General features: G+C 35.2%; 1 protein-coding gene across 1 annotated transcript; it reads left to right on the forward strand.

Moving 5' to 3' along the window:
• The first annotated feature begins 14,889 nt into the window (after positions 1-14,889).
• On the forward strand, positions 14,890-111,417 carry FSIP2 (fibrous sheath interacting protein 2). Its single transcript, XM_047773028.1, is given in 25 exon segments — positions 14,890-14,988; positions 15,294-15,419; positions 19,117-19,278; positions 20,258-20,347; positions 21,587-21,720; positions 22,827-22,968; positions 23,379-23,489; positions 31,272-31,398; positions 33,647-33,736; positions 53,346-53,458; positions 53,844-53,889; positions 55,071-55,177; positions 57,248-57,308; positions 63,582-63,639; positions 67,222-67,258; positions 69,346-75,159; positions 75,161-75,795; positions 75,844-78,284; positions 80,049-89,539; positions 92,047-92,547; positions 94,619-94,719; positions 102,227-102,273; positions 105,160-105,203; positions 107,899-107,968; positions 111,261-111,417. Coding segments are annotated over 25 exon segments (20,784 nt in total). The 3' UTR covers positions 111,398-111,417.
• Positions 111,418-144,179: the final 32,762 nt, after the last annotated feature.

Below are 144,179 nucleotides of genomic sequence, written 5' to 3' on the forward strand. Positions count from 1 at the left end.
CTGATTGCCTGTCTGTGCACAAAAAGCCTCAGTTCATGTTCATGGCATTTTATCCTGTTCATGATCTACCCTTCCTGGTTGCTTGCTCTGTGGACTTCAGGGCTTGCTTAGCCAGCCCTCACAACTGCAGAAGTCAGTTCATCACAATAAACAAAGAAACATGTATTTTTCAATTTCCTATTGACTCTTATTTCCCTGGATGAATCCTGACTAGTATATCCATTAGCTTAAATACATGCAAATCAACTGCCCACACTTATAATTACTTGTTAGCTTTAATGTGTTTTAAGAAAAATGCCAGATATGCTTTTTGCCTCTTAGCAAGAATTTAAAAAGTAAACTATTAGATCAGGTATCTGGAATACAAGAAGTAGTACTTCAAATATAGATCTTAAAGACTAAAACCTTGGATTATTTTGTTAAAAAAAAAAGGTTAGTAGCTGCATGATCTATTTAGCCTCTGTAATATAATGGCTAGATGTTTCCAGAGCAAAATTTAATAGCTTCAGGGATTTATATGTGAGAGAAGGAAGAAAGAGAGCTAAGAATTGTTTTAACTCTCACTAGGTTGACTTCACTGAAGAAGTGATTTGATATAGGAACTATTATCTAAGGGGAATTATTTTGCAACTTTATAGAAGTTATTTCTTCTAACCATTTCTTTGGTGGAATCTCTATAATTTTCCATATGTAATATTATATAATCTACAAAAAGAGAAAATATTGCTTCTTCTTTTCTTTTTGGATATCTTCTTTTTCTTGCATAATAGCTCTGGCTAGAATTTCCATCACTATGTTGAATAAAAGTAGGCACACATGTCCAGTAACTATCTTAGAGGAAAAGTTTGCAAACTTTCACCACTGAGTATGATGCTAGCTATGGGTTTGTTATATGTGGTTTTACTATGTTGAAGTATGTTCTTTCTATACCTAACATGTTCAGAGCTTTTATCATGAAAGGGTGTTTATTTTTTTCAAATACTTTTTCTGAATCTACTTAGAGAATCATGATTTTTATACTTAATTCTAATAATGTAGAGTATGATGTTTATTGATTTGTATAAATTGAACCATCCTTGTGTTCCATGGATAAATCTCACTTGATCATGAGATATGATCACTTACATATGCTTTTTAATTCAGTTTGACAGTGTTTTGTTTGGAATTTTTCTCATTTATACTCACAAGGGATATTCACCAGTAGTTTTCTTTTCTGGAAATGTACTTATCTGACTTAGGATTGGAGTAATATTGTCTTGTAAAATTAGTTGGGGTTGGTCTCACATTTTCAATTTTGGGGTAGAGTGTGAGAAGGATTGGCATCAATTCTTTTCTAAATGTTTGATAGGATTTGCCACTGAAATCACCCGGTCCCAGGCTTCTCTTTGTTGAAAGGGTTTCGAATACTGCTCAGTGTCCTAAGTCGTTATTGGTATGTTTGGATTCTGTAATTCCTCATAATTCAGTCTTAGCAAGTTTATTCATTTCTTCTAGATTATAAATTTTATTGTCATATAATTGTTCATAGTGGTATCTTATGATATTTTATATTTCTATGGTATAAGTTGTCATTTTTCCTCTTTTATTTATAATATTGTATATTTTGAGTTCTCTTTTTTTTTCTTGGATAGGCTAGGTAAAGACTTGTCAAACTCGTTTATCTTTTCACAAGCCAACTCTTAGTTTTATTATTTTTTTCTATTGTTTTCCCAATATCTATTTCATTTATTTCTGCTCTACATTTTATTATTTCCATTCTATTGCTAACTGTGGATTTAGTTTGTTCTTCTTTTGTAAATTCCTTGAGGTATAAATTTTCATCATTTATTTGAGGTCTTTTTATTAACACAGGCATTTAATACTAAAAACTTTCCTTTTATAACTGATTTTTGCTGCATCTCATAAAGTTTTTATATTTATGTATCCTGAGTTACTTTCTAATTTCCTTTTTGATTCCTTCAACATATTATTCCTTCAAGGTTATGTTTTCATGTATTTGTAAATTCTTCCATTTTCCTCTGTTATTGATTTATTTATACTATTATGATCAGAAAAAAATAATTTTAATGATTATAATCTTCTTAAATGTATTAAGATTTGCTTTGCAGCCCAAAATATGAGGTATCCTAGAGACTGTTCTATGCGCACTGAAAAGCATGTGTATTTTTTTTTTTCTTTTTAGGGCCACAGGTGCAGCATATGGAAGTTCCCAAGCTCAGGGTCAAATCAGAGCTGCACCTGCTGGCCATAGCCACAGCCACAGCAATGACAAATCCAAGCTACATCTGTGATCTACACCATAGTTCATGGCAATGCTGGATTCTTAACCCACTGAGTGGGGCCAGGGATTGACCCATATCCTCAGTGATACCAGCCAGATTGATTCTGGCTAAGTGACAACAGAAAGGAAAAAAAAAAGGAAAAAGAAAGAAAAGTGGAGTTCCCATCATGGCTCAGTGGTTAAAAAATCTGACTAGGAACCATGAGGTTGCAGGTTTGATCCATGGCCTTGCTCAGTGGGTTAAGGATCTGGCGTTGCCATGAGCTGTGGTGTGGGTCACAGATGCGGCTTGGATCCTGCACTGCTGTGGCTCTGGCGTAGGCCAGAGGCTACAGCTCCGATTAGACCCCTAGCCTGGGAACCTCCATGTGCCACGGAAGTGGCTCTAGAAAAGGCAAAAAAAAAAAAAAAAAGCATGTGAGGTCTTAGCATTGCTGAATAGAATGTTCTGTATATTAGGCCCATCTGTATGTTAGGCCCACCTCATCTAGAGTGTTACTCAGGATCACTATTTCCTCATTAATTTTCTGTCTGATTTATCCAATATTGAAAAAGGAGTACTTAAATCACTTACTATTATTGTATTACTATTTCTCTCTTTAGTTCTATTAATATTTGCTTTGTATATTTATATGTTCATTGCATTCAACTCCAGGATTTCTGTTTATTTTATGGTTTATATTTCTTTATTTAACTTACCATTCTCTTAGTGCATCTGTTTAGTTGTTCATCTGTGTCTTTTTGTATTTCATTGAGTTTAAGGTAAATGTTTTGAACTCTTTGTCAGACAATTTATAGAGCTCCATTTCTTTGGGGCTGGTTCCTAAAGCTTATCAAAATGACTTTCCTCAGTCTTGAATTCCATTGGGATTTCACAACCTCCTACCTAGATACTAAAGCTCCCACAAAGGTACTTTTGCCCATTTATGGTTGCCAAGTTATTGTTGCTGAGGGAGATATTATTATTCCTTATTCTTTTTCTTTATTATCCAATTTCTTCTTTCTTGTCATTTGTTTTCTATCTTTTCTCTTAAAAAGTATTGTTTCAATTTCTTTCCATTTTTTTTTTCCTTTTATCAAGGTGATTAAGATAGAAGAGGCAGATGCAACTGAAGTAGAAGTAAGTGGCAGAATTGGGGAATGGCTAAAAAAGGGCTCATGAAAAAAATAAGTAAATTTATTAAGGGATAATAGGTATCAGAAAGGAATTAAAACATGAAAAAGACGAAGACAAGAATGAAGACTATGGATGGCAATGGATTCAAATTGAATACATTGTTTTGAGCTTAAGTCATTAATAAATGGAGATGAGGAGTTCCCGCGTGGCGCTGTGGTTGACGGATCTGACTGGGAACCATGGGGTTGAGGGTTCGGTCCCTGCCCTTGCTCAGTGGGTTGACGATCCGGCATTGCCGTGGGCTGGGGTGTGGGTTGCAGACGCGGCTCGGATCCCGCGTTGCTGTGGCTCTGGCGTAGGCCGGTGGCTGCGGCTCCGATTCGGCCCCTGGCCTGCGAACCTCCATGTGCCGCCGGAGCAGCCCAAGAGATAGCAACAACAACAACAACAACAACAGAAGACAAAAAAATAAAATAAAATAAAATAAAATAAAATAAATGGAGATGAATAAACAAAGAAATATATATAGATCTGTGTGTGTGTTTCTTATCTCTATCTACTGAAAATACCTGGAAGCTATGAGCACATTTAATGTATAGATATTTTTAGGAGTTCCCACTGTGTCACAGTGTTTTAAGGATCTGGTATTGCCATAGCTGTGGCAAAGGTCACAGGTGTGGCTCAGATTCCATCCCTTAATTTATATATAGATGGAAAAGGTCCATATATCTAAGACTGCTTTGAAGATGAAAAATAAAGCTGATGTTTTACAATACAGCATAAGCTGTAGTAGTTAAGAGAGTGTGGTATAGGTATAAGACAGACAAACAGTTTAATGGAATAATTAGAAACATACAGATTCATATTTTGTCATCTAGTTTATGTCAAAGTGCCACTGCATTGAAATAAGGAAAGGTGTTCTTTTGAATAAATGGCGATGGATCAGTTGGATTCCATATAAAAATAATTTCACTTTACCTCCACTACAAACGAATAACAATTCCAGATAGATTATAAACCTAAATTTGAAAGTTAAAACAATAAAGCAAATATCTTCAAAAGGCCATAATAAAGAGTAATTTCTAAGTATATAAAAAACAAATAGTAAAGGAAAGATAAATTGGATGTCAAAAACCAAGGGATTTTGTCAATTAAAAGATATTATAAGAGCATGAAAATCAAGCGATAAAGTGACAGAAGATATTCACAATATATAAAAACAACAAAAAATGTATCCAAGTCCATGAATAACTGCTACAAATGAATAATTAAAAAGCAAACCTGCCAGAAAAAACTAAAAAAATTGAACCAATACTTCACAAAAGAAGATAAACAAATAGCCAACAGTATATGAAAAAAGTATGCGACATAATTAGTTCATCATAGAAATGAAAAATTAGATACCACGGCACATCTACCAGAAGGCTAAAATATAACAATAACAACAACAATAACCAATTATACTAATTGCTGGCAACAATGTGGAGAACTACAACTTTTCTGTCCTACTGGTAGGAATGCAAAAGAGAAACTCACTTTGGAAAACATTCTGCAGTATTTACTAAAGCTGAAAATACTCATGCTATCACTCATCAATTCCATTCCAGAAATGCATATATATATATATATATATATATATATATATATATGCATCAAAAAGTACATGCAATAATTTTTGTAGCATAATTATTTATAATATCTCTAAATGGGAAAGAATCTAAATACCCATCAGTAATGAAATGTAAAATCAGTTTGCCATATCCATACAGTGAAATACTATTCAATGGAGTATTACTATATGCAACAAGGATGAATCCCATAGACATAAAATTGAATAAAATAAGCCAAGCACAAATGAAATATACTTTTAGATTCTATTTAATGTAAAAAACATTCAAATTTCATCTATGGTGATATATGTTAGAATATTTTGTTTGGAAACATCACCGATAGACTTCCAGTGTGCTCAAGATGTTCTAGATCTTGATCTACGTGACACTTATATAGGTGAGTTCATTTTGTAAAACTCATAGAGATGTATGCTTAATATTTGTACATTTTACTGGATATAGAGTATGTTTCAGTAGGAAAAAAAAAAGTCCCAGTTCACGCACAGTTGGTCAGCTTCATTAAAATTTGTGGCTGAGAAAAGACTGATAGCAGTAAGCCAGTAGAAATCTTCTATTTATTTAATAAGTTAGAGAAGCTATTATAATATTTTTGAAAACAAACATCAAAGAAGTGAAATGTAAATTGATGACAATATGTTATGCATAACATTTAGCTGAGAAAATGCTTTTTTTAAATTTTATTTCTCAGAATTTTAAGAATGGCATATTTGTATATAAAAAGAGAGACTACATCTTGGACCACGGAATATAGAAGTTCCCAGGCTAGGGGTCAAATTAGAGCTACAGCCGCCATCCTACACCACAGCCACAACACCACCAGATTCAAGTCACTTCTGCGACCTACACCACAGTTCACGGCAATGCCAGATCCTTAACCCACTGAGTGAGGTCATGGATGGAACCCACATCCTCATGGATACTAGTTGGATTCATTTCTGCTGAGCCATGATGGGAACTCCCTTGGACTGAGTTTTTATATACAAATACAAATCCAGGGATAGGAAAGGAATCATTAACAGTGTCATATTAGTTAACAAACTTGATTTACTTCATACAAGATGGTTTTTTAAAATATTGTGCTTTGTTAAGGTTACAGGGAGAGTTATTTGTGATAATTTTGGTTATAAAATATATTTTATGGAAATCATACTATTTGCAGCAACATGATGGACCTAGAGATTATCATACCAGGTCAGAAAAATATCACATGATATTACTTATATATGTAATCTAAAATATAATACAAATGAACTTATTTACAAAACAGAAACAGACTCACTGACATAGAAAACAAAATTATGGCTACCTAAGTGAAATAAGGTGGAATAAATTAGGAATTTTGGACTAGCAGATACAAACTACTATATATAAAATAGACAAACAACAAGGTCGTACTTTATAGCACAGGAAATTATATTCAATATCTTAAAATTAACTATAGTGGAAAATAACATGAAAAAGAATACACACATACACACATATATATATATAACTTGTTTTAAGTACACCAGAAACTAACACATTATAAATCTACTATACTTCAATTTTAATAAAGCCGAATAAAAATTTACTCTTTAGAGAAAATAAATGAAATATATTTTATGAAGCAGAATAGCTATAGATATTAAGATTCTTCGATGTGAACATTTTGCAATGGTAGAATGGTGCTAATTAGCAATGGTCAAAACATGTCCTTATTAATGATTAGCTGCAAATCAAGCAGGAATTTAAATGTGTTATCTAAACATCTTTGGACAACTAGATATTTGTTGGTAAGGGTTTTCTCCTTAGTGATAAAATAGTCTCCAAACAGATGTGATGAAAATATTATCTTTCAAGTAATTTTGATGAAATCAGATAAACCTCACAGAAAATTTCATTATTTGAGTAAAAAATTAATGAGTAGAGTGAGCATGTCCAAAGAAATAGAATATGCATTTGAATCTTATCACAGGCAGGCATTATATATTCAAGTTCTCAAATTAATTCTTGCTTCCATAGAGAGAGAGAAGAGGAAAAAACTACATAAAGAAGAGGAGGAAAATAGCACTTTTTTGAGGGATATCTGTAAACCATTGCACAGCTTATTCATATGTGTTATTTCATCTTTTTAATAATAATTATTTAAAATATATATTATTATCATTGCCATTTTATGAAATAAGGAACTGAGTTTCATTGGTCATTCAGTGAAGAGTTGACAGAGTTAAGGTAAACTTAATAGCTATCTTATTTAAAGAAAAAATTTTAATTGAACACCTTTGATAAAACATGGTATAAGTATCTGAACATTAAAAGCTGAATTAGGCATATCAATTCTTTTATTCTTTCTACTACTGAATAAGAAAAGAAAGAGACCTAAGAAAATAAGTTTAATAAGCTATTATGCAACACCAAAATCCTCCATTGTAAGGATTATTTTTCCAGACATAATTGTTTTTACATAATTAAGTATCTAAAAAAACTATGGTTTCAATGATTACTAGTGATAAACAAAGAAAACACTATGAATTTAAAATAAGAATAAAATTAAAACATGTGTTTCCAATACTCAGACCCATGAGAGAGTAATAAAGTTCTATTTGAAATAAAGCACCCATATGAACAAGGGCACATGAAACAGTCAAATCCTTAAATGACAAACTTTTTCTGAAATTTTTTCTCTTTTTCACTTGAAGAAAACATTTTATTTTTTTTATCTTCAAGATTTCAGCAAGAAACAATGGCTCTGATGGTGCCTTAACTTTGGCAATATTTTTGAAAAAAGATCATCCTCTCTTAAATAGGTACTCCCTGGGCCAGAATAAAAATATTAAAAGCACATCCTTGTAAGCCTATAATTGAAAAATAATTTTATTAGTACTTCCCATGTAAAGATATCAAAGTAATCTAGAAGTATTTATGTCATTAAGACCTTTAATAAAGTTAAACAAGAGAGGGAGTGAAAAAAAAATCACCTAAAGAATCTTAGTAATATAGAATAAAATAATTTGACTGAGTAGAACATGCATAGTATTTATGTTAATAAGGGAAGTGGGTTAATCTATAACATTTTTAAAAAGAAAATTTCAAATTGCCCAGACCCATGAAACAAAACCAAACTCTTTTCTGTGTGGTACATATATCTAGAAGTGATTCTGTATTTACAATAGAGAGATAAGCAATAGCAATAGCAAACATACCCAAACATGAATACAACAGAAATGAGCTAATATCAGACAAGGCAGAATTCAGACAGAGAAGTCTCAAATAAAAAAGACTTGAGAGATTTTTTTTTTCTACAAAATGTCCTTTAAGGTATTTTTTTATTCCCATCTTCATTACTTTTGAAACCATACTAAAGATGAAATTTTTTTCAGACTGTTCACTAATTAAGTGAAAAAATTAACCAACCAACCAAAGAGCTCCATAACTGATAAGCTGCTTCCTGAAATAACCCTGTGATTCTCTGCAACGTTAATATAAATGACCAGCTGGCAGGAGATGATAAGGATGCAGTAAGATTTTAATAGGTACTTATTCTGAACACTTAGATTATGATAGTTTTAATACTAACTACATGAAAAAGTGACAATTATTCCATGTTAGCAAAAAACAAATTTATTCTAATTCATTCTTATAAGGATAAAAAAGTAAAGAAATTATATAATCACAACTAGAGGCTCTTGTTATTATTTAAATGAATTTCTATGTCTATTTTTAAAAATTGAAAAGAACCACATTTTCCGTGGTGACTGCACTTTCCACAAATCTTTATTGAAAAAATTTATCTTCATTCAATTCCAGTTTCTGTCTGAGTTGAAGAGACCCAAGTTACATGCTTGGACAGCATAAAGCATTATATTCTCTTAAGCTCCATGATTTGATGAAAAATTTATGGAAGACTTGAGTTGAAACCTTAAACTTCCCATTAATCTATTTCTAATTTTGGAAGATTTCATTTTTCTAACCCACAGTATCCTTATTTGTAAAATAAAAGTGTTCATTTAAATGTCCAATACATTTTCTATTCTAATATTCTGAAGGGTTTTCATGTCTTCAGAGTTTTGTTTTTGTTTTTTTGTTTTTATTTTGTTGTCTTTTTAGGGCCACACCCATGGCATATGGAGGTACCAAGGATAGGGGTTGAATCACAGCTGTAGCTGCCAGCTTACACCACAGTCACAGCAACGCAGGATCCGAGCTGCATCTGTGACCTAAACCACACAGCTTGTGGGAACCCACTGAACAAGGCCAGGGATTGAACCCACATCCTCGTGGATAATAGTCATATGCATCAACCACTGAGCCATGACAGGAACTCCTGTTTTAGAATCTTCTACTGAAATATAAGCGCTTATAATCCACTATCTTGCATCTTTCCTTCTTTAAACTCATAATACATGCTTATATATTTACATAAATAAAATATGTCAATTACACGTCAATAATTAAAACAAATTTGTGTGACTACTCATGCTAAATCTGAAGGCACTATTTTTTATTTTTTTCTCTTTTGTCTTTAAAAACATTGCCTTAATCCACTGAGTTAATTTTACAAGTAACTACCAGTGTTTGCTATCCCATTTAGCAAATAACACACCTTATGCAAATCAAAAAGCCCTGAACTTTGTTTAGTCTGCAGATACTGATAGGTTTCATAACCATCATTATAAGAAAGCTGAACAATCACAATAAAAACATTCTGATGCAATCGAAGAAAGTATGCAACAACAAAGTTATTACTACCAATTTAATGATGTTCCTATTCTTTAAATAAATCAATGAGAAGAAAGAGGAATGACAAGCTATAACACAGTTTTTCAAAAACTATTCTATAGCTCATATTATTAACATTGTGTAAGAAAATAATAATTTAAAGGTTGAAAAATGTGGGATGCTGTCTAAAGAAGATAGTGTCATTTAGAAGCATCACTGCTCAGAAATGGTGGCAAAAAAATAAAATAAAGCAAATAAAATAAAAACAAAAGCAAAGATAGCCTAAAGTAAACACTGGCAATGCCTTTTTAAGCAATGACCTAGAAAAAAATTTTTTTCTTTTTCTTTTAAAATTTATTCACTTACTGAAACAGTATTTATTAAATACCTAGGATTGAACCTTTTCTATTTGATAATAACTATTGGGTACTGATCTGTTATTGAAGAGTACATTAAACAAGCCAGACAAAAATCTTCCCTAAAGAACTTTCGTTTTATTGTGATGAGACAGACCCATGTCTTTGCATAGTCTTCCCTCTATGCCTATCTTCCCATAAAAATACCAGTTATATTACATTAGAGCTATTCCAATGATCTCATTTAACTTAATTACCTCTTTAAAGGCCCTCCCATCAAATACAGTCACATTCTGAGGTGCTGAGGGTTAGGATTTCAACAAAGGAATTCAGCCCATAACAGAGCCCAAAGTTTTTATGATGATTGATCAGATAAGCACTTCTCCGTAGCATATATCAAAATACCAGATGCCAAGAAAGTGTACATCCAGCAAAAACAACATTGTTTTTACAAACAGTCCAGGCACAGTAAATCCATGTTAATCAGTTCCTGAATGGCTCAACTGTCAAGTTCATGATAGAATTCAGTCATGAGATTACCTTGCAAACAGGTTTTTCTGAAAGATAGCAGGCTGAGGCCTACACTATTAACCTTTTTGTACATAGGTTGATAACTTCAAAGTTCTTTTTAATTTGTGATCTATTTTGGATCAAATATACACATATGTTTATTATGATTACTAAATGTTTCTTTGATTTCTAAAGGAGACAAAAATTATATTTTGCAAGTTAGTCCATGAAAAAGCAATTTGGTGAAGTTCCCATCGTGGCGCAGCGGAAACAAATATGACTAGGAATCATGAGGTTGCAGGTTCAATCCCTGGCCTTGCTCAGTGGGTTAAGGATCCAGCATTGCTGTGGCTGTGGCATAGGTCAGTGACAACAGCTCCGACTGGACCCCTAGCCTAGGAACCTCCAAATGCCACAGGTGCGGCCCTAAAAGGACAGAAAATACAGGGGAAATGCATGAAATACATGTAACAGAAAATTATCCAGTGATTTAGCTTAAAGGTAGCAGAGTAAAGTTTCAAAATACAACAACAGCAACAACAAAAAATAAAGTGCATGAAAATTGAGGGAAAAAAATCTATACTGTCTCTGAAACAAACAAAAAATTAGAAAAACTAGTTTAACCATTACTTGAAACCACAACCTATAAGAAATATTTATTCAGGATAGAAAGAAGACAATAACATCAAGCACATACCTTATCAATTCCCCATTTGTGGGCAGATAAATGAGTGTAACTGCTTTGAGGGAAACATGACAATAGCTATAAAAAAATAAAATAAAATCAGATCAACATACCCTTTAGAAATCTATTTTAAAGAATGCTTATTACAGAATTTTTGTAACAGAAAAAATTCTAAAAATTTATAAATATGAGACTAGTTGAAAAAATTAAGGTAATTACAGCATTATATACTGTAAATGTGAAGTTAAAAACTAAATTAAATCAGTGTACTCATATGGAATGATCTTCAAGAAATGCTGCTCAGTGAAAAATGAACACTAAATATTTCATATGTTTACACATGTATAACGATATACAGAGGACAGTTGTTTGTTTCTGGGTTGAGAAACAGGATCTGAGGATAAGGGTGAATGATTTTACTTTTTAGTATTCAGATTTTTACCCATACATGTTATTACTTTACTAATATAAAATTCTGCATCTTGTGCCTCTGAGGAATCCCAAGATGATTAAATCAATTAATAGAAAGATGAAATTTGAGAAGGACTATGATATAAATCAATATATCTTAGAATTTAAGATAACATAAAAGGTTAAATGGATAATTCAGACTCATGGGACTCAGAGATCTTACCCAGAATCAGGCTTTACTAATAATTTCAAGGATACATGTAACTGTAAGGCACAGGCAAAAAAAGAAAGAACCTAGACCTCCAGCATAGTTCCCAAGTCCTACCATACCACATTAGATGCACTCTGGCCCAACTTAACATATGAGGTTTCTGTAAGAAATTCATTACTTCACTTCCATAGAAGGAGCCAGTTAGATTACGGTGAAACATTTACATTTTATATTGAGAGTCACACACACTAGGTAACATTTTCCAATCAGCCATTATCCTTATAAATCCTTATATTCCAGTTTGTTTTCCATAATTAATTCTAGACAGTTAGGAACGTCCTACTAAAAGCATTCCCTATATAAAGATTTTTTTTTTTCTAGCAAAAAACTTTGCTGTTATTGTCATTGTTGTCATTGTTACGTGGTTAGGACTATCATTAGTAAGTATCAACAAAAATATACTGAGGACTCACTAATGCTTGCTAGGCACTATGCTAAGTACTGTGCATATAAAGTTGAATGAGCAAATACCTGCTTTCGAGGAGTTTCTATTCTATTAAAAGGAGAGTGACAGGTAAGGAGATATTTTTTGATATATAGTGAAAAGTGCTAAAATGGAGGGAAGCACAGACGAAGATAATTTGACAAAAGCAATGTCAGAAAGGCTTCCTAGAGATGAGAATACTTAAGTGGTCTTAAAGGCTAACTGAAATTAGCCAAAAAAAATAAGGGGCAAAGGGCTATTAAGCAGAGGGTACAGCATAGCAAAGGCAGTCTTGAATCAGCAGGATCAGTCTAGGAAAATTCCTGCAAACAGTTCTGCATCATCTGAAGTTCAATTTTGAGGGGTGATTTAGGGCAACCTTGTCTTAGAAAGGAAGAAAAGGGAAGTGGTAGGCAGTATGATAACCTACAAACGTATCTACATCTTTATTTCTAAGACCTGTGAATATGCTATGTTTCACAGCAATAGGCAACTGAGATTGCTGATGAAATTGAGACTGCTAATCAACCGACCTTAAAATAAACAAGTCATTTAGATGAGGCCAACGCTACCAAAAGTGTCTTAATTATAGAAGATGGAGGCAGAGGTCAGAGAGAGACTTGAAGATGCTACACACTGGATCTAAAATGGGAGGAAAAGGGAGCTTATAGAAGCCAGAAAGAGAAAGGACATATTGTGCCCTATAGCTTCCAGAAGAAGGCAGCCCGGCAATATCTTGAATTTGGCATAATGAAATTCACTTCAGATTGCTGACCTCATTTGTCATAAAATAATACCTTTGTGTTGTTTTAAGCCACTATGATTATGATAATTTGTTAGAGCAGTAATAAGAAACTAATATTGGGACCAAGGAACAGAGGCTGTTACATGCTCTGATGCTCTGTATTAACTCCTCCTAAGGGCAACCAGGGATTTAATGCAGGGGAGGGAAATGGTATCAAGGGTTAATTCAATAAAGATGAGCTGTTGGGATGCATGGTGGCAGGGAGAAACAAAGCTGTGACAATCACACAAACTGAAAAAAGAAAGAGTGGCTTAACTGAGGGAGCACTGTAGAGAGAGATAGGAGAGGACCAATTAATTTTGGTGATAAAATCAGTAGGACTGAGAGGGCAACTGAATGTGGGACTTAGGAAAAGGGGAAATATCCAAGAGGATTTCACAGTTCCTGGTTTGGGTAGATCCTGATATTGTCATTGAGATGGGAAATGCAGGAAGAATAAGGCTTTTGTTTTGCCCTATTTTGGTGAAAGGGGTGGGTTGAGATTTGAATATATTGAATTTGATATGATTGTGAGATGTCTATATGGAGAGCTGACAGTGGAGTATAATCCAAAATTAGATTTCAAATTTAGGAGTCCTAAGCATACCAACGGCATTAAAACAAATCGAGCAAGTGTAAATTTTGATTAAAAAACAGTCTCTGGGGCCACTATTTAATAGTGACTGTTATTCTTCTTTAGTCTTTGAAGAAATGGGGTAATTATTAACAAAGCTGTTAGTGAGTGTTTAGCACAGTATCTGGAGTTCGCAAATTCTCAGTAAAAGGTAGGTATTATTACTAACTAAATGGCCCCAAAATAACTGAGGATGACAGTGGGCCAAACAATCTAAGAGGCTAAGTCCAAATTCAACAGATCAGAAGAGTCTCTGCCCTCAAATTCAACAGATCAGAAGAGTCTCTGCCCTCAAAGTATTTGCAACCTAGTTAGCTCACAGAAGGAAGGACCGTATTTTCCTCCTCCCTTTACACTCAGTGCCCAGTTCATGTCTGGTCCAAAGGAGTCAGGCACTTTATAAATTTTGGCTAGATGGTTGACAGGAGGAGAAAGAGACTTAGAAGAAAGCAGGAGAGGTGGAGAGAATGGATTGGGAGAGAGGAAGAGAGCAGGAAATGAAAGACTAGAAGAGGGAGGAGGAGGGGACACTTTGGTTATGAGGGACCTGAGGTGGATGGGAAGAGGTTATGAGAACCTGGGGATGGGTGTGGTCACAGCGTCTATTAGCAAGTGGGACATGTAGAAAGACAGTTTCCTGGCCCTAGAATGGGCAGTACAATCACTGTGGGGTTTAGTTTATTTGGTTTATTTTTTGCATGGAACCAAATCTTCTTGGAGGGCAGGAGAAATTAGCCAGTTAACCCACTAGCAGAGGTTTATATTTGACTTTTCGTTGGGTTTGACTGAGGGCTGTAGGTTTCAGAGAGAAGTATTTCGACCTCGGCACTCTGGGACCAGGCCCCTAGCACGGATTTCCCAGCTCTGAGGCGCTCAGGCCTCCAGCGCAAGAGGCTGGGCCTCGGGAAGGCACTGCCCTTCTGACGCCAGCACGTTCGGACCTGCAACGCAGCCGCGAGCGTGGGCCTCCAGACCGACGTACCGGCCACTCCCAGTCGGGTCGTTACAAACCGACAACGACGGCGGGGAAGGGGTTCGAGGGGCGGTGAGCGGTGAGCGCGGGGGCATAGAGGGGCCCAACCCCGCCATGGAGCTGTACCTTAGCGCCTGCTCCAAGGCTGCCAACGTCGCCTCCACAAAGACCGCCACCAGTGGCCTGTCCTCCGACAGCCAGCAGTGCAGAGACGTAAGTGGCAGGGTGCCTGGCGTCGTCGTGATCTTCCCTGGGGCCTCCGGTCTGGTGGGCGGGGCGGGGCGGGGCCAGCCACTGACCTCTCGTAAGATCCGTAAGGTCCGTAACCGCCCGGCTTCTGGCGCCCTCGTGTGGTGTGGCTGGTGGCAGGGCTCGGAACACCAACTGGCTGTGGCGCAGCTGGTGACTGTGGAAGGGCTGGACACTTAGGTTCCTCTGGTTGGAGCAGCAGTAGATTGGCTTAAACTAACTGTGTAATAGGTAAGGGAAAGACAAAACTCTCCAATTACACCTGACAGGGCGCGCATAAAACCCACCTTCAGGGTATTGGAGCAGCTCAACTACTGGATCTGCCTCTTGGGGTCAAGCTGCCTGTAATCCCAGGAAGCAACACTTTATACTACACTACGAAATTAAGTGAAAAGGTAATGAGTTTTTTGTTTCTTTTTATATTGGTTTCTTTGAACTTTTTTTTTTTTAACTTCCTGTTAAATTAAGGCACTAGCTACACTACACAAAGTCCATTAAGGGAATGTGCACTAACATTCACGGGGAAAAAAATCAACCTCGTATCTATCTTAAGATATTCATACCAAGCAATTTCATCTAGTATGGTTTGGACAGAATCTTGGGCTGAAAAGTTCAGATTTTTAGTTCTGTTTGTCTTAATTTGTAATTTATGGAATCATGCTAACTATAATAGCACTTCATATATGCTTGTTTAGTGAGATTTAATTGTCTTAGAAGTATGTTTGGTTGAAAGATGGAAGGTTATCTGTAGTGGCTAGCATTTAATTATATGTTATGATTTCAACCAATAGTAACTTGGACAGAACTTTCATTACAGAGCACTTCTCTGTGTTTTGTTTTGAGCTGAATTCTGTCTCACACTCAAAGTGAGAAAAAGGTGGAGTTGAAATGAGTTGTTTTTAGTACTTTAATCTCATTTTAATAAAAGAAGGCACTGTCTCCCTGAGGAGACTTCATGATTTGCCCCAGCCTCCCCACTGTTCCGTCTTTTCCCTGATGCAGAGGCTTAGCTTTTTCCAGTTGGGGTCTTTTATAGCTACTCATACATACCATGTTAATACTCCTGTACCTTTGTTCACTTTGCCTCCCAAATTTGGCATGCCCTTTGTTCTTCTCCCCATCTATGAGTTTGGGCCATTTTTCAAGATTCTTTCCAACTATCACAGCCCCCAATTAGCTTATTCTTCCTTAGAATTTGCACTGCCTTTGATTTGTATAATTTTACTCAACACTGTAATTTTACCATGTAAACCATACTGAGTTATAGTGTATACTGCCCTCAAACCTTTTAATGGTTTTTAGTCTTCAATGCTACTACCCCCACCATCAAATCTCCTCATTCCTTGACTCAGTAATTATTGCTGAGGGAAGTTCAATACATTCTTTTTGAGTGGTTGCTTTGATCAATATTGCAGAAAATTCTACAAGGAAGAATTCTGAATGACCCGCTTACCCATCTGCTATCTATGATGTCATCAGAAATGAGTAGGGGGGCCTTTGTATTTGAGCTTGCCTAATAAATATGAGTTCTTAAATTTTGTTTTTGGAAAAGATATAATTTCCCTTTTTAAAAACACATCTACTCTACTGGAATAGACCAAGTTAACTCAAAATAGTCCAACCTCACACAATTTGACTGAGATGTATCCAGCTTTCCTAAAACATACTCGAAACCTATTATCAGTCCTCTTTAATATGTAACTTTAGCCTTGTCTTCTGTCTGCTTCCTCAAATATATTGTTTGCTTCATCATAATTTTATGTCAAATATCAATTCACTTGTCAACTACTTTTTAAAAATACATTCTCTATTCTTTATTACCTTCATTTCCCCAAAATTCACTTAATCATAATTAGGTACAATTTCCCTGAAGATAGACTTTTCTGATATCCTTTTTCTTTCAGTCCAGTCTCCTCGCTTTATATTTACACCTTTAGTGCTTTTTTTTCCCCAAAGGGAAACCAGTTATTTTAATTGACAACACCTGTCACCCTGATACTACTGAATGAGTTTATATAAAAGGTGTTCTTTGTTTACAGCTCTTGAGAAGCATGGTCTTGAGAGGCATGCCATCAAAGCTAAAATTCAAAATGTAAAAGAAGCTGGCAGCTAAATGTCAACATCTAAAGGAAACAATCCCCACTTTGATTCATGATTGTTGATTATTTCCCTTACTGAAAAGATAGGGAATTCATACCTGGTCTCACTGAGTTCAGGACATTGCCCTATGGAATTACTTTTTTATTTTTCCCTTACCTTCTCAAGGAAGCATTGGTAATTAGGAAATTCCACTTTATGACTTAGGCTTCTCGGAAGAGATTAAAATCTGATATTAAGCAAGAGGTCAGCAATTTACAAGGAAGCTTTTAAATAAGGAGCACTAGCATCATATCAGGTTCCTCCAGTTTTCCCCTTTGTTCAAACAAGCATCTTTTCACTTGAGAGGGTTCTTTTTAGAGTCCCACCCAACCAGGTTCCTTAATGTTCAGAATCTGACTAAGGTAGCTATTTCCAGATTGAACACAGAAGTCACAAATTATTACCTGCAGACAGGTTTGGATTGATGCACAAAATGTGGGGTCATATAAATTGAACTGGATACCTAAAAAGCAGGCACTCTAAGGTTAACACATCTCTCACACATTCCATTTGGGAGCCAATTCCTGCTTTGACATTACTTTAGACTAAAATTTCTGTTTTCCTGGCCAAGAAAACCTAAAGGAAAGCATAAAGATAGGATGCAAAGACAATATTCGGACAACTTCAACACCTACTTGCATCCTCCACTTTCTCCCTTTCAGAGGTTCTTTCCTTACCCATTCTCACCATCCTGCTATTGAAAAATGATCTAAGTACTCACACCGAAGGAAAAAAAAAATAACTCCCCACTCACTTGGAAATGTTTTAATTTACAAATGAGATTAAATAACTAATCTATTTCCTTTAAAGTAACAGATATAGAAACATGGCTATTAGCCTATTCTTTCTTTTGTATGTTAATGGCCACTACGTAAGATTGTATTTGGTCTTTACACATATGGAGAAAACTCAGTCGCTGCCAATATCCTTTTTAATTGGTTCTTCAATATGTTAAACTTACACTATACTTATACTATGGTATAAGTATATACTATAGTATATGTATAGTAGTATACTCTATGTATAAGTATGGTATATAGGTTCAATATGTCAAACTTATACTATACTTCTACTATAGACCTTGAATTTTTCCCTGACTGTAGTACTCAGAAATCATTTTTTTAACTAGATAAGCTCTCAAAACACAATAACTCTTCAATTCATCATCTTTAACCTATTATTTTTTGTCAAAGTTGTTTCCATGAATCTTTGTGAAAATTTTTCTATTTTCCTTAATTTTAAAATTATTGAATTATGGGAGTTCCCATTGTGGGTCAGTGAAAACAAATCCAACCAGAAACCACAAGGTTGTGGGTTCAATCCCTGACCTCACTCAGTGGGTTAAGGATCCAGTGTTGCCGTGAGCTGTGGTGAGGGTCGCAAACACCGCTCAGATCTGGCATTGCTGTAGGGCTGCTATAGGCCGGAAGCTGTAGCTCCAGTTCAGCCCCTAGCCTGGGGACCTCCATATGCTGCAGGTGCAGCCCTAGAAAGACAAAAAGACAAGAAAAAAAAAGGTAAAAAATAAAATTACTGAATTGTAATGATAATTGATATTATCTATGCTTTCAATGCAATGCCTTGATCTGGAAGAGGGAAGAGGACAGGGAGAATTTTAGTATCAGCTTTATACATGAAAACAAATTTTATCTCATTCCTCTTTCTTTTCCTTTCCTCCTTCCTTCTCTAGCTTTGGATTAGGGACTAATGGAGATACAGGGGAATTAATTGAGGACAAGTTTTCAGAATAGTTCAGGTCAGTGAATAAAAGAGGTAGAGATAAACAATTAACATTGCCCATTCAAAATCTTTCTATTGCTGGTTTTTCCCCACTTCACCTTCCTTTTGCATGCTTTATTTTCAATGAATAATCTAGTTCTTTCAATAAGTGAGTATTCAGAAATGAAATTCATTAATTGTACATTTATAATATGCTTAAATCTATGTTTACAGCTTTTTCAACCTTCTTATGGTTTTAACTTGACTGATCCTTATTGTCGACTTTTGGAAAACCAATATAAAAGTCTCCATGATCCACATTTAAGAGCATACCATAAGCGTAAAGATATCTTGAGGAGATTAAAGAAAGGAGGCTACATCACCAGCAATAATAAGGTAGGTTGAAGATTACTTCTTTTTAATCACTGAAAAATCTCTAAGTCTTGATATAAGCTTGCTTGTGTACCTCAATGGGAGGCCTGTATCACCTTTAACCTGGTAGTGAAAGATACTTAATAGGAAATTTCATTAATTACTCAGTAATTTGGTTTAAGGAAAATCAGACAACAGTTGTTCCTAAAAGAAACTACTTCTGGGAGTTCCCATCGTGGCTCAGTGGTTAATGAATCTGACTAGTATCCAAGAGGATGCGGGTTTGATCCTTGGCCTTGCTCAGTGGGTTAAGGATCTGACATTGCCGTGAGCTGTGGTGTAGGTCACAGACGTGGCTTGGATCCCGTATTGCTGTGACTGTGGCATAGGCCAGCAGCTACAGCTCTGATTCGCCCCCTAGCCTGGGAACCTCCATATGCCATGAGTGTGGCCATAAAAAGACAAAAAAATTTAAAAAAAAGAAACTACTTCTTCACCTTTTTTTCTTTGTAATATCAAAAGATGATTACCAAATAATTTGAAGATATAAATTCTCCCAACTGTATTATAGTCCTTGTTCTCTGCCTCTAATGGCACTGTATGCTTGTCAAGGTCTGTGCCCAATATACTTTTCACAAATTAAGACAAAATATGAACCTAGAAAAATGAGCCTGATAAAGTCCTAATAGATTATATTCTTATCGGGGTTGAACATTATAGTTACATTGGTAATTTATTTTAACTCCGGTTGCGTGTACCCAATTCCTTATCATGGCACAAGCTATACTAATAAAGTAGTGTTATTTGGATAGTGATATACTGTTGATTAACAATTTTAGAGATAATACATATGAAATTGTTAATATTTTTGTATTAATAATTACTATCAATGGTACATTATTAGAATTTTTCCTCTGTAAAGTAATTGGTATGATTTTAAAATATTTGTATTTATATATTTTTTCTTTTTATTGTTTTGTGTTTTTTGTCTTTTTTTTTTTAGATTGTATGTACCTTGAGGGAATTGAATAAGTACAGGCAATATCTTACCAGTTTAAAATTAGACTTTGAAAGAAACTACATAAGAGAACAAGTAAGTTAAATACTTAAATTTGGTTTCTTGGAAGAAAGGTTTGTTTGTATGCAAAATATTTAACTTTATTTACTTTAACTTTGATAAACTAAATAATTTTTTCCAAGTAAAAATTAAGGTAGGAATAAATAATATTTTGAAGTTGCTATCCTGTGCCAAGAAAGGGAAAGGGACTGGGTCATCTATCAATATGCCAATGGTATCTGACATAATTTAGTAATTGAACTGCTATTCAAATGTATCTGTTCCACTTGAGCTAGGGCTAATTGTGGCAGCAAGATTCTTAAGCTAGAAGACAAAACAGCTTAGCAGGAGAGGAACAGTGTGAATAGTTATATCATCCTAGAGGTGACTCAAAGAGCATGTACAGTATGTTTGTACTCACACACATGCGTTCACCTGGTAAAAAAATGTTGCTCCCAAAGGTGAAATGGAATGATAGTTGGATGATTTGATGAGTGAACATAGTGACTTTCTTTCAAATTTTGTCTCAACAGTTTGTGTGACTGTGTGCATGTGTGCCTGTGCCCTTGTGTATGTGAGTGAATTCAGGCTTTATTTTATTTATTTATTTATTTTTGGTCTTTTTGCTATTTCTTGGGCCACCCCTGCGGCATATGGAGACTCCCAGGCTAGGGGTCTAATCGGAGCTGTAGCCACTGGCCTACACCAGAGCCACAGCAACGCAGGATCCTAGCCGCATCTGCAACCTACACCACAGCTCACAGCAACGCCGGATCGGGATCGTTAACCCACTGAGCAAGGGCAGGGACCAAACCCGCCACCTCATGGTTCCTAGTCGGATTCATTAACCACTGCTCCACGATGGGAACTCCGAATTCAGGCTTTAGAGTTAAGACAGTTGGATAAAAATGAGAAAGGTGTGTATATGTTCCAAGGTCAAAAGAGTTGTATAGAAATAAGGAAGACTTCTCTATACCTTTAAGTGTTCTATATTTTCCCCCATTTCTCCTTCTGCCTAGAGTTAATGCACAGAAAAATAAGATTAAATGTTAATCTTTTATTTTCAGAAAGAGAAACTTTTACTTTGGTTTAATTGTCCATGTCTGCAATGGATTCAGCCAAATAGAATTAGCTATGTATGGGAATTTTACTAAATACTAATATTAAAAAAGGCATATCAAAAGACAGCCTTCTTCCTGAGAAATGTGAGAAAGTTATATTTACATATATATATATATATATATATATATATGATACATACACTTTTTTTGATAGAAAATGCTTGCAAAACAAGTAAATAAACTAGAGGAAAAAAGTCTTTCTGGATGTTCCGATGTTGCACAGTTCCAAAATCAGTTGTTAAAGGAGGAACAGTCTGTTAAGGACCAGGAACGATTAATGAGGCACAGGTAAGATTGAAGTTAATTCATATTTACATATATTGCAGATCCAAATAAATTTGAAAATACTAGAAATAATTGAAGGTAGAATTTTTTAAAGCACTAGACTCTATGTAACTTCACTATTTGCCTCAGTAAGTAGAGGGAGGGGAGACCAAGAGGTACAGGATTAGGAACTTTGGTGCCCAAGGGTATGAAGATGAATTTCTACTAGAGAAGATACGGTTGCTGGGGGCCCAAAAGTTCATCCAAGCCAATAACTGAAGAACAAATCAGATCCAAAAATCCTTCCTATAATAGAAGATGGAGGGAAAGTATCTTTAGCACATGCTTCTAATAGTAGTTTTTTATAGCTCATCTTTAGGGACTGACAGCACTAAGTTTGAGGAAAGTAAAGCAAAGTAAAAAAAAAAAAAAGGTTTGATACAACTTTATCAGGTACTGATATAAATATCCATTATCTCTAAAAAAAAAAAAAAAAAAACTATAAGCTCTTCAGATACTATCTACTCACATTCAATCATTACCTTGTCATAGCCAAGACCATTTCCTAGGAAGTGAAGAGATACACTATACTTCTTTTTCCTCCTCCATTAATTTGGGGGATTAGGTTGCCTTACCTGAATTTTATGTTCAGTGGTACTTCCATACTACATATTGATATACTAGAGACTATAGGTGGAAGATAAGTTTAAGGCCTTGTAAATTACAAAGGATTCAACACACATATTTTCTTAGGAAATTCCGGTCTGATTTTTTTCCAGGTTTGAAGTTAATATTTCGGTTATTTCAGCCTTTGCAAATTCATATCTCTAAGCATGCTGAATTGCAAATACATACTGTGCAAAATGTTTTTAATTGGTATGCTCCACATTTTATCATTTTCTTAGCCATAAGAACAGACACTTATGTATCTGGTAGGAAGACCTGTGTATGGTGAGTTCATGGGTTAGTCAGGCTTAAAGTCCTTGAATGGAGCTGAGGAAAAACAGTCAAATTCCTGTAGCTCAAGAAATAAAAAGTAAGCAAGGAGGTGGTTTGGAGATATCAAAGCAGATGATGCCAAAGTAAAGGAAACTCAATTCATCTTCACTTACATTTGCACTTTTACTTAGATATTTGGATATGATAAGTAGGGAATTAGAACGACTTGAGCGTACTGCAGAAGAGCAACGCCTGCTCTGGATGGATAGAGAAGAAAGACGACAGCGAGAATACACAAGAAGAAAACTTAGTCTTCGTAGAAAAATTGAAGAGGTGAGAGATAACAAATTTAAAGTATTGAGAGAATAATTATGTACATAATGGTTACAAAAATAATAAGGTAAATGGTTACAAAAATAATAAGGCTACCATGAACTACATATATGAGCCAATATCTGCTCCTAAAGCGATGATGGTGAAAGTTACTAGATACTATTTAACTTTCCCAGCCCTCAGTTTGGAGAAGAAAGACATTTTAATTTAGCTTCAATTAAAAATAATCATCCCTGCATTCCTAATAGGAGTTCAGTAAAGAAAGCCCATTCTAATGCCAGTGTATTCCTTTAGTTATGTTTGACTTGATTTCTCTTAGGCTCTTGACTTATTTTAACTTGATTGTTGGTAGTGGACAAAATAGGTTTATTGTGAATGTATCCTGAGTACAGTAACATTATGCTTTCCAGGAATGGAAGACAAAAGAAATGTTACTTCTGACAAAGATCGGAGAAGATGTTAAAAGAGAAGCTAGGATAGAGGAACAGCGACGTAGAGGCAGAGAAGAGACTGATAGGAAGGTAGGGTGAGCTTTAACCTCTAATTGGGGCTTTTTGAGGACAGGCTTTTGCTAGATTTGATTTATGAAAGTATTTCACTTTGTGAGATGATAATGGAAGAATTACCCTAAATAATATATATTATACAAAACAAAATATAAAAATTTTTACTATATTTTGGTCATGTTATATCGTGACTATAACATAGAGTATTTCCCTGTTATTTGATGTTAATTACTTTTGACTGTATCTCACACCGTAAACTACATTTGTAATTCCTACAGAAAAAAATGACACAATTGATTGTTAGAATTTCTTAGGAGTTCTCAGTTTTTCCAGATCAGTTAATTTTTTAGAGTAACTATTTTTAATTTTAAATAATATATAATACATAGTGATTTTAAGTATAAATCAGTATAAAGAGAAAGGAAATTACTTTGTAATCCCAGAAGAATCATATTAATTCATTAGTATATACACACACACAGAGCTATATATACACACGTCACATAATATTTCTGTGAATATTTATATAATCTAATAAATAGTATACCTTACAGGTTGTTTTGTAGATCATTTTTTCATTTAATAAAATAACATTGACAACTCTCCATATCAATAAATCTTGATCTAAAATAATCTAAAAAATTTACATAATAATCTAATAATTTAGGTAACTTTTTCTTTTTTGCATTTTTTCTTCTATTTTTTTGCTTTTACATTTTAATTTTTTTAATTTATTTTTTATTGTTCTTTTCCCCAACATACTTTTTTTTTCCACTGTATAGCATGGGGACCCAGTTATACATACATGTACACATAATTTTTTCTCCCATTGTCATGCTGTGTTGTAAGTATCTAGACATAGTTTTCAGTGCTACACAGAAGGATCTCATTGTAAATCCATTCCATGAGCAATAGTTTGCATCCGTTGATCCCAAGCTCCCAATCCCTCCCACTTCCCCTCCCCCTCTCCCGAGCAACTACAAGTCTTTTCTCTAAGTCCATGAGTTTCTTTTCTGTGGAAAGGTTTTTTGTGCTATATGTTAGATACCAGATATGAGTGATATCATATGGTATTTGTCTTTCTCATTCTGACATTTCACCCAGTATGTGAGTCTCTAGTTCTGTCCATGTTGCTGCAGATGGCATTATTTCATTCTTTTGTATGGCTGAGTAGTATTCCATTGTGTATATGTACCACACCTTCCTAATCCAGTCATGTCAATGGACATTTGGTTTGTATCCATGTCTTGGCTATTGTGAATAGTGCTGCAATGAACATGCGGGTGCATGTATCTTTTTTAAGGAAAGTTTTGTCTGGATATATGTCTTTAAGAGTGGGATTGCTGGATTATATGGTATCCAACAACATATCAAAAAGATCGTACATCATGACCAGGTGGGATTCATCCCAGGTACACAAGGATGGTTCAACATATGCAAATAAATCCACGTCATACACATTAACAAAAGAAAAGTCAAAAACCACATGATCATCTCAGTAGATGCAAAAAAAGCATTTGACAAAGTCCAACATCCATTCATGATCAAAACTCTTACCAAAGTATATATAGAAGGAACATTCCTTAACATAATCAAAGCCATTTATGACAAACCCAGAACAAGTGTAATACTCAATGGAGAAAAATTAAAAGCCTTCCCACTAAAATCTGGAATAAGACAGGGATGCCCGCTTTCACCAATGTTATTCAACATAGTACTGGAAGTCCTAGTCACATCAGTCAGACAAACAAAAGAAATAAAAGGCATCCAAATAGGAAGAGAAGAGGTAAAACTGTCACTGTATACAGATGACATGACACTATATATAGAAAACCCTAAGGACTCAACCCCAAAACTACTTGAACTGATCAACAAATTCAGCAAAGTAGCAGGATAGAAGATTAACATTCCGAAATCAGTCTCATTTCTGTATACTAACAATGAAATATTAGAAAAGGAATACAAAAATATAATACCTTTTAAAATTGCACCCCAAAAAATCAAATACCTGGGAATACACCTGACCCGAGGAGGTAAAGCACTTATTTGCTGAGAACTATAAAACATTAATCAAGGAAATTAAAGAAGATGTAAAGAAATGGAAAGATAGTCCATGCTCCTGGATTGGAAAAAGTAATATTGTAAAAATGTTCATACTACCCAAAGCAATCTACAGATTCGATGCAATCTCTATCCAATTACCCATGACATTTTTCACAGAACTAGAACAAACAATCCAAAAATTTATTTGGAACCACAAAAAATCCAGAATCGCCACAGCAATCCTGAGAAACAAAATCCAAGCGGGAGGCATAACTCTTCCAGACTTCAAGCAATATTACCAAGTCTTTTTTTTCTTTTAGGGCCCCACCCATGGCATATGGAGGTTCCCAGGATAGGGGTCTAATTGGAGCTGTTGCTACTGGCCTATGCCAGAGCCACAGCAACGCCAGATCCGAGCCGCGTCTGTGACCTACACCATAGCTCACAGTAACGCTGGATCTCTAACACACTGAGCGAGGCCAGGGATCAAAACTGCAACCTTATAGTTCCTTGTCAGATTCATTTCTGCTGCACCACAATGGGATTCCAATTTAGTTAACATTGTTGACAAATCTATATATATCATTTACATGATTTGGTTATACTCATATACTACTATATAGCAGTTTTAAAATATTGGTTAATTTAAATATGCTGAAAATCTTTTATTCTACCCTTGTTACATATAACTTTTAGTACTGTCAGGGATTCATTGCTCATTTGGAATTAATCTTTATTCACACCAGTGGCAATACTCTGCTGATTAAAGTGGCAGGAGTGGGCATCCTTTTCATTTTCCTGATCTTAGATGAAATGCTTCCAGCTTTCTACCATTGAATATGATGTTGCCTGCACCTTTGTCATACATGGCATTTATTATGTTGGGAGTAGGCTTCCTCTATACTTTGTGAAGGATTTTGATCATAAATTGATGTTGAATTTTGTCAAAATATTTTTCTGCATCTACTGATATAATCATATGATCTATTCTTCAAACTGTTAATGTGGTGTAGCACATTGATTGACATGTGAATATTAAAACATTCTTAAATGCCTGGGGTAAACCCCATCTTATCATGGTGTATGATCCTTATAATGTATTATCAGATGCTAGCACATATATATATATGTGTGTGTGTGTGTGTGTGTGTGTATGACTGGGTCACTTCGCTGTACAGCAGAAATTGAGAGAATAGTGTAAATCAACTGTAATAGAAAAAATAAAAACCTGAAAAAAAAGAACTGCTTTTGCTGTTTCCCCATAGATTTTGGCTCATTGTTTTTAAACTTTATCTCCAGGTATTTTTTAATTTCTTTGATTTCTTCAGTGACCCATTGGTTCTTTAATAGCATATCATTTAGCCTTCATATGTTTGTGGGTTTTTTTTCAGTTTTTTCCATGTAGTTGATTTTTATTTTGGTCAGAAAACATCCTTGCATATGTTTGCAGTCTTCTTAAATTTATTGAGACTTGTTTTGTGGCCTAACATGTGATCTACCCTTGAGAATTCTCCATGTGTACTTGAAAAGAATGTGTATTCTGCTGCTTTTGGATGGAATGTTTGGGTGGGGGAGGGAGGGAGAGAGGGAGAAAACACATCTGGACCAATGTGTTGTTTAAAGCCAGTGTTTCCTTTTTGATTTTCTGCCTGGATTATCTATATATTGATGTAAGTGGAGTGTTAGAGATCCCTACTATTACTGTGTTGCTGTCAGTTTCTCCCATTATGTTTGTTAATATTTCCTTTGTGAATTTAGTGCTTCTCTGGTGGGTGCATAGATATTTACAATTGTTATATCTTCATGGATCAATCCTTTATCATTATGTAGTATCCTTATTTATCCTTTGTTACAGTCTTTGTTTTAAAGTCTATTTTGTCTATTATAAATATTGCTATCCCAGCTTTTGTATGGAGTACCTTTTCTATCCCCTCAGTCTGTGTGTCTTTGGAACTGAAGTAAGTCACTCGTAGGCAGCATATATATAAATCTTATTTTTCTATCCATTCAGCCACCATATGCCAGTTGATTGTAACATTTAGTCCATTTACATTTAATTATTGATATGTATGTACTTGCTGCCATTTTGTTCATTGACTTCTGGTTGTTTTGCATTTCTTTGTCATTCTTTTATTCTTTTGTTATCTTCCCTTTTGATTTGTTGAGTATTTTAATATTATGTTTAGATTTCTTTTTCTTTTTTGTGTTTTATTATATGGTTTTGGTATGTGGTTCATATGTAAAAATATTATCTATTTTTCTGTCTACATGATTAATTTAGTTGATCTCTTTGGTTCAAACACATTCTAGCATTTTTACTCCCTTCTCCCACTTTTAATGTTTCTGACATATACATTATAAATTTTTCTATTGTGTATCCCTTAACTATTGTGGATTTGGATGATTTTACTACTTTTTACTTTCCTACTAGCTTTATAAGCAGTTGATCTACTGCCTCTACTGTAAGCCTCCCTTTACCAATGAGTTTTTTTCTTTTTGTATTTTTCATATTTCCAGTTGTGCCCTTTTCTGCTTAGAGGAGTCACTTTATCATTTACTGTAGAACCACTTCAGTAGTACTACAGCCTTTAGTTTTTACTTGTCTAACACATGAGCTCTCATGCAAATTTGAATGACAGGCTTGCCAGGTGTTCTTGGTTGTAGGTTTTAACTTTCAGCATTTTGAATATATTGGGCCACTCCCTTCTGGTCTGAAAAATTTCTTCTGAAAAGTTAGCTCAAAGTCTTAGGGGCATTTCTTTTCATATAACTAGTTGCTTTTATCCTGCTACTTTTAAGATTTTTTTTTTCTTTAATTTTTGCCAGTTTATTTGTAATGTGTCTTAGTGTAGACCTCTTTGCGTTAACCTAGATTAGGACTCTGTGTGCTTCCTTTCCCAGAAAAGTTTCATCCATTATTTCATCAAATAAGTTCTCAGCCCCTTTCCCTCTCTCTTCTCCTTCAAGGATCCCTATAATTCAAATAATAGGTTTTTATGATTTGTTTGTTTTGCTTTTTTCTTTTTTTGGGGCTGCACCTCTGGCATGTGGAAGTTCCCAGGCTAGGGGTCAAATCAGAGCTACAGCTGCCAGCCTATACCACAGCCACATCAATGCAGGATCTGAGCCATATCTGTGACCTATGCTGCAACTGTGCCAATGCTGGATCCTTAACCCACCGAGGCCAGGGACCGTACCTGCATCTGCATGGATACTAGTTGGGTTTGTAACCACTGAGCCACAATGGGAACTCCACAAATGATAGTATAATTGATGTTTTCTACAGGTATCTTAAACTGTCCTTATTTTGTTTAATTCTTTATTCTGTTCAGCTTGGTAATTCCCACTTGACTACCATCCAGTTTGCTCATCTATTCCTCTGTATCATTTAATCCACTATTGATTCTTTCTAGTGTATGTTTTATTGCAGTTATTGTATTCTTCAGCACTGTTTGATTCTCCTTTACATTTTCCAACTCTTATTAAACTTCTCATTGTTTCAATCCTTCTGTGTTCCTGGAGCATCTTTATGGCCATTACTTTGAACTCTTTATCAAGCAGATTGCTTATCTCCACTTTATTTAGTTCTTTTTCTGAAGTTTTGTCTTTGTTTGGAACAGTCTTCTATATCCTCATTTTGCCTAGTTCTTTGTATTTATTTCCATATATTAAGTAGGCTGGTTAAAACTCCCAATCTTGAAGAAGTGTCTTTATATAGGTGATGTCCTATGGGGCCCAGCCACACACTCCATTCTGGTCATGGAAGCCGTATACTCTGGGGGTGTCCACTATAGGAGCTTCCTGGCCTTTCTGTTGCTTTTGCTTGTTACGACTATTTGAGTGTGACAATAGGCAGGGCTAGCCCTGGTCTGGTTGGCTTCCAGGCCCTACTTCATGTGATGGCTGCCTTCCCACTGGTGGGCAGGGCTGGGTCCTTGCATGTCCAACCCCAGGGGAAATGCCAACTGCCTCCTGCCTCTCCAAGATAAGCCAAAAATTGGTCTGACCTGGGCTTCTTTCAGTGTGCTACCTCTGTGTTGAGACTCAGAGCATGTGAGATTTGCATGTGGCCTTTAAGAGCAGAGTTACTGTTTCCTATAGCCTTCAGGTTTTCCTATACACAAGTTCTGGGGACCTTCATAGCCAGATGTTCTGGAGGTTTGTCTTCCTGGTCAAGGAACTCCAGGCTAGGGAGCTTGATGTGGAGCTTGGACCCCTTTACCTTTGAGGAGAACCTCTGCAATTGTGATTACCCTCTTGTTTGTGGTTTATCTACCCAAAGGTGTGGGTCTTGAATATACTGCCTCTCCTCCTCTCCTACACATCTCATACAGTTACTTCTTTATATCTTTAGTTGTGGGAAATCTTTTCTGTTACCCTTCATGTTTTCTCATAGATAGGTGCTCTGTAAATAACTTTAATTTTGGTGTGCCTGTGGAAGGAGGTGAGCTCAGGGTCTTCTTCCACCATCTTGACCACACACCCCCATTTTGTAATTTTTTTTTTCTGTCAGCATTTCTTCTGGGATGGTTTCTTCTAAATACATGTTAATTAACATCTTCCACTGCAGTGTTTACTTTGCTATTAATGTATCCATTGCATTATTCACATACTCATTAAAAATTTTGATTTGGGCACTTTTTTATCTTCCATCCTTCTTGTTTACCATATAAATACATGGAATGAAGTTATCTGTTTTAATGCTATTATTTTAAATTCAAACATTTGTGTCATTTCTGGGTCATTTTTGATTACTCATTTTATGGGTCATATTTCTTTAGTTCTTTATATGCTTGGTATTCTTTTATTGGATGCCAAGTATTGTGAATTTTATTTTTTGTGTGCTGAATATTTTTAGCTTTTTATAAATATTTCTTAGCTATTTTTCTTGGATATAGATAGGTAGCTTATTTGGAAATAGTTTGATTTTTATAGGTCTTGCTTTTTGATATATGTTAAATGGGCCATATCCATATTTAATCTGGGGCTAGTTATTCCTCACCAGTAAGGAAAGGCACATTTTAGTACTCTACTCAATGCCCTGTGACTTATGGCATTATAGATCAGTGCCAAGTACTATTTTCTTGAATCCTTTGGGATGGTCCTTTCTTTGGCCTTGTACTGATCCATTCTTTGTCAGCTACCCTAGGGAAGTCTCTAATGATTTCTGGGATTCTTTTTCTGTGCAGTTACCTCTTTTTTTGCTATATATCCAGTATCAATATTAGCTCAGAGATTTACAAAGGGAAGTCACATTCTATCTATGATATTAGGTTTATCTATGGTAGCCCTGAGTGACTTGGTTAATGAATCCTCCAATTGAACATGATTTCAAAATTGCCCAAACTCACCAGGAGAGCAATTCATTAATAGTCCATACATGTGTGAATACATTCTTTTTTCGCCCATTATCATGCTCTGTCATTTAGACATAGTTCTCAGTGCTACATAACAATAAAAAATAAATGAATAAATAAATTAAAAAAAATAGTCCCTATATGATCTAAAACTGAACTAGTTCCCTGAAGCTATGCAGTGAGGTTAATTGCATCTAAGGGTTAAATATATGCATGTTTGACCACACATGGAAATGTATCCCTTTCCACTGTCTCATATTTGTACTCTGCGTAACCTTACAAATCGCAAGACAAAAATGACTGCTCATTTTCAATATACTGTCACATTTTAAATATTTATTTTGCATTTCTAAACAGCAAGTTGATATTAACCAATATGCTTTGTTTAATATTTTAGAAACAAGCCCTTATAGAGAAAAAAATGGCTTATCATTTACAAAAAATGCAAGACAGTGGCATTAAGAGAGAAGATATGAGGAAAAATATAGTCGATTATAGAGAACAAGATGGACTACCTTATGAATGTGAGAACATTAAGAGCTGATGTACTATGTAGAAAGTGCTTATCTATCTATGTAAAAAATCATTTTATAAAACCATCTAACTTATGTTTGCTACCTGCTTTGTGCCAGGGCAAGGTTCTAGGCATTACCCTATCATAGTTCAAGTTGAAAAGTAGACATATATTTAAAAATTGAAACAAACTAAAATAACCTTATCAGGTGGTCCAGCAGACAAGCTTGCCTATACTGCAGTACTAATCATATTACTTATACTTAAAATATTTTTTACTGCTTAAACTTAAAAAATTGCGTGTAAGATAATTTGTGTTATGTACCAATATGGTGTTGTACTAGTTTGCCAGCCATAAAGAGTAGACCAGAATAAAACAAAGACAAGAAGGGAAGGAGAAGGTAGGGAAAGAAGGAAAGGAAGAAAGAAAGGAAAAAAAAAGGAGAAAATGGAAGTTTAAAGAAAGAACATCAAGTCATTACTTTATGTCCAACATCTACCAGATTCCCTTTATTTTTAACACTGTAAGACTAGAGCAGGATTTATTAAATTAATTAATGATACTAATGAAAATTTCATGGCCAGAATACAAAAATGTGCATTTGTGACTGTGTGTATCAGGAAAGAACATGATCATCTCCCATGCATTTATCATCATAGCAGCTCATCACTCCTATCTCTGTCCCAGCAATCCTGTTTCTAAGTGAGAGACTCCTGTTATCACTCCAGTAAATTACCAGTAGTCTCCATTGGATCATATTTTTACCTACCTCAAATCCATTTTTTAAACTGCTACCTAATTACACATAAAATTCTACTTTGATGGTTTCTTCTCCTGGCGCCAACATTTAAAGATCCCATTATCTCTTAAATGAAGCTCAGACATCTTAGGCAACTATTCATCACTACTTAAGGTCAAACCTAAGTCTAACTTTATTTCACATTACCTCTTTGAAGAAGTCAGCTATGATCTAGGGGTATATGCATAGGGTCTGGAACCAAACTGCTGAAGCACAAGTCCTGCTTTACCATTTTTCTAGCCATGTAAAAATATCTTGAACAAATTATTTAATCTCTTTGAATCACAGTTTCATCATCTGAGAAGATATGCTCCTAAATAATTCCCCTAAGGAGCCCAAAAGTTCTAGCAAGCCCATAGTAAGCATTTGGTTTATTTCATTGTGCAGTCAAATGAGACTACTGACCATTCCTAAAACACAAGTTATCTTTAATACTTCTGTGCCTGTCTTTATCCAAGTTTCTGGCCTGGAATAACATGTTCACTGTCCATCTATTCGAATACTACAATTCTTTAAGCTCCATTGTAAATGACACTACAAAAAGTCTTTCTTAATAAATGTAATTGGAAGATACCTCTCCTTTTAATCCCTATAGTACCCTATAATACACATATTACATACTTCCCACTGTATTAATTACCCATGATATTGTAAATCCCATCATTGTACTTCACATACCACCTAGTACTTTATGTATGTATGCACACATACACACACACAGTGTGCACCATGTAAATATATACACATATACACACAATAAATATATGCTTGTTGAATGAACTAATCTATTCAACTCATTGAGATAATGATAGCAATTTTATTCTTCAAAAATAGTAATCACTTTAGTAACTGTATACATCCCTGCATAAATAACTGTTAACTTTCTCATTTAATTGGAAAAGAATTTCAAGAAGACATTTTAAACACTTAATACCTCAAATCTCCTCTTTTGAAGAAGTGGGCTATAGATAAATGCAATTTATTTTATCAGGGTGACAGAATAATATCTATTTAATAAATGAAATACTTCTAAAGTGATGTCATCTTCACCAAGTAGACAGCTTCCAAAGGGAGAGAGAGTAAGAGAATAAAGAAATATTGGATTAATCTGCTCAAGAACTGCAGTCTTCAGAACTACAGACTGGTGGGTCTCCAGCCAGTAGCTGTATTGGTATCCATCTCTAAAATGCCATTATAGAAAAGCTAGATGTAGCTTTTCTCTCTGCCAAAATAAAATTTTATCCCAAATATATCTTTTAAATTGAAGCAATAATATTTGAAGAGTAATGGTCTTTCCTCCCATTTCACACCTCTCCATCTTCTCCAATACCCCTCCCCATAATCATCCATATAAATTAGCATATGACTCATTTCCAATTGGGCATGAAAAGAGAGTCTATCTTGGGTAATTCTGTCATCATCATTATTAAAAAATAATTTTTTTTTGCTTTTCTTTAAGCTTATTATCCAAAGAAGAAAAAGAAGAACAATGATGACATAAAGTTAGTTTATCATGTTGGTGACCAGAAAGCAAATAAAGGAGCATATGGTAATTTACTATTGTGATAAGAGATGTTAAATAGTATTTTGGAGAAAGACTGAATGTTGGCCCCTTTTGCTTAAATCCAAATAATTCCTGTTTTTGTTGTCAAATGACTGATTTAGAGTAGTAATGTTTACCAACAATGATACAATATCTATTGCTTTCAGAATTTAATCTCTATGTACTGATTTACTGTTTTGAAATTATATCATCATTTTAGAAAAATTAAATCAAGGGTCTGTTGCTATCAAATGAACAATACATGAAACATGACAAATTACAGAAAAAAATTATAATGCTCAAAAGTGATTTTAGAAAATTCTAAAGTGGGTCAAATTAAGTTTAAATGCATTAATTCAACCTACCATGAATCCCATTGAAATAACTTTCTTTATTATCTCTCTCATTCTGTGTTACTTCATGTTGTCTATTAGAGCTAAGTGGATTCGACTAGGAACCCAAATAACAGTATAAGTATCACTGAAATAATATGCTGCCAAAAGTAAAAGAGTTAAAAATTGAACAGTATGAATTCTTCTTCAATATTCAATTTCCAGGGGAAAACTAAATTGTAAAAATTAAATCCCTTTATCAGTTAAATTCTAAAGAAAAAGTTTAAAATCTTTCTTTCCTGTGTAATTTGTTGAGTCTCATAAAGTGTCTGGTGAAGGACAGGGTTGTCTTCCATTCAGGACTGCTGAGGTTTAGTTAATTCAGCTGTAAGCTTTCTGGGTCCCATTTTTTAAAATCCAAAGATTTTTTTATAAAACACCAAAGACTTATGCAACACATACAATTATGGCAGTACCAGCCACACATCAACTAAACGTAGACAATAAATTCTCAGTCTCTAAAATAGTTAGCTCACACAGAAGAGTCTTCTAAAACTGTAGTGTTTAATGCAGGCCAGACTGATCTTACAGATGTCAAAAGAATTTTAGTGATATTGGAAGAAAGGGTGGTAGATGGAAAATGCTGTTTTCAGCCTCACCAGAGTGCCAGTTTAATCTGTGACAATTGTCCAGGAATCAAAACTATAAATTTAATTAAGCATAGCTGGAGACATATTCCATTAAAAGATGAATTCTGAAACTATATTAATATCTGTGAGTGGCAGGGCTCTATCTCTATAAGAAAATGGCATATGAATCATTCTTTTTTGTGAATTTTAGAAATGTATAGTAGTGATATCACAATTCATTAGACATTATTAAAAGTACCCCTCTTTCACATTCACATAATCAAACATCTTTAGTTTCCATTTCATCATTGAACTAAGTATGAACTCCATACAGTGTCACAGCCTTTACATTCTTATGAGCACTTTTCTCCACCTTTTGTAGTTGGCATCTATTCAGAGCTCAGAGGACAGAATTCACTATAATCCTTGCTTCTAATCTTGTTTATATTTTTTCATTTTCAAAAAGAGATCCAGAGGTAATTTATTTTAGTTTTTAAATTAACCTAAAGTGGATTTTTTTACATAATTGCATGAATTTTGACACACATATGGATTTATGTGGCCTCTACCACAATCATACAAGAACATTTCCAATATTCCAAAAATGTGTTTTTGCAGTCATACCTTCCTTCCTCCCACTAATAACCCCAGTCAACCACTGATATGTTCTCCATCAAAACAGTTCTTTGTCCTTTGGAGAATGCCTTATAAATGGAATCATATGGTTTTTGACCTTTGATAATTGCTCCTTTCACTCAGCAGAGTGCCTTTGAAATTCATTTAAATTATTTCATTTGTCAGTAGTTTACTCCTTTTTATTGCTGAGTGGTATTCCATTGTGTGTATACACCAGAGTTTATGCATACATCAGTTGAAGGAAATTTGGTTGTTTTCAGATTTTGGTGATTGAGAACAAGGGATTTTTGTACATGTTTAAGTTTATAAAGAACTGCCCAACTGTTTTCTGGAGTGGCTGTACCATTTTGCACTCCCATTAATAATGTACAAGAGATCCATTTGCTATGCATCCTTGAAACCTTTGGTATTACAAGTTATTTTTATTTTAGTCCTTCTAATAGATGTAGTGGTATCTTATGGTTTTTCATTGTATTTCCCTGATGATGAATATGCTTTTCATATGTTGTTGGCCTTTTGTAAATCCTGCTTGATGAATTATCTCTTAAAGCTTTTTGATCAAGGGATAAACTTGGATAGTTTACTTGCTGTTGAGTTTTGGGAGTTATTTATATATTCTGAATACAAGTCTTTCAAGTCCTCAAATATAAGCACAAACTGACAGAATCCTTATGTGCCTATCTTTCAACTTAAACAACTTGTGGACAATTTTGTTTTGTCTATGCCATCAACTTTCCCCTGCTGCCATATTGTTTTCAAACACATCTCACATATCATTTCATCCATCAATATGTACCTAAAGACAGAGATTTTTTTTTTCAGCCACACCTGTGGCATATGAAAGTTCCCAGGCTAGGGTTCGAATCAGAGCTGAACCTGCCAGCCTATACAACAGCCACAGCAACACCAGATCTGAGCTGCATTTGTGACCTATGCTGCAGCTTACAGCAATGCTGGATACTTAATCCGCTGATCAAGGCCAGGGATCGCACCTGCATCTTCATGGATACTAGTTGGGTTCTTAAACCACTGAGCCACAATGGGAACTCCAAAAGATTATTTTTTAACCACAGTACCATGACCATGTTGCACATTAATACTAACTTAATGTAATCAAATATTTAATGACTATTCAGCTTTCTAGTAATTTTACATGTCACAAAAGTATTTTGATGTTACTTTGAACTTACATTGCCACATGCTGCAAAAACTTGTATGTCTTTTGAGTCTCTTAATTTATAGCTTTCCTTCCATATATCCCTTTCCATCCCCCTTCCTCTTTTTAAAAATTAGTTTATTTGTTGAAGAAACTAAGTTTCTTGTCCTGTTGAACTCATTAGAAACTGAACTTTTTCTGATTGCATTTATATGGTGCATGCTATGCTTCTGTATTTCCTGTAAATAATTAATTAGACCTATACACTTCAGGTTCAATTTCTTTAGCAAGACAAACTGATTCACAGATACTGGCGTATCTCTCCATAAGGAAGCACATAATATCTCATTTTCTTTGTTATATTAGCAGCCATTTATGGTCAAGGCCTTCATCCATGAATTAATTATGGTAGCAAAATTGGGATATTTTAATTATATCATTCCTTCATAAATTACCTAAAATATATGTAATAAAAAGCATCTTTCCCTCAACTACTCTTTGGTTGCACTGTTATAGAGGATACTTCGGGAAAGCAGACCAATGCTTAATATTTTACCATCATTTATCATTTTTCAAAATAATGCATAGCACCTTCAAACAATGAACAATTAATTTTGTTTGTTTCATTATAAATTCGATATGCTCAAATACATTGCTGTTATTTTCCTTCTTAATATTGAAATTGTAACAGTGCTGGCAGTAAGAGCATTTGCAAGGTAACTTTTCAATTCTTTTTGAACCAACCCTAATTATTATTTTTTGCTTTTGCATATTTATTATTATTATTATTATTAATATTTCCCCAATACAGTTTTTTTTTTACTGTGCAGCATGGTGACACAGTTACACATGCATGTACACATTCTATTTTCTCACATTATCATACTCCATCATAAGTGACTAGACATAGTACCCAGAGCTACACAGCAGGATCTCATTGCTAATCCATTTCAAGGCAATAGTTTGTATCTATTAACACCAAGCTCCCCAACCACCCCACTCTGTCCTCCTCCCCTTTAGCAACCATAAGTCTATGCTCCAAGTCCATGAGTTTCTCTTCTGTGGAAAGATTCATTTGTGCCATATATTAGACTCCAGATATAAGTGATATCATATGATAATTGTCTTTCTCTTTCTGACTTACTTCACTCAGGATGAGAGTCTCTAGTTCCATCCATGTTGCTGCAAATGACATTATTTCGTTCTTTTGTATGGCTGAGTAGTATTCCATTGTGTATATATACTACATCTTCCTAATTCAATCATCTGTTGATAGACATTTGGGTTGCTTCCATGTCTTGGCTATTGTGAATAGTGCTGCAATGAACATGTGGGTGCATGTGTCTTTTTTAAGGAATGTTTTGCCCGGATGTATGCCCAAGAATGGGATTGCTTGGTCATATGGTAGTTCTATGTATAGTTTTCTAAGGTATCTCCATACTGATCTCTGCAGTGGTTGTACCAGCTTACATTCCCACCAACAGTGCAGGAGGGTTCCCTTTCCTTCACACCCCCTCCAGCATTTGTTATTTGTGGACTTATTAATGATGGCTATTCTGACTACTGTGAGGTGGTATCTCATGGTAGTTTCAATTTGCATTTCTCTAATAATCAAGGATGTTGAGCATTGTTTCAAGTGCTTGTTGGCCATGTCTACATCTTCTTTGGAGAAATGTCTATTCAGGTCTTTTGCCCATTTTTCAATAGGGTTGTTCACTTTTTGGCTGTTGAGTTGTGTAAGTTGTTTGTATATTCTAGAGATGAAGCCCTTGTCATTTGCATCATTTGAAACTATTTTCTCCCATTCTTTGAGTTGTCTTTTTGTTTTCCTTTGCTGTGCAAAAGCTTGTCAGTTTGATTAGATCCCATTGGTTTATTTTTGCTCTTATTTCTTTTGCTTTGGGAGACTGACCTGAGAAAATATTCACAAGGTTGATGTCATAGAATGTTTTCCCTATGCTCTCTTCTAGGAGTTTGATGGTATCTTATCTTATATTTAAGTCTTTGAGCCATTTTGAGTTTATGTTTGTGCATGGTGTGAGGGTGTGTTCTAGTTTCATTGGTTTGCACGCAGCTGTCCAGGTTTCCCAGCAACGCTTGCTAAAAAGACTCTTTTTCCCATTTTATGTTTTTGCCTCCTTTGTCACAGATTAATTGACCAAAGGTGTCTGGGTTTATTTCTGGGTTCTCTATTTTGTTCCATTGGTCTGTATGTCTGTTTTGGTACCAGTACCACACCATCTTGATGACTGTGGCTTTGTAATGTTGTCTGAAGTCTAGGAGAGTTATGCTTCCTGTTTGGTTTTTGTTCCTCAGAATTTCTTTGGCAATTATGGGTCTTTTGTGGTTCTATATAAATGTTTGGATTGTTTGTTCTAGTTCTGTGAAAAATGTCATGGGTGATTTGATAGGGATTGCATCGAATCTGGTAGATTGCTTTGGGTAGCATGGACATTTTTACAATATTACTTTTTCCAATCCAGGAGCATGGAATATCTTTCCATTTCTTTACATCTTCTTTAATTTTCTTAATGTTTTATAGTTCTCAGCACATAAGTCCTTTTCATCCTTGGTCAGGTGTATTCCCAGGTATTTGATTTTTTGGGGTGCAATTTTAAAAGGTATTATATTTTTGTATTCCTTTTCTAATATTTCATTGTTAGTATACAGAAATGAGACTGATTTCGGAATGTTAATCTTCTATCCTGCTACTTTGCTGAATTTGTTGATCAGTTCAAGTAGTTTTGGGGTTGAGTCCTTAGGGTTTTCTATATATAGTGTCATGTCATCTGTATACAGTGACAGTTTTACCTCTTCTCTTCCTATTTGGATGCCTTTTATTTCTTTTGTTTGTCTGACTGATGTGACTAGGACTTCCAGTACTATGTTGAATAACATTGGTGAGAGTGGGCATCCCTGTCTTATTCCAGATTTTAGTGGGAAGACTTTCAGCTTTATTCCATTGAGTATTATATTTGCTGTGGGTTTGTCATAAATGGCTTTGATTATGTTAAGGAATGTTCCTTCTATATATACTTTGGTAAGAATTTTGATCATGAATGGATGTTGGACTTTGTCAAATGCTTTCTCTGCATCTATTGAGATGATCATGTGTTTTTTGACTTTTCTTTTGTTAACAAATGTGGTGTATGACATTGTTTGATTTGCATATGTTGAACCATCCTTGTGCACCTGGAATGAATCCAACCTGGTCATGATGTATGATCTTTTTCATATGTTGTTGGATTTGGATGGATAAAATTTTGTTGAGAATTTTTGTGTCTATAGTCATCAGAGATATTGGCCTATAGTTTTCTTATTTGGTGGTATCTTCGTCTGATTTTGGAATTATGGTGATGGAGGCGTCATAGAATATCCTTGGGAGTATTCCTTCTTCTTCGACCTTTTGGAAAAGTTTACAGTGGATATAAGTTCCTCTTTGTATGTTTGGTAGAATTCACCTGTAAAGCCATCTGGTCCTGGACGTTTATTTGGAGGGAATGTTTTTATGACATACTCAATTTCATTTCTAGTGCTTGGTCTGTTCAATTGATCTATTTCTTCTTGATTCAGTTTTGACAGGCTGTAAGTCTCTAGAAAGTTGTCTATTTCTTCTAGATTGCCAAATTTGTTGGCATATATTGTTCATAGTATTCTCTCATTTTTTTTGTATTTCTGTAGTATCTACGTTGACTTCTCCTTTTTCATTTCCTATTTTGTTTATTTGGGTTTTTTCTCGTCTTCTTGGTGAGGCTAGCCAGAGGTTTGTCAATTTTGTTTACCTTTTCAAAGAACCAACTCTTGGTTTAATTGATTTCTTCAGTTGTTTTTTAATCTCTATTTTATTGATTTCCTCTTTGATCTTTATGATTTCCTTCCCTCTGCTGACTTTAGTTTTTGTTTGTTCTTTTTCTAATTCATTTAGATGTTGGGTTAAAATTATGGATTTCAGATTTTTCTTCTTTTTTGAGGAAGACCTGTATCACTATGAATTTCACTCTGAGCACTGCTTTTGCCGCATCCCATAGATTTTGAGTGGATATGTCTTCATTATCTCAAGGTACTTTTTAATTCCTTCTTGATTTCCTCATTGACCCACTGGTTTTTAAGTAGCATTTTGTTTAGTCTCCCTGTGGTAAGTTTTTTCTCATTTCTTCTCCTGTGGTTGATTTCTAGTTTCATGCCATTGTGGTCAGAGAAGATACTTGAAATAATTTCTATACTCTTAAATTTGTTGAGGTTAGCTTTGTGCCCCAGTATGTGATCAGTTCTTGAGAATGATCCATGTGCACTTGAGAAGAAGGTGTATTCTGATTTTTTTGGATGTAATATCCTGAAGATGTCAATTAAGTCTAACTTTTCTATTGTGTCCTTTAGGATCTCTGTTGCCTTATTGATTTTCTGTGTAGAGGATCTGTCCATTGTTGTGAGTGGGATATTAAAGTCTCCTACTATGATTGTAGTCCCATCGATTTCTCCTTTTATGTCTGTTAGTATGTTATAGGTATTTCAATGCTCCTGTATTAGGGGCATATATATTGACGATTGTAATATCCTCTTCTTGAATGGATCCTTTAACCATTAAATAGTGTCCTTCTTTGTCTTTCTTTATGGCCTTCGTTTTAAAGTCTATTTTGGCTGATATGAGTATTGCAACTCTTGCTTTCCTGTCTTGTCCATCAGCATGATATCTTTTCCCATCCCCTCATGTTCAGTCTATATGTATCCTTTGCCCTAAGGTGAGTTTCTTGTAGGCAGCAGATTGAAGGTTTTTGCTTTTTTATCCAATCTTCCACTCTTTATCTTTTGATTGGAGCATTTAGTCCATTGACATTTAAGGTGATTATTGATAGGTATGTATTTATTGCCATTTTAAACCTTGTTTTCCAGTTGATTCTATGTTTCTCTTTTCTTCTTTTTTGGGTTGGATGGTTTCCATTTATTTTATGCTTGAGTACTTTTCTTTGCAGTTTCTGTGAATGTAATGTTTGGTTTTGATTTGTGGTTGCCCTCTTTTTTAAGCATGTTAGGCCCTTCCTATATCTGCTTGCTTTTGCCTCATAGTCATATAGGCTCAGACCCATCATTAAAATAATAAAAAAAAAGAATCTATATTTTCTTACTTTTCTTCCTCATACTCATATTGTATGGTTTTGATGTCTTTTTTTTTTTTTAAGATCTTCATGTTTAGATCTGTATGTTGGCTTATTTAAGTGATTGCTTTCCAATTGTGGTTTCCTCCCTCCTAATTCTTCTTTTTCTCTCTTTTCTCTCTCTTTTAATTTAGAGATGCCCTTCCAGTATATCTTTTAGAATGGGTTTAGTATTGCTGTAGTCTTTTAGCTGTTGTTTGTTGGAGAAATTCTTTATTTCCCCTTCTATTTTAAATGATATTCTTGCTGAATAGAGTATTCTAGGTTGAAAATTTTTTTTCTTTTCAGCACTTTAAATCTATCTTGCCACTCCCTTCTGGCCTGTAGTGTTTCTGTAGAGAAATCAGCTGATAGCCTTATGGGGGTTCCCTTATAATTAATACTTTGCTTTTCTCTTGCTAACTTTAGAATCCCCTCTTTATCTTTAACTTTTGCCGTTTTTATTATAATATGTCTTGTTGTGGGCCAGTTTGGGCTCAGCTTGTTTGGGGCCCTCTGTGCTTCCTGTATCTTGATATCAGTATGTTTTAGATTTGGAAAGTTTTCAGCCATAATTTCTTCAAATATATTTTCAATCCCCTTTTCTTCTTTTCTTTCTGGAATTACTATTATGCATAGATTGGCCCACTTTATATTATCCCATAGTTCTCTTATATTGCTTTCATGTTTTTTTATTTAGTTTGCTGTCCTGATTGGGTGATTTCCATTATTTTATCTTCCACATCACTAATTCGTTCCTCTGCATTATTCATTCTATTCTTTATTGCCTTAAGCTGTTTGTATCTCTGCGAATGAATTTTCTAGTTTTTCTTGGCTCCTCATTATATTTTCTAGTTCCTTTCTAAATGAATCTGCGTTACTGTTCATATCCTCTCTTAATTCCTTCAGTATTTTCACTATCTCCCTTTTGAACTCAATGTCTGTCAGACTGCAGAGGTCTGTTTTATTGTGGTCTGCTTTAGGTGAATTCTCCTGTTCCTTTAACTGGGAATGGTTTCTGTGCTTCTTCATCTTGCTTATGTTTTTCTTTTTCTGTGAGTTTGGGGAAACCAAACTGTAGTCTTGTAAGGCTACAAAGGGGTATGCAAGAATACCCCTTTGTATTTTTGGGGGGGTTACTGTTTATTTTTGGTGTGGGAGTTTGAATATTTGCTGTCTCTTTCTTCGGTGTGAGCAGGCTGTTGTTCCTAGAATGCTCAGTGTGTTTTCAGGGAGAAGGAGGCAATGGGTAGGTCCAGCAGTCAGTGCCTGGTCATTGGGCTCTCAGTAGCAGCAAGGACCTTCAGGAAGATGGCACAGGCTACTCCTAGTTGCAGGGCCCTGGGAAGTGGTAATAAGCTCAGGCAGATCTTCAAAGTGACCAGAGCATTTGGAAGTCGCAATAGCAAGGTTTGTTAGTTCCCAGGGGAGTAAGAGCAACAACAGCTTGTGTTTGATTACAATGTCTTCCTCTGAGGTGATTGGAACTGCAGATGGTGCCTGTTCAGGGACTCCTATTGCCAACCCTAATTATTTTTTTAACTTCCTTGCTATCAGAGAAGAATGGATTATCCACACTTATCTTGTACACACTCTGTTTCTTGTACACAGTTCAGTTGTTTCAATACCATTGAGTTTCAAAGGATTCTTTGAAAAGATTCTCTCTTCTGTTTTGCTGGTCTCCTTGTCCTTATGAGAATACAGTATTTTCTTAACTATTGGGCTTTATAATAAGTCTTGAAATTTGGCAGTTTAAGATCTCCAACATTTATTGTTCTTCTGTGTTGGCTTATTTGTTCTGTGCATTTCCATAGCAATTATATTTCTAATTAAAATATAGTCTATTTATAATATTATGTTAATTTCAGGTATACAGCATAAAGATTCAATTTGCATTTCCATAGCAATTATTTTCTTTTTTTTTTTCTTTTTGTCCTTTTTGCCATTTCTTGGGCCACTCCTGTGGCATATGGAGGTTCCCAGGCTAGGGGTCAAATCAGAGCTGTAGCCACCCGCCTGCACCAGAGCCACAGCAATGCAGGATCCAAGCCGCGTCTGCGACCTACACCACAGCTCACGGCAATGCCAGATCATTAACCCACTGAGCAAGGGCAGGGATCGAACCCACAACCTCATGGTTCCTAATCGGATTCGTTAACCACTGCACCACGACAGGAACTCTGTAATTATATTTCTAATTGAAGTATAGTTGATTTATAATGTTGTGTTAATTTCAGGTATACAACATAAAGATTCAATTTACTATATTCTATTATAGGTTACTCCAAAATACTGAATATAATTCCTTGTGCTATACTGTAAATCTTCTTTCTTATCTGTTTTATGAATAGTAGTTTGTATGTTAACCCAATACTAATTTGTCCCCCTCTCACTCCCTTTCACCTTTGATAACCATAAGTTTTTGTCCTAAGTCTATGAGTCTATTTCTGTTTTTTATAAATACCCTTGTATTATTTTTTATGTTCCATATCTAAGTATGTCTTTGACATACTTCACTAAGCACAATATTCTCTATATCCATCCATGTTCATTCTTGTTTATAGCTGCATAGCATCCCATTGAATATGTGTATACCACATCTTCTTTATCACTTTATCACTTCCTCTATTGATGGACATTTAGGTTGCTTCCACGTCCTGGCTCTTATAAATAGTATTGTGATGAACACTAGGGTGCATGCGTCTTATGGTTTTGTCCTGATATGTGCCCAGGAATAGGATTGCATAGTTTGTTAAGGAACCTCCACGCTGTTACAGTAGTTGCACCAATTAACATTCCCACAAACTATATAGGAGGGTTGCCTTTTCCCCACATCCTCTCCTGTATTTATTGTGTATAGACTTTTTTATGATGTCCCTTTTGATGTGAGGTGATACCTCATTGCAGTTTTGATTTGCATTTCTCTAACAATTAGTAATTTTGAGCATCTTTTAATGTGGTTTTTGAGCATCTGTCTTCTTTGGAGAAATATCTAGATCTTCAGATCATTTTTTGATTTTTTTTTTGATATAAAGTAGTAATAGATGTTTGTATATTTTGGAGATTAATCCCTTGTGGGTCACTTGGTTTGCACATGTTTTCTTTCATTCTGTGAGTTATCTATTTGTTTTTTGTTATGGTTTCCTTTTCTGTGATAAAGCTTTCAAGTTTAATTAGGTCCCAGCTTTTTGTTTTTATTTTTATTCCTCTAGGAAGTGGATCCAAAGAGATACCGCTGCAATTTATGTCAAAAAGTGTTCTGCCTATATTTTCCTCTAAGAGTTTTAGGGTATCCAGCCTTACGTTTAGATCTTTAATCCATTTTGAGATTATTTTTTGTATATGGTATAAGAAAATGTTCTAATTTCATTCTTGTTTTTTTTTTCCCCCTTCTTTTTAGGGCCACACCTGTGGCATATGGAAGTTCCCAGGATAGGGGTCAAGTTGGAGCTGCAGCTGCAGGCCTGCACCACAGCCACAGTAATGCCAGATCCAGTCTGCTTCTGCAACCTACACCACAGCTCATGGCAACACTGGATCCTTTAAACCACTAAGCAATGCCAGGGGTCAAACCCACATCCTCATGGATACTAGTCAGTTTCTTAACCAGCTGAGCCACAACAGGAACTCTCTAATTTTATTCCTATACATGCAGCTGTCCAGGTTTCCCAGCACTTCTTATTAAAGAGACTGTCTTTCCTCCACTGTATATTTTTTGCCTATTTTGTCAGAGATTAACTGACCATAGTTGCATGGGTTTATCTCTGGGCTTTCTATCCTGTTTCATTGATGTGTATTGCAGTTTCTGTGCCAGTAGCACACTGCTTTGATGACTGTATCTTTGCAGTATCGTCTGAAGTCAGGAAGCTTAATTCCTCTGGTATTGTTTTTCTTTCTCAAGATTGCTTTGGCTACTCCAGGTCTTTTGTGTTTCCACACAAATTTTAAAATATTTATTCTAGTTCTGTGAAAAATGCCATTGGTAATCTTTTTTCTGTTTTTCATTTTGTTTTGTTTAGGGCTACACCTGTGGCATATTGAGGTTCCCAAGCTAGAGGTCAAATTGGAGCTGTAGCCACTGGCCTATGCCACAGCCAGAGCCATGCCAGATCTGAGCCACATCCGTGACCTATGCTAAAGCTCATGGCAAATCCTTAATCCACTCAGTGAGCCCAGGAATCAAACCTGCAACCACATGGATACCCATCAGATTCATTTCCACTGAGCCATGATAGTAACCTCCCACCATTGGTAATTTGATAGGGATTGTACTGAATCTTTAGATTGCCTTTGATAGTAATTTTGATAATATTGATTCTTCCAATCCAAGAGCATGGTGTATCTTTCCATCTGTTTGTGTCATCTTGTATCTCTTTTACTACAGGTTTTCAAAGTACATTGTTGGATTTGGTTTTAATATCTTGTTGGAATCTGTCCTTAGGTAGGTTTATTCCTAGGTGTTTTATTCTCTATGATGAAATGATAAATGGGATTGTTTCCTTAATTTCTCTTTCTGATTTTTCATTGTTAGTGATAAGGATGCAAGATGCCTCTGTTTATTAATTTTGTATCTTACAATTCTGTTGAATTTATTGATGACCTCTAGTAGTTTTATGGTAGCATCTTTAGGATTTTTTATGTGTAGTAATGTCATGTTATCTGTAAACAGTGAGGGTGTTATTGCTTCTTTTCCAATTTGGATTCCTTTCAATTTATTTTTCTCATCTGATTGCCATAATTAGGACTTCCAAAATTATGTTGAATAAAAGTGGTGAGAGTGGAATACTTGTCTTATTCCTTATCTTAGCAGAAATGCTTTCAGCTAAGCACCCTAGAGAATGATGTTAGCTCTGGGTTTGTTGTACATAGCCTTTAGTATGTTGAGGTAGTTTCCCTCTGTGCCCACTTTCTGCAGGGTTTTTTATCATAAATGGGTGTTCAGTTTTGTCAAAAGCTTTTTCTGAATCTATTGAGATGACCATACGGCTTTTATTCTTCAGGTGTAAATGTGGTGTATCACATTGATTTGCAAATGTTGAATCCTTGCATCCCTGGGATAAATCCCACTTGATCATGGTGTACGATCACTTTAATATATTGTTGGATTTGGGTTTAATATCTTGTTGGAATCTGTCCATTTTTTGAGGTTATCCATTTTATTGCTGTCTAGTTGCTTATAATAGTCTCATGATTCTGTGTATTTCTGTGGTGTCAGTTCTGTTTTCTACTTTTTCATTTCTAATTGTATTGATTTGAGCCCTCTCCCTTTTTTTCCTTGATGAGTCTTGTTAAAGGTTTATCAGTTTTCTTGAACTTTTCAGAGAACCAGCTTTTGGTTTCATTGATATTTTCTATTGTTTTCTTCATTTCCATCTCATTTATTTCTTCTCAGATATTTACAATTTCTTCTACTCACTTTGGGTTTTGTTTGTAATTCTTTTCTATTTGTTTTAAGTGTGAGGTTAGGTTGTGTACTGGGGATTTTTCTTATTTCTTGAGGTGAGATTGTATTGCTATAACCTTCCCTCTGATAATGATTTTGGTTCATCCCATAAGTTTTGGGCCACTATGCTTTCATTGCCATTTGTCTCTAGGTATTTTTTAATTTCATCTTTGATTGAATCAGTAATACATTGGTTGTTTCATAGTATATTGTTTACAGTCTCCACATGTTTGTGGTGTTTACAGTTTTTTCTTGTGGTTTATTTTTTATCTAAGATCAGTTCACTAACTGAAGATAGATCTGGAGATAGAGCAGATGTTTTCTAAACCTTTGTTTTGATTCCTATTATTTAGCCTTCATGTGTTTGTGTTTTTTACAGTTTTTCTTATAATTTTCTAACCTCATAGCATTGTTGTCAGAAAAGATGCTTGATATGATTTCAATTTTCTTAAATTTACAAAGTTTTGATTTGTAGCCCAAAAACGTGATGTATCCTGGAGAACATTCCATGTGCACTTGAGAAGAATGTGTATTCTGCTGCTTTCAAATGGAATGTTCTATAAATGTTTATTATGTCCATCTGGTATAAAGCATGACTTATTGATTTTTTTGGGAGGATACACTAGCATAAATTAGGGATTAAAGTCCCCCACTATTATTGTGCTATTGTTGACTTCTCCTTCCATGGCTGTTAGCAGTTGCCTAATATATTGTTGTGTTCCTATATCAGGTTTATATAGAATTACAATTGTTAATGTCTTCTGGATTTATCTGTTGATCATTAGGTAGTGTCCTTCTTTGTCTATTGTATCTTTTTTTTTTTTTTTTTTGCTTTTTAGGGCCATGCCCATGGCATATGGAGGTTCCCAGGCTAGGGGACGAATCAGAGCTGTAACTGCCGGCCTATACGACAGCCACAGAAACACAGGATCCAAGCCATGTCTGCAACCTACACCACAGCTTAGGGCAATGCCAGATCTTTTTTTGTTGTTGTTGTCTTTTTTGCCATTCTTAGGCTGCTCCTGTGGCATATGGAGGTTTCCAGGCTAGGAGTCAAATTGGAGCCATAGCCGCCGGTCTATGCCACAGCCACAACAACGCAGGATCCAAGCTGTGTCTGCAACCTACACCACAGCCCACGGCAACACTGGATCCCCAACCCACTGAGCAAGGCCAGGGATCAAACCCACAACCTCATGGTTCCTAGTCAGATTCGTTAACCACTGAGCCACAACGGGACTCCAACACCAGATCTTTAACCCACTTAGCAAGGCCAGGGATCAAACCTGCATCCCCATGGAATCTAGTCAGATTCGTTAACTGCTGAGCCATGACATGAACTCCTATTATATCATTCTTTATTTTAAAATGTATTTTGTCTGATAGGAGTATTGCTACTCCAGATTTCTTTTGATTTCCATTTGCTTGGAATATCTTCTTCCATTCTCACACTAGATCTGAAGTGGGTCTCTTGTAGACAGCATATATGCAGGTCTTTTTTTTTAATCCATTTACCCAGTCTCTGTCTTTTGGTTGAATCATTAACCCATTTACATTCAAGGAAATTATCGATATGTATGCATTTATTGACAGTTTATTAACTGTTTTGGATTTGTTATTGTTGGACTTTTTCTTCCCTTCCTCCTTTGTTCTCGTCTCTTGTGATTTGATGACTTTCTTTAGTGTTGTATTTAGTTGGCTTTTTCTTTTTTATGTGTCTATTATAATTTTGGGGGGGGGCAGTTCCCATGAGGTTTTGATATACCATACTATCTGTCTATCTATCTTTCTATCTGTCTGTCTGTCTATCTATCTATACACAAAATTGTTTTAAGTTGCTGGTCCCTTAATTTCAAATGCATTTTTAATATTCTGAATTCATGCTTTCCTCTTCTCACAAATAATAGTTTTGATATATTTGTCTGTGGATGATTTCCTCCTTTTATATTATGTTTGCCTTTACTGGTAAGATTTTCCATTTGTAATTTTCTTGTTTCTAATTGTGGCCTTTTCTTTACACTTAAAGAAGTTTGTCTAGCATTGTTGTAAAACTAATTTGGTGGTGCTGAATTCTTTTGTCTTTTGCTTGCTTCTTAAAGTTCTGATTTCTGTGTTGAATCTGAGAGCCTTGCTGGGTAGCATAGTCTTGATTGTATGTTTTTCCCTTTTTATCACTTTAAATTAATCATACCACTCCCTTATGGAGTGCAGGGTTTCTGCTTAAACATCAGCTGATAACATTCTGGGGGTCCTTTGTAAGTTATTTGCTACTTTTCCATTTTTGCTTTTACTATTTTATCTTTGTATTTATTATTTGTCAGTTTGATTAATATGTGTCACAGCATGTTCCTTCTTCGTTTTATCTTGTATGGGATTCTCTGTGTTTCTTCAACTTGAGTATTTCCTTTCTCATATTAAGGAAGCTTTCAGCTATAATCTCTTCAAATATTTTCCCAAGCCCTTTCTCTCTCTCTCCTCTTTCTAAGACATGTTGGTACATTTAATGTTGTGCCAGAGATCTCTATCCTCATTTATTTTCATTCTTTTTTCTCTGTTCTTTTCTGCAGCAGTGATTTCAACCACTATGCCTTCCATCTCATTTATTCATTCTTCTGCCTCAGTTATTGTGCTCTTGCTTCTTTCTAGTGTATTTTTTCATTTCAGATATTGTATATTCATCGTTGTTCTTTAAATCTTCTAGCTCTTTATTAAACTTTTTTTATAACTTCTTTATCTGTGCCACCATTCTTTTTCCAAGATCATGGACTATTCTGGCTATTACACTCTGAATTATTTTTTCAGGTAAATTGCCTGTTTCTTCATTTAGTTGTTTCTGTGGGTTTTGATCTTGTTCCTTTGTCCAAAACATATTTCTCTGTTGTCTCATTTTGCCTAACTTTTATGTTTGTGTGTCCAAAATGTATTTCTCTGTTGTCTCATTTTGCCTAACTTTTATGTTTGTGGTTTCCTTTCTGTAGGTTGCAAGATTTTATTTCCTCTTGCTTCTGGTGTCTGCCCTCTGGTAGATGGAGCTGGGGCTTCTTCTTCTGGTGTGCAGGGCTGTGTCAAGGGGTGTGTTTAGAGGTGGCTGTGGGCTTGGTACAACTTTAGGCAGCCTGTCTGGTTTTAATATTTTGTGATGCAAGGGCTGCTTTTAGTTTGGATGCCTGCCACACCTCTTTCTTCAGAGTATGTTGGCTGAGTATGCACACCCCTTAATAGAAGTGTGAATGATGTTGTGGGGATATTGAGCAGGGTCTCCTATTTGCTCTGTGATTGTCACAGCCCTGTAAGGGGCAGGGTCTGCTACCTAGTTGTTGGAGTAGAATCCCTTGGATCTGTTTCTGAGCTGCGTTTCAGATCTGTGGTGTGAGGTAGGCAGGATTGCAGCACTCCCAGAGAGGAGCTACTGAGTAGTCCTACACTAGAGCTATTCACCTGAGAGTGTGCCCTGTTGTGTCACCTTTTCCTCCTCATTGTGCCAGCTGACAAAGTTTACTGTTGTTGGCACTACTCTTGCCTCCACCTCAAGCATGGGTCTGTCAATAATTTGCCCTGATATCTTTTAGGTATTGTTTTCACCTGGCCACCAGCACAGATCCACTGAGGTCAGGACCCAGGGCTGCAGTATTCATTTACTTGGTCTCACTACAGGAGCTATGGAGGCCACTCAGACTCTGGCCTGGTCCAGTCCCCAGGTATACACACCTACAAAGTCCACCACTCCTTTAATTGAGTGAGTGTGACTCAATTTTTGAGCTCCTGTGTTTATATTTTTTTTCTTTCTTTCTTTTTTTTTTGTCTTTTTGCTTATTCTAGGGCCACTCTCATGGCATATGGAGGTTCCCAGGCCAGGGTTCCAATCAGAGCCACAGCCACTGGCCTATGCCAGAGACACAGCAACGTGGGATCTGAGCCATGTCTGCAACCTATACACCACAGCTCACGGCAATGCCGGATCCTTAACCCACTGAGCAAGGCCAGGGATCAAACCCGCAACCTCATGGTTCCTACTCAGATTTGTTAACCACTGAGCCACAACAGGAACTCCCTATGCTTTTTCTTTTGTTTGTCCTTAGTCTTTTCTTACCTGCTCACAGGAGGCCACATGAAAAGTTCTTGCACCTGTGCTTCCTCATGTGTGGCGAAGTTTAGCCTGAAAGTTGAGCTCAGAGCAGAGGATTCACTTTGTATCCACCTTCCCAACAATACTCTGTATCTTAAACAATGGGAATCCAGACAGTTTCTCATGTCACTGAAACTCAGATACAGGTGTCTCCGTGGGCCCAGGCAGTGGTGGCTGAAGCCCTTAGGGCAGATGGTTGAGGTGCAAGGGCACATTGACCTACTATTTTCCAGATATGCGTTCTGGCCTCACCTTTCATTTCTCTTCCTTGCTAGCCAAGACCTTCTGAACAGTGTTGAACAAAGTGATGATTATGCACATCCTAATCTTACTACAAAATTTAAGACCATGTGGTCAATATGAATTAGAATATTAACTCCAGAGATTTGAAGACAGCTTTTATGAAAGGAAGGACATACCCTCATACTTATCATTCACTAAGAAGTTTTATTATGAATGGGTGTTGAATTTTATCATGTTTTTCCTTGCATCTTTGAGATAATCATCTAAATTTTCTTTGTTCCTCCCACAGTGATAAGTTATTTTGACTTATTTTTGAATGATAAATCAACCTTGTGTTCTTGGGATAAGCCTCACTTACTCGTTACATATTATTTTTATTATATATTGTTATTCAGTTTACTTTTACTTTATTTATAAGTTTTAAATATTTATTCAGGAGAAGATATGTGACTTGAATTTTTCTTTTGTTGTAATTTGGTCTTGTAGTGATTTTTTGTATCTGAGTTATTCTGGTCTCCAAGTGTGAGCTGGAAGAGGACTTCTCTTCAATTTTCTAGGTGAATTTGTGTAGAAGTAGTATAAATTCTTCCTTAGATATTTTGCATAGATAAGAATTGAAGCGACTTGAGCCTGGAGTTTTCTTTGTGGAAATGTTTTTTAACTACATATTACATTTCTTTAACAGTTATGAGGTTCTCCATATTTTCTATTTATTCCTATATGAGATTTGATCACTCATATTTTTCAAGGAAAATCATCCCTTACATTTTTTTAATTTATTACTATATATTTTCATACTACTCCTTTATTATTATTGTAGTATTGTAGACTCTGTTGCAATATTATATCTAATTTTCCTGATGCTGTAAATATATATCTTCTACTTTTTCTGCTCAATCTGACTTATCAGGTTTATTTAGATTCTCAACTGTTTATTTTCTCTCTTTTCTATTTATTTTTTTTGCTTTGATCTTTTATTTTCTTCCTTTCTTCTACTTAGTGTTGGCAAGGATGTGGAAGAATTAAAATTCTGATATACTGCGGAATGGCATACAATGGTACAACCACTTTGGAAAACAGTTTGGCTTTTCTTAAAAGTTAAACATATACTATGACCCAACCATTCCACTACTAGGTATTTACCCAATAGAAATGAAAAACATGACCACACAAAAACTTATGCCTATATGTTCTTAAATATTTATAAGTTTTCCAAACTGCAAACAATAGGTGAGTGAATAAAAAAAAAATGTGGTATATCCATACAATGAAATACTTCTCAGAAATAAAAAAGAATTTTTTTTTTTTTTTTTGTCTTTTAGGGCTGCACTGGTGGCATATGGAGGTTCCCAGGCTAAGGGTTGAATCAGAGCTGTAGCCACCGGCCTACACTATAGCCACAGCAATTCAGGATCTGAGCCACATCTGCAACCTACACCACAGCTCACGGCAACAACAGATCCTTAACCCCCTGCGCGAGGCCAGGGATCAAACCCGCATCCTCATGGATGTTAGTCTGGTTCATTAACCACTGAGCCACGATGGGAACTTCAGGAATGAATTATTAAAACATATAATATTACATTGAGTGAAAGAAGCCAGGCAAAAAAAAAAAAGTACCTACTATATGATTCCAGTCATATAAAATTCTAAAAAATTCAAACTCCTCTTGTTAGAGAGGTATAGAGCAGTGTTGTCAGAGGATGAGATGAAAAAGATGGATGGGCTACAAAAGTAGATGAAAAAAGTTTTAGGGGTATTAGAAATTTTAGTTTGTTACAGTGATGGCTTCACAGTTGTAGACATTTTAAAATTGAAGAAACATTCAATTTAAATGAATACAGTGTATTATATACTTCAATTATACTTCAGTGAATTCCTTTTTAAAATATGCTGTTTCTTTTTCATTTACTTTTAGGATCCTTAGTAAACACTATTCATCAATCTGTAAGTAGTTCAAAGAATGTTGCCAAAAAATCAGTACCTCCTGTCATTTGTCAGTCAGATGTTCAAGATGATACTGAACAAAAGGTATAAAATTATGTTTCAAACTTTTATAAGGTGATTATTAATTTAGCCAGCTTTTATTGCTATGAACTTAAAACAAATTGAATGACTAAACTTCTTAGAACCAGCCGTTGTATACATTATCGTGTCTTTAAACGAAATATGGAGTACTAGAAGAGAAGCAAGTTTGTACATGGCTACATATTAAACTCAGTTTTGAATAGTTAAATTTAAGATCACTGTGGAAGGTATCCTAGGAGGTTAGTAATAAATATTGAGACAATTTTCGTGAAAAAGTTGGAAGATAAAAGAAAGTATGTATTAATTTGGTTGATTGATAGAAGGCAAAATCTCTTTCAGAAGTAAAGTTACTAATGAATGTTTTTATCTTTAATGTTGTACCATAAAGAAAGATGGAGAGACACATGAAAAATCAAGTATTTTTGATGATAGAGGTGAGAAAATAAAAAACATTCATAATACTTCTCTTATTCACTAAGTACCTAATTATGATTTCACCATATGGTTTCTCAAGTTGTTTGTTTTACCTGATTATTAAAATCATGGTTATTTTGGAAAATAAAGCATGGTATAAAACTTCTTATGAATTTCAATATTATAATTAGCCTATATATTTGAATGATCACTGGATGGGTATGACTTTTATGTGGAAAAGTTAGGAGTCCCTGCTGTAGCTGTTTATCATGATAGGCAGAGTAAGGTACTACCATACTACAGTACACCTGGTTACAACACAAAGAACTACCTCCAGGAAGGTCCCCATACTCCACTGCCATCATTTCCCCACAGATAATTTATCCTATTTCCCATCTCTCCTTGAGTGGAATATTCAATAGCTAAGTTTTTCTGCAACTTGTTAGATTTTTGGAAGTCACCTAAAAATACTCTCATGCATATCCTACATACACACATAGAAAATGCTACACACCTCCATCCAGTGACCAATGACCACCTCAGATTCAATACAAAAATCAAATTCTTCATCTTCCTGATCCTTGTATTTTTAACACAGGGATAAAACTGGACTTACCTTTGACTCTTCCTCTTTCTTGAATTTTGCATCCCAAAGTTGCCACTTTCTGTCTAATCTACTTCCTTAATTTCTCTTTCTCTCTCTTTTCTATTCACACAACTGCTGCCTTTATTTCTTCCATCCTTTACTACTACAGTAACCTTCCTCCAACCCCTTCCTCATTTTTTTAATCCACCATACATTTTGGTGTGAAAGCAATCTTCCTGAAGTGTAGTTTTGGTTCTTTCTCTGTTCAACTTGTGAATGTTTTTCTATAGCAAGCTGAATGAAATGCAAACAGTTATATCTGCCAATGGTTTGTGATTAGTTATAGGGATTAATCTGGCATAATATTAAATAAATTAGGATCAGAGTTTAAGAATCTCAGACTTGTTCCTGAGAGCAGTGGTGAACCGCTGGGAATTTGTAGGCACTCAGCATCTAAAAAGTCCATGTTATTCTTGGATATATTTTCTTAACTCAGGTAAATCCCTGCAATTGTGCCAGCTCAGCAGAGAGAATAGTAGATCAGTTCTTGTAACATTAACCCTTGTGCCACCAATGCCATCTTTTCATATGTTTAAGTATCTCTTCTTTTTCCAGGAGAGATATATGTCTCAGTTCAAGATTCAAAGATTTCAGCTCAGAATTCAGCTGCAAAACATTTTCCTAGACTTTCACAGTCTTATGTGGATCCTTCAAAGTATGAGGTATAAAATATTTCTTTTGCTTCAAATGCAAACAATAAATGAAGTACAATCTTGTGATCATCATCAGTATAAAAAATTAATTCATGAAGTGACCATACAGAACAACTTTACTCCTTGAAATTAATCATACCATAATGAAATTTTAATAGCTATAGGAGAGTCTTCCTAAATATATACAACATGTAGCTCATGGTACATACCTGTAGTCTTCAGAGAAAGTATCAAATTTGGCTTCTTTGATTGGGCTTGCCTAGTACTGATGGGTTGTTCAGAGACAGACATATTATCTTTCCACATTCCCTTTGACCAGTGATCAGTTACTTGCTGTTGAAAGGTTACCAGCAAAGATTCAGGGTGCAGCTTCTGGGTATAACACAGACATTTTTCTCTGTGGGTTGCCAGTTTGCTATTACAGGAGTCAAAACCATATCTTTCATTCCATTAGTAACATAGTGTTAACTGGTTGAACTGTGCTAAAACATTAACATGGTTTGAAAGAGATTTCAGTAAACCAGGAATTTATTAATTTTTTTCCAAATTATTTCTATTGATCTAGTAGAAAGTGTCTTTATCTTCCATGTCCTCTAATGCCTAATGGTTGACAGACTATATTAGACATATCTCTTAAATGTAGTATGTTTACCATAATATGCTTTTCTATAGCACAGTTTATTACAAACAAGCATTTTACATCTCAGTGTTCTACTGTTAAGTATGCACATTAAGCAGGCTAAGAATTTTAAAAAGAAATTTCTTCACTACTTTGACATTTAAAGTCTTCATATTCCCTAACAGATGCCAAAGACTATGTCATCTACCAAAAACAAAGCAAAACAAAAAAATTCTTTAAAAATAGTGTATGAATTATATTATTGTTCTATTTTGAGTAATGTATTGTTAAATTTGCCACTTATGTTGCTATAAAATGAATACTAAATGTCCACAAATACCTAATTTATTATGAGAAATACCATGAGGATTTTAAGTACTACATCCTATTTCCAATATGTTGTACCACTGTCAGAAAATGCCTACCAGTGTCCAAAAACTTTTTTCTGGTGGCTTGTGCTTAGCTCTCAGATCTGGGAATTAAAAAGTCTGTTGCACTAGATTTAGCATTCTCAGCAGCTTGAATTGTGGGACACATCTCGAGAGTCAAATTCTCATATATTCAGATACTCTTCCCTTTGCCTTCCAGCTCTACTTAAAAAACTTTTCTTCTTTTGTTAGTTTTGTTTAGGAAAAAACCTATTCATTTGTCCCATTGAGTTAATTAACTTTTACTAATCAGTGTACTCCAAAGAGAATTAATTTAACCATAAATAATGTTGTGCAGGAAAGAGTTAACATAGCATATTTGAGACTGCTGTCTTTATAAAATCCTGCTTCCAAGACTGGCCTATGCCTAATGTTTGGGAATTTGGCCTTTCTAACATTCCCTAGCTGATAGGGAACCTTCCATAACAATGGGTGGGTGTATGTTCCTAGACTCTACAAACAATGTGATTTTTTGCTAAACAGCGGATTTCCTTTTGGCAGGCTAGAATTTTACACATGCCCTAGGCAGAGGTTGTTTTCATGACCAGCCTCAATAAAAACTTTAAGAACTGAGCTTCTAAACAGCTTCTCAGGCAGGAACATTGCACATACATTACTGCATTTTTATTGCTGGAGAAAAGCTCATGTTCAAATATGTCCTTTCACAGAAGGGGGAGACTATAAGGAAGATGCATGTATGGATCCAGTCTCAGCCTATGTCTTTCTCCCTTACAGTGTATTTTTTTAAACTGTAATAAATATTGGCTGTGAATACTACTATATTCAGAGTCCTATGAGTCTTTGCAAATTACCATATGTGTGCATAATCTTGTGGCCCTGATACAACTATGAACTTTTGAATACTATAAATAATAGATGTAATCATCAAAATGTATACATTTTTTTAAAATAACCATTAAGAGTTTTTAAAACCTTAAATCTCTATATTTTAAATATATAAATAATAGTTGATGTTCACATTCTGGAAAAAAATTTGTTGAAGATGTTTTTTCTATTGTTTGGATTATGTAGAAGGAGATAAATGCTGATTGGAACAAAAGATCAAAGAAACCAAGCTGCTTCTCTGAATCAGGTAAACATCAGCAACAGCTATTAAGTAAATTGTACAGTCTGTTAATTCATTCTTTCAGCTAACATTTATCGAGCTCCAACTTCATGTCAGGTATGATGCTAAATACTAACTAAAGAAAACCCACAGATCTTACTCAGGGCTGTTTACAGTATAGTAAGGAGTTAATCATGTCAATAACCAAAATCCATTATGATAGGCACAGTAAAGTAGATATGTGTACAAATCAAAGGAAATATAGAGAAGACAATGCTTAGGTCTACCTAGGGTTCTCAGAGAAGCCTTTACAGAATAGATAAGCCATACTTAAGACATGAAGGATGAGGATGAATTTTCTATTTTAATTTTAAGGAAATTGACACTTTGTAATGTTAATTGTTCTCTTTCTTCAAATACTTAATGCCTGTTTGTTTAAAAGTTGCCTTGAATGTTGTTTTGTTTTATATATGTGTATGTGTGTTTGTGTGTGTGTTTGTGTGTGTGAGATGTAGGATATATATTAGTTCTATGGTTAGGTTTATTCCTTAGTAACTTTATCATTTTTGCCATTTTAATAAACATTTTTCCACATTGATATACAGGTTAGAGAAAGGTTTTTCCTCTTGTATCCAATTACCTTACGAAAATAAATCTCTGGTTAATTTTAATGGTTTGGCTAATGTCTGTTTTTCCTTAATAAATAATTACATGAGAGATTTTTCTTAAATTCCCCAATTTTTGTACTCATTTTAATATCCTGTCTAAATACAGTTACTGCAACTTCCAATATTACTAGCACGGTAGTTAAAAATATGCTTGTTAAATTCTGGGTTTTACTTGAAATAATTTTATGTTTTACCATTTAGGATTTTTGTTGATTTGGGCAATTATGCTTTGTTATTATAGTAGTTTTTCCTTAGTTGAGAATTATGGCTGAGGATGAAATTATGAATTTCATTTTATGAAATAGAATTATTAATTTTTGAAAAATCTTTTCTAGTACCTTTTTTTTTGTCTTTTTAGGGCCACACCTGCAGCATATGGAGGTTCCCAGTCTAGAAGTCAAATCAGAGCTGTGGCCATAGCCACAGCAATGCCAGATCTCAGCTGTGTCTGCAACCTACACCACAGCTCAAGGCAACACCAGATTCTTAACCCACTTAGCATACAAATATATGTAACCTATGATATAAACAATAAAATAAAATTATCTGCGCTTCAGAAGCCCCCATTCTTTTCTCTCCAAATCAAAACATTGTGCCTCCTTTTTCCTTCTCTTGATTTCTACTACAAAAGATTAGTATTACCTGTTTTTGAACTTTATATAAATGCAATCGATGTATTTTTTTTTATCCTGACTGCTTCTCTCAATATTATGTTTCTGAGATTCATACTATCTTTGTGTGTAGCTATAATTCATTTTAATTGTTGTATAGTATTCCACTTTATGAACATACAATTCATTCTATTTTTGGATATATGGATTTTTCAGATATGAACTGTTGTAAGTAATAAGTTTTGAATGTTATAGTACATTTGTCTGCATATGTGTGTGTTCTATGGATTTGTTACTAAGGATAAAACTGCTGTGCCACTAGGTATGTTTGTATATGTTTGATTTTAGTAGATCATGTTCAAGAGTTTTCTGAAGAGGTCTCACCAATTTAAACTTGTACCAGAAGTTAATGAGAGTTCTTATGGCTTTGTATCCTTCTCAACACTTTATTACAGTCTTCAATTTTAGCCATTCTGGTAGATTGGTATATTATTGAGGACTTAATTAACATTTCTTTTATTAGTAATGAAGTTTCATATCTTTATTGGCCATTTGGATATCCTATTTTGTGAAGTTTCTACTTAAGTCCTTCATCCACTTTTCTATGATATTTCACCTCTGCTTTTTATTAATTTTTAGCAAGGTTTTTTATATTTTACATAATTAATTATTTGTTGTATATAACAGTATAATGTATTTTCATACTATATGCCTTTCCTTTTTTTTTATTATGGCTTTTAAAAAATAGGTTATCATTCAAATTATCTTTTATTTTGCTGAGTTATTTCTGTGTCCTGTGTAAGAAATCTTTTCCTAGCCAGTGTTATGTCCTTCTTGTGCAAAGTGTTATTCTGATAGCAAATATAAGTTATGCAATACAGTATTACCAACTGTAGACCCCATATTATATATTAGATCTTCAGACTTTGTTCATCTTATATCTAAAATTTGACCCCCTTAGAGTTCCACTTGTGGCTCAGTGAGTTAAAAACCTATGAGGATGAGGGTTTGATCCCTAGTCTTGCTCAGTGGGTTAATGATCTAGGATTGCAGCAAATTGCAGCATAAGTCACAGATGTGACTTGAATTCAGTACTGCTGACGCAGTATGGCCATAAAAAGAAAAAATACAGAAAATGTTGACCCTTTTTACCTTATTTCCCAGCCCCTGGAAACCACCATTCTACTATTTCTATATGTTGAACTTTTTTTTTTTTTAAAGATACCACAATAAAAGTGTAATTATGCAGTATTTGTCTTTCTCTGTCTGGTTGATTTCAGTTAGCATAACCTGCCCCTTCAAATTCATCTATGTTTTCACAAATGGGGTGTGTGTGTTTGTGTGTGTGTGATATCTAATATTTTCTTTATGCATTCACTCAACAGACACTGAGATTGTTTCCATACCTTGGTTATTGTAAATAATGCTACAATGAATAGTAGTTCTCTTAAAGCTATCTCTTTAAGTTGCAGATAGTGATTTCATATTTTTGTATATAGACCTGGAAGTGGAGTTGCTGGAGCATGTAGTAGTTCTATCTTTAATTTCTTAAGGAACCTCCATATTGTTTCCCATAATGGCTATACATTCCCAAGAGCAGTGTACAACTGTATCCTTTTACCCACATCCTCATCAGCATTTGTTATCTCTTATATTTTTGATGTATATCCTAATAGGTATGAGATGATGTCTTAGGGTAGTTTGTATTTGCATTTCCCTGATGATTATTGATGTTGAGCGCCTTTTCACATCCCTTGTGGCCATTTATAAGCTTATGTTGGAAAAATGTCTTTGAAGTTTCATGTTCCTGTTGGCCATTTGTTAGTTTAAATTGCAAAAATGTCTATTCAGTTTCTCTGCCTTTTTTTTTTTTTTTTTTTGCTCTTTAGGGCTGCACCCACAGCACATGGAGGTACTCAGGCTAGGGGTCCAATTGGAGCTACGGCTGCCAGCCTATACCACAGGCACAGCAACATTAGATCCCAGCCATATCTGCGACCTACACCACAGCTCATGGTAACGTCTGATCCTTAACCCACTGAGCAAGGGCAAGGATCGAATCTGCAACCTCATGGTTCCAAGTCAGACTCATTTCTGCTGTGCCAGGACAGGAACTCCTCTGCCCATTTTTTAACTGGGTATTTGGGGCTTTTTTACTATAGAATTATATTAGGTATTTTGGATAAATTATCAGGCATGTCATTTGCAAATATTTCATACCATTCCATGGATTTTTTCATTTTGTTGATGGTTTTCTTTACTGTACAAAAGCATTTTCAGTGATCCCACTTATTATCACTTTTTTTTTTTTCCTTTGGATTTGACAGCAAAACAAGCTGTTGCTAAGACCAATGACAAGGAGCTTATTTCCAAAGTTCTCTTCTAGGAGTTTTATAATTTCAGATCTTATGGTCAAGTTTTTAATCTCTTTGGAGTTGAATTTTGTGTATGGTATATTGTAGGGCTCCAATTTCATTCTTTTGTATCTTGTTGTTCAGTTCTCCCAACACCATTTTTTAAAGAGCCTATTCTTTTTTCATTGCATTGCATATTTGTGAATCCTTTATTATAAACTGAATATATATATATGTGTGTGTGTGAGTATGGATTTCTGGTCCTTTACTCTGTCCCATCTGCCTCTGTGTCAGTTTTTATACTAGTACTATGCTGTTTTGATTACTGTACCTTTGTAATATAGTTTGAAATAAAAGTGTAATGCCCCTAGCACTGTTCTTCTTTCTAAAGACTGTGTTGACTATTCAGGGTCTATTATGGTTTAACATACATTCTAGAACTGTTCTATTTTGTGAAAAATACTCTTGGAATTTTGATAGGGACTTGAGTACTATGGACATTTTAACGATATTAATTCTCCCCATCCATTATCATGCAAATTTACCATTTACTTGTATCCATTTATTTGTAACGTCTTCAGTTTCTTCCATCAATGTCTTATAATTTCAGTGTACAAGTTTTTCACCTCCTTTGTTAAATTTATTCCTGAATATGTTACTGTTTTTGATGCTATCTAACTAGGATTATTGTGTTAATTCCCTTTTCTGTTAGTTTGTAATTAATATATAGATATATAACCGATTTTTGGTAACATACTCATTATTTTTACTTTGATTTAGTATCAGAAGATATAGCCTTTAAATCTCTGTATTTCATTCTGGTTGATTTCTTCAAGATTGTCTTCCTTTTCACCTATTTTCTCTTCAGTTATATCTATTTTTATAATTTATTTTATAAATTATATACAGTTTTAAATTCACTTCATATCAATAGTGATTTCTCAGGTTTGATTGGACTTTTTGATACATTCTGTTCCTGCAGTTTCCAATTACTTATCTGTTTAAATATATAAAATGCACATAGTTAATAAATATCTGAAATCTTTGAGGTCTAATTTTAAAGTTAATTTCCTAATAACAGGCATTGTAGTTTGTTTCTTCATAATTGTCTATGTGTGTGTGGCAGGGATGTGGTTGTTATATGTTAGCTTATTTTTGACAGAAATATATCATTCGGAATTTTATATGTTGATAGATCACTATGTAGAAGCTCAAACTGAACTTATTAAATATGTCCAGTTCTGTGAATATCAATTATACTTCAATAAAGCTGTTAAATTTTTTCATATGCTTCTGGCTAGATATCTAGGAGAGCTATAAATACAGGTTCATTTAAAATAATTTCTCAGTTAGAATGAATATGAACCTCAAAGTCATATAAGATGCAGTCTGTGATTATGAATTTTTAGGAGATATTTTTATTTACTCTTCTTCTTTCTGCAACTGACGCCAAGACTTGATTTATCTGTCCTGCTACCTCTGTGGCATGATTTTTTAAAGACAACTCTTTCACCAAGGATGTACCTCTCTGTGTGATCTGGTATAATTTTACAGGCTCTAAGTTTTAATTTCGCATCTTGTTTTAGCCTAATATATGGTTTTAAATACCTGACAGCCCATTAACTTTGCACTTATGGCCAGTGCTCATAGGGCAGGCATCTACTTCAACATGTGCTTAAGTAAAATTCCATATTTTTATTCCCTCCAACTTTTCACTCAAGGATTTCTTTTAACTCTTTAAAAGCCCTACTGTTTTAAGAGGATGGTTTTAATGTTTTATACAAAATTGTAGGAAAAATGTTTTTAGAATATTTTCTCAAGAATACTAATGAAAACCACAGAACAGTCTGATTTTTATTTTGCTTTTAAAATTTTAGAAGAGGAGTTCCCTTGTGGTGCAGAGGGTTGAGGATCCAGCTTTATGACTGCTGTGGTGTGGGTTTGATCCCTGGCTCAGGAACTTCCATATGCCATGAGAGTGGCCAAAGAAAAATTGTAGAGAAGTTAACACAAGCTGAATAAGATAAAAGAGATAATAAGAACTTAAAAAGAGGCAGAGGGGGCTCCAGACAAAGAAAATGGGAAAAACAAGGGCCTAGAGGCATGGAAAACATGATATATTTAAGTCAACAAGTTATTCCATGCCTCTTATTCATAGGATACATATGGAAAGCTAGCCAGAGAAAACACCAGAGACCAAATTAAGAACATCAGGTTGTATGGTATATTTTATGCCTTGCTAAGGAATTTAGACTTCATTGTAGAGTGTCTTTGGAGGCTTTTATTTATTTATTTATTTGTCTTTTTAGGGCCGCACCTGCGGCATATGGAGGTTCCCAGGCTAGGGGTCCAATTGGAGCTGTAGCCACTGGCCTACACCACAGCCACAGCAACATGGGATCCAAGCCGTGTCTGTGACCTACACCACAGCTCATGGCAATGCCAGATCTCCAACCCACTGGGTGAGGCCAGGGATCGAACCGGCAACCTCATGGTTCCTAGTCGGGTTCATTAACCACTGCGCCACAAGGGGAACTCCCGTCTTTGGAGGCTTTTAAACAACACTTTGACAACAGAGAATAAAGACCTATTGCAGGATATTAATTACCATTTTGCAAGTTGTTGGAGAAGGATACAAATTAATTATTCTTTTTTTCTGGTAAATAGGAACTCGGGTTCCTGCCACAGTCCAAGGTATTTTCCCTTCTCGAGTTTTCTCAAATACGTAAGTATCTAAGAAAATTAATGTATAAGTTAACATTCTAATAAGTATATAAGTGCTTTTCAAAAGCAAATAATTACATGGCATCTTTCTTGTAGTTCTACTTAGATTTAGTGAAACTTCTGTATTTTCCAAGTTCTCATCACTAAGCTTAAATTGTAGACAAAGATAATGTTTTTCCCTTTTCCTTCTCTGTTTCTTTATCTCCACTGTGGTTTTTACACTTTCCCTACATTCAGTATTTGTTTGTTTGTTTTTTGTCTTTTTTGGGCCACACCCACGGCATATGGAAGTTCTCAGGCTAGGTGTCAAGTTGGAGATGCAACCGCTGGCCTAAGCCACAGCCACAGCAATGCCAGATCTGAGCCATGTCTGTGACCTACACCGCAACTCATGGCAACACCGTATCCTTAACCCACTGAGGGAGGCCAGGGACTGAACCCGCATCCTCATGGAAACTAGTCAGATTCATTACTGCTGAGCCCCTCAATGGAAACTCCCCTATATTCAGTTTTCTTGCCACTTTCAAGTGTATCCTACTATGATGCCTTTTCTTTTCAGGTAGCTTTCCTGATTCTGCACTTATCTCTTTGCCTTTCTCCCCTTTGAAACATTTACCATTTTCAGATCTTTTGAGATTATTACTTACCTAAGGATGGTAAACTAGTTTGAATTTTTTAAATTTTCAAGCTTTTAATTAGTCATTCCCATCCTAAAGTATATTTTCAGTATAATCCAAAAGAATAGTCTCTAGTGATAGAACTTTCAAGTTTCTGGAGAAGAAATTTGGGAGGCCTGACAGATTTTTATTCTTTAAACTTTGTGTTTGTTTGATGGTTTTATCAACTTTAAAGCAGAGAGACTATCACCTTTAAAAAAATTCAATAACCCAAATAAGGTCCAGGATAGACTTTACAAACCCCAAATTCATATGAAAATGGTTGGGTAAAGTTAAGTGGTATATGGTGCTGATAACATTCATATCAAGCTTTCTGGGAGGAAGGATCTTGACTTTAGGACTGATGAACATCACTTTGACTTAAAGTTCTTAAGATACACAGTACTGTAATATATGCAGAAAGAAGGAAACTGGACAAGTCCAGTTTAAAGAAATAAAACAAGGTAGAAGAGTGGTAATCATTTGTATAAAGTAGCCATTTTTATTTTACTTATTGAATAAAAAAATGCTTATTTGTTGAAAATATAAATGCCTGCCTACCTATAAAAATGGTTAGAGGAAGATCAATATAAAGTTTTAATTACTGCCTCTTCATTTTTCTCCACGCAAGACCACAGAATTACAGAGTCACATGAATCTTTCATGGCAGATATTCTAGATACTGTTTCATTAAAAATCTTAGCTTAGTAAGATGAGTAACTCTATGTATTATCTGGAGTTTCTTCTTCACAACTCCCTCCAAGACTGACAGGGAAAACTACTTTCAGTTGCACCCAACCAGCCTAACGTCACATCAGAATACAAACAAAACACAGCTAACAATACTTTCTGGTCTGACTCTGCCTGTCAAACATATGCCACATTCTTATTTTGACTAAACTCCAGATTTCATTAATGCTTTACTATGGAATCACTACATCTGTTTTACCATTTACCCTATCTCTCCCTCTTTCCTCTGTTGCTTAATTCTGTTTGTTCTAATGTTAATACAAAAGACACAGAGAAAGACTTAATAAAATAGACATAGAAATCCAGGACCAAGAGAATGAAGACAAAGCAAATATGATAGCAATAGGGGTAAACAGTTTCAATAATTAAGCATTGCATTTAGATAATAAATAAATTTATATTGTTGTAATGGAAGATGTAACAGAGTGAAGAAGGCAGTAACTCTACTGCCTTGTAAACTGTGGTCATATATTTGTAGCTTATTTATTGGGCAACACTCTGATAGTTTGGAGGGGGAATGGTATGGTCAAACTAGCATATATGATGGATCACTCCCAACAGAAACATAGAAGAAAAATTGAAGGCAAGAAACTAGGAACCAGTTCTGGAAGTCTCTCTGTGGCCTAAACCAAGGCTTCATTTTGGATTAGAGAGTAGGCCCAAATCCAGAAGACTATAAGCATGAATCTATTTATGTTAAAAGCATAATGCTAGATATTATGCCAGATACCACAAGGAAGAAAACTCTGCCCCTGTGATTGTGGGATGTTGTTTTTCAAAGATATGTTGCTGAGAAAGAGGATGGAAATAGGGTAGGTTAAAACATCAAAAAGCTCATTGTTACTACCTAGATGAACTACTTTTCTTGAACACTGGAATGCTAGAAGTCTTTGGTTAATTTTCAGAGTTCTGACAATTATGAAAAAAATTTACTATGAAAAATATTTACTATAAAATCATGGGAAAAAATTTTGGCCAGTTTACTCATTGCTTTTAAGAAGGAGTAAGTTTTCAGAGCTCCTTACTCTGCCATTTTCACTGATGTCATCCTTTATCTAGTTATTGCAATTGTTTTTTAGTTGTTTTATGTGAGGTTTTTCCAGTTATTTGGTTATTTTTACTCTTTACTCTAGGTTTGGGTCTATATGCATGCCTTTGGGGAAGAAAGTCTATTGGTATCAATCAGACTTCTTGAGTTCCATTTGGTACCAACAGTATAGAGTGAAGAGAATTGAAAAACAACTCTAGGAGAATTAGGTTGTAGAATATCTAAACTATCTAAAGAAATATCAAAATTTAAAAGAATGTCTAAAATATATCTAAAAAGAAAAACCTCTTTGGTTGACCTAAAAAACAGATCCAGAAAAAAATAAAGGAGGCCAGAATATAAAGAACATGTCACCAACATTATCTTTTGTGCTCCAGGTTCCATATTGCAAAAAGGCACTAGCTTTTAGTATGGACTGCTGCTACCAAGCCTGATTTCTGAGCTAAAACAAGTGAGGTTTCCTTTTTCTGCCAAGATTTAGGATATAATTGTCTTACTGTTTCTCATAACTGAGTTTTGAGAAAAATTAAATTTTATAATTAAAGATTAGGCCTAGGAAAAGTGAAAAAGGAGTGTCATTTTCTTTTAAGAAAGTAAGAAGAAGATTAGAAAACTGTGTGCTAGAAACTTATGATTTTAACCATAGTTTTGGAATAGTCATCACGTAATTCCTTACTGCTGTTTGATGAGAGTGTGACTAGGACTATGGGATTTGAAAAGGTAAGTAAAGGATTGTCTGGAATTCCGCTCTGGTCAGATGTCTTGCCACTTCATCCTACCTTTTAGCAAACATAAAGGACAGGTTTACTCTCTCCTTCCAAATCTGTGTCCTTCCCCAGAGAACCACAAGGTAGGCATGGCTCAGAAATAGATTACTTTTTTCCTGTAGCAGCTACAATTCTACTCTGAGTAATATCATGTGGGTTAGTATCAAAGGAGAAGAAGAAATAGATGGTGGGGGGGGTAAACAAAAAAAAGCTTATTCTTTTAAATTTCTGTAGAGTTTTTTCCTAAAAATCTCAGATATAAAGAGAAAAAACTAATTCAATGATTAAAAGTTTTGTAAAAACCTAAATAAATTCTTGACCCTAAATAAAACTAAATCATCAAACTTTCTTTACTTTTACAGACAACAGAACCTTCTAGAAAACTGCTTGCAAGAAAAAGTATGTATCATATAACCCCCGGGTAAAATAGCATGTTAATGACACTCTCAAATGTGTCATAATAGAAAACAAACCTATGAGTCAAATAATGAGTAATCGTCTCTTGATATTAGTCTCCCTCTTTGCACTTTTTTTCTTCCTTAAAGTTTACTTTCAGTTCATTCTTAGATTTTGTAGTAGTCTAAAGTTCTCATCAAAAGATAATTTTTGTCTTTTAGACAGAAATTATCTCATGGGGATAGGCAGGAAGGAGGAGGAAGGGAATTAAGGGACCTAGCCATTAAATAACCCCAAACCCATTCTGTCATGGGAAGCTGTTATACAGCATCATTTTACAGACTCAGCTGATGAATTGAAATGCCTGAATTTGCATCTAGCAGTTTTTGTGAAGGGACCTAGTCACCTAAGGTCACATAAAAAGGTACCTGGTTACCTGTGGGTTGAGACTTGAAACAGTTGGATAAGAAAGTATACTTATAAGGCTCAACTCTGGGTCTTACCAGTGAGGAAAGAGCCTTCTTTTTTTTTTTTTTTACAGTTGATTTATAATGTTCTGTCAATTTCTTCTGTACAGCCAAATGTCCCAGTCATAAATGTATATATACATTTTTCTCACATTATCCTCCATCATGTTCCGTCACAACTGACTAGGTATATTTCCCAGTGCTATACAGCAGGATCTCATTGCTTATCCACTCCAAATGCAATAGTTTGCATCCACTAACCCCAAATTCCCAGTCCATCCCACTCCCTCCTCCTCCCCCTTGGCAACCACAATCTGTTCTCCATGTCCATGAGTTTGTTTCTTTTCTGTAGATAGGTTCATTTGTGTGCTAGATTCCAGACATAAGTAATATCAGGTGGTATTTGTCTTTCTCTTTCTGACTCAACTTCACTTAGTATGACAGTCTCTAGTTCTTTCCATGTTGCTGCAAGTGGCATTATTTTTTCTTTTTTATGGCTGAGTAGTATTCCATTGTGTGTATATACCACATTGTCTTAATCCATTCATCTGTCAGTGGACATTTAGGTTGTTTCCATGTCTTGGCTATTGTGAATAGTAACAATTTAAAATAGACTATTACTTTATTATAGGCAAGAAGATTTTTGTAAGCACAAAATATATTTTCCATACATAAATATAGGTATACAGAAACACATAAATTCTGTTTTTACTATAGAGATTAAATATCTAGGATAGCACCATTGACCACTAAGGAAACAGTCATTCAAATCTTGTCCCTAAGTTTTTACTTCTGGCTCAAAATGAGGAATTCTGCCACACCTCCCCTTGCTTATCCCTCCTGACTCTTTGAGACCCAGTTCTAGATTACCCTTGTTTTCTATCTAAACTCATTTTTTCCTTCAGTACATCACCTTTTCTCAGCCTTCCCAAGACAGTTTACACTGATACATTTTTTGGTAGATACAAAGCCATTCAATCTCCAAAAAGCATGGACTTTTGGGGTTACCTATCAAATAATAATTAACAGTTAGCTGTAGTCATTTCCATATATACAGATCACAGGCACATCCCTGCAGGGGAAGGGGGAGAAGAGATGGTGTCTTTTTCATCTTTACATCTTAGCTAGACAGATGTCTCTGAGGCACCTAGATGTTTTGACTGCACCTGTTTTAGGAATTGGTTAGAAATAATCTGGTTCTATTTAAAGTCATTTTGCTGGATTGTAGACATGTTTCTTCTTGTCAAAATATGCGCATATAATGTGCCTAGAGAGCAATTTGGTGATTTTTTTTTCCTTTCTCTTTTCTTTTCTTTTTTCTTTAACCAAAAATCCATTTATCCAAGAAATAAATGTTGGAAACAAAACAAAAAACTTCTGCAGGAATGAGAGTCAAGTGGAAACTTACACACAAAAATATTTTGCTGTGGTGCATAATAAACCAACTTGAAGTAATTAACTTGAATTTCTAAATAGATTGTTTACTGTGTTCTCTGTATAACCATGATGGTATCAAGCTATATATACATTGTTTGACATACCAAATCAAATATTACCATCTGTCCCAGAATAGAGCAAGTTGTTACATGATTTTCTTTCCATTCCTGCTTGCCTCCTTTCCAGGTAACTTCTGAAGAACTGAATAGTATAATTCAGAATATAATGACCTGGGTTGTGGCTACAGTGACCAGTATATTGTACCCAGCCATCACAAAGTATGAAGAAAGATTGAAAAATAATGCATACCCAGTGTCTGATGACTCTGTCCTTTCTTCAGAGAGTTCAAGTTTCTGTAGCACATGCAGTGAAGAGTTTACATATAGAAGCTACACATCTGCAACAACTAAAACATTTCAGAGAGAGCCCTGCGCATTTGCAGTTGACATATCAGTAAGGCAACCAACCACACCTCTAAGACCACCATCTGCCCATGTGGAAAAAACAGTTGTGGGAAACACATACCACATTAATGGACAATCTGTAACCTCTGAGCTCAAATATAATAAAACAAGCATGATATACACATACCCTAAGATCAGAAGTTGTAAATCTGACAGTCACCTTCTAGCAGCACTTGAAACAGGCACAAAAAAATCAAAGGATGCCACCACTGAAACAGATGGCTTAGCAAGTCCATTGTTTTCTGATCAAAAAGCAAAAGCCATGAGTGAAATGAAGAGTTTAAAGAATGTTTTGGTTAACTTTAAGTGTCACTTAAAAGGGGAAACTGAATTGATTTTGGAAAGCATTTTTCAAGAAATAATGTCTGATTTAACACAGGCCATTCCCTCTATTTCTTCTGTTACTGCTGAAGTTTTTGTTGACCAAAGTGAGCCTGAAAAAGGAGACTTGGTTTCCAACATTGATATCTGCTCAGTTGCTTCAGAGATTGTGGAAAATATGCTTGAGAAGCTACAGTCTGCAGTTGAAAAAAAATGTGTCCAGATATTTTCACAAGAAGATTTGTCAGTCAACATTAACCCAAGCTTAACACCTAGTGGAGAATCTCTCACTCCATCATATGAAAAACCTTTAGTAGCTTCATTTCCTCAAACTGTGGAACCCATGTGCGATATTGCAGAGGATATGGTGCATGCCATTTTAGAAAAGCTCATGACCCTCACATCTTGTAAGCAAAATGAACTTCCTCATCTTGAAGATGCAACTAAACTTTCCGGTCAGCAACATATGACAGACCCAGCATATATGCTCCTTAAGAAAGCCAACAAAAAGAAAGGTAGTCCTGCACTTGATTCAGCTAATTTAATTGTTAAGGAAGAAATAAAAAAAGTAATGTCAAATATTTTTTCCCAGTCCTCTTTGGTTGGCTACATAGAAGAAGCCATCAGCACTATACTAGGATATGTACAAACTGAACTTAATAATGAGAGACTTATTGCATCCGAACAAACAGTAGTACTCCTTCAGCTACTCGATGATATCTTTACTCAGCTACATCTGGAACCAGTAAAAGCAAGTGATCAAAAATCTAGACACTCTAGACTGAGAAATAATTCTGACACTGAAGGAAAGTACAGACTCACTGGCACTAGATTATCTAATGGTCCTAGGTCTGTAAAACCATTTCCACCTGTTAATGTTCCTGGCACGGTCCTTTATTCTGAAGATGATAATGAAGAAATAGACAAAATTGTGGAAAATGTGCTTGATTCATTTTTCAAAGATGAGAAAGCAAAATCACAAGAACGGGTTCCTGATCATTGGTTTATAAAAGGAAACACTTGTGTTGAATATAAAAGAAATAGCAAACCACCTACAAAGCCCACTTCTCCAAGAAGCAAAGTTTTATTTCATGATCAAAGTTTAAAGACAGAGCTACCATCTCTTAAGAATAAAAAAAATTTTAAGGAAAAGCACTGTTTGAATGAAGACATTCTGTTTTTCAGCCAAGATCAAAAGCATCAAATACATAAGGCTTCAGAAAATATAGTTAAAAGCATTTTAACAGAAATGCTCAAGGACATATATCCTGTTGCTCCTGGTCACTTAGACAATAAAGCTGGCAAAGAAGCTTCAGTTCTTGTTTCAGAAAAACCTCAAGGACTGTCACATCAAGAATGGATGGACCAGATGTTTTCTGTATCAGAAATTAGTGCAGTGGCTCAAGAAATAACAGATGCTGTGTTAAATATACTTCATAAGGCAAGCTGCATTCCCAGTACCACCAAAACTTCCATTTCATCATCAGTTCATCAAACTTCTCTAGAGAATTCTGACACTCTCCATATGGTCAAAGAAGCACGAAATAAAAAGCCATTAAAAATATGGTTCGACAGTGAAAAGAAAATGAAATATTTATCTTCGCTTGATGTAAATCCTGCAAAGCCTTCCATGTTAAAATCTGAAGAAAGTGAACCCAAACCTGTAGATGACATTACTAATAACATCGTTAATACAGTTTTTAAAAGGCTGAAGTCATTTGTTTGTCCAAAATTGAAAATTGGCTTCAAACCTTCACTCGCAGATCAATCTTCATTACAGTCTCAGCTTAGTGCTTATACAACTAAAGTGGTAAACATTGTTTTGCATGCTATCCAGAATGAACTGGAACCCAGTGAGAAAAACCAAAATCTTAGGGAAGCAGACCATACCAAATCTCTTACAGGTAAAGGATCTTTTGCTGACAATGATACGTTAGAATCTCTTGTCTCAAATCTCAGTGATGACAATATGGCATCTCCATTATTAGCTTGTATTTGTGAAATGCTGTTAAGTGGACATTCAGATCAAAGCAGTATGTCACTTCCTTCGGATAGCCCAAAGCCTACGACTTCCCATGGATCTGATAATGTTGATAAGCAGAACATTTTGCCAAGTAGGCAGGATAAAAAATCTTTTTACAAAATTTTTGCTACTCCATGTGCTCTCCATAGTGTCTGCAATGGAAAAGATCTCAAGGAGAAATCCAGATTGCAAGTGTTAGATAACATTGGGGAAACACTATTTGAAATGTTATGCAAGCTCATAGGGGCCCACCCTCACTGTCAGCCATCTTGTAGTAAGCTAAGCAGTGAGAAGATGGATGAAAATCAGCAAACAGCCACTGAATTGCAGTCTAATATTCAGCTCATTTCCACAGCAATTTTAGAATATATCCTTGCAAAATTATGTAGTGCTGACATGGATACTAGTCTTGTAAGTTCTGGATTTAAAGCTGTCTCAGAGTCTCTTGATATTGACAGCCTATCATTTACTTCAGTTATTGAGGAAATGGCCAAATGCACTGACATAATCTCCAGCATAGTTTCCAGGATGGTTCAGGAGGATAATAAAGAGACAACCAAGAGCAAGGGAAAAACTATTGCACCTATGTCATCCAAAACAGAGTGCACAAAAGAAATGCATTCAAATAAACTGAAATCTTTGGCCTCAGATATCCTTAATACGGTTTTTGCTAAATTAGAAGGGTTTGCCAATGGAAATTTAGAAACTCTGGGTTCTATTAATGATAAAAATGAAAGAAATAAGGTGGGCTTAGAATGTGAAAGTCCCAATGTTTTCACAGACACACTTGAAGAACTACTGCAGTCAGCTTTATATACACAAGCAAAGAAGGTATCGAGTACTGTTTTGAAAGCTATTCAAACAGAATTAAATATGAACTCATTAGATTTGAAGACAAGTATGAGAATCCCACCACCTGAGAAACAAATGCTTGAGAATATAGTCAATTTAATTTTAGATGCAGTATCCTTAGATGTGCTTGGTGAAACTGAATCTGAAGAGAGAGGCATTGAAACTTATCGATACAGACCAACCTATGGAAATTTTCTTCCTGGTGGAGCTGAATCAGATTCATTCCTAGAAGATGCTGGAAATACAGAGAAAGAATTCATTGGAGATAGACCAGCACTAAGAGAAGAAACTAAGTTAGATTCTCTTCAACAGTGTGGTCTAGAAAGAACCTTAAACGAAATTGAAGTGAAACTCAAAGAACCACAGAAATCTCCAGTTGTTCCCATTATAAGAACTATTCTGAATGAAATTTTTCAAAGTGCTTTGGTCAGTCAATTAAATGCACTTTCACTCTCCCACTCTAATTTAAGTGGCATCCCTCACAATGCTGATGACCCAGTTGCTCAAACATCTGTTCAATTTATAGACAAAATGATAGTGTCTGAAGCAGATGTAACCATAGTGGCAGAGGATGTTGTTAGAACTGTATTTCATAAACTTTACTCAGCTGCTTTGACAGAAAGAAATGCAAGTGAAAATAGGTATAAAACTGTCACCTTTTCAGCAAATGTTTCTTTTCATGAGCATGCCTGTAAAGGAGGAAAGCCCTCCCTTACTGTGCCAGATGAAAATTCATACACTCTTCGGTCCAGATTCAATGTTGACCAACAGGCAAAAGTAAACGTAGTTGAAGATATTGTACAAGCAGTATTAACAAGTTTAGAAACTTTTGCTACTTCCAAAGTAAAATCTCTCTTTTATCCCCAAATTGACTTCACAGTTCCAATGGCTTTACCTATTCAGCAGGATAAGAGTACATTAAACAAAGCATTATTGGCCAAAGATTTGCATTCTGATGATCAATTTTCCTGTTGCTCAGTGGATCATATTATGTCAGAAAAAAACAATTCATTATGTCAGCCCTCTTTGAATAAACTAAATACATATGCAACAGAAGTGGCCAGAAAAATATTACAAGGAATCAAACGTGAATTAGATAAGGAGAGGGAATGTCCTTTCTTAACTCATAACATTGTGGTTTCTGAAAGTATTGCAAGTCAGGTTGTTAATGCAGTGTTAGATATTGTGTCATCTAAAGTAAAATGTGGCAAAAACAATTCCGACAAAGAGACTGAATCAGATCAGCAAGAAGGTATTATTGAACAGCTATTTAATAAAAGTGAGTATCGAAAAGTACTTCAGTTTCAAATACGAGATACCGTTGAAAGTATCTTATGTGATATTTATGAAAAAAGACTGTATCAGAATAATCTCTCATTTGCCAAACCCACTTTGAAAGGCAGCTTAGCTGGTAAACATGGCAGAACAAATTCTGAAATGCTCATTGAGGCTGCAAGTAAAATTCTTCCAAAACTTTCAGTTCCTAAATCAGATGTTATTTTGATATCCAATGATATAGTAGATATTGTTCTTCATAATCTCAGTTCTGCTGTCATACTTGGCGTAAATGCAAAGGATTCTAATTCTGCAAGATTACCCCTGACTTTTTGTGATATGTTTTCAAAAGTAGAACATCAACAGCCTCTTCTTACGGGGTCAAAAAGTGAAAGAAAAACAGAATATGTTTCATCTTCAAAAAATCTGAAATCTTTTTATGCTAATGATAGTCAGATAACTGTAATAGAGAAAGAAGACCCCAAGAGATCTGTTCCTGATCCATGTGAGGAACATGCTGACTTCATCACTAAAACTATTTTCAATCGGTTGGAATCATTTGCCACCGAAAGAATAGATTCATTAATTACTCTTGCTTTCCAGCCTAAAGAAAAGCCATTTGTGAACACAGAACTTGAAAATTCTAAACAAGATGACAGCATCTTTCATCCGTCACGCCAGGTGGAATCAAATGTAAATATATTGAAAATCACAACTGAAACTATTCTCTGCCAAGAACTCACAGATTCCACTTTTGCCAGTTACAGAGAAAAACTTGGTTCCACAGTTCATCTATCACAAACTGGTCTTAAGGAATATGCTGACATCATTGCCACTGCCGTTTTGAAACTTATTAAAAATGACTTAGACCACAAAATCCAAAAGATGCACTCGTATCCAAACAATGTATTATTCCAAGAAATCATCATTGTGAATGAAACTGTCAATAGTATCTTAAAGACTTTATATGACAAAAGATCTGTAAAGGAAATTAATTTTTACCCAAAAGACAATCCTAACTTAGTTTCACAACTAACCATGTCAGATGAAATATTGCTGGGACAAGCAGCTCAAGGAAAAAAACACCAAACTGTCTCTCTTTTCAAAGTATCCATTAGAACAAAACCAAATGGCATTGGAAAGGGAAGGCCAAAAAATTGTTTTGGAAGAAATATTTATGAGAAATAAAGAATCAAAACAAAAAGAAAGAACTGCATTATTCAGTGCAGTGGAAGAAGTTTTAAATAAAGTGCATCAAAGAACAATGGAAATCATAGGCCATTTGCCTTCATTTAATGCAATCCCCAACTCTGTATCTAGTTCTAAAATCAAAACAGCAGACATAACACAGAAAAACTTCTTTCAATCACATATTAACAGTGTTGCAAATGATATAATTGAAAGTGTTTTGGGAAAAATGTACTCTGTGGTTGTGACATCATTATATGAAAGTAATAAAGTAGAAACAGCTGACAAAAATGATATTTTACCAAAGAAATCATCATGCATCAGAGAAACTAAACAAGAAGGAATAGGAAGATATGTGCTACCTCAGATTTATCCTTGTGCAGGAAGTCAAAATGTCTCTCTAACAGAAAAAACTTTTTTACGATATTCACTATTACAAGTAGGGAAGGATTTAGTCCAAATGGTTCTCAATAAGATCACAAATTTTGCCTCGCTTTATCTAGAAGAGACCTTGTCCTATGAAGGCTGTTCTGATGAGTTGCAACCTGTAAGGCTACACAGTTCTGAACTGAGCCCTAAGGGCAGCCCCAAGCTGCCAAGTTTTAAGACAAGTCTAAAAGCAAAATCAAAAGTTACTCCTTTGCCTAAATTTAGAACAAAAGCACATCTAGGACGTAGTCATGCTGTTAAGACCAAAAGCAAGACCAAATTAGGCCCTGGAGAGAAGACTCCAAAAGAGAGCTGGTCCAAGACTTCCAGTGGGCTACCACACATCCTATCCATGGGAGATGCCAAAAACTTACTGGAAATGAAATTGCCTACTATAGAACTAAAAATTTATTCTAAGGATATAGTAAGAAATATCCTGAAAACAACCCTTAAAGAATTTGAAAAGGTGAAGCAAACTAGATCATTGGTAAATGACAAAGCTTTACCATCTGATCAAATCATGGCAGCAAATAAAATACTTAATACTGTTTTACAAGGATTATATACTGCAAATAACCTCAATTTGGCTAATCCTATCAAATTCTCACATCTGGATGATCCCAAATTTTCACAGGGAAATATAGGTACAGAGTCTTTTGCCAAACCACAAGCATGTTTTTACTTGGAAAATGTTTCTTCACAGTTAGAACAGATTTTTCCTAAAGAAGGCATATTTAAAAAAATGTTTGACAAATGGCAAGCAGAATCAAATGACATGGAAAATGAAAAATGTAAGCTATTGATGATAGCTGAAAATGTTTTGACTGAAATTTCAATAAAGGCAAAAGAATTAGAATATTCTCTTTCACTTTTAAACTTGCCATATCTTGAGGACTGTGGGGGCAGATTTAATAGTTGTTTCAAAGGAGTTTCTTCCAGAGCTGAAGACACCAAGGCACAAATTAGTATGTTTGTAAGGGAAATTGTTGAAATGTTATTTGAAAAATTACAGTTGTGCTTTTTGTCCCAGATGCCCACACCACATAGTAAAGAAATTCCAGCAAATAGGAAGGAACAAATTACTACTAAAAGTAAACATGGTTTTCCAACTGAGGACATCCTCAGCAATGTACCGATGTATGATACTAAGACCAAACACCAAAGTTCTTTGGGCTCTGGCAATCAGATTGTTCGAGAAATTGTAGAAAGGGTTTTGGACATGTTAGAGTCATTTGTAGACTTACAGTTTAAACATATTTCTAAATATGAGTTTTCTGAAATAGTGAAAACACCTATGGAAAATCTTTTTCCTGTCCAACAGAGACTACTAAGCAAAAAGATGTTGCCCAAATTACAACCACTGAAAAAATTTGCCAGTAAGTCCAAGTCAAGCACTGTTATTTCCACGGACAATGTACAGAATATCCTTCTACAGGTTCATTCGTTCCATTCAGAATTACTTACATATGCTATTAATATTGTCAGTGACATGTTTGGTATAATTAAGAACAAACTAGACAGAGAAATAAGCCAAGCAGGGCCATCTTCAGTTAGCATGAAAGAGAACATTGCAGCAAGTGAGATCATTGACACACTGATGTACCAGTGTACTCATTTCAACGCATCTCTGATGAAAAACCTCCCAAACCAAAGTTTCTTCCAAGGAGCAGAAAATACCTACATTGTTAATCAGGTTGAATTAGCAACTAATATGAAAATGTCCACATCAGAGTTAAAGGAAGTAAGTTCTGGGACTAATCCTCCACAAATAAGTGTTCCTGATTTGCAGTTTTATTCAGAAGAAGATATGAGAAAAAATTTACCCTCATATGCCAGAACCTGTGTAGAAGACACAATGGAAAGGCTTGATTTAGAAAATATACCATCATGCTCTAAAAACAAAGTACAAGACTTTAACCCAAGGGGATATAATTTGGGCTATTTTGATCAAGCTATGAAGGAAAATAGCTCACTCCCTGAAGGCAGTATCCTACAGAAACTATTAAAGAAAGCAAATGAATCCATAAAAACATCATTAAAGCAAGTCATGTCATTCATAGAAATGAGAAAAGTTGAAAACCCAAGAGTGTTTCATTATGAGATCACCAAACCAGTTGCTAAGCCAAACCAAATTCAGACAGCCGTTTCTCCACTAAAAATTTGTTTAGCTGCTGAAAATATCGTCAGTACTGTGCTGTCAAGCTATGGCTTTCCAAGTCAACCACACATTAATGAAAGCACAGAAACAATGAAACCATTTTTCTTACCCAGGCAAAAGCCTTTGTCTGCATTATCTGGAGGACAAAAGAATGAGGAGAAAAGTCTGCTCAGAGTGTGGGATAAAATAATCAGCTACATACCTGAAGAGGAAAACAAAAAAACTAAAGCCAGCAGGGGAGATTTTTCTTTATTGCAAAAGTGGGAAAATAAGAGTTACCTGAAGATAAAGACTCTGAAGGAACTTGAAGTCATGGCTTTTGCTGATCATGAACTGGGTCCAAATGAAATTCATTTGATAGCAAGACATGTCGCCACATCTGTGGTCACATATTTCAAGAACTTTGAAACCACAGGTAAGCAACAGATAACCTACTTTAAAAGTGGACATACTTTAGGAAAATTCAAATATATTTAAAAGATCTTCTGTCCATGAATCTGCATTTATTTATTTTTTCTGAAAATAGCCTTAGATTTAGGGTATTTAATTACTTACTAATTACATATTAATTACTTCTTAACCTATCGGGATAGTTAAAAAAAAATTCAAATGGTTTGAATCCAAAAGGACTGTTGCTCAGTTTTCCATGTCTGCAGTTGAGAGAATGTGACTGTTTTAAAGCAGAGAACTTTGGTTGAATATGAGGTATGAAAAAAAGTTTTTAAAGTTCTCATGCATGACTTCTTTATAATCATATCAGATGTACAGGTAACTGATTGAAGGTTAGTGATTGAACTTTTTAAGGTGTACAACTGAATTCTTTGCTATTATTAGCTGCAGTTTTTAAGAACAGTAGTGATAAAACATCTTATTGTGTATTCTAATATTGTTAAATTCTTTTTAGGTGTAATACTCTAAACAGATCTTTACAAAGACATTTTCACTCTCTTTTTAAAAATGTTTATCTGTATATATTAGGTTGAAGCATATGTGACAGCCAGTTTTATATGCCAAAACCTTGAAATGGATCAGTAATTCCAGTTACCAATAATTAGTTGCTACTTTACTAGTCCAGATACATCACTCGCCCATAGTTTAAAAAGAAAAACATACTACTAGTTATATCCATCTGCACAATGAGGCCATTTCTTGTACTTAAAACTGCTATTCTTCCAAGGTGGGCACTGGTATGTGTGCACTTACAAGCTTACAAGTAGACTTTCTACAGGCATAGCCTAAACGAGAGAAGGCCCATGATTCCATCCCATTGGTATTTGGCTCTTTCTATCATATCTATTCTCTATTCCCAGACATGTCCAAGGCCTTCTAGTGATTTCATTCATGCTCCCGCTTCCACATGGTGTACTCTTTCCTCCACCTTCATGTCAACATGGCCAAAACCTCCCCTCTCCACTGAGTCTTGCCTGATTCCACATGGAAAGGTATAATAAATTACTGCATTCTGAGGAAGTTTTCAGGGAAAAAAAAAAAACGGTATGTTTCTCTGGCCACCACTCTGAGAAACTGGTCATCCCAAATAGGTATATGTTTTGCAATAAATACTCTGTTGAATAGAAGAGAGAACAGAGTCCTGCACCTGGATAGGTTGGCTCATTATCTTTGTGACAAATTAATCTAGAGGTTAAAGTACTCCTGACGTTATAATCTATCCCTAACTCTTCTAAAGTTAGCACTTTTATTTCAGTCAAGTTGTTGTTGCAACACAACTCCTTAGCTTCCTAAAAGTTATACATAACATTTAATGTTTTGACTAAAAATATTTTTTTAAAATAATTATATGAGGTCTCTAGAGATCAGTGCAGACATGCTAGTATATAACACTATACTTAGAAATCATTTATCTACCCCAGAATTTCCAGTTTCTTAGAGCCTCTTAACTATCTAAGCAAGACATATAGCAGCACTAAAATTAGAGATTTGAATTATTGAGGGTTATTTTCTCAACTTTATGGCTAAAATTAAGATTCCATAGGTGGGAAGTAAGTATCTTTAAAAAACTCATTATCTTTCCTCAGTATCTGAAGAAAACCCAAAAGAAAAGATTTTTCTTTAGTGAGGTGTTCCAAGGGTGAAATTCATATGTAAATAATTATGAATATGTTTATTTTCCATATTTTCCTTAGGGCATGCTAAAATTATAATGTTTTCTTTTTTTAAGTTTCCAGTGAGGAGAAGGTGTCTATTGTTTCCACATTGTCAAGGAAAAAATGTGAATCAAAACAGCCTCTAAGAAGCATATACAATGATTCTTCACTTTATCAATTTTGTGAATATCTCACTGACTCTGTCATTTGCCATTTAATTTCAAGCATTTCTGATAGCACCAAAGATGGCAGAGAAAAAGGGAAAGCATGGGAAAGACAAAATGCTTCATTTAACACAATTATTTCAATTGATTCTCAAGTGTTTGAGAGTAGGTCAGTTTCTGTTGGAGAACTTGCTCTAAGTATTTCTGAAGTCATTACAGAAATCCTTTTAAATAGGAACATCATACAGACTGACATTGAGCAGCAAATGTTTTCATTAAAAACAAAGTACATTTACTGCCCAGGAGTCACTGCTAGTGACTTTGATGGTCTCTTTCAGGATCTCTTAGTAGGTGTGATTCGTGTACTGTCCAAAGAAATAGGGTTAAATCATCACCTTGAAAATAATGGAAGAAATAAACAATTTCCCATGCTTAGAAGTAACAGTATGCCCACTTGCAACAAAAAAATTACCATGAAAAGACAAACAGGGTCCAGAGACTTGGAATCATCTACTCACCAAATGGATCATATCATTCAAAAAAATAAATTAAGTTATCTGGCATATAAGTTAGGTAGTCTTGCTGGTAGCTTAAAAACTCAGGAATCCAAAGAAGTAGTCAACAAAGTTTTTAGTATTGTTTTGGATTTGTTTTTACCAGATGAACAGTCAGGTAAGGCTATGGATTCTGATAAAGCAAGAATATTTTTCTCATCACCAAATGATCAGCAAAGTAGTAGCATACTTGGAAATAACTTAGGGCTCACTCCCAAATCAGTTTTCCTTCTCAATGTTGTGTGTGAGAAACTCATTAGAACACTTTTAGAAAAATGCACAAACTCTGTCTTTCTTGATAATAGCCCTCTTTCTGAAGAGATATCAGCAGAAGAATGTCAACTTTTAAAAATACTTCAAAGTGTAGAAGAAGAAGAATCTGATTACTGTAAGGGAGCAATGGATTGTGAACAATTTCAAGGAGATTATATGTCAGACATTTTGGAAAATATAGCAGAAATGGATCAAGATTTATTATCATCAGACTCTATGCTAACTATTATTTCCCATAGCTTGGTTAAATCAATGATGGACAAATTATCTCACAGTATACAACTCCCCCAGAGTCCACCTTCTGCAAACATGCATTCGAAGTATGGAGCAAGAGAAATTCAGTCTAACTTCATAAATGCAAAAAGGCCAGAATTAATGGAATTTGGGCAGGGTAAAGGTTCTTTAGGATTTGTGAATTATGATTGTGATGCTTTGATAGGACCCCCGAATAATCCCAGAGTAGTTAGCTCCAAAATACAGGCACCATTTGGCAAGAAATATTCAGTAAATTTCTCTCATGTTTCACCCCTTAAAAGACAAGGAACAAAGGATATGGATACAGTAGCCATCAATAATAAGCTATATCCAGGAGATATGAATACAGGTGTTTATTCAGCCACATTTTTGGAGGAAATAATTTCAGAACTGTTTTTTAATCTCTGTATTTCACTTTGGGGCAAAGATGAAAACATCACCGAGGCCCATCTCAATGAGATGAATGCATTATTTGTCAACAGTGTAGTGAATGAGTTTAATAAGGCACGAGTCACTGTTTTACGGAATTCTGAAGAAAGACTCTGTTTTCCACCAATTCATAAAGAAACTGTTAGTAGGATTGTTGACTCGGTTTATTATGATGTTTTACAGCAATATAAATTGAAAGTGAGCTGTGGTAATAACCCGGCATGTGACAATACTTCAATAGCCGAGCAAATAACTAATAGCATATTGTTAGAGATTTTAGACTACCAACTCCCATCCTGCTTCAAGGGAAAGCTCTTACATAATTCATATCATTCTCTCAATGCCGAAATTATACTACAGAAACTTCTAATTAACCTGAGAGAATTTGCTTTCCAACCTAGATCTTCAAAAGGCTATAGTACCATGTTATCACACTCATTTTTAGAAGATATCACCAGAAGACTTTTATCTCAACTTATTCCTCCACCCAGTAATGCTTCCTATTTGAAAAAAAAATATTTTACATGTTCAGATTTTAATGAAATGTCTACCTGTATAATAAATAAGGTTATATCAGCCATTTCAAAACATAAAATTTGGTTCACTATATATGATGATCAATATTTATATACAGGAAAAAACCTCCAGAAGATGGTGGATTCTGTTTATAGTAATATTGTGCAAACATCTGACTCTCTTGTTTCAATACAGAAAAGTATAGTCAGCCGAAGCTCCTTTATGGTTGACCGAATAGCTAGTTTTATTATCCAAGAGATTATTGAAAATCATCTTCAACCATTTTTGTGTGGAGAAGATTTACCTCGCCCAGAGACTCCATCAGATGCAATATCAAATATGGTTAAGCAGGTTCTCAGAGAAGCTATAGAGTCCCACAGACCCCAGACGCCATTACCCTCAGGTATATACCCTGAGACATTTGTAGGGGAAATTGTTGCCAGACTGCTATCAAAGATTTTCAGTCCAAAGCACAACACTGAAACTGAGCTGGAAAACATGACTCAAAAAATAGTAAACTCAATAAATAATCATTTTGACAAAGCTAAATTTCACATTCTATATTATGACAAGGAACAGTCTTACCCTTCTGCTGGTACAGATATTGTAGATGAACTTGTGACCTCAGTCTATAGAAATGTTCTGAAACAGCATGGACTAGATCCTGAGGTTTTTAAGGAGTCCAAAGACAGTGATATTTTTGTCGAAAAAATTGCCAACTTAGTTGTAGCAGCTATTGCAGATTACCTCCTTCATCCACTGTTTTGTGGGGATTTGTCATCATCTTCATATTCTATTTCAGCAGCTGAAAATATCATTCAGGATGTTCTCAGTAACATCAGTAGATCTGACAAGTCAAGTCAGAGTTTATCTCCATATAACACCTTGCTGCCATACACATTTTTAGAAGACATGATCAGAGTACTATTATCTAAAATTTTTCCTTCTGCATCTAGCATTGTGCCAAACGGAGAACCTCCAAAAGACAAATCAAAAATTAATTTCAATGAAATTGCTTCAAATATAATTAGTGATATTAGGATGAAAATTTCCCAGCATGAAATTCGATTTTCAAGAGAGGAAGAAGAAACCAGGTTTATTTATTCCGAAGATGATGTTCAACATCTCATTGACTCAGTATTCAAAAATATTTCACAAAACTCTGAGTCTCAAGCATCAGTTGAGCAAAATATCACAAGTAGTAATGATGTTCTTATTGATAGAATAGCAGGTTTTATGATTAAACATATCTGTCAACAACATCTTCAGCCATTTGTAGATGGAAAGTCATTACCTTCTTCATCACGCACATATTTTGGCCATGAGAGAAGGGAATGGTTTTATACCAGTGTTTATTCCTCAACATTTTTGGAAGATGTGGTTTCTGGGGTTTTAAGCAAAATATTCCACAGGGTGTTAGGCATTGTACAAACAGAATCAGTAAGAGAGTCAGAAGATGAACTATTTGATAAAGCTGAAAAACTCATACATTTCATAACAGAAGAATTCTCAAAAGCCCAAATTAGCATTTTGGAAAATGCTGAGGAAAAATTATGTTTGACTCCAGTGAAGAAAGATGTAGTCAAACACATTATTGACATGGTATACAGCAAAGTTTTGCAAGAATATGAAATGGAAATAACACCTGATAAAGGTTTTCTAAATGACATAAAGACACTGGCTACAAGGATAGCTAAAAACATCCTGGCCAAAACTTCTGATTTCCAAATTGATCCAAATCTTGCAAAAAATCTTCCTTTTGAGTCACAATCCAAACTTAATACTGATATATTGATGAAGAAAGTTCAATGCAATATTACTAAATCAAGACTCCAAAGACAGCCTTCAGCAATCTATACTACTATGTTATCTCATACTCATTTGGAAAAAATTGTGTCTCAGCTTATATCTCAGATGAGTCCACTGGCCTTAGGTACAGAATGCCCAGATACCGCTCATTCAGACTTAAGTAATGCAGTCAAAAAACTGATAAATGAAATTATGTCAATAATTTCAAAACATGCAATATGTATTATTAAACATGGGAATGAAAAACAAAGTATGATGTCAGAAAAAGATATCCAGTCCATGGTTGATTCCATTTATGCTGATCTTTCATATTCAAATATATGCAAGTCTCTTACAAAAGATAAAAAAGGTATAAATAACATACCTGTTTCAAAAATAGCAAGTTTTATAATAAAAGAAATCTTTAACTATCATCTTCAGTCATTTTTGTCTGGAGATAAAACTCTTTCAGCTGCAGTAGATCAAACTTATAAACAGGATGAAATAGATCCTAAACAAAAAGAGTTGTCTTTCATTGTCAACTCAGCTGTCTTTTTGGAGGAAGTAATATCTGAACTTTTATGTAAACTCCTTTATGCATTCTCACATAATGTCTTGACTGCTGAAAACCCAGATACAGTAAAAGCCAAAATTACTGGCATTGTTACAGCATTAGTAAAATCAATTGTTCTGGAGTTTACCACATCAGAGATTTTACTTGCAGATAATTTTGATGATGATATGTGGTTTTCAGAAAGATACAAAGAAGTGGTTCAAAAAACAGTCACTCAAATTTACGAAAAAATATTAGATGAATATAAATCTCTGATTCAAGTGTACAGGGCTATACAAAGTGACACTGTTTGTTTTGGAAGAAAAATATATAATCTGATTTTGGAAGAAATTTATGATTATCAGGTACAGTCATTAGTTTCAGGACAATTAGTGTTGTCTTCCTGTTCTTCCCCTCGAACTGATAAAATCATCAGAAAGGTGCTCAGTGTCATCATGAGGGATAGCCATGCCTTGCCATCATGGGTTACGGTGCTGCCACGTTCTCTTTTAGAAGATATGATTTACAAGCTCTTAGTGCATATCTTCCCTTCAGCTGACACTGAAAGTGAACTAAAAGAGGAAGAGATTCCCCCAGATGATGAGTTTGTGGATGCTGCATCAAAACTGACTGATGAAATTATCAAAGAAATTTCTGAACATGAGATTCGTCTTGCTACTGCAGAGGAAAATGCAGAAAGTATGCAATTAGAAGTGATTGAGAATTTGGTTGACTCTATATGTAATAATATTTTGAAAAAATATGAATTTCAAGCTGAAGCCCAGAAAGATGCAAACAAAAAAGGAGGCTCATTCCTCAGTAAAATAGCTGGTTTCATTATGAAGGAAATCATGGATCATCACCTGCAGCCATTTTTACATGGTGAAGAATCACCTTCCAGTAACTTATCTAATTATGACCATGTCTCTGTACCTAGTAAACCTGATAAAGAAAAGAGACAGTCTTCTCTATATTCAGCTACATTTTTGGAGGATGTAATTGTTGACCTTGTTCACAAATTTTATTCTCTTCCAAGTATTACTGAAGATTCTAAGAAAAAAGAAACACCAGAGCCAGACATTGTAAGTTTGGCTGTAGAATTTGTGAACTCTCTAATAGGGGAATTTAGGAAAAGTGAAATTAAAGTTCTACCAAATGCTGAAGAAATGCTTTCTTTTCCACCAATTGATAAAGTGACAGTTGATAAGATATCCAATTTTGTTTATGATCAGTTCTTAGGAGAATATGGATCTAATAATATTCAGAAGGAGGATAAAAATAACATTATTCTAGAAATGATTGCTGCTTTAGCCCAGAAGGCAATCTCTGCTTTCAAAATTCAACCACTTTTTTCAGGAGACTGGTCTTCTACCTTCTTTTCATTTCTAAATCCAGATAACATTATCCAAAGGATTAAACACCTTCCACATAAAACCTCTGTACAGATAAACAGATGCTTAAAAGAGAACCAACCTGCATTACCAGAACAGTCATACAAACACATATCTCTAACCTCAGACAAGAAAAATTTATTGGATACTTTGGAAATAGATAGAAGCACAAAAAATAAAATGAAAAGTTTCAAAACTAAGGAGACATCAATGAAAAGAGATGACATCCAAGATCCAGTACTTACCTCTGTAACTAGAATTATGAAAAACAACATGGTTAACTTACCAGGGTCAGGTGTTGCAAATAAAAAGAAAGAGAATGAAAAGAAAGTGGGAATTCCAATTCAAAAATACAATTTATCAGAAGTTATGTATCCAACAACTAGTGTGAAAAGTAAAGACACACAGGGGCCGCATTTAAGGATAACACTTAAAAATAATCAAATAGAGAAGAAAATCATATCAGCTTCAAATGATAAGGATGGCCAAATTAATGAGGTACACAAACAATTTTTAGTAGGTATTGATGATACAAAACATGAAAAGGAAATACTTGGGCCATATTTTGAAATAGACAGTGAAAAGAAGATTGACAAAACAAGAGAAAATTCATTAGAAAAAGAAGACAAGCTCTTTAAGGTATCTTCTTTGACATCCAAAGTGAGAAATACAGAGACTGCAACAGAGAAAACTTTGAAAACAGTTACCAAAGAGCCAAACAATGACGAGAAGAAAGACTCTCCAGCTCAAATAGATAAAAATAAGGAACAATGCTCAGATTATGAATGTGTTCAAAATGTCATAGAAAATATTTATGACAATATTTTAGAACTGTATCATTCTCAAGAATCAGCAGATTATTCAAAACTCCACAGTCTCCCAAGTGATACAGCACTGCCCACAATTCAAGAGGTTGGCAAGGATTCTGCCCAGTCTGTTGCAAAAAAAGATTTATCCCTCTCAATTAACAAAAATCTCCCTGCCAAAGAGAAAAAAGAAAAAGACAGAGCAAGAGAAATAGAAAAAGGGTGGGAGGAAAAGAAAGAGAGAGGGGAAAAGAGAGAAAGCGAGAAAGTTAAGGAGATTAAAAAGGAGCCTGGTAAATCAAACAGTCCTCACTCCCCACCAAAAAGTATACCTGGATTTCTTCCTGCTAAATTTTTGGAAGATGTTGTCACCGAAATGGTTAACAAATTGATCTTTTCTTCCTCGGCAGAAGCACAAACATATGATAGATGTCAAAATGTAAGTGATGATAAGAATCAAACTGAACTCTATGACACAGCTATGAAACTTATTGATTCACTGTTAAAGGAGTTTTCAGATGCTCAAATTAAGGTATTTAGGCCAAATGAGGAAAATCAGTTTTTTTCACCTGTAGATAAAGTGTCATCAGTTCCTAAAGAACCTCCCAGGCATACAGAATCAAATAGAGATGAAGCATTACCCAACAATGAGAAAGTATCTGTGGATAACATGTATAAAATGACTGAAAAACCCTCTTCAAATAAGACATTTTCCCTAAATAAAATGCCATCACCAGATAAAACATTGGTCAACAAAGTTGTTCACGCCTCTGTATGCAATATTTTGAAGGAATATAGATCTCAAGACTCCATTTGTAAGAATATTAAGAGTAATGGTGGAAATTTAGCAAGAAGACTAACTAGTGCAGTGATAAATGAAATTTTTCAACACAAGCTTAATTTGATATTGTGTGACAAGGTTCCAGCTTCATCATGTTTGCCTCTGGAAACAAAGGACATTGTTAAAAAGGTCCAAAAAGTGGCTCAAACAGCCAGCAAAGAATCCCAAACATCATCACCATACACCATCATGCTGCCTCATGAATTTTTAGAGAATGTGATTTCTGCTCTTTTATCTAAAATTTTCTCAACAGTATCTGACACCAAAGCAGAAACATCTGAGGGCAACTGGCTCACAGAACTAGATTTCCTTCAAATGAAGTTACTATGTACAGTTACAACGGAGATCTCCAAAGATGAAGATATGATTATACAGTATGTGGAATCTTTACATCCCAATGATGATGAAATTATTCAATTAGTGGTTCAATCTCTTTATAATAATCTCTTGTCACAGTTTGGATCGCAAGAGATTGTAAAAAATTGTGTAATCAGTGGATGTAGAATTCTTTCAGAAACCATAGTTGACTTAATTCTACGAGAAGTGACTGGCAATCAGTTGCAGAAATACTTTTCTGGAGAGCTGACTCCAAAGCAGTGTACAGAAGTTGACAGTGTTGTTGAAAATATTCTTAAAGATGTTATTCAAACTGCTGATGTTCCTCAGCCTCAACCATCACATGCTCGTACACTGCCTTATAATGTAATAGAAGAAATTGCTGTAAAATTTTTATCGAAACTTTTATATATGTTTCCTAAAGTGGATAAGGAAAGATCCAAATCTCTAGAAAATGAAATGCAAAAAATAACCTTAAAAATATTAAATTCAATACAAGAATTCATCTCCAAAAGTAAGATTAAAGTCATATCACCAGCTAAGGAATTGCTTACTGTACCTTTGGCTGACAATGAAACTATAGAAAAAGTAGTTAATTCTGTTTATACCAATATTTTAAAGCACTCTGGCTCACATATTTCCATATTTAAATATTTAATGGGTAACAGTAACGTCCTCTCTGATATAATAGGCTTTTTAATGGTGAAAGAAATTTCCAATTCTGAATTTCAGCCTCAAGTAGAGGAAGCATTATCAAGTTCAGAATTAGTTCTGGAAGCTGTTAAAATTATGGAAAAAGTGGTCAAAATGGTCGATGAATTTAAGTCCCAAGAAAAGCCTTCATCCAAAAAAGGCATGTTAGATGCCACGTTTTTAGAGGAGGCATTGGCCTTGTTCTTGGCTAAAATAGTAAGGTTGCCATGTGCCTCAAGCAAACATGCAAAAAACTTATCAAAGCCTGAGTTAAATAAAATCGCATCTCAACTGACAAAATCTGTAACAGCTGAAATTTCCAAAAGTAATATTAATCTTGTTGCTGCTGATTCTGAAGAACACCTTTTAAATCCAGAAAGTATAGAAATGATTTCTCAGGTTATTGATTCTATTTATAGTAATGTACTACAACAATCTGGAACCCGTAAAGAACTTTATTATGATATAAAAAATACAAACAGAGTTTTCCCTAAAAAAGTGGCTAGTTTAATTATTAGTGGAGTCTCAGATTTCCCCTTAGATACAGTTAGGCTGAAGAATTCAAATGTTGGCCTCTTTAGAGATCTAGACATTAATAGAATTGTTCAAAAGGCACAAGAGCATGCTATTGAAATGATTCCAGACTTAGACAATGTAGAGTTAGAAAGAGATTCAATTGTAGAGGATTCTCCAATTAAAATAGTTCCACATGTTGGGAATAAACCACTCAAAATAGATCCAAACATTGTCTCAGAACACTTAGCAGTCATTTCTGTAAAAACTCAACCTCTTGAGAAACTTGAGATGGAATGTTTAAAAAAAACTGGACACAGCATAGAAGAACTGAGAAGAGCATCAGTAAGTGGAAGAAGTTACTTCTCAGACACATCTAAAATAGGACAGTTAAAGAGAGAGAGACGTACCTCATTGAAGAATACAGGACGACTAGATGTAAAACCCTTTGAGGTAAGTACAAAAAGCGACAGAAAAAAAAAAAAAAAGAATAGTGAGACATGGTTCCGTGATTCCCTTTTTTCAAATAGATACATGGGAATGTATTTTTTTTGTTGTTGTCATTGCTCAGCCCAATAGGAAAATTGGTTGCACAAGTTCATCTGTAGAGTACAGGATTTACTGGGGCTTGCCATATCAACTCCATGGCTCATTCTAAAGGTCTCAGGCTAGTTTTCCTAAGACAATCTATTTAAATTGGCTTTTAAAAATAATGAGGATGAATAGAAGGACATACTCTTAACAGGAAAATCAGGCTGACTTAAATTATAAAACTATCTAAAATAGATGTTTGAAACTTAAGGCTCTACATCTTAAAAGTAGTAATGCTGCTACTTTTACTTTTAGCAACATTTATCAACAAACTTCAGACTACAAAATCTTATACTTGTTTCTTGTTATTTCAATTTAATTTATCACCTTTCTGTAAGTCCCTCTATTCTTTCAAAAATGTACCAAGTTTCTTTCCTCTTCTGTCTTTGTTCTAGACTTAGCTGCTTTAATGCTGCCATCCATATCTATGACTTGTTTCCTCTTGCTTATAGACCCCCACCTTGCCCTGCAGTTCCATACTTAGGCCCTAAATATGTAAATCAATTGAGACTGCAATACCAAAATTATGTCCTTGTTAGAAGGAAACTATACTGCCAAGGCTAAAGGGATGGTCTGGCCAATAGAGTTATATTGACCTACATATTTTGATTTTTATCAAAGCACCTGTACCAATGGTATTCACTCATAAGAGGACTGAGTATGCTTATAGATATAATCAGTGGTCTGGACAGTGAGCAAAGTTTTATAAAACCATTCTTCTTAGAGCATAAACTTTACATCATGTAAATTTTCTCCAGCACTGTCATGCAATTCATTGACCTAGGTCTCAGAGCTGTTAAATATGTTAATTGGTGCTTGATGATTTCATACTCAAATAATGAGATTATTATAGGCTGATATTCTAATTTAATCTTATTTTTAGAGCAGGATGACAGTCCTTTTGAGCTCTAAAATTTATTCTTCCATATGATTCCCATCATTGCATTAGCATATTATTTGGTAATCTTCATTCATATATAAGTAGCCCTTTAGTAGTAAAACCTGTATGAACATACTATAGAATAGCATTACTCAAAATAAGTTTTTATTACCTGGATACTTGTTTGTCACAAATCTTACTTTTCGTTACAAGTCTTCTCTCCTTGGATCACTTAATAGACCATAGAAATCAGAAAAGAATATTTAAACCAAAATAATTACTGCTGTCCTCTTACAATGAAGAAAATCCATCCTAAAATAAAACACAAAGAAGCAGACCTGTTAACTGTTAAGACATGATTTGTATCAGTCTGGGTACCAGTGCTGTCAATCTCCAGCACAGCAACAAGAGAAGAGACTAAACAACAGTAGATTAGTAGATCAGAGAATGTAGAGACTTGTTGGCTCCATACCGGGGCTTAATTTTCTGCTTTTGAGATACCAAACTTCTGGCACAACTAGACATTTATATATTAAAAGCACATATAGTAAATTCCAAAGCCATATAGAATTATTTTAGATTTTCTAAACTACTGGTTTCCTCCACTAACATGCAAAATCAAAACTGATGGTGTTTTATTCTTAATGAGGCTATTTCTATATTTTGTTTACATAGAAGATACTATTTTAGGGCACCTATATCTGAAAAACTGGTTTGACGGAGTTACAAAGTGATGTTGAGATCTAGGATTATTAAAACAGTATGGAGGTTCTGTGGCACCATCAAAGACTACTTAACTGGTCAAGATCTGTTACTTAATTATAATTTTCTTTGTCCTATCTTTAGACATTGAAAGTGATGTTTGACTAGGGAGATGAGAAAAAAAATAATTTGTTATGTTTTGAAGATTCTTTTGGAAATATATGTCCAAAGGATCAGGAGTGGATTGATAGGGATTAAAGAGTCAAAGACCACCTTCGCAGTCTTTATTATTCATCATTTTTAAAAGTAAATATCTGATAATACCATACCTTTTGGTTGAAAATATGTACACTTAGGCTTCTCTATGATGACCTACCTACAACTTTAGAAATTTTATCATGTCTTCTCTGTCACAAAACTTTCAAAGTAAATGATGAACAAAAAGAAAAATTAAATTATGATGCAACAAAATATAAAGTTTAGGCCAAAAAATAAAAAACAATAGAAGAAGAAGAAGAACACGTGTTATACCTTCCTTTAAACTGCAGAGTAAACTATGGTAGATTAATAAAACAATCCCAGAATGTAAAAGAAATGATGGATACCAATAAATATAATTTTCATGTCTCTTTTAAAAAATATTGCTAATGTAAACATGGCATATGAAGATAATAGTACCTTTACACTGAAACTAGAAATCATATTAAAATAGCTTTATTGTAATAGAACCACAGGAAAAATGATTGAGACCTTTGTTTTTGATATGCATTTATACCTTCAATTCCAGGCTGTTGGCAGAAATTCATTTCAGAATATAAGAAAGCCTGATATCACCAAAGTGGAACTTTTAAAAGATGTTCAAAACAAAAAAGAACTCATTATTCGGTTAGTAGCTCATGATATTGATCAAGAAATTTCAGAAAGTAACCTAGAAGAGGAGCTAACGTCTGATGAAGACGAAGTTGTTTTAAGAGAGATTGTACAAGAAGAACATGTAGGAGGAAAATTTGAATATCAAGTAAAAGAAGCCACAAAACTGGTAGAAAACAAAATTGTTTCTCCCAAGCCAACACAAAGCGCAAGCAGCCTGAAAAAATTTTTTTCACTAAGCACATGTTGTCAGCCCACATCCAATCCAAATGTTGAAAATACTGAAGCAACCTCAAATCATGTAATAGAACCTAAGAAGAGGCAAGTTAAAAGAACTGTTGCTGAACTTGACATGGCCGCCTGCTCAAGAACCTTGACTAAAACAGATCCTTCTTTGGAGGAAAAGCCACAGACAAAGGTGAGTGAGAACTATGATTGTCAATGATCAAATATCTATGGAAAGATTAGAGATCTTCAGAAATTCCACCCAAGAATGCACCTTAATTGGAAGAAAATCCAGTCTCTTCCAAAGCCTGGTAATATTTACAGTAGGAGAGATCACAAAAAAAAAAAAAAAAAAATTCCCAATTGAGAGAAAACAGATAATGGAAAGAAACATAGATTAGTTAGACTCCCAAAGATAACAGAAAATTTAAGCTGTTTAAGAGAAATCAAGTTAGTTATTTATACCTATCTTTTAATATATTCCATCCTTCTTGTATTTTGGCTGGTAAATACCTATTGAATAGGTAGGGTGGGACCAGAAGGTGGGCCAAGGTAGGAAGAATTAAAAAAAAAAAATCCACACAAATTCAGATTTTCTTGGTTTGATTCCTTTCATTTTAATAGCTATGCATCCCTTGAGAATATTACATAGCCAAATTTTTTTAAAGTTACTTAGCCAATATGCCATAATTAAAAAGTTAATCAAAATATTTGAAATATCACCCTTGCAATGAGTCTATAAACTCTGTCATCACCATGGTACCAACTCATCCCTAGTTCCATACCCCTCACATAACATAATGGTCTGGATTTCAGTGACCCTTTGGGTGGTTCCTGTCTAAACAGCCATACTAAAAGATGCTTTGTGAAAGTATATATGATTTAGGACTTCCTAGTGAGACAATTCTATTACTTATCCATTTGACAGGATCCCCAGATTAATACAAAAGTTGAGATAAACCAGAGGGGGGGGGGGAGATACAACTCTGTTCAGTTCAGAAGCTTCACAGTTAAATCATCTTAACACATATCCTGACCTATTTGTTGGGAAGCTGTGTGTAATTGCATGACCAGATGCAGTCTACAGAATAGTTCTCTTGAACCTCATAGTCTGAAATGCTGGCTTCATAAATAATTAAATTGTTATAGTATAATGTTAGCAAAAGTCAAAGTGGATTATATAAACTATTGTTTATATATGTAACTATTATTATTCCAATAACAATAGTCTATTTCGAGATTCTGATAGACATAACAATAAAGGTATTCTATAAAAGCTATGGCCATAAAAATCACACACAGCTTCCGCCAAATTAGATCAGAATATGATGAGTAAGATGACTGATTTTCCAGACAAAACTCTACTTAAAAGAGACACATGCACCCGCATGTTCATTGCAGCACTATTCACAATAGCCAGGACATGGAAGCAACCCAATGTCCATCCACAGATGATTAGATTAGGTAGATGTGGTATATACACACAATGGAATACTACTCAGCCATAAAAAAGAATGACATAATGCCATTTGCAGCAACATGGATGGAACTAGAGAATCTTATACTGAGTGAAATAAGCCAGGAGGACAAAGACAAATACCATATGATATCACTTATAACTGGAATCTAATATCCAGCACAAATGAAACTTTCCACAGAAAAGAAATTCATAGACTTGGAAAATAGACTTGTGGCTGCCTGATGGGAGAGGGAGGGAGTGGGAGGGATCGGGAGCTTGGGGTTATCAGACACAACTTAGAATAGATTTACAAGGAGATCCTGCTGAGTAGCATTGAGAACTATGTCTAGATACTCATATTGCAACAGAACAAGGGTGGGGGAAAAATGTATACATGTAAGGATAACTTGATCCCCTTGCTGTACAGTGGGGAAAAAAAAAAAGATGAGTGATTTTACAAACTTCTGAACAGTTGTATCTGCATTCTTTTCTTTTTGAACTAAAATATCATTAAAATATTTCTAAAGTACAGACATGGAAAACTATATTCTTCAATCTTTGCTAAGTTTATCTCTGAAGTTTATTCAAACTCCCAATATTATACTATGGATCTATCTTCACTAGCTATTTCCAAAGATGTATATTGGAAAGAGACATGTTAATTAGAATTTTAGGGTTCATCCATTTTAAAGAGTAATCTCAAACTTTTTATTATAGTATAGATTAGAGGGCAGAATATGCCACATATGTTAGAAAATGAAGATAAGATTCTATTTCATGTAATATACAGTTTGCACTTTTCCAGAAAGAAGAAAAAAACCTTATTACTGAGCCAACACATTACTTCATACACAGAATTATGAGTTCATCATCATACAACCAAGAAGATCTGATTTCACATGCCAGGTACATGAAATTTAAGTAATATAAAGAAATCTGAAATGAAAATAATACTTATGGGAAGAATGGGGTGTCAGATAAAATTATGATTGGAGCAAGCATTCAGCCTTAAACCTTCTCTCACTCCTTCTTATCCTTCCCTCCCTTGTCTCTCCACTGTGGACACTTCCTAAGGCCTTTCCTTTCTATTTGGTCCCTCATTTTTAGTTAGCTGGTCTGTACATTCTTTCTAGTATACCATCTTGTTGATCAAGAATTTTCTAGTGTGTTTTCTGTTTTGGGTTTTTCTTAACTTGGAATATAAAAAGATACTATTATAACCCAGTGGCTTTCAGCCCAAAGGGTTCCCTCTCAACTCTCTTTGAGTACCCAAATGTACCAATGTGTGTAACTTCCAGTAAGAAGAATCCAAAGAAGAGAAGGAACCATGTAAGTTGGAGCATTCAGAGATGAATTCTAAGAAGCAATAGAGTTTGATATAAGTCTATAAGGATGGACAGCATTTGCATGAGAAGGCAGTCCAAGTTTAGATGACTATAACAGCAAAGTTTGCACTATGTGGATTGAGAGAACAACTACACCATAGACTTGAAATTTAGTTAATAATTATATCTAGAACAGTTAGAACTTGTCTAAAATCATTCTTAAGTTTATAAGAATACTCATAACCTAGAAAAGGTACCATTTCTATTGCAGAAGAAGCAATGGATATGAATAGAAGAAAAATCTACCTGGTAACAATTTTTTCCCACATAGCATGATGGAATTGTTTCTCTTCGACACTGACATTATTTGGGAATATCTGTTCCTGGCCTATCATTTCCTCTTTCTCCTGCAGTAATGTTTTTTGTTTGTTTGTTTGTTTGTTTGTTTTGCTTTTTAGGGCTATACCCACAGCATATGGAGGTTCCCAGGCTAGGGGTAGAATTGAAGCTGTTACTCCTGGCCTACACCATAGAAACGCCAGATCTGAGCCATGTTGTAACCTACACCACAGCTCACGGCAATGCCAGGTCCTTAACCCACTGAGCAAGGCCAGGGATCAAACCTGCAGCCTCATGGATGCTAGTCGGATTCATTTCCGATAAGCCACAACGGGAACTCCAGGTTGTCTTAAATAATTAGTAGTGCAGATACCTTTTTGTCATTTATATCAGTGAAGACAGAGGGCACAGATAATACCAAATAATGGTCAAGTTGGAGTAAGATAGCAGACCAAAAAAGAGCACACCCTTACTTTCTTGTAGAAACAAAAAATAAACACCTACAGAGTGATAAAACAACTTTCTATGAGCTCTGAAAAACAGTCAAATAACTGTAACAACCAAGTGAGTGCCCAAAGAAAACCCACATTAAAAGTGGTAGGAAATTCCACAGATTTTTTTTTTTAACTTGTCCTTGCCCAGCGCCAATCTCCAACATGATGTGGCACAGTTGTGAAGAAACTGCTAAATTCTCAGTTTTCTCTTGGGTGTGGAGAGAGCAGATTGGAATTTGTTTTCAAAAGGTGCATGAAAATCGCAAGGACTGCAGATGGATAAACACCTAGGGCAAGAGATTACAGGCAGAGGAAAACAACAGAACATCTAAGGCCCTGAGAAGAAACATGATCAGACTCTTAGGAAATAAAACTTTTAAAAGTAAGTCAGGAATATTGAAGAAGGAAAAAAAAAGTACATACACAGACCCTGAAAGGAAATAAGGGAATCAAAATGTGTATCTGTAGAGTATCAACTAACACGAAGGAAAGCAGTAGTGGAGGAAATGAGGGATTGAAAAGCTATAAAACATACAGAAAACATAGTAAAACTTTTTTTTTTAACCATGGACATGTATTGCTTTTATTTTAAATTAATTGGAAAAAAAGAAGATAAAAGAAACATCTTCATTCCCCAGGAAGTAACCTTAACCTTTCTGTCTATACACATCAGCCTTACCCCTCCAATCTTCCTCTAGTTTGTAAACAGCATTTGGCACAGTCAATACATGTCTGCTGAGTGTGTAGTAAAAGTCAGGGTTAAACTCAGTTTTTTTGGCTGTGCCTGCAGCATGAGAAAGTTCTTGGGCCAGGGATTGAACCTGCACCATGGCAGTGACATGAGCCACAGCAGTGACAATGCCAGAGCCCTAACCTGCTGAGCCACAGGGGATTCCTAAAGTCAGGCTTTGAGAAGCTTATAATCTGGATGGGGGATACTCATCTTGAACTGGAAAAGTATTTAATTTATAATTATTTTGAGAACCAAAAAAAGGGAAGTAATTAGGTGTAATTGGATTAAACACTCCAATTAAAAGAGATATTGACAGAATGGATTTAAACTGTACATTGGATCCAACTATATATTATCTGTAAGAGACTCACTTTAGATATAAGGACATACACAGGTTGAAAGTGAAATGATGAGGAGTTCCCTCTGTAGTGCAGTGGGTTGAAGATCAGTGTTGTCTCTGCCTTGGCTAGGGTTAGGGTCACTGCTGAGGTATGGGTTCAATCCCCAGCCCAGTGCAGTGGGTTAAGGGTCTGGGGTTGCTGCAGCTGTGGCATAGGTTGCACCTGCAGCTCAGATTCAGTCCCTGGCCTGGGACTTCCATATGCTGTGCATGCAAAAGAAAAAAAGTGAAATGATGAGGAAAGATATCCCATGCAAAAAGAAGCCAAAAGAGAGCAGGAGCAGCTATACTAATTCCAAACAAAATAGACTTTAAGGGAGTTCCCATCGTGGCGCAGTGGTTAACGAATCCGACTAGGAACCATGAGGTTGTGGGTTCGGTCCCTGCGCTCCCTGCGCTTGCTCAGTGGGTTAAGGATGCAGCGTTGCCGTGAGCTGTGGTGTAGGCTGCAGACCCGGCTCGGATCCCACGTTGCTGTGGCCCTGGCGTAGGCTGGAGACTACAGCTCCGATTAGACCCCTAGCCTGGGAACCTCCATATGCCGCGGGAGCAGCCCAAGAAATAGCAAAAAGACAAAAAAAAATAGACTTTAAGTAAAAAACTGTTACAGGAGACAAGATTATATAATGATAAAAGAGTCAATTCACTAAGAAGATATAATGATTATAAACATATATACACCAAACATGAGAGTTCCAAAATATATGAAGCAAATATTGACAAAAAATAGATAGCTCTACAATAATAGTAGGAGAATTCAATAGACTACTCTCAATAGTTGATAGAACAACCAGACAGAATATCTGGAGGGCTTAACAGCATAAACCACTTGGGCCAAACAGACATATGGAACACTCCACCCAACAATAGCAGAAAACATATTTTTCTGAAGTTCAGTGGAACATTATCCAGGATAAACCATATGTAGGCCAGGAAACAAATCTTAATAGACTGATTTCATACAAAGTATCTTTTCTAATCAAAATTTAAATAATTAGAATTCAAAAGCATAAGGAAGACTGAAAATTTACAAATATGTGGAAATTAAAACTTTCTTAAATAACCAGTGGATCAAAGAAAAAACACGGGAAGTTAGAAAATATTTAAGGCAAATGAAATGAAAATGCAATAATACTAACGCTGATAGGATGCAGTTGAAAGTGGTGCATAGAGGGAAATTTATAGCTATAAATTCTTCACTTAAAAAGCTCTTATAATAACAACCTAATATTAATCCTTAAATGCCTAGAAAAAGAAAAACAAACTCTTATCATAAAGAAGGAAATAATAAAGGTTAGAGATAAACAAAATAGAGAATAGAAAAATAAAGAGAATCAGTGAAACCAAGAGTTGGTTCTTCAAAAAGATTGATAAAATTAACCAACTTTTAGTTACATTGCAAGGAAAAAAGATTCAAATAGCTAAAATCATAAATGAAAGAAGGGACATTACAGTTGATTTTACATAAGTAAAAAGGATTATATTATTACTATGAACAACCTTATTCCAACAAATTGGATAATCTAAATGAAATAGACAAATTCCTGAAACATATGACCTATCAAGATTGATTTAGTAAAAGGCAAAAGATTTATAGGATATGAAGAGAAACCAGAGTATATAATATATGGCACAAATGAACCTTTCCACAGAAAAGAAACTCATGGACTTGGAGAATAGACTTGCGGTTACCAAGGGGGAGGGGGATGGAGAGGGATGGATTGGAAGCTTGGGGTTAACAGATGTAGACTATTGCCTTTGGAATGGATTAGCAATGAGATCCTGCTGTGTAGCACTGGGAACTATGTCTAGTCACTTATGATGGAGCATGATAATGTGAGAAAAAAGTATGTGTAACTGGGTCACCATACTGTACAATAGAAAATTGACAGAACACTGTAAACCAGCTATAATGGAAAAAAATAAAAATCATTATAAAAAAAGATTGATTTAGGAAAAAAATATGAACAAACCTATAACTAGTAAAGAAATTGAATCAGTTATTAAGCAGCTCCTAACAAGGAAAAATTCAGGACCGGTTGGTTTCACTGGTGAATTCTTGCAAACATTTAAAGGAGAATTAACTAATGTTAATTAACTAATGTTCCTGAAATTCTTCCTCAAACTATTGATAAAGACCTCCTCAAAAACAAAACAACTCCTGAAACTACTTATACAAAAATCTTCAACAAAATATTAGCCAACAGAATTCAATAGAAGACTTAAAGGATTATATACCACAACTAAAGAGGATTTATCCAAGTAGTACAAGGGAATTTCAAGATAATGAAAAGCAATCACTGTAATACAATACATTAACAAGATGAAAGAAGAAAACATATTCTTGTCTAAATTTATGCAGAAAAACAATTTGATAAAATTCAACACCTTTTCTGATAACAACACTTAATAAACTAGGAATAGGAGGAAATACCCTCAAAATAATAAAAGCCATATATGGCAAAACTGCAATTAACATTATACTCAGGGTGAAAGCCTGAAGGATATTCTTCTAAAATAAGGAAAAAGACAAGGGAGTCCACTTTCACCACTTCTTTTCAGCATATTACCAGACGTCCTGGCCAGAGCAATTAGGCATGAAATAAAAGCCACCTAAATTGAAACAGGAATAAAATTAGCTCTGTTAATAGATGATATTATTTTAATGCAGAAAACCCTAAAGATTCCATGCAGAAAACTTTTAGAATGAATCAAAGTTGCTAGATATAAAAACACAGAAAAAAGAAAAATAATTACATTTCTATACACTAACAATAAACAACCTGAAAGCACATTAAGAAATATTCAATCTGCACTAGTATCAAACAGAATAAAATATTTGGTAATTAACCAAGCAGCAAAAGATTTGTACGCTGAAAACTATAAAACATATTTGAAGGAAATTAAAGACAAATTAATGGAAATATTATGTGCTCATGAATTGAAGGATTTAATATTAAGATTTCAGTATTACCCAGAGTATCCTACAGATTAAATACAATCCTTATAAAAATACTTAATGACATTTTTTGCAAAAAAAAAAAGAAAAAAAAATCATTCTAAAACTTATCTCAAGGGACTCCTAATAGCCAAAACTAGCTTGACAGGGAAGAACAACCTTGGATTACCTGATTTCAAAGCTTACTACAGAGCCATGGTAATCAAAACAGTGTGGTGCTCTCATAAAGACGAATGTGTAGGGAGTTCCCTTTGTGGTGCAGCGGAAATGAATCTGACTAGAAGCCACGAAGATGCGGCTTTGATCCCTGGCCTCACTCACTAGGCTGGGGATCTGGCATTCCTGTCATGTAAGTTGTAGACGCAGCTCGGATCCCACAGTTGTTGTGGCTGTGGCTGGCAGCTGTAGCTCCAATTTGACCCCCAGCCTGGGAACTTCTATATGTCACAGGTACAGCCCTAAAAAGCCAAAAAAAAAAAAAGGCATATGTAGACCAATACAGTAGAACAGAGAGCCCAGAAACAAATCCTTAATATATGGTCAGATAGTTTTTGATAAGTGTGCCAAAAAATTATCATTAGTGGAGAAAGAACAGTCTTTTCAAGAAAAGGTGTTGGGAAAACTAGATAACCACACAGACAAAAATGAAGTTAGACCCTTACCCTTATACTGTGTATAAAAACTTAATCCATGGATCGAAGACCTACATAAAACTATAGAACTCCTATAAGAAAATATAGGAGGAAAGCACCATGACTTATATTTGGCAATAACTCTTGGATATGACACAAAAACACAAGCAGTAAAAGAAAAATTAGGTATGTTTTACTTTACCAAAATTAAAAATGTTTTGTTTCAGAGGACAGAGTGAAAAGTCATCACATAGAATAGGAGATAATATTTGCAAATCATATTATCTGATAAGAGATTACTACCCCAAATATATAAAGAACTCCTATAAATTCAACCCCAACAAGAAGAACAAAAAAAGAAAAAAACATGGTTAAAAATTAGACAGAGGATTTGAATAGTAACTTCTACAAAGGGGATATACAAATGGGTAATAAGTACATGAAAAGATCCTCAACATCACTAATCATTAGGGAAATGTAAATCAAAACAACATCCTATTTCACACCCATTAGGATACATATCACCAAAAAAAATTTTTTTCAGATAATAATGTGATGGCATGAATGGAAAACACTAGAACTCTTATACAATGCTTCTGGGAATTAAAATGGCACAGTCACTAGAGAAAACAGTATGAAAATTTCTCAAAAAATTAAATATAGAGATACTATATAATCCAGCAAGTCTACCTCTGAGTATAAACCACAAAGAATTGAAAACGGATTCAGATTTTTACACTCATATTCATAGCACTATTCACAACAGCCAATTTCTGGAGGCAACCCAAGAGTCCGCTGATGGATGAATAGATAAAACAAAATATGGTATATGCATTCAACAGAATATTCAGTTTTTTTTTTTTTCCCCACTGTACAGCAAAGGGGTCAGGTTATCCTTACATGTATACATTACAATTACATTTTTCCCCCAGCCTTTCTTCTGTTGCAACATGAGTATCTAGACAAAGTTCTCAATGCTATTCAGCAGGATCTCCTTGTAAATCTATTCTAAGTTGTGTCTGATAAGCCCAAGCTCCCTATGCGAACTCATGCTACATGTAACCTTGAAGACATTATGCTAAGTGAGTCAGTTACAAAACGACAATATTGCATGATTCCACTTATGTAAGAAACCTAAATAGGCAGTAGATAGGATATTGGTGCCTGGAGATGGAGAGAGAGGGATATACAGTGTTATTATTTATGGAGTTAGTATTTACAGAGTTTCAGTTAGGGAAAATGAAAAAGTTCTAGAGATGGATGGTAGGGAAGGTTGCACAATAATGTAAATGTACTTAAGCACAGAACTGTACACTTAAAAATGGCTAAGATGGTAAATTTTATGTATATTTAACCAAAAATTTTAAAGTGGGCAAAAATCAATTTAGAAGTAATTTGTGTCAATTTGGAAACTAAGTGATACACTATTCCAGGTTTACTTGAAGAATGGTTGACAGATTGTTATTTAGTCAGTAATTCTTTCACTCATTAAATGCACAAAAAATTAAATATTATTTTTCTTTTGTTTTAGTGAGACTGAAGACTGTGACCCAGATACAAGTACTAAAATTTTAAAAGGTTGGATTATTTTTCTTAGTTAAAGTAGAAATATTCAAAAGAACACTGTACTGCTTTGTTCAGTTTTTTTAGTTATCAAACCTGAAGTTGATACTATTTGATTTTTTTCCTTATGAGCTTGTCTACTTTTAGAAATTATCCAGAACTACATCATAGAGATATTAAAACAAGCCAACTAGTTTGCTCTGTTGATGATTTTGATCAAGAATATGGTGTGATAATACAAACTTATATTTACCATGCTCCTATGAGAAATATCGACAAAATCAAGGTGTATCATATGAGTTTCTAGCAGAACCAGAAGCCATGATACTGGGATTTAACAATTTCTTTGAGAAATTATCTTTCCTTTGTACTTTGCCCTACCAAAATGCACCCCCCAAAAGGCTCTCTGTGAAAACCTAAGATGATTATTGTGGTTATAGCATGACCAAAAGATTGTCATCTTCCCTATAAAGTGGCCTTGAAATTTGAACTACATGTTTACTCTGGCTATTTTCAAACATGCAGCTCACTCCAGGAGTTACTTGAGAAACATATCCTCTCAACTTGGAAGTGGAGGTCATTTTATTAAGATGATTCATAGGATAACAATAAGTATGCCAGAATTCAATAAATACGCCATAACCAGAAGTTGTCAAAATAATCACTGATATGACTGTTGTATGATGGAATCATAGGCTGTTAGATTCAGACAAATCACTTGATATTATTTCCCCTCATTGTTTAGAAACTCAAGCACAGGGTGAGGAAGTGACTTGTCCAAGGTCACTTTGTGTCAGAAGCAGAGCCCAGTCTAGATCCCAAGACTCCTGACCCTAAATTCAGTGTTTTGTTTTGTTTTTTCCAACTTTGTCTTGGTGATCAAGCTTAACTCCTAAACCCTTCAGTAATACTGCAGCTGTCCAATTTAGTCATTTATTCATTCAAAGATTTACTGAGCACCTCCACTGTGTTCTAAAATTCCATTGTGAACAAGACCAACACAGTCCCTGATCTCATAGAATTTACATTGTAACTTGAGGCAGAGCATCAAAGATAATTCCAAGTAAACTATTTCCCATTTCATTTGGAACAAGAGCCAAAGAAATTGCAATGGCTTGCAAAACTCTGTATCGTCTCCATGACTTTCTTGCCATTCCTTAAATATTCCAGGAATTCAGGGTCTTTGCACTTTCTGGTCCTTCTGTAGTTGTTCTTCCCCGTGTCTACATTCCTCATCCCTCACTTTCAGATCTTTGTTCAGATCTCACCTTCTTAGTGAGGTCTTATTTGACCACACTCTTTTAACACTGTAATCTCATTCTCACAAATGTTACTACATATTCCACGTCTCGCTATTTTTCTCTCTAGCACTTATTACCATGTGACAGACTGCATAGGTTGATTATTTTTTCACTCTCTCCCTCTATAATGTAAGGTTCTTGAAGATCACAGCTGTATTCCCAAGAGCCTAAAACAGGCATGTGGTAGGAGGATGCAGTTAGTAAAATTAAAGAGACTATGAGAATAATTAAGGAGGGTGCACAAGAATCCTGTTTTGGCTATATTAAGATTGAGGTACCCATTAGACATTTAAGTTGAGGTGTGACATAAGCAATAGGAATTTAAGTGTGGAGTGCAATGACAAGGTCAGGGTTGAACGTATCCATTCTTAATTTTAGTTTATAGTTTTGTATAGAATACAGAATAAAATCTCAACTTAAATGTGAATATCTTAAGATTCTGAATTCATTGAATCTTCATCAAAACAAATTCCTAGTAGATCCTGGAAAGATGATAGCCATCTAACCTAGAAACATAAAAACTGGTGTAGTTTTTAAGCCCTAGTAGTAAATCCATATGGCCTCAGTTGTTTAAAAGCAAAAGTCAGTTCAATTATGTACAATATAGAGTCAGACACTTTAGAAATATCAACCAACAATGAAATTTTGCCAGTTTCATCAGATAAGTCAAATAATCAGCTCTTCTCATATTTGACTTAATTGAGGTTTTACTACTTTTTTTCCCCCAGAGCCTACATTGAACCAAAGGGTTATTCAGAGAGTAACCGCTTGTGTTGACTCTTGATGATTACATGCCCATAAAATACATAGTTTTTACATATGTGATATATCATTGAATCTTCTTGTGAGGCCGGAAGAAAACAGTTTCATTCATAGTCTACACTTGGGGTGACTAAGAGAGAAATTAGACTCAATTTGCCAATATTTGCAGAGTTGTAAATAGGCTAAAACTCAAATTTAGGTTTTCTGACTCTAGCAGGTTAGAGTGGTGGGTCTTAGTGAAACTTCTCTCATGGTATTATTTCTACCTCTTTGGGTTGAATTTACTGATACATTGATCTCCCCTGAAATTTAGGCAACTTTTAGTACTGCAACAACTCCATCAGATTTCCTCTTGATATTGCTTCAAAATTCATTTGATTCTCACCCAAAGTATCTCATAAGAATAGCACCTCCCTCTTTGTTCCAGTTATCTGCTTTTAATTAGCTATGTAGAATCAAAGAGCATAGAGCTGGGAATGTTCTTAGGTATCACCTATAAGGTAACTTCTCATTTCACCTGTAAATACATAGGCCCATAGAGATTGAGTGGTCATGCATAGATGTATAGCTACCGAGTTACAGAAACTGCTTTTCCTACTACATCACACTTCATCTTTCATAATTACTAAAAGAAGCACTAATACATGCCCCAGAATTTTAGGGATCTCATCTATCTCAATTTTGTTCACACTGTCTATACACTAAAAATAATAGTTATTTCTTCTATCTGTCTAAATTCTATGACTTTCTTGTGAAAAACAGTAAGATTAGGTTTGTGTTAACACTATTCATGCTTCAAAAAACAAATTAATGCTTTTTTTTCTTTCCCTATCCACAGAATATTCTCAGGAACTAAAGCCAGAGAATTCAAACAGTATTAAGGTAAATACTTTTTCAATAGCCTCTAATTAGTACATTCATTAGTAATGGGTTCCAGTTGAATACAGCCTATTTTTCAAGGTCAAATCAGAGACTGTTGCTACTTGAGGGGCATCAGGAAGCATTCCCCTATTTCTAATTTCTTCATGCTCAGATCTCTTCCTGACTGAGACTTGTCCATAGCACCCAAAAACTCCATTAATCAAAATTCTCACCTTAAGTGCATAGGATAAGCTACCGTTCCTCCCTAGCACCTAGATACAATTTCATTCCTTAACTCCATTGCTGCAGTCTCTGGAGAAAACCTAGGGCAGGGAGACCCAAGTGATGGACTTGATAAAGGAAGGGAGGAAACTGAAGCTTCAAAGGACTGACTAAAGTCAGTTTTTCAAAAGGCCCAGCTACCTTCTAATGTAAACTCAGGAAGTGTTCCCTTTCCGAATCTTTTTTAGAAAGTTTCCAGTGGTGCTCACGCTACGGATCTTCTGTTTTATCTGCATGTTTCTTAGCTCAATTTTGTTCCACCTTTAAGCAAATCTCCCCAACTCCATGACACACAGTCCCTCAAATTATCCAGTCACTTCTCATTATCAGAGTAATTTTCAGAACCAAATCTTACAACTTACACTTAAGCTAACTTTTGCCACATCTCTAAAGATACTGGCTTCATTCCTCACATATAAACATCTATTTGACAACCTCAGGCTTCACTTAGGCCATATTAAAAAAAAAAAATCATATGGCACTAAAGAGGAGACAAAGAATCTAGAGTCTGAGGACCTTATGCTTGTGCCAAGCTGAATTGCTGCTCATCTGGGCCTTTTTGGCTCTTGACCTTTTCCTTACTCACTGCTTTTGCTGTGGTCAAACTATGATTAAGGCTGTTATTTAGGTCCAGTTCCGAGTATGGTGGAGGAAGCACATTCTACCTGTGGGTCTCACTGATTAAAACTAAATCTTTGGACAGTAACTGGGTATTCTGAAAAATAAATAATAACAGGAGTTTGAGGAGGGAAATGAAAATTCAAAAAGCAATATCATTATGAGTTTCCTTTTTTTTATTCTCACATCTCCTAGCTTAGACCCAGGGCAGTTCAAATTTTGTAATCATACAGAAGAAACAGTCAAAATAAGAAAGCTCCAAGAGAAACAGTTGCTTTCTTACCAGAATTAGGAAGAAACTGATCTGAAGTTCTATAGACATAAGGTTATGAGATAATTAGAACTTGAACTATAGTCTCACTAGTGGTACATATATGAAATACTAAAAAAAAAAAAAAAAAAAAAAAACCTGCAAAGACTTTGACACCTGAATTTACGTTGGAACCACAGCCTAAGAAGTCAGACTTAGGATTTGTGGTCTGAACTTAACAGGTTAATTGCCTACTTAAACAAACAAAACCCCCAAGCCACTACTGAGGATTTTAACAGTTCTTGGTTTAGAATCATATAAATTATTCAAAATGCTCAGGATACAATCCAGTATTATTCAATATACAAAGAACTAAGACAATGTCTACAACTTTTAAGGGAAACAACAAGAGATGCCAACTCCAACGTAGCTAAGAGTTTGAAATTTTCAGACCAAACCTTTAAAGCATTGATTTAACAATGTTCCATGAAGCAACAGCAAATATTCTGAATCAAATGGAAAGCTAGATATTCTTAGCAGAACTTAAGTGTAGTTACTCATCTCAGACACAGGATAACATTTGCTCTCCACCTCATGACTAGGAATTATCAGTGGGATTATCAACTCTAATTCTCACACAGTAGAGTCATGTGTTTGTTTTTTAGTATCTAAATGTGTCACACCCACAGGGATTTCAATTCCAGCAGTGGTGTGGGACCCAGGGATTCATATTTTTAAACAATTTTTCACAGGTAGCTCTTACTGTGCAGCCAATAATGAGAGTAAGTTTTGTAGATAGTCTCTGCTCCATTTTAATCTTTAGGTATCCTGTTTAAAAACCTCAATACATAAATTTCTTCTAGTCCTCTTGAAGGAACTATGGTAAAACTCCCACATTAATATCTGGTAGTCTTTACATAATCTATACACAATACATTGTATATTACATGCATTCAGACTTATTTCATTGACTTGTTTACTTCCCTTTAAAATTGTTAGCATTGTAGAATAGCTACAGTGAAGTCCATCTACCTGTCCCAGGCTATTTTAAGCCTTTCTGGAAAAATTGCTACTTTTGAAACAAAGATATGATAAAGGCCTACAGAGTAAAGCCAGTATCTGAGCCATGTTCCCCTCCCTAGGTTCACACAGCCACTTTATTTCTCCAGATTCCAAAATGGCTAAGATTCCCATACAGGGAAATTAGAGTTATGTAGTAAACATCTATTTTTCCTTCTCTCATATCCAGTATCAGAAAAGAATTTATAATTGACTACTCCAACTCATCCAGGATAGGGGGATACAGAGCTGACATTTTTTTGTCAGTTAGGATGTCTGAGCCTTCAATCATCATTTAGTAGTCAAGGCCCATATCTGTGAAAAGGGTCAATCCTACACATCATAATTGGCAAAAATTATGGGTCTCAGTCTCAGAGCATAATTATTTGTGACTGCAGGGCACAGATATTACATTAACTGCTATAATGATTATACTACATCTCTGGAGGATATCTATATATAATATGTAAGAAAAGACTGAGTCAATATTTTGCTTTGTCTTGGCAGTTTATCACCATATTTGAAGGAAATGAGAATATTCTTGGCAGTGTGAATCCCTCAAAAGAAGTCATTTCAGGTACAAAATATATTATCCTTTTAATATTACTCCTGAAATGAGTGGTTTCTCTCATCCCTTGCAGTATTGACACCTATTATCAATATGAGATTGCTATGTATAAAAATATAAATAGTAAGATATTATCTCTATCGTAGTTTATTATGCAATTCTAAAACCAAAAGGGTAATAGATAATGGAACTAATATTGATTATGTATTAGCTACCTTCATTTTACTAAAGAGAGAGTGAGAGAAGGTTGCTTAAGGTCACCTCAAGCTAGTAAGCTGCAGAGCTGGGATTCAAGTACAGATCTGACCGACTTCAAAGCCTAAGCACATTCAGCATGACCATATTTCACATGGTCAGATATTTACAGGTGCTAGGTGGGTAACATAAATAACACTAGTAGTTTGAGCACGAGTCTGTGGTCCATTGGAGATGTCATGTCCCATTTAAAAAAAGGAGCTGCTCACAGGTCCAGTCATTGGTCTTTGCTAGATTGTTGGTAATTCAGGTCTTAGCATTCTTCAAAAGAAACTGGAGGTGGAAGTTTTATGTGAAAATTCCCAACTTTCCAGTTGTATCAAGTAATTCAAAACACTATATGGACCAAATAAAACTTGTTCATATCTCCTTTACCATATTGTGTTCCTTCAGCAAGTCTTAGAGCTCTGATTTACAAAAGAGGAAATGGAAGTAAATAACTGTCTGAAGTTAACACAGTCAACAAATGGAGAGCTTTAAGGGCTCAAAAGCATATCTTCTGACTTTAACCCTACATTCTTTCTTCCCTCTACATTGAGGTTCCATAGAGCTGCCATTGCATCCTGGAAATAGGTCCTCATTGGGTAAATGACCAGATAGCTTATGGTTTTGGAGTAAAAAGAACTATTAACTGATAAAAACAAGGGGTCACTGTTTTCTGTGTGGATGATGCTAGGACACCAACTATCCACCAGTCATCTAATAATGAATGTGGATTTAGGCAGTATCTTCAGTGTTGTTTCTAGGAACTGCCCTGGAACCACCTAGGATACCTTTTAACAATGCAGATTCCCGGCTTCTCTCCAGACTGGCTAAGTTATTAGCATTTTGGAGTAATGGTGCCCAGGAATCTGCATTTTTAACAAGATAACTAAGTTTTCAGGACATTAACTCTTAACTCTCCAATGAGAATTTCAGAAGCCTTGGAATAATGCCTCAATTGTGTTAGTATACTTTTTTATCTTGCTTTTTCAGAATAGCACACCAAAAAACTTAAAATATACTTTCTTATTCTTTATTTATGCTACTGGCTTTCTTAGCTTTAAATTTTCTGTTGGCCATTTTAGCTTTAACCATAGAAAATTACCTTGCTAGAAAAAAGAAATCTTGGAGTTCCTGTCATGGCTCAGCAGTTAGCAAACCCGACTAGCATCCATGTGAACATGGGTTCAATCCTTGCTTTCACTCAGTGGGTAAAGGATCCAGCATTGCCGTGAGCTGTGGCATAGGTCACAGACATGGCTTGGATCCCGCATTGCTGTGGCTCTGGTGTAGGCCAGTGGCTGCAGCTCAAATTGGACTGCTAGCCTAGGAACCTCCATACTCCATGGGTGCAGCCCTAAAAAGACCAAAGAGACTGAAAAAAAAAAAAAAAAAGACAAGACAAATCTAGGTAACTGCAAGATATATAGTCATGAACTGGCATTTACTGGAATTAAGAAAATATAGGCTTTTATGACTGTGTGTTTTTATGACCTATCACATCTTACTGTTAAGTATGAGAAAAGTACATAAATGTTCACCTCTGTCTTTACATATAAAATAATAATTTTCTTTAATTATAATATGATTTTCTCTAAAAACCCATGCCCTGAAGAAATGGTACAGAAAAATGAATCCAAAAGGAAAATCTTTTATTTTTCTCTGCAGCCCTCTCTTCACATAACAACAACAAAAAAAATCACTTGAAGTTAGTGAACTCAAAATTTACCTAAAGTGGTAATAAATTATTAGCAGTTTTAATGCACTTTTGTTTTCAGTTGAGCACTCTGAAATACACACCCTCACTGTAAAGTGGTGAAATTAACTCTCCCATGTGAGTTTAGCTCACCAGGCTTTCTTTCTTTTTTTTTTTTTTTTGGTCTTTTTGCCTTTTCTAGGGCTGCTCGAGCAGCATATGGAGGTTCCCAGGCTAGGGGTCCAATCAGAGCTGTAGCCGCCAGCCTACGCCAGAGCCACAGCAATGCAGGATCCGAACTGCGTCTGCAAGCTACACCACAGCTCACAGCAACGCCAGATCCTTAACCCACTGAGCAAGGGCAGGGACTGAACCCGCAACCTCATGGTTCCTAGTCGGATTTGTTAACCACTGCACCATGACAGAAACTCCTCACCAGGCTTTTTAAGAGTTTTCTGCTAGAAAAATATTCCTTGCACACCTGATTAGAGAAGTAGCAGAGTGTAATAGGAATAATGGTGCCATGAGAATCAGAAGGCTGGACCCTAATCCAGCTTGGCCACTTTCTACTCATGTAATCTTAGACAAAGTTTCTGACCTCACCAAGATTTATATCCAAAAATGGAGATATCACTTTTTCTGTTTCTTTCACAGGCATGTTGGAAGGGTCAAATCAAAAGAATCTCTAGAGTTCCCATTGTGGCTCAGCAGAAATGAATCTGACTAGTATCCATGAGGATGCAAGTTCGATCCCTGGCCTTGCTCAGTGAGTTAAGAATCCAGCGCTGTAGTAAGCTGTGGGGTAGGTCACAGACATGGTTGGGATCTGGTATTGCTGTGGCTGTGGTGTGGGCTGGCAGCTACAGTTTAATTCAAACCCTAGCCTGAGAACTTCCATATGCCATGAGTGCAGCCCTAAAAAGAACAAAACAAAACAAAAAAAACAAAAAAGTCTTTGTGAATTTTTGTTTGTTTGTCTTTTTAGGGCCGCACCCATGGCATATGGAAGTTCCCAGGCTAAGGGTCTAATCAGAGCTTTAGCTGCTGACCTACACCACAGCCACAGCAACTCGGGATCTGAGCCACTTTTGCAACCTACCCAACAGCTCGCAGCAAAGCTGGATCCTTAACCCACTGAGCAAGGCCAGGGATCACACACACATCCTCATGGATACTAGTCAGGTTCGTTTCCACTGAGCCATAATGGGAACTCCAAATCTTTATGAATGTTTTTTAAATCCCATAAATTATTTTATAAATGCCAATTTCTGAATTCTAAATCACCAGTGCTATAGTATGACTGCATCAATTCAAATGTCTAGTAAATATACATACTACCTTTTTTTTTTTTTTCCGCTTTATCCACAGAAACTTTCAAGCCCAGTATTTCCAAACAAGGATCTAATATGCTGGCAAGGGTATCTTCAGCTTTGTCAAAAGTGTTTTCTCGAACTAACACCAATATTTCCAGATCTTCCTCACCACATCACCAGGACAAGCAATGAAGCTTCTGTACCTGATATAACTATGCTTACATTTCTCTTAGAAAATAAAATATTTTATAAGACATAACATAATGTCCCATAAAGATGATTCTTCTAGTACTGAGCAAAAAATTAAGAGAAAGATAAGTATGATGGAGACCTGGGTAAGTGAAAGTTTTAATAAATGCTTTTGATAAGCATTTTGGTATGAGGAGCTACTAGTGCTAGCATTATGTACCATGAGGATAAAGAGAAAATGTGTACTCTACTCAGTAAACCAGTCAGCCCCCATTACCTGAAAACAAAATTGAACTTTTCCTATTAAATTCTTGGAGGGTATTTTCCCTAAAATAGTTAACGGATTGAGATGAAACTCAGGCTGAACTCTATGACACAGCCATGAAAACGACAGACTCACTGTAAAAGGGGTATTTGGATGTTCAAACAGAAGTATTTATGCCACCTGCAGATACTTTCATCAGTTTATAAAACACCTCCCAAACAAAAATATCCAATTATGGATAAATTTTCTATGCATAAAAATAACCTGTCACTAAAAGCCCCTTTACATACAGCATACCTTTTTGGATAAAATACCATCAATAAATAAATTTTTGGTCAGTAAAGTTATTAGATTCCTTATATAAATCTCGTATATGAATATAGCTATCAAGTTTCTATTTGTAAGAACATAAAAAGTACTGAGGAAAACTGAACAAGATGGATATCTAGTACATAAAGTTTTCAAAATCAGTTAAGTTGCTTCTTTGTGATACGTGTCCAGCTTCATTCAGCATATTCGTCTCTGGATTCTAAAAATCTTGTTTACTAGATCTAAAAGGTAGACCAAATAGTAAAGAATGTCAGTCATCATCCTTATCTATTCTAATGCTGACTCATGCATTGTTAGAGAATGTAGTATTTTCTCTTGTATCTATAATTCTCTTTTTCTTTTGTCTTTTTAGGGCTGCACTAGCAGCATATGGAGGTACCCAGACTGGGGGTCAAGTTGGAGCTGTAGCTGCTGGCCTACACCACAGACATAGCAACATGGGATCTAAGCCACATTTTGACCCACATCCTCATGGATACTAGTCAGGTTCATTAACCACTGAGCCACAACGGGAACTCTATACCTATAATTTTCTTGACAGTAGCCAGTGCTAAAGCAGAAACATCAGAGAAAATTTTATATGGAAAAAGTGATTTAAATTATTGATAAATTTAAGTTTCAGGGGAAAGCTTAATACAGAAAAGTTTCTGTTAGACATCATGTGTTAAATGAAACTTTGTGGATGTTTAGATAACTTAGTGGATATATGCTAAAAGTATTAAAGACTGTGTTAAAAAAAAATACTACCAGATAAAATATATAGTATCTAAATTTCTGGAAGTAACAGTCTTTGAGCTGCTGATTCTGGAAAATATCCTTTAAATCCATAAGGCGTGGGGATGATTTCTCAAGTTGTTGATTTTCTTTTAGTGTACTAATACAGAAGCTGACAAACTTTTTATGTGAAAGGCTAGATAGTAAACATCATAGTTTTGCATGGCACTGATGCTCTGTCAAAACTATTCCATTGTGCCTTTGTAGCACAAAACCAACCATAGACAATATACAAACAAAGCGAATGTGGCTGGAATTCAATGAATATTTATGAAAAATAAAATTTCAGCTTGATTTTCACATCATAAACTATTGATTTCTTTTCAGTATTAAAAAAAATTCTAAAACCATTCTTAGTTTGCATAGCAGTCAAAAATAAATGGCAGACCAAGTTTACCCCATGAGTGGGTAGTTTGCTGACTCATGTACTATAAATATTTGAAAGCTATAAATTAACTTGGCATGATTAAAAGCATAGATTTATAAAAACAATGAATTTTACTTGTAAAGTTTTAAATTTTATTACAAAAATTAATACATAAGGTTCAAATGTTCACCTTTTTAGTGATTTGATTATTGAATACATTGTCAGGAAGGCACATGAGTATTCCGATAAAATATACTTTGCATTAGAAAAAAAGAGATAAAGATTTAATTTGAAGTCGAATTTCCATTAAAAAAAAAGTTTACTACCTTATGGATAGTTAATCGAAATGGACCCAGACATATTTTCAGAACACTTAGTAGTGACATTTGTAAAACTTCTACATTAGTCTTGATAGCAGCAAAATGGAGTATGCAGCTTGAAGTTCCCATTACCTCACAGAAACTCTGAGAAACAAAAACAGTCAGGCCCAACTTTTCAGAACTCTGGAAAAAAAGTTAAAGGTTTATAGTAAGTAACTGAAAATTGAATCAGGGGAAAAAAAAAAAAACGATAACTTCAAAATGGCATCAAAGATTTATGATGTTTTTGCTTGCCCGTGCCTCACCTCCTTCCAAACAGAGTATCAATCTTAAAAAAAAAAAAAGAAAAAGAAACTTGTATTCCTTGTGTAAGTCGTTGGTCCCTGGTTCTGGAGGGAGCAGAGAAGACTTCATCAGAAAATTATTGGTCTGTTACAAAATGTCTAGGAGCTGCATGAAATAGTGATGCAAGGCACTTGTCTCTGTTCCACCTAACTGGAAACTGAGATCATAAAAGCGGTGGACAATGAAGAAAAAATAAATAAATAAATAAAAAACCTGCAAGCCAAAATAACAATTCATAGATGCCTGGGGGAAAAATATATAAATATTATATATATATAATGGAAACATAACACAGATACCAAAGGTCCTGGAACAAATGTAAATGTTAGGGAGTTTCATTAAGACATTCAAAAGTACCTATGAGGAATTTAGAAGCTATGCACATTCCTAGAGCAAAACTCATGCTCAGAAAAGATATAAAAGGCCCTGAGTTTTCACCCCCAGCCAATCTTAGGTTTGGTATAAGCCTAGCTAAGTATTGAAGTAGTACCCTTCATAGATCCAATTTGCACAGACTAGGGGATATATTATTTTGTTTTTGTTTTTTAATTTTGTTAATGTTTTTAAGCTCCTTGTGTTCTAGGGAATCTCTGTCAAAATGCTAGCCTAACGCAAGTAAAGAGACTTGACCACACAAGACAAAGAGCACATCCTTAGAAAAAAATAGTTTGGGAAAGTCACTGAAAGATGGGCTACTACAGCCTTCAACACTCAAAAACAAAACAAAACAAAACAAAAAAACCCACAAAAAAACTGCAAGCCAAAATAACAATTCTTAGATGCCTAGGGGAAAAAAAGTATAATGCATACATAACACAGATACCAAAGGTCCTGGTAAAACATAGAAAAGAGGGCGACCTGATTTCCAGGATTATCACATTATAATACTCAAATGTCCAGTTTTCAACAACAATAACAAAAACAACCCCCGAAATCTTCAACAAGGAATAAAAAGAAAAGTATTGCCTCTGTAGAGGAATAAAACATTAAGAATCCAACCCTGAGGAAGCCCACATCTTGGAGTAATTATGCAAAGATCACAGAAAAAATTGTATTAAAAATGCTCAAAAACGTAAAGGAAAATATTGGCAAAGATTGAAGGAAATCAGAAAAAATATATGAACTAAATGAGAGTATCAATAAAGAAGCAGAGCTTATAAAAGGGAACCAACACAGCCACTCTGAAAAATTTTGACAGTTCCTCAAGAAGTTAAATGTAGTATTGCCACATGATCCATTAATTCCACTTCTAGGTATACACCCAAAAGAATTTAAAGCAGGGACTCAGTTACTTGTACACCACTGTTCATAGCAGCACTATTCACAATAGCCAAAAGGAAAAACAACCCAAATGCTCATCAATAAGTGAATGGGTAAATAAGATATAAATGTACAATTAAATACTATTCTACCTTAAAAATAAAATTCTGACATATACTACAACATGGATGAAACTTGAAAACATTATGCTAAGTGAAATAAACCAAATACAAAAATGTATAAAGTAGATCAGATGTAAGAAGATGCTGGGGAAAGTATGGCTTGGAAAGTTATTGCTCAATGATTACAGAGTTTCTCTTTGAGGTGACGAAAAAGCTCTGGAAACTGATAGAGGTAAAGTTTGTAAAACGCTCTAAATGTACATAATGCCACTGAATTAAACACATAAAATGGTAAATTTTTATGTATTTGATCATAATGATAATAAATAATAAATAGCTTGTAGACAAAACTGGAACCACACAAATTTTGGAAATGAAAAGGACAATAACTAAAATGAAAAATGTACTAGAGTGATTCAAAAGAAGACTTAAACACAAAGGAGAAATGAATTTAAAAGATAGAAATATTGAAATTATTTCATTTGAGGAGCAGGAAAAAATGAGGAAAAATAAACAGAGCCTAAATAACCTGTATGTTATAAGGACCTAGATGTGATATCATTAAGCAGACAAAAATATGCATTATGTGACTCTTAGAAGGAACTGAGTAAAAGGACAGAAATAATATTTGAATAAATGGTCAAAAATATCCTAAATGCATGGAAATTCATTAATCTACAAATCTAAGCTTCAAAATTGGATAAGCTCAGAGACTCACACCAAGACACATTATAAATCAACTTGTCAAAAGATGAAGTATGATGAAAGCAGTGAAAGATGTGACATTTCACATTAATTTACAAGGAACTTCAATAAGATTAACTTGCAACTTCTCATCAGAAACTGTGTGGGGCAGAAGACAATTGGATGATAAAATATATAAAGTACTGAAGGAAGAAAAATCAATTAAGATTTCTACATCAAACAAAACCGTCTTTAAAAAGGAGGGAGAAATTAAGACATCCTCAGATAAACAAAAGCTGAGGGAGTGTATTACCACTATACCTTAACAGACTACTCATAATATCTTTCCAGAATTTCAGTAAGAACAGAGTCTGGTTTTTTTGCATAAGGGGCTGTTCCCTCCCTTCTCCCTTCCCAACTTAATCAGATATGACAGTTTTCACAAGGTATGGTGACCACCAGGACCAGAAGTCTTGTTTCCAGAAAGGCACACTTGACTGGGATCAAAAGGTAAAAACCTGTGGTGATTTTTTTTTTTCCATTAATAGTAGTGAACTGGAGAGCAGTGAATAGCAGTGGCCAAGGAGAGCAGACTTGTGGTTCCCAGGGACTGGGGGCGAGAGGGAGTGGGATATAGACAGGCAGTGTGGGGATTCTGGATGCAAACTGCTACATTTGGAATGGATGGGCAATGGGACCCACTCCGCCCCAAGAAACTCTTCTCACACTGCAGTAAGAAAAATATTTCCAGGTAATAATTTGGAAAAATTCACAAGATTCATGTTGTTTGCTTTTCTTTTCTCGCAGGATCACAGAAGCCTATACTGCATTTAATCCAATGTCTGAAAACAATTTTTCATATTTTTTGTTTGCTTTTAGATTTTGTTTTTGAATAAGGAGAGAGGGTAAGTCCAGTTCCTTACTCTGTCATAGATGGAAAGAAATGCTATTTTAATTTTGCTCTTATTTTTATATTATTTTATTGGCAAACTGATAGGTAATTTTTAGTTGCAAATTTTCTACCAAGTTCTAGTCAGCTGGTATACTGATGTATTTTATATATTAGAGTTTAATCAGTTCAGTTCATCAAGAGAGTTTTATATACATTCCTGTGGAGCAAGTGAATTTCCTCTGAGCCTGAAACTCCAAGTCTAAATATCCCTGACCTTAGAAAACAATTGAGAGAGTATGAATTTTGTTTTCTATTAACTTGAGAAGTCTGGTTTAGATAAATCACTTTTTGATATTCTAAACGGATTCATCATATCATTCAGGAACAATGCTACTTTGTGTTTAAGATTGCCATTGCTAATATGGGCCAGGCTCTGAAACAATGGAGTTATAACAATTTTAAATCTTTTATAGATGATTACACAAAAGATTCCAAAATTCAATTTCTTTAAAAGTTTGAAATATGGGTATTGTTTGTCTTAACTAAGAAAGAAGAGTTTCAGAATAATACAATAACAAAATCAGATAGTGGATCATTATCAGTATGTTTGCTTTAAATTATATACTAATTTTCTGAAAATTACATATTTCTAACTTGCTGACAGCCTATTTTAAACACTGAATAAACTACTTTACTCGCTAATGTATTTCTCCTACAATTTATTTTTATTGTAATATAAAAAAGCAGCTGCATTCTCCAGCTGTGAAAAAGTATTTCAGTATATGAAGCAAGCAACATCAGTAATAAATAAAGTTATTTACTTCTTTACAAAAATGACTCTCTCTCTTTAATATCAGAGCTGTAGCTAGTAGTACAACCTAGCAGCTGGTATGGCTAAAGTGAATACTCACTGGGAAATTAGGTTGCCACTATATCAGCTATATTATTCTCATAAGGGCATAGTAAAGAATCCTGTGGAAAACATTTAAGAGATTTCCTTTTGAATTCACCACGAAGAAACTATCTCATTCCACTTAGGTCACTGATAATTGAGGGACAGAATTCAGTCCATTGCTGCTACCACAAAGCAATTAACTTCCAATTCCCATTGTAGGCAGAGAGGCCATAGTGTTCTTTAATGATAAATAAGAAATATACTAAATTCATAAGGTTGATGCAAAGTATTGTAAACGGCATTTTCAGAGGTTATGTTCTAGAATAACTATGGGCTGTGGAAATAGAGTATGTTCCAAAATGATGGCTAATTCATCATTTTGCATATACACTTTCCCAGTTGTCAACTATCATAAACTGGACTACTATGACAAAATTAAAATTTCCTGAAGTGTCTTTACAACAAATTGTATTTTCTAGCAACCACTAATCTATAAGAATTTATGGATAAACTGAGTTTTCTAATGTCCTTATTCACTAGGGAAACCATACACAACCCAACATTTTTCAACCATCAACTTAGAATCATATTCTTACACTAACATTTGGATTTAGAGATCAAGTCATCATCTATGCCTGGATCAGGTATGTGTCTTGAATTTATGTATGTCAATGACTAAGAACTAGCATTGTGTTCATAATTCATTGAAATATTTATATATTTGGATATCACCTTAAACTTTACATTATATTTATATATATATAAATATATTTAATAACAATGTAAGATAGGAGAGTGTTACAGAGAAGAGAAAACCTAACCCCATATTGGATCTATTTCTTTTTTTTTTACTTTTTTTATTTTCCCACTGTACAGCAAGGGGGTCAGGTTATCCTTACATGTATACATTACAATTACATTTTTCCCCCACCCTTTCTTCTGTTGCAACATGAGTATCTAGACAAAGTTCTCAATGCTACTCAGCAGGATCTCCTTGTAAATCTATTCTAACTTGTGTCTGAAAAGCCCAAACTCCCGATCCCTCCCACTCCCTCCCCCTCCCATCAGGCAGCCACAAGTCTCTTCTCCAAGTCCATGATTTTCTTTTCTGAGGAGATGTTCATTTGTGCTGGATATTAGATTCCAGTTATAAGTGATATCCTATGGTATTTGTCTTTGTCTCTCTGGCTCATTTCACTCAGGATGAGATTCTCGAGTTCCATCCATGTTGCTGCAAATGGCATTATGGCATTCCTTTTTATGGCTGAGTAGTATTCCATTGTGTACATATACCACCTCTTCCGAATCCAATCCTCTGTTGATGGACATTTGGGTTGTTTCCATGTCCTGGCTATTGTGAATAGAGCTGCAATGAACATGCGGGTGCATGTGTCTCTTTTAAGAAGAGTTTTGTCCAGATAGATGCCCAGGAGTGGGATTGCGGGGTCATATGGAAGTTCTATGTATAGATTTCTATGGTATCTCCAAACTGTTCTCCATAGTGGCTGTACCAGTTTACATTCCCACCAACAGTGCAGGAGGGTTCCCTTTTCTCCACACCCCCTCCAGCACTTGTTATTTGTGGATTTATGAATGATGGCCATTCTGACTGGTGTGAGGTGATATCTCATGGTAGTTTTGATTTGCATTTCTCTTATAACCAGCGATGTTGAGCATTTTTTCATGTGTTTGTTGGCCATCTGTATATCTTCTTTGGAGAAATGTCTATTCAGGTCTTTCGCCCATTTTTCCATTGGGTGGTTGGCTTTTTTGCTGTTGGGTTGTATAAGTTGTTTATGTATTCTAGAGATGAAGCCCTTGTCGGTTGCATCATTTGAAACTATTTTCTCCCATTCTGTGAGTTGTCTTTCTGTTTTCTTTTGGGTTTCCTTTGCTGTGCAAAAGCTTTTCAGTTTGATGAGGTCCCATGGGTTTATTTTTGCTCTCATTTCTATTGCTTTGGGAGACTGACCTGAGAAAATATTCATGATGTTGATGTCAGAGAGTGTCTTGCCTATGTTTTCTTCTAGGAGTTTGATGGTGTCCTGTCGTATATTTAAGTCTTTCAGCCATTTGGAGTTTATTTTTGTGCATGGTGTGAGGGTGAGTTCTAGTTTCATTGCTTTGCATGCAGCTGTCCAGGTTTCCCAGCAATGCTTGCTGAATAGACTTTCTTTTTCCCATTTGATGTTCTTGCCTCCCTTGTCAAAGATTAATTCACCATAGGTGTCAGGGTTTATTTCTGGGTTCTCTCTTCTGTTCCATTGGTCGGTCTGTCTGTTTTGATACCAGTCCCACACTGTTTTGATGACTGTGGCTTTGTAGTATTTCTTGAAGTCTGGGAGAGTTATGCCTCCTGCTTGGTTTTTGTTTCTCAGGATTGCTCTGGCGATTCTGGGTCTTTTGTGGTTCCATATAAATGTTTGGATTGTTTGTTCCAGTTCTGTGAAAAATATCATGGGTAATTTGATAGGGATTGCATTGAATCTGTAGATTGCTTTGGGTAGTATGGCCATGTTTACAATATTGATTTTCCCAATCCAGGAACATGGACTATCTTTCCATTTCTTTACATCTTCTTTGATTTCTTTGATGAAAGTTTTATAGTTCTTGGCATATGGATCTATTTCTTAAGCTCTAGCCCTTGTGCTCTGTTGCCTGTGCTTAGGCATGCTGGCTCTGTACCTCTGGAAAAGAATGTTGCTTATGGCCAGATATATATTTGATAGCCTATTCTCAAAGCTCTGACCTTTAAAGATATAACACTTTTTTCATGCATTTAGAAATAAGTCACAGAATAACATCTGTCTTGGAGGTTTACAGGAACATTGTAACCAGTCCCATGTGGATATATCCTGCAAGAACAAAGGATTTCTGCACCAAGAAGTTTGCAACAACCAGCAATACCCCCCTACCTTTTGTATAAAAGAAGCCTGAATTCTTTTTTTAAAATTGAAGTATAGTTCATTTACAATATGTTAGTTTCAGATGTACTGCACAGTGATTCCATTATGCATATGTACATGCACATGCACGCACACACACTCTTTTTTAGATTCTTTCCCCTTACAGGCTATTACAAAATATTGAGTATATTTCCTTGTGTTATACACTTGGTCCTTGTGGGTTATCTATTTTTTATATAGTAGTGTGCATATGTTAATCCCAAACTTCTAATTTATTCTTCTCCATACTAAATTCTAACTCAAGTAAGACGGTTCTTTCAGACAATAGTCCACCATCTTTTCAGTTTGGTTTGGTGGCTTTCTGCACAAAATCACTATTCCTTGCCCCAACATCTTGCTTCTTGATTTATTGGCCTGTTGTGTAGTGAGCAGTATGAGCGTGGACTCAGTAACAAAAGGGATCATTGTCCCATTTTATATGAGACCATAAATTTCAGAAGGATAAATAATAGCCTAATGCAACATGTCTGATCATTTGCAATCTGTTTGCTACTCCGAATAAAGGAAAAATTCCAGAATAAATGTCAAAATAAAGTCATTAGAAATTGGCACAACACTGGAAGTCAACTATAATAAAACATAAAGTCATTGTCATTAATATGCCAAGTTTGGGAAGTAAGTTAATGATAATATAAAAAAGGTTATAACAGAGAATTAATGGAAGAAGGAAATGATTACAAAGGAATTTCTGATGAACTTGCGTTTTTAATCAATATTTTATCCTACAGACCAAGAACAGAATAGAGAACCCAGAAATAAACCCAGATACCTATGGTCAATTAATCTTCAACAAAGGAGGCAAGAATATAAAATGGGAAAGTCTCTTGAGCAAGCGGTGCTGGGAAAACTAGACAGCTGAATGTTAAGTCGATGAAACTAGAACACCCCCTTACACCATGTACAAAAATAAACTCAAAATGCTTTACAGCTTAAGCATAAGACACCATAAAATTCCTAGAAGAAAACACAGGCAAAACATTCTCTGACATCAGCCCCACAAATGTTTTCTTAGGTCAGTCTCCCAAAGCAACAGAAACAAAAGCAGAAAAAAACCAGTGGGACCTAGTCAAACTTAAAGCTTTTGCACAGCAAAGGAAACCATAAAAAAAAAAAAAGACAACATATAGAATGGGAGAAAATAGTTCTCAAAAATGTGACTGCCAAGGACTTAATCTCCAAAATATACAAACAACTCATACAACTCAACGGCAAAAAAAAAAAAATTTGAAAATGTGCAGAAGATGACCTAAACAGACATTTCTCCAAAGAAGATATACAGATGGCCAACATACACATGAAAAAAATATTCAACATCATTAATTATTTAGAGAAACGCAAATCAAAACTACAAAGAAGTACCACCTCACACAAGTCAGAATGGCTATCATTAAGTTTACAAATAACAAACACTGGAGAGGGTGTGGAGAAAAGGGAACCCTCATATACTGTTGGTGGGGAATGTAGATTGGTACAACCACTATGGAAAATAGTATGGGGGAATCTCAAAAAACTAAATGTGGAGCTATCATATGATCTAGCAATCCCACTCCTGGGCATATATCCAGACTAAAACTTCATTTGAAAATATACATGCACCCCTATGTTCATTGCAGCACTATTCACAATAGCCAAGACATGGAAACAACCTAAATGTCCACTGAAAAATGAATGAATTAAGAAGATGTGGTACATATACGCAATCGAATACTACTCAGCCATAAAAAAGAACAAAATAATGCCATTTGCAGCAACATGGATGAAACTCTCATAATGAGTGAAGTAAATCAGAAAGACAAATACCATATGATATCACTTATATCTAGAATCTAATATATAGCACAAATTAACCTTTCCACAGAAAAGAAACAAACTCATGGACATGGAGAACAGACTTGTGGCTGCAAAGGGGAAAGGGGAGGGAGCAGGATGGACAGAGTTTGGGATTAGCAGATGCAAACTATTTCATTTGGAGTGGATAAGCAATGGATCCTGTTATATAGCACAGGAAACTATATCTAGTCACTTGTGATGGAACATGATGGAGGATAATTTGAGACAAAAGAATGCATGTATGTGTGTGTGTGTGTGTGTGTGTGTGTGTGTAAGTTGGTCGATTCACCGTGTAGCAGAAATTGAAAAAACACTGTAAATCAACTACTATAAAAATTTAAATATATATATATTTTATCCTACATATTTTTACTGAATGACCTGAAATGCATTTCTGCACATAAAAGCCAAATTGTGTATAATTTGTGGAGAAATTCTGAATTCTGAGTGTGCTCACATTCTTGTCGAATTGCTTGAGCTGCTAAATTCTCAACAGGTACAAACTGATAAGAAATTTTATACTGCAAAGGTCTGAGACTGAGAACAAATTGGAGAATTTTTTCATAGATGTCAAATAGTATAATAAATGATATAGAGAAGTAACAGGTAATTTAAAAGGCTGCTTCTTAATTTTCTACATTTCATAAAATGGACAGTGAGGTAAAAAAAATTTCCTTAATAATAATCATAATAATAATTTGCAGAAGAAGCAGCGGAAGAGAAGGAAAAGAAAGAACAAGCTCTCCTCTATTAAACCAAACAAGAATGAGATTTTCAAAATGATAAAATGTCACTCTTCTTGCTATTTTTTCTGTTTTCAAGTTATTTTATAGTTCTGTAAATATATAGAATATTTTATAAATATATGTCTTAAGTGAAATGAGTAAAAATTCTCCATTTAACTTTCTAATACATTAAATACAGATAGAATTTACCTACGTTATGGTTCTTCACTATCTTTTAAGAATTTTTTAAGTTACTGAGTGCAAATTTTGAGAACCACTCCCCTAAAGTACATTTTAAAATGTATTCTACAAAGTACATAACAAATACATTCATCTTTTCAGATGCTCAGAGTTCTGCTTACACTAAATATAATTTAATTAATTATTTTTGTTTCATTAAACTAATTTAAAGTTTTAGAATAAATATTTTCTACTGAATATTTTTCAAATATTAATAAATTATCATTAAGCATGGGTAAATGAAATAATTCATACTAATGATATCAGTCAAAATTTTATTTGATAGCTTATCATCACAAGTAAAGAAATTTCATAGTCATGACAATTTTATTATTATATTGGTGAGTGTCTATAAAACTTATATCACCAGTATTACTTATTTATTTTTTAGAAGTAATTTATTTTAAAATAGAAAATATGTAAAGAGTCTTCTGGCAATGTCAAATTGGATTATGTTAAATGATTCCAATAATAGGAGCCTCTTCTTTGGTGTTCAAAAAAATAAATATAAAGGTTCCTGACTATAAATTTTGAGAACCATTCTAAAGTATGTGTATTTGGAGATTTTTTTTTCCCAATTAATGTAATTCTCCCCCCTTATAACACAAAATACTTAAAATAATTAGAAAGTAGAAACAACACGTAAAATGAGAATAAGGTAAAGCTGAAGTAATTTGAAAGTATACTATGGAGTGTAGATTAGCATATATTACAGTACAAGAATAATCCCATAATCACATTTTACAATTTCTAGAATATGAATATATAAAGTTTCATTTTCACTTAAAAAACATTTAACACATTCTCTGTGTCAGAAATTGTGAGTAAAATTGTGATTAAAAGGGTATCTCATGCCTAGACATTAGGACATTTCCAGTCTCCTGGTATGAAAAGGCATATATGTATATTATTTGTTTAGTTTTATTGATGTATACATACACACTTGGATACAGATATAGATATAAAAAGATGTGATGACAAAAACCTTAATCTATATAGAAGCTGGGAAGACGTGACATAGACTAAGGGGTTCTGTCAGTCTACTGCGGGTCCTGAGCTCTGACACAATATTATGATGGTTGGTCATTTTGCATGAACTTAGGGAGATTCATTTCATTATGAAATTTAATTGAATATTTTGTCTGTTTTGTTATTCTCCCAAGGGAATCTACATAAACTAGCTTGATCTGTGTTATGTTAGTTCCACCTGTCTTGGTCTAAAGTTAGCCTACGATTCTCTTGGTTTACTTTGTTTCAACACCAATTTTTGGTCCACATTTAACTGTTTTCTTATTGGAATAAAATTACATGGGTTTTTTTGTTTTGTTTTGTTTTGTGTCTTTTTAGGGCCATACTCACAGCATATGGAAGTTTCCAGGCTAGGGGTCAAATCAGAGCTGTAGCTGATGGCCTACATCACAGCCACAGCAACACAGGATCCAAGCAGCATCTGCGACCTACACCACAACTCACGGCAACACCAGTTCCTTTAACCACTAAGCGAGGCCAGGGATTGAACCCGTGTCCTCATGGATACCAGTCGGGTTTGTTAACTGCTGAGCCATGATGGGAACTCCTAAATTACATGTTAAATAACTTTTAATCATGGATCATAGAATACTAGAACTAAATATGTGACCACTCCCTAAATTAACTTTTTTGTCTTTATTATCCTAACTACCTGCTTGTGGTTCAGTAGTTAAATAGACATACTAATTTATTGAAACTAATTGTATATACAACTACAGTTGTGCTAGCTGAAAATTATTACTAGAGCTCATACACTGAAACTTTAGCAATCTAGTTAAACTGACTAATCCTAGTTGGCTTTGCACTGGGAATGAGTTTAAGCAAACCATGCCAATAATAAAGGATACTGCTCTAATATTAATCAGTTCTCTTCTACTTATTCATTTATGAGGATAGATAGGTCTCAATAGCATTGAAAATAAAATCATGAATTGAAACACTTTCTTCACTATGTAAAGCAGTTTATTAGAATATCAACACTGTGATTCCCGTATATGTATAAAGAAGCAACCATCTCAAATCAATAATCTGTGCCAACTTGCCAAGGCCACAGGTTGTCCAGTTATTTGGTTAAACATATTCATGGGTGTGTCTGTGGGGGTATTTCTAGATGAGATTAATATTTGAATTGATGAATCTAGTAAAGCAGTTTGTTCTCTCCAAAGTGAATATGTCTTATTCCACCCATTGAAGTCATGAGTAAACTAAAAGCTTGAATGAGAAAAAATATTTCCCTCTGCTTGGTTATCTTCATCTTGGGATATCTGTCTTCTGTCTTCAAGCTCAGTCTGGAACTTGCACCACTGGCTTGCTTGTATCTCCAGTTTACTGACTATAGATCTCAGATCTCATACCATAAATAAATATATAAATAACCTCTCATATATATATATATATATATATATGCATTATTATATGTATGTTGTGATGTTTCTTGGAAGATTTCAGAATATTGCACCCCCCAAAATATAAAAAGACAAAATGAACACAAAACAAATTGAAAGATGGAAATAATAAATACACAGTCAAAAGTCAACGATATTGAAAAGAGAAAAACAGGGGGAAAAAAAAAATCAAATGAACCAAAGGAGAAGACCCACGCTACTAATTTCAGAAATTGAACAAGGGATGTCACAACAGAGCTTGAACCTGGAGAATATTATGGTGAGTAAAATAAACGAGTCACGGAAGGACAATATTACATGATTCTATTTATATGAAATTTCTAAAATAGTCAAATTCATAAAAAATACAGTAGTGTTTGCCAGGGGCTGGGGAAAATGGAGAACTATTATTCAACGGTATAAGTCTCAATTATTCTGGATGAATAAATTCTAGAATATATACTGTACAATGTAGTACCTATAGTTAACAATAGAGTATTGTGCTCTTAAAAATTAAAAAAGGATAGATCTCATATTACGTGTTCTCACCACAATAAATGAAAAACAAACAAACAAAACTCTGAGAGGCATTGCTATGTATACCAGATCTAGAGTACACGGAGCTAGTAAGAAGAAGCAAATAAAGTTTTTCTTCTTCATATTTTTAAACATTTCTTTATGGGCAAAATTAAATTTCGTAGTTATTCATTTATGCACAAGTCAAATAAGTATATCGAGAATCTGCTTGGTGCTATGTGTAAAGGGAATTTCTTCTTCCGTAAGTCGATACTTTAATTACAGTGAAATTATATATGCCTTTATTGTCAGGTTATTAAACTGATGTTAGTAGTCTTGTGTGTCATGAAGAGCACTGGCTTTGGCATTGTAAAGCCCTGGCTGTGAATCTTAATTCTGTCACAGAGTAACTACCTGACACTGGATGTTGCTTAATTTCTTCAAAACACAGACATGCTCAGTATTTTTATTACTTATTGCTAAATTCCAGATAGTTAGCTGCTGAGTATGTGTTTGTTCCAAGTCCACAAAAATTTACTAAAATTTATGAATGAATATAGCAAAGTTCAAGAGTAAGATTAAAATACCAAACTCAGTTGTAATTTTACAAACTAGTGGCAACAAATAAAAAATAAATCATTTAAATTTCCATTCACTATACACAAAATATGAAAAACATCTAACAAAAGGTGCACTATATCTCAATAATGTAAATTATAAATTTTCAATGACAAAATAAAAAAGACAACTGGAGAAACATGCAATATTCATGGATTAAAAGAATATTCTTAAAATAGCAACTTCCCTCATTTCACTATACATTAAATACAATTCCAATTACACAAGTTGACAAGCTGATTAAAAAATGATTTTGAATAAAAAGAAAAATCTGATTTATTCTACCTAATTTTGAGAATAAATCTACAAAATTAAAACTGGTACTAGTGAAAAGATAGATACATATACATCAGTGTAACAAAATGGAGCACAGAAATAGGCCCATGTATATAGGGTCAGTTTGTTTCTGACAAAAATGCCAAAGCAATTAATTTAATCTGTATGCATAAAGACTGAGCATTCTCCCTTTTCTCACAACATGCTCAAAAATGAACTCAAAATGAAAAGCTTACCTAAATGTTCAACCAGAAACTATAACATTTCTTAAAGAAATCAGTGTATGTGTAACCTTGCAAAACTTCCTTAGATAAGCTAAACAAAACATGGAACATAAAAGAAAAAAGTATAAATTGGGATATCATTTAAAAAATGTGTTCTCCCAGAGACATCATTTGTGCAATTAAGAGAAAAACTGTTGAACCACAGTGTCAAGGTAGTAAACTAGGTCAATGAGCCAAACCAAAAGTAACAATCAAGCCCTTGTTCATTTACTCTATGTATTAGTTTGTTAGGGCGGCCATAACAGAGTAACCACAACAAACTGTATACTGCATTAACAAACCACAGATTGAGTGGTTTAAACTTACAGTTCTGGAGGCTGGAAGTCTGAGCTCAAGATGTCAGCAGGCTTATTTCTTCTGAGGCCTCCCTCTCTCCTAGGCTTGTAGATGGCCATCTTCTCTCTATGTCGTCACGTGATCTTCCCTCTGTGTGTCTTTGTCCTAATATTCTCTTCTTATAAGGATGCTAGTCATGTTGGATTAGGGCCCACTGCAATGAGCTCTTTCAACCTTACTGCCTCTTCAAATACAGTCTTCAAATACTGCCTCTTCAGATACAGTCGCATTCTGAGGTACTGGAGCTTAGGACTTCAACACAAGAATTGTTCTGGGACACAATTTAGCCTGTAACACTGCTGTAGTGCGGAGACAAAGAAGAAAAAAGTACAGGCAACGCAATGTTCCATTTTCCCCTGTGGAACGGTGCTAGGAGAAGGTCGCTCAGATTATAGGCAGCACAGTGAGAGAAATCCTCTCAAGCCTGAGGATCCTAAATAAGAAACAAACGACAACAACAAAAACCCTCCTGCCTTTTATAGACCCAGGTAGCCAGAAGGAGGAGGAAGGAGATGCGCTAGGAGTGAAAAGGCTGAGTCAGAGGGGAGAAAGGTTTCTTAGTAAGAAGGTTTCAGCTGAGGCACCTAAAATGTCTCTGAATGTCAGCACCTAAATTAAGAATGCTGAGATGCATATGAGTGTGGCTGGTCCAGGAGTCGGGGGTTATGCCCTTGATTGCCACTCTCTCCGTAATTAAAAGTCTTACAAATGAGTGTTCATGAATACAATGTATAAATAAGTGAAAGTCTAAATTTTAAATATTACGAACACATATTCTAGAGACAATTTAAAATCGTCACAGAACTGTAGAAATAAATGAAGACTAACCAAATAAGAATGAACAAATGCTATTTATGCAGAGCTTGCTATAACAAAGAATTCAGTCATCAACCATTTTGTTGGCAGACTCAGAAGCAGACAGATGAATGGGAAGGCTTCTGGGGGAAAAAAGGGAAGGCTTCAAGTATCCTCTGATTGGAGGCTATTGCCATGAAAATGCTGTAAGCAGGCTAACTGGGAGCAGGGCATCCTATGTGATTAGCGAGGGGAGCACATCTGGCTTTCTTTGGTTGATCCTAAGGTGGAAGCAAGGGCAAAATTTAGAGAATCTCTCCATTACTGATCCAGTCCTGGTTGTTTTGGGTCAATGGCTAACGCGCTGTTGTTTAGCTTCTTAGACTAGTTGCTGCAGGTTGAGACTCAGAATTCTACTTTTATATGTGGTTTTGAGAGAGGCTAGGACCTGGAACCCTTTGCTGGAGTGCTTACACCTGGATAATCATCTCCTCCTTGAGCAACAGAACCCAAAGAAATTTTAAGTGATTAAAAATAACATGCAGGGAGTTCCCGTCATGGCGCAGTGGTTAACGAATCCGACTAGGAACCATGAGGTTGCGGGTTCAGTCCCTGCCCTTGCTCAGTGGGTTAACGATCTGGCGTTGCCGTGAGCTGTGGTGTAGGTTGCAGACGCGGCTCGGATCCTGCGTTGCTGTGGCTCTGGCGTAGGCTGGCGGCCACAGCTCCGATTCGACCCCTAGCCTGGGAATCTCCATATGCCGCAGGAGCGGCCCAAGAAATAGCAAAAAAAAAAAAAAAAAAAAAAAAAACAGACAAAAATAACATGCAGGCACAGCAGGGGCAAATTATGAAAAGTAAGATACAAAAAGACCAAAAACCAACTACCACTTCTGAGGTTCTGGGAACAGAAAAGCAGGGTACTACACATGATATCTGCACTTAGCACCACCCAGGATGTAAAGAGACCACCTAAGTCACTCCTCCAGCCTAACTCATCAATCTACCTGTACCCTCACCCCATTTAAGGAACCATCTTGCCCCACTCTCGGGGAGTGAGCAAAGGCACCTGTTTCTTGTTTTCACTCCCTCTTGCTGCAGCACCGGTCCAAATAAAGCCTTGCCAGAGTTTCTCATCTGGCCTGTTATCAATTTCTATTTGATTAAAGAGTCTAAGGAGCCAGGTTGGCAACAGTTGGGCTAGGATCCATTTATATATTGTCTCTCAGTGAGAAAGCAGTAAAACATTAGCACAGAAGTTTATGACCAAATTATACTGTCAATCTTTGAATAAAGCCCAAGTAATATATATTCTTTGGAATTTTTTTTTTTTCTGGAAGCTAGAGTTTATATGTGGAATTTAAAGTAATACTTAGGTGACATATATAATTAGAATTAAAATTACATTGTAAAGTAGGAAAAGTGTTCACAAAGCACAAAATTAAGTGCATTAAGCATGAATGTACTATATTGATGAGGAAAAATCAAAGCCTGGAGTTTCCCAGTGAATATAATGCAAGTCACAAATAAGGCATAACGTAAGATCAGCAGATTAGAGATTCTAAAGGCAAATTATAATTTTTTATTTTACCATATTTTTTCTAGGAAAAAAAAACTTGGAATAGCATGCTAGAGAAGGCATATATTCTAAGGCATTGATAAAAATAATGATTGGAGAACAAAATTTTAAATTGTCTCTCACCCAGAATAAACATAAATGTTCATTGCATGAGCTCTCTTTACGTCCAAGAATGAAGAACATCAAAAATTTAATGATGAGAAAGTAATGTTTTAAACTCTAAAAGAAATTTCTCATAGTCTGGTAGTTTGTTGTGATTAATAGTGTAGTCTCCAGGAGTTCCCGTTGTGGCTTAGTGGGTTTAGAACCCTACATAGTATACTTGAGGATGTGGGTTTGATCTCTGACCTTGCTCAGTGGGTTAAGGATCCAGTGTTGCCATGAGCAGTGGTATAAGTCACAGATGTGGCTTGGATCTGGCATTGATGTGGCTGTGGTGTAGGCTGGCAGCGGCAGCTCTGATTGGGCTCCTAGCCTGGAAACTTCCATATGCCACAGGTACAGCTGTCAAAAGAAAAAAACAATAGTGAGGTCTCTAAAGTCAGACTAAGATCAAATGCCATCCCTTTCACTTATAAGTTGGTTGTTTCTATAACATGAAATTCTTGTCATGATTATGTATCATTATATCTAAACAACTTAAACATAACAGCTAGCACTTTGGTTAATATATCTTCAAAGTCAGCTATAAATATATTCACATAAGAAGTAATATTGCGTGCTTAATACTTTCTAGTCACTGTTTTAAACACTGGGGATACAAGAGTAAACCAAATAGACAGAGTCTCTGGTTTTATAATTGCATTCTGGAGCAACATAAATGCTATAAAGAAGATTAGGGCAAAGTAAGAGACAAAGATAATGCAGGGAGGAGTGTTCTAAATATATAGATTAGTCCAGGAAGAACTATTCTACAAAGTAACTTTTCAGCAGAGACCAGAAAATTGAGAAGGCGTAAGCCACAATGAAAGGTAGAAGAGTGTTAGAAGGAACTTTATGGAGTGTCAGTGCATTCTTAGCATCTCCAAGAACAACAAGGCCTTATTGTCGAAATGGAAACTATGACATATTTTGAGTGGAGCATAACTTAATTTTATTTTCAAAGTATTATAGTGGCTGCTTTCAGTAGTATGAGGGCAAGATAGAAAAAGAAGGATCATTATTTTTGTCAGTGTTTCCCCCAGCCCCCCATATAAATCATCTATCTATAGTATATTACATGCATAACATATATAATACACATGCTTTATATGTACAAAAGAAGATCAGCTATCATATGTACTTTGTTCATCTGAGGTGATATAATGAGAACACTTTTTTGAAGAGAAGTTTTAAAACAAAAGTAAATGGAGGGTGTCATTTTTGCTTTGGTTTTTGTTTTCTATGTCTTGCTAATTTTAATAGAAGTTCAGCGCCAAGTAAAGTGAAATTCAATGAAAGCAAGGTTGTAAGGATCTAAGATTAATATGCTTAAGTTTGATTCCTGGTTTTTGACCTTAGGAAAATTAGATAACCTCTCTGTGATTCAATTTCTTCATCTTTCAGTTGGAATAATACTATAAGTACCTATAGCAAAGTTGGGGGGGGGGTGAGAATTAAGTTAATATATGTAAGTACTTAGGAAAATGCCTGCAATATAACAAGCCTTCAATCAATATTAGGTATTGTTATTATTATTTAAGGAAAAAAGAAAGAAAAAAAAAAGATTTGATTGACCAAACATCAATGTGGGTCTATGAGACTATTTTAAATTCTAACTTTAGTAGAATTGTGTCTGTGTGGGTGACTTTTCTCAGCAGCACACTGGGGAGCCTCTGGGTCAGACATTCTGAAGGACAGCTGGCAGCCTGAGGTCTTTTACATACTAAAGTTTATCATATAGATGACCAGCAGATATTGAGTGCAGTTTTGCAGGACATACAAAGGGGACAGTCTCTAAATGGCCTGATCTAAAAAAATCTGAGTTTGATGCCTGTGGGATTTTGAGCTACTTGGCCCCACTCTGCTATGAGGAAATAACCAACATAGGGCCAATAGACAGAAGCCATCTTTGTCTTGTTTATATAACAGAGACTCGCATGCTTCCCAAGTGATGTGGACCTGATTGGTTCAGAGACAAGTTTGAGGTCAGGAACCCTGAAATAGCAGGGTCCCAAAAAGCAGGTGCCAGAAGGAGCATCTGACAGAGCAGTAGAGAGCTTTCCTCACCACTCAGCATCAAAGGAAGACTGAGAGGGACAAGGACTCCTAGTGAGTGATTTTCAAGAAACGGAAATCAGGCTCTTTGTTACTCTGGCATGGACTTTTGTCGCGAAGGCTATCTGGGCCAACAGTGACTTTGCATCTTTTAATTTGGTCATGAGAGTTTTTGCTACAACTTTTGAAAAAAATTATTACTAAGTCATAGTGTTAGAAATGACTAGCTGAAAATGGCCATTACAAAATAGCACCTGAGTGGTACACTCACCAATAACAGGATTTGCGAAGTGAAGCAAAAAGTCCAATTCATTCTCTTAAGATTAGATTTTAAAATAAAAGAGATAACTTTATGTAGTAAATGATTGATTCATTTCTCAAAATAATCACCTCCTGCAAGTTACCTGGTGAATAAAAAATATTTTGTGGTTCTGGATGTATATAAACAGCAAGTTTCAACACTTTAAAATATATATATTCCAAAATTAATATGAGGATACAGCATATTTAAATATACTTCAATATTAATGTTAAAATATGTTATAATTTATCAACAAGTCTATTTTTGGTTTCAGTATGAATTCATAATTAGACTAACCATGGTTTGAACATAGTTTATATTTGCAATGAAGAAAGTGAATATTTTGCATAATTGAATCATAAATTTTACCCATTACACCTGGACTATGCATCTATATCTTTCCAAACAGCTCTAACATCCTTAAATGCATTCTGTATTATTTTGTAAAATAGCTTTGTTTTATAGATTTATTGCACAATTATTTCAGAACAATATGAGACACAGAAATATCACATTCATTTTATAAGCATATTTTTCTTTCCATTGTGTTTTATGGTTGTGGGAGGAACTATAGTCCTATAATTTGTGTTTTATTTGAATACTGAACACTACATTAATTTAACTGAAATTTAAAAAAAAAAAACTTATAGTAGAAGTTCCCATTATGGCTCAGTAAGTTACGAACCTGACTAGTATATATGGGGACGTGGGTTCAATCCCTGGACTTGCTAAGTGGGTTAAGGATCTGGTGTTGCCATGAGCTGTGGTGTAGGTTGCAGAGGGTGGCATGGATCCCTCATTGCTATAGCTGTAGTGTAAGCTGGCAGATGCAGCTCCAATGCAACCCCTAGCCTGGGAAGGTAACTTCTATATGCAGCAGGTGAGGCCCTAAAAAGCAAAAAACAAACAAAACAAAAACTTACAGTACTCCACAGAAAAGAAATCTATTTCAGTCTTTTTGGTAGTTGTCCAAATGCATCACCAGCTCCCTCAACAGGAAGGCTTACTAACGGTGGAGAACAAGGTTGGCAAACAGTGTCCAGCTTGTGACTTCTCCAGAGCCTGCCTCAGCTGCAAAGAGCTGGCCTTACCCGACCTTATGCCCTTCCCAGGGACCTGCATCCTAGTGACTGAGAGAGATGAGGAGACAAGGGCCTGGTCCTTTTGGCCCAGCAGGGTAACGGGCAACACTCTCCTGAGAGCCCCTGAAGATTGACCAAGGGTTTTCTTGAGTCTGCATTACAGTTCAAAAACATTTCTGCATTAAGCCCATACCATCACCACCACCACCAGCTGCGGTGGCAGCAACTGGGATCTTTTTAAAAATTCAAGTTCTCAGTTGATCTCAGAACTATTTATTTTATTTTATTTTATTTTATTTTATTTATTTATTTTGCTTTTTAGGCCCACACCTAAGGCATATGGTGGTTCCCAGGCTAAGGGTCGAATTGGAGCTACAGCCATCAGCCTACACCACAGCAATGAGGGATCCAAGCCATCCTCTGCAACCTACACCACAGCTCATGGCAATGCCAGATCCTTAACCTACTGAGCAAGGCCAGGGATGCAACATGCATCCTCATATCCTCATAGATACTAGTTGTGTTGGTTCCTGCTAAGTCAACAGGAATTCCAGGTCACTATTAACCTCAAACCACGATAGTTTATGTTAGGGAGCATTTACTCACCTTTAGTCTCTTAATGCCATGCCTACCTCTCTACACTGCTCAGTGATGCTGGGGTTGAAAATGTGCAAACTGTATTTAGCCAATTCCCTCACCAGCTGAGAGTTATACTTTCCTAGTGGTAGTCACTGGTGGAACATTAGAAAATTGGAATGAGGAGAAGAAATTCCAGCTCACTGGTCTGGTTGACCTCTCTGGTTAGTACAGTTAAGACAGCTTCTTTTAACATACCCAGCAGTCATGTGTCACTCCCTCTGGAGTATGAACAACAGCCCAGAAAGTATGAACTGAGGAGTTTCAGAAGCACCAACTTGCATCCACCTCTCCTCTGCTCTCCAAACAGCATTAATCAGACTTACATCTCCGGTCTAAGCACCAGCGGCAGGATTATTAGACTCAGGTAATATCACCACATCCCTTTGGTTTCCCTCTCAAAGGGTGATGAGAGCATTATGTAGTTTTGATTCTCTGGGTTCCCTTAGCATTTTTTTATCCTCTGTTGGACTCCACCTAAATCTCTGTGGCATTATTTTGTTTTTTGGGGACCCTGACTGATAAGGGGTGTTTTCTCTGAACCAAGGTGGAATGTGGAATGGAATGTAAATGCTTATACATCAAGAAACTTCGGTGTATGAACATAAACATTGTGGAGACACAACATGAAAATATGTGACAGCATGAGAGAACAAGCAGGTTTTAGTGAAATTCCTACATTATAAAATCAATAAAAAACATGTTTAATAAATTCACAATGTTTTAAGTAGTGATCTTTTTCTCACGGTGCATACGTATACAAAATAAGATCCAGGGAGTATGAAAAAAAGGTAACTTCATCTAATTTAATCTGCTAAATTATAACTTAAAAGATATGAATAACTTAAATGATGAAATTGTCCATTCATTCAAGATTTGTGGTTACCCCTTCAAGATGACATATATAATACTTTTTTTTTTTGTAAAAGCCTTGCAATTGGGGGCAATATTTAACTCAGTTTTATGGACAACTCCAAATCACTATTTGTATGTATGTATACAAAACTACTGCAGTATGCAGCCTTAAGATGCTCCCCACTCATCCCCTCTCTGTCCCCTGCCTGCTAGTATGCAAGCGCCTGTGTAATACTCTACCCTGAATGTGGGCTGGACCTATTAGCACATTTCTAGTGAATATAATAGAGCAGACATGAATAAGCCGTCTCTCTTCCTGCGTCTTGAGTTGTACACTCACAGGAAAACCAGCTGGCAGCCCCACGGAGAAGTCCATATGACTACGTCTACAAGCAGATCTTCTGAGGCCTGTCAAGAATCGTGAAAACAAACTTCCAAGTGAATCCTATCCTAATTGAAATATGAGACAATGGCAGTCCACCTGACACCCTGATTGCAGTCTCTTGAGAGACCATTAAGCAGAAATACCCAGCAAATATGTGCCTGGTTTCCTGACTGACAGAAGCCATGAAATAATAAATCTTTTGCTGTTTTCAACCACTTCGAGTTTTGGAGTCACTTATTAGGCAGAAGTAGATTAGTAATACGGATTTTGGTGCCTGAATGTGAGGACTGCCACTACAAAACCTAAAATGTGGCAATGGCTTCGGAATTGAGCTTTGAGGAGGGTATTAGTGAAAACTTAAAGTGTGTTCAGCGTTGTTTGTGGAATTTTGACTTTATGCTGTGGGTGAGGGTTTACAAGAAAGTGAGGGAAATTGTTTTGAAAACTGGAAGTAGAACCCTTGTTTTAGTGGAAGAAAGATTAACAACACTAAACTGGATTGTGTAGAAAGTAGAAAATGTGCCTAATGAGCTGGCTGATCGGCCCAAAGAGTTGTGTAACAAAGTGTTGAAGGTGTGGCTTGGTTTCTTCACAATGCTAACAGTCAAATGTAAGAGAAAAGAGACAAATTGAAAGAAAGACTTTAAAAAGAGCTAGAACTTGATGTTTTTTTTTTAAGAGTTATTGCTGGATTTAAGTATTTTAATGAAGAAAATTATTAATTGATTAAAACCTATTGGGAAAGATGTTTTTCCACATTACTAATTAATAATTTCCATCTTCCTTGAGTTTTAAAATGACTGCAGGCTTCACCCACACTTTGATTGGAGTCTTATGAGAGAGACTGAGGTAGAAAAACCTAGCTAATTCTTCCCATATTCTAAGACTATAGACTGTGAGGTGATAAAGTTTTCTTGCTTTGGTTGCTAAGTCTTGGGTAATTCAGTGCACAGTAGTACATAAGGCAAGCCATACAATGGAAGAAAATATTTTCTTTTCTTTCTCTTTTCTTTTTTTTTTTTTCAGGGCTGCATCCACAGCATATGGAAGTTCTCAGGCTAGGGGTCGAATTGGAATACAGCTGCCGGCCTACACACAGCTACATTAACACGGGATCCAAGCCACATCTGCTGTCTACACCCCAGCTCACAGCAACACCAGATCCTTAAAGCACTGAGAGAGGCCAGGGATCAAACCCACATCCTCATGGATACTAGTGGGATTCATTTCTACTGAACCACAATGGGAACTCCGGTTTTCAAAACAATAACAAGAACATAATCCTTTTCTCATTTTTTATTAGATTATGTTATTATTGAATTACAAGTCCTTTATCAGATATCTATTTTGAAAATATTTCCTTCCATTATATAGCTTGCCTTTTTATTGTCTTATAACGACTATTGAAGAGCATCATAATTTTAATTTTGATGAAATCCTATTTATCATTTTTTGGATTTTATAATTCATGATTTTTTTGTCCAGTCTAAAAAAATATTTGCCTAGCCCACAGTCACAAGATGTTATTGCTTTGTTCTCTATAGAAGTTTTACAGTATTACTTTTTACATTTAGGTCAATGATCAACTCTGAATTAAGTATTGTTAATGTTTAAAGTTTTTAGTTTCAATTGTTTCAATTTTTTCCCTTGTGGATATTCAACTTTCCCATCACCACTTTTTTAAAGATGATAATTCTCCCACTGAATTTTTTGGCACCTTTAACAAAACTGAATTGATCAATATGTGCAGTTGTATTTCTGAACTCTGTATTTATGCCATATATATATATATATATATATATATATACACAAATATATACATATATATAATACTTACGTAATGGTACAGTATCTTAATTACCATAGCTTTATAGTAAATCTTGAAATCAGGCAGCTTAAGTCCTTAAATGTTTTCCCTCCTTTGGCTTTTCTGAGTCCTTCAAACTTTGTTATCAATTTTAGAATAAGCTTGTCAGTTTCTGAGAACTCCCTGTTAAGTTTTGATGGAAGCTAGTTTGTCACACTCTACATATAGTTGCTTGCTAAAAATTAGTGGTATACAGAAGAAAATAGCTTCGCTTTCAAATTGCTTACTCCATGCAAATGCAAATTATTAATTATATACTAATATCGAAAAAAATCTTGGCCAATATGTTTTTAATCAACTAATAATTTTCAGTAAAATACATAAATCCAGCAATAACTTTAAAATAAAAGAAATAGGAGCTCCTATTGTGGCTCAGCAGGTTAAGAACCCAGTATTGTCTCTGTGAAGATGTGGCTTCCATCCCCTGGTTCAGTGGGTTAAGGGTAAGGCATTACCACCATCTGTGGCATAGGTCACAGATATGGCTTGGATTTGGTGTTTTCATGGCTGTGGCAATAGGCCACAACTGCAGCTCCAATTTGACCACTGCCCTGGAAACTTCCATGTGCTACAGGTGCAGCTATGAAAACAAACACACACATGCATAAAAACATACATAAATAAATGAAATAAAAGAAATATAGTGTTGTCTAACTCCCTTTCTGTACCTAGCTTTATATCGTTAAAATGTCTTCCTCACTAGACTACAGGTGAAAATTAAAATGTTGGTGCAAATAAATGATACTTGCTATAATAAACATAGCGTACACCCTTCTTAATATTATTATTCATTAATGTGACATCAATACATTTTATTATATATTACTATTCTTCATTATAAACGTAATTAGCACTCTTCTCAGATGCACCATTTAATGAGTTCGATGGTACAATTCTCAAAATATATGTATTATATGTATATATATAGTACTGCATGATTAAAAGCAAATTTTCTTTTAATAGCTTATCTCTGTAATAGACTGAAAAGTGCATATACTCTTATAAACCTTTAAACTATGTTTAAATGATATAATACCAATTTAACAACACACATCAAAATTTTTTTTTAAGTTTAAGTAGATACATTTATAAATAGTCACAACATCTCTTTTGGTCTACATTTATATTACATAGTTTTAGTAGAGAGGCACCACTGGACACCTGTACCTTTATCTTTTTTGTTTGTTCGTTTTATCTAGGGCCACACTCATGGCTTATGGAGGCTCCCAGGCTAGGGGGTCTAATTGGACCTGTTGCTGCCAGCCTACGCCAGAGCCACAGCAACACGGGATCTGAGCCGTGTCTGCAACTTACACCACAGCTCATGGCAACGCCGATCCTTAACCCTCTGAGTGAGGCCAGGAATTAAACCTGCAACCTCATCATTCCTAGTCGGATTCGTTAACCACTGAGCCACGACGGGAACTCTGACCTGTACCTTTAATGACTGAAATGAGAACAGGAAATCATGTTGAGTGGAACATGAAGAAATATATTTAAGTATTCTTTCCTCTAGGGAGCAAAGGCTCTTACATAGCTCTTCCTGGCACTGTTCCCACAGAATAAGCCGAAAAGGGTAGGCAGAGTCCTCAGGAAACTGGAAGTGGTCAGTGTTATAGCTATCTGAGGTTATCCATTACTCAGTGCCTCTAGTTGATCAATATAAGATGGCCAATCTCTCAAACTTAGCATGTCTAGACTGACACATGTATCTGAAACTCTGACCAATTCTTACTACATACACTACTAATAACTTATACCATCACTGCCATTTCTCAACTAGGTTATTCTTACAGATTCTTGACTGGTCTTTCCCTGCATTTCTATGTCTGTTCTCTACTCAAAAACCAGAGTGAGACTTTAAAATCATTATTCACATCTTTTCAAACCCATTCAATGCCTCTCCATTTCAACTCAAAGCAAAAGCCAAAGTTCTCGCAATGGTCTGAATCACCCTCCAAGGTCTGTGCTCCTCAGTAGTTTTGTCCCTACTTTTTTCATGACACTAGTAAAGTAAATTGAGCCAACACAATCCCACAGTCTGACATTTTTCTACTTACATTATATATGTCCTTACACACACACACACAAACACAAAGATAATTTAACTATCTACTTTATTATCAAATAAGGATTGCCAAATCCCCACTTGTTAGTGAATGAATATTCTTGTCCTTCTAACGACAGCAAAAATTTCATACGTTAGACCTTGTCTGATGCTACACCCTACTTCCATGTATCAGATTAAGTATTAGGAAACTTTTGACTCAAAATGATAGACTACATCTCAAACTAGCACTAGAAAAAGAAAATATGGTGCCTAACTTGGGAATTTGAAGAAGGGAACTGAATTCAGGCCTCTCTTCTCCTATTGACTTGGCTTTGCTTCCTACTGTGCAGGGCTCCTTTTAAGTGCTTTGCAGATGGGCTTCCACCCATTCAAGTAGACCACCAGAGGCCCCAATGTTACATCTCATAGTTTAGTACGAATAGAGGTTTTTTTCCTCTTTGTTTCTTAAAATCAGTATTTGGGAGTATATCTCATTGACACTGTATAGAATACATGCCCAAATCTTTGATACACACCATTGAATAAAGAGAAATCATAACTGGCCTAATCTTAGTCATTGTTCCTCTAAAACCTGAATGATTCAACAGGTAAAAGAGTAATTCCCCAAAGGAAAGGATGCTACACATTGGGAAGAGGAAAGTTCTCTGATTTATTGCTATTATATAGTATATCTGCACTTCAATGATAAGATATGAGAGCTATTAGTATTTGAAAAATTCTGCATCTTTCGCTATAACAAAAATTTATACGTGAGCAAGAATGCAATATGTTCATAGAAAAAACAAAAGGCTCAGTACTGTTTTGCTCTCAGAAACTTTATGGGTACATGCATATCAATAAGAAGTCAGGGGCTACTGTGGTATTCATAAGAATATAATATGATTTAAAGCCATGTGATTAAGGTCTCAAAAAGTTTAAATTGTACTGCACAGGGAGTTCCCATTGTTGCTCAGTGGTTAACGAATCTGACTAGGAACCATGAAGTTGTGGGTTCAATCCCTGGCCTCGCTCAGTGGGTTAAGGATCCAGTGCTGCCCTGAACTGTGGTGTAGGTCGCAGACACAGCTTGGATCTGGCATTGCTGTGGCTCTGGCATAGGCCGGCGGCTACAGCTTCAATTGGACCCCTAGCCTGGGAACCTCCATATGCTGCAGGGACAGCCCTAGAAAAGACAAAAAATAAAAATAAAAAATAAATTGTGCACAAATGGAAACAAACTGCTATAACTATTACAAGAGAGGAAACTTTGTTGGATCCAAGAGCATACAAATTGATAGCATTTTTTCAATATAAAAAACAATTATAACACTATAGAATAAATAAACTAACCAAAAATACATGACTTCTATACATAACTTTAAACTCAAAGAACATAAAAGAATGCCTATATGATGCAGAAAATATATCATTTTCATAGAATGAAGAAAATATCAATATTGTAAAGATGCCACCTCTCTAAAACAATTTAAATAGCAATTAAATAAATTTAATTCATAAATTTAAATACATATGTCCAAAATAAGAAATTAGATAAAAAGGTCCTAAAATTTTCATGGGAAAATAAATGCCCACAGTGAGTAAAAGCAATTGAAAAACACACATAAGCAAAACAAAGGAAAATGCACACTAATAGCTATTAAGTTATCTGAAGCCTCTGCGATGAAAACAATAAGGAACTGGTACAGACAAACAGACCAGAAATCAGTATGATTCATGTAGAGACATTGTCATAAATAAATGTGAAAATAACAGAAAGCTCAATAATTTATTTTGGGAAAATTGACTCACTTTATGAAAAAAAATAGGATGCTGTCCCTAAGTCACATTACATGCAAATAACCCCGAGGTGGCTTAAATACCCAGACATGACAATCAACATTACAAAGCTAAAGACAATAAAGCTAATGATTTATACAGTGGGAAGGATTTCTTATACAGGACTTAAAAAAATTACAAACTCTAAGGTAATTTTTATTGAATTTTATTTTAAAATATAATGATAGACGCATGTTTATTTAGTTACTGTAACTTTGATCTAAAAAATCTCCATACTCAATATAAATTCATCAGTAATTATTAAGTAGTTAATAAGTTAAAATATAAAAAATACTATTGGGAATACAAGAAGTTTAAATAAGACAAAAATCTCTATTTTCAAGAACTTGATATGTGCATTGATAATAATTATAATTCAAAGTAGAAGTTGATAGATTCTTTAAGATAACTCAAATTGCTGGTCATTTTTCCCAATTGTTTATTTTAAAGCACAATTTAATTACTTTCTCCCTACTGCAGAGAATTTGTCATAAAGAATATATGCAATAATTTTGTGTTTCCATTTATGATACTACCAAACTTACTAATATGTTCTCAAAATTTCTTCAAAGTATCTAATCTTTTCTTTTTCTTTTTTTTTATTACTCAAATGAATTTATCACATCTGTAGTTATATAATGATCATAACAATCCACTTTTACAGGATTTCCATCCCATGACCCAAGCACATCCCCCTACACCCAAAACTGTCTCCTCTGGAGACCATAAGTTTTTCAATGTCTGTGAGTCAGCATCTGTTCTGCAAAGAAGTTCAGTCTGTCCTTTTTTCAGATTCCACATGTCAGTGAAAGCATTTGATGTTGGTGTCTCATCGTATGGCTGAATTCATTTAGTATGATAATTTCTAGGTTCATCCATGTTGCTAAAAATGCTGGTATTTCATTCATTTTAATGGCTGAGTAATATTCCATTGTGTATATGTACCACATCTTCTTGAGCCACTCCTCTGTCGATGGACATTTAGTTGTTTCCATGTCTTGGCTATTGCAAATAGTGCTGCAATGTCCATGAGAGTACATGTGTCTTTGTGAGTCACGGTTTTCTCTGGATAGATGCCCAGGAGTGGGATTGCTGGATCGAATGGTAGTTCCATTTTTGGTTTTCTGAGGCATCTCCATACTGTTTTCCACAATGGTTGCACCAATTTATGATCCCACCAACAGTGTAATACCCTATTACACTCTAATCTTTTCTTTTAACTTTAACCTAGCCTAAATAGAAAAATGTATAAATGTTTACAATAGCTTTTTAGCCAACAAAACTTTGTGCTTTAATTATTGTTGTTAAAAGTGTGAAAGGGGAGTTCTCATTATGGCACAGAGGAGACAAATCTGACTAATACCCATGAGGATAAGGGTTCAATCCCTGGCCTCACTCAGTGGGTCAGGGATCCAGAATGCTCTGATGTATGTCACAGACACGGCTCCGATCTGGCATTGCTATGGCTGTGGTGTAGGCCAGCAGTTGTCGCTCTGATTTGACCCCTAGCCTGGGAACTTCCTTATGCCATGAGTACGGCCCTAAAAAGCAAAAAATAAAAAAAAAAATGAATAACGGCTTTTCTCTAAAATGATTTTATTATGAAAATACCTACATAAGCCATATACCATATGGACTACACTAGAGAAAATTCACTTAATATATTATAAAAGGCTGTACTCCTCTCTTTAATTAGGACTTTATGCCAACAAATTAAATCACATTAACCACGGCATCCTGAGTTAGCCACAAAATTATGAACTGAAATGCTTAAATTTAATTAAACATTTTATAATCCCTTTCAATCTGGCAAAGATGTTCACCCTTTTATACATGTCCAGTTACAAGAACAGAATGGTAAATATCTAATAAATTAGAATTAGACTTATAATTTTACATCCAAAAAAACTACCTATTTTTAATATTCATTTTAGCTTACCTGGAAATAACCTAAAAGTGAAATCAGTAACTAACTAGGAAATATATGCCTTCTCTAACATGCTATTCCAAGTTGTTTTTTAGGGTAGGCTGTATTTATGGGCAGGGAATATAAAGAAGGGAGAGTGCACTTGGCATCTGCTAAAATAAAAAACAAATGGAGAACAGCTTTGAAAATTCCCCAAGCAGACCAAACCAGCCCAATCATACAACTGAAGTTCAATTCAGCTTTTTGTCCAAGACTGACTAGACCTGGGTTATTTCTTGTTCATGCCTCTGGAAACCATGAGCAACCTTTCCCAAGGATGACATGAGGCAATCCCTAACCAATTCCCTATCCCTTAAGAAAAATTCAATATTATTAACATCTATAAATCAGGCATTTATAGGAAATAAGTATCTCAATATTTAAATTTTATTTTCCTGAGGGCACATACAAGAGATTTTCCATTTTCTATCCTCTGGTTCCATTTTCTTTTTCTTTCTCTTTTTTTTCTTTTTAGGGCCACACCCACGGCATGTGAAGGTTCCCAGGCTAGGGGTCCAATCGGAGTTGCACCTGCCAGCCTACACCACAGCCACAGCAATGTAGGATCCAAGATGTGTCGGCGACCTACACCACAGCTCACAGCAATGCTGGATCTTTAACCCGCTAAGCAAGGCCAGGGATTGAATCCACAACCTCATGGTTCCTAGTCGGATTCGCTTCTGCTGTGCCCTGATGGGAACTCCTCTGGTTCCATTTTAGGTTGAAACTCTTTCTAACTATACTCTCTTCCACCACCTTCCCTCCTTTGAATTGTCCC

Source organism: Phacochoerus africanus, chromosome 3, assembly GCF_016906955.1.
Source record: "Phacochoerus africanus isolate WHEZ1 chromosome 3, ROS_Pafr_v1, whole genome shotgun sequence".
Taxonomy (NCBI): Eukaryota; Metazoa; Chordata; class Mammalia; order Artiodactyla; family Suidae; genus Phacochoerus; species Phacochoerus africanus.